This window comes from Prunus avium, chromosome 3 (genome assembly GCF_965620075.1).
Source record: "Prunus avium chromosome 3, drPruAviu1.hap1.1, whole genome shotgun sequence".
In the NCBI taxonomy this organism is placed as follows: Eukaryota; Viridiplantae; Streptophyta; class Magnoliopsida; order Rosales; family Rosaceae; genus Prunus; species Prunus avium.
The window spans coordinates 38,571,078-38,708,875 of NC_142286.1; the positions used below are offsets into that span (position 1 = coordinate 38,571,078).

General features: G+C 38.5%; 16 protein-coding genes and 11 pseudogenes across 22 annotated transcripts in view; 10 read left to right on the top strand and 17 right to left on the bottom strand.

Moving 5' to 3' along the window:
* The window catches only part of LOC110765081 (ABC transporter B family member 15-like), a 5,117-nt gene extending 3,855 nt beyond the window's left edge, over window positions 1–1,262 (top strand). The window contains exon 7 of the mRNA XM_088251197.1: window positions 1–1,262. This exon is cut by the window's left edge and continues 373 nt beyond it. Within this exon, the coding sequence (XP_088107323.1) occupies window positions 1–1,001 (1,001 nt within the window). The 3' untranslated portion in view covers window positions 1,002–1,262.
* Window positions 1,263–1,324: 62 nt separating this feature from the next.
* LOC110758017 (uncharacterized) lies at window positions 1,325–2,596 on the bottom strand. The gene has a single exon (XM_021959832.2). It carries the CDS (start codon window positions 2,594–2,596, stop codon window positions 1,325–1,327), a length of 1,272 nt encoding a protein of 423 aa, XP_021815524.1.
* Window positions 2,597–11,922: 9,326 nt separating this feature from the next.
* Window positions 11,923–17,247, top strand: LOC110763805 (ABC transporter B family member 15-like). Its single transcript, XM_021966715.2, has 7 exons — window positions 11,923–12,313; window positions 12,428–12,482; window positions 12,574–12,752; window positions 12,845–13,302; window positions 13,417–13,957; window positions 14,547–15,449; window positions 15,525–17,247. Exons 1-7 carry the CDS (start codon window positions 12,077–12,079, stop codon window positions 16,905–16,907), a joined length of 3,756 nt encoding a protein of 1,251 aa, XP_021822407.1. The 5' UTR covers window positions 11,923–12,076; the 3' UTR covers window positions 16,908–17,247.
* A 6,730-nt stretch (window positions 17,248–23,977) lies between these two features.
* On the top strand, window positions 23,978–33,142 carry SNL2 (SIN3-like 2). 2 transcript variants are annotated; one of them, XM_088250251.1, is made up of 24 exons: window positions 23,978–24,402; window positions 24,505–24,578; window positions 25,184–25,393; window positions 25,489–25,669; window positions 25,753–25,851; window positions 25,970–26,143; window positions 26,233–26,530; window positions 27,119–27,255; window positions 27,463–27,538; window positions 27,626–27,655; window positions 27,844–28,037; window positions 28,116–28,270; window positions 28,556–28,683; window positions 28,805–29,059; window positions 29,163–29,828; window positions 29,968–30,059; window positions 30,158–30,775; window positions 30,867–30,967; window positions 31,076–31,214; window positions 31,308–31,460; window positions 31,546–31,709; window positions 32,156–32,267; window positions 32,603–32,778; window positions 32,886–33,142. In XM_088250251.1, the coding sequence occupies exons 2-23, from the start codon at window positions 24,505–24,507 to the stop codon at window positions 32,735–32,737; spliced, it is 4,191 nt and encodes a 1,396-aa protein (XP_088106377.1). In that variant the 5' UTR covers window positions 23,978–24,402; the 3' UTR covers window positions 32,738–32,778; window positions 32,886–33,142. The 2 variants fall into 2 exon arrangements, with proteins under 2 accessions (XP_088106377.1, XP_088106378.1); XM_088250252.1 differs by having other exon boundaries at window positions 25,190–25,393.
* Window positions 33,143–34,311: 1,169 nt separating this feature from the next.
* LOC110766420 (uncharacterized) lies at window positions 34,312–36,759 on the top strand. The gene is made up of 3 exons (XM_021969784.2): window positions 34,312–34,638; window positions 34,862–34,928; window positions 35,634–36,759. The coding sequence occupies exons 1-3, from the start codon at window positions 34,576–34,578 to the stop codon at window positions 36,452–36,454; spliced, it is 951 nt and encodes a 316-aa protein (XP_021825476.2). The 5' UTR covers window positions 34,312–34,575; the 3' UTR covers window positions 36,455–36,759.
* Window positions 36,760–38,936: 2,177 nt separating this feature from the next.
* On the top strand, window positions 38,937–40,293 carry LOC110753661 (putative galacturonosyltransferase-like 10). The gene has a single exon (XM_021954634.2). The coding sequence runs from the start codon at window positions 39,003–39,005 to the stop codon at window positions 40,128–40,130; it is 1,128 nt and encodes a 375-aa protein (XP_021810326.2). The 5' UTR covers window positions 38,937–39,002; the 3' UTR covers window positions 40,131–40,293.
* A 513-nt stretch (window positions 40,294–40,806) lies between these two features.
* Window positions 40,807–42,952, bottom strand: LOC110763469 (seed maturation-like protein). Its single transcript, XM_021966295.2, has 5 exons — window positions 42,381–42,952; window positions 42,021–42,282; window positions 41,545–41,643; window positions 41,223–41,437; window positions 40,807–41,037 (listed from the first exon to the last, which is right to left on the bottom strand). Exons 1-5 carry the CDS (start codon window positions 42,824–42,826, stop codon window positions 40,962–40,964), a joined length of 1,098 nt encoding a protein of 365 aa, XP_021821987.1. The 5' UTR covers window positions 42,827–42,952; the 3' UTR covers window positions 40,807–40,961.
* Window positions 42,953–43,916: 964 nt separating this feature from the next.
* Window positions 43,917–45,812, bottom strand: LOC110762752 (protein transport protein SEC13 homolog B). Its single transcript, XM_021965470.2, has 2 exons — window positions 45,652–45,812; window positions 43,917–45,116 (listed from the first exon to the last, which is right to left on the bottom strand). Exon 2 carries the CDS (start codon window positions 45,031–45,033, stop codon window positions 44,131–44,133), a length of 903 nt encoding a protein of 300 aa, XP_021821162.1. The 5' UTR covers window positions 45,034–45,116; window positions 45,652–45,812; the 3' UTR covers window positions 43,917–44,130.
* Window positions 45,813–48,852: 3,040 nt separating this feature from the next.
* Window positions 48,853–53,958, top strand: GMII (golgi alpha-mannosidase II). The gene is made up of 4 exons (XM_021958172.2): window positions 48,853–49,686; window positions 50,150–50,299; window positions 50,507–50,539; window positions 50,632–53,958. Exons 1-4 carry the CDS (start codon window positions 49,117–49,119, stop codon window positions 53,368–53,370), a joined length of 3,492 nt encoding a protein of 1,163 aa, XP_021813864.2. The 5' UTR covers window positions 48,853–49,116; the 3' UTR covers window positions 53,371–53,958.
* A 241-nt stretch (window positions 53,959–54,199) lies between these two features.
* LOC110765549 (uncharacterized) lies at window positions 54,200–57,820 on the bottom strand. Its single transcript, XM_021968724.2, has 14 exons — window positions 57,563–57,820; window positions 57,369–57,466; window positions 57,090–57,269; window positions 56,935–56,995; window positions 56,771–56,817; window positions 56,540–56,632; window positions 56,320–56,410; window positions 56,056–56,104; window positions 55,558–55,674; window positions 55,313–55,460; window positions 55,071–55,163; window positions 54,907–54,975; window positions 54,585–54,627; window positions 54,200–54,474 (listed from the first exon to the last, which is right to left on the bottom strand). The coding sequence occupies exons 1-14, from the start codon at window positions 57,609–57,611 to the stop codon at window positions 54,374–54,376; spliced, it is 1,239 nt and encodes a 412-aa protein (XP_021824416.1). The 5' UTR covers window positions 57,612–57,820; the 3' UTR covers window positions 54,200–54,373.
* A 441-nt stretch (window positions 57,821–58,261) lies between these two features.
* LOC110757256 (aminoaldehyde dehydrogenase ALDH10A8, chloroplastic-like) lies at window positions 58,262–61,821 on the bottom strand. Its single transcript, XM_021958861.2, has 16 exons — window positions 61,653–61,821; window positions 61,440–61,569; window positions 61,194–61,336; window positions 61,024–61,104; window positions 60,776–60,924; window positions 60,552–60,644; window positions 60,339–60,462; window positions 60,144–60,209; window positions 59,973–60,039; window positions 59,760–59,836; window positions 59,541–59,654; window positions 59,321–59,398; window positions 59,072–59,223; window positions 58,914–58,974; window positions 58,710–58,816; window positions 58,262–58,612 (listed from the first exon to the last, which is right to left on the bottom strand). Exons 2-16 carry the CDS (start codon window positions 61,546–61,548, stop codon window positions 58,522–58,524), a joined length of 1,512 nt encoding a protein of 503 aa, XP_021814553.1. The 5' UTR covers window positions 61,549–61,569; window positions 61,653–61,821; the 3' UTR covers window positions 58,262–58,521.
* Window positions 61,822–62,010: 189 nt separating this feature from the next.
* LOC110757105 (zinc transporter-like protein) lies at window positions 62,011–65,674 on the bottom strand. Of its 2 annotated transcripts, XM_021958758.2 has the most exons (2): window positions 62,492–65,674; window positions 62,011–62,395 (listed from the first exon to the last, which is right to left on the bottom strand). In XM_021958758.2, the coding sequence occupies exons 1-2, from the start codon at window positions 65,303–65,305 to the stop codon at window positions 62,390–62,392; spliced, it is 2,820 nt and encodes a 939-aa protein (XP_021814450.2). In that variant the 5' UTR covers window positions 65,306–65,674; the 3' UTR covers window positions 62,011–62,389. The 2 variants fall into 2 exon arrangements, with proteins under 2 accessions (XP_021814450.2, XP_021814379.2); XM_021958687.2 differs by having other exon boundaries at window positions 62,011–65,673.
* A 2,598-nt stretch (window positions 65,675–68,272) lies between these two features.
* On the top strand, window positions 68,273–70,961 carry LOC148296114 (uncharacterized; annotated as a pseudogene).
* Window positions 70,962–77,153: 6,192 nt separating this feature from the next.
* On the top strand, window positions 77,154–79,974 carry LOC110754909 (Major facilitator superfamily protein). 2 transcript variants are annotated; one of them, XM_021956068.2, is made up of 4 exons: window positions 77,154–77,589; window positions 77,888–78,105; window positions 78,430–78,941; window positions 79,039–79,974. In XM_021956068.2, the coding sequence occupies exons 1-4, from the start codon at window positions 77,538–77,540 to the stop codon at window positions 79,883–79,885; spliced, it is 1,629 nt and encodes a 542-aa protein (XP_021811760.1). In that variant the 5' UTR covers window positions 77,154–77,537; the 3' UTR covers window positions 79,886–79,974. The 2 variants fall into 2 exon arrangements, with proteins under 2 accessions (XP_021811760.1, XP_088106519.1); XM_088250393.1 differs by having other exon boundaries at window positions 77,570–77,708.
* A 65-nt stretch (window positions 79,975–80,039) lies between these two features.
* LOC110754444 (metalloendoproteinase 3-MMP pseudogene) lies at window positions 80,040–81,131 on the bottom strand (annotated as a pseudogene).
* A 1,838-nt stretch (window positions 81,132–82,969) lies between these two features.
* Window positions 82,970–83,894, bottom strand: LOC110755318 (metalloendoproteinase 2-MMP pseudogene; annotated as a pseudogene).
* A 1,674-nt stretch (window positions 83,895–85,568) lies between these two features.
* Window positions 85,569–86,733, bottom strand: LOC148296115 (metalloendoproteinase 2-MMP pseudogene; annotated as a pseudogene).
* A 3,300-nt stretch (window positions 86,734–90,033) lies between these two features.
* LOC110766552 (metalloendoproteinase 2-MMP pseudogene) lies at window positions 90,034–90,995 on the bottom strand (annotated as a pseudogene).
* Window positions 90,996–94,564: 3,569 nt separating this feature from the next.
* On the bottom strand, window positions 94,565–95,485 carry LOC110747149 (metalloendoproteinase 2-MMP pseudogene; annotated as a pseudogene).
* A 1,970-nt stretch (window positions 95,486–97,455) lies between these two features.
* On the bottom strand, window positions 97,456–98,300 carry LOC148296116 (metalloendoproteinase 3-MMP pseudogene; annotated as a pseudogene).
* A 457-nt stretch (window positions 98,301–98,757) lies between these two features.
* LOC148296117 (uncharacterized) lies at window positions 98,758–101,049 on the top strand. Of its 2 annotated transcripts, XM_088250395.1 has the most exons (4): window positions 98,767–99,220; window positions 99,613–100,079; window position 100,163; window positions 100,587–101,049. In XM_088250395.1, the coding sequence occupies exons 2-4, from the start codon at window positions 99,646–99,648 to the stop codon at window positions 100,743–100,745; spliced, it is 594 nt and encodes a 197-aa protein (XP_088106521.1). In that variant the 5' UTR covers window positions 98,767–99,220; window positions 99,613–99,645; the 3' UTR covers window positions 100,746–101,049. The 2 variants fall into 2 exon arrangements, with proteins under 2 accessions (XP_088106520.1, XP_088106521.1); XM_088250394.1 differs by lacking the exon at window positions 100,587–101,049 and having other exon boundaries at window positions 98,758–99,021; window positions 99,613–100,345.
* Window positions 101,050–101,404: 355 nt separating this feature from the next.
* LOC110746562 (glucuronokinase 1-like) lies at window positions 101,405–103,814 on the bottom strand (annotated as a pseudogene). The gene is made up of 6 exons (XR_015834504.1): window positions 103,335–103,814; window positions 103,116–103,244; window positions 102,842–103,032; window positions 102,650–102,779; window positions 102,408–102,573; window positions 101,405–101,796 (listed from the first exon to the last, which is right to left on the bottom strand). The product of XR_015834504.1 is annotated as a glucuronokinase 1-like (transcript).
* Window positions 103,815–103,939: 125 nt separating this feature from the next.
* LOC110746999 (golgin candidate 6-like) lies at window positions 103,940–114,272 on the bottom strand. 2 transcript variants are annotated; one of them, XM_088250388.1, is made up of 21 exons: window positions 113,612–114,272; window positions 111,554–111,672; window positions 111,344–111,446; window positions 110,482–110,542; window positions 110,335–110,390; window positions 110,095–110,229; window positions 109,935–109,987; window positions 109,481–109,627; window positions 109,275–109,348; window positions 109,113–109,182; window positions 108,836–108,889; window positions 108,463–108,558; window positions 107,962–108,012; window positions 107,777–107,863; window positions 107,554–107,667; window positions 107,403–107,471; window positions 106,573–106,676; window positions 106,329–106,377; window positions 106,181–106,246; window positions 105,170–105,931; window positions 103,940–104,739 (listed from the first exon to the last, which is right to left on the bottom strand). In XM_088250388.1, exons 3-21 carry the CDS (start codon window positions 111,420–111,422, stop codon window positions 104,188–104,190), a joined length of 2,679 nt encoding a protein of 892 aa, XP_088106514.1. In that variant the 5' UTR covers window positions 111,423–111,446; window positions 111,554–111,672; window positions 113,612–114,272; the 3' UTR covers window positions 103,940–104,187. The 2 variants fall into 2 exon arrangements, with proteins under 2 accessions (XP_088106514.1, XP_088106513.1); XM_088250387.1 differs by having other exon boundaries at window positions 107,403–107,474.
* Window positions 114,273–122,929: 8,657 nt separating this feature from the next.
* Window positions 122,930–126,584, bottom strand: LOC148296118 (8-amino-7-oxononanoate synthase-like; annotated as a pseudogene).
* Window positions 126,585–128,864: 2,280 nt separating this feature from the next.
* LOC148296119 (uncharacterized) lies at window positions 128,865–133,336 on the bottom strand. The gene is made up of 3 exons (XM_088250707.1): window positions 133,331–133,336; window positions 131,325–132,163; window positions 128,865–129,342 (listed from the first exon to the last, which is right to left on the bottom strand). The coding sequence occupies exons 1-3, from the start codon at window positions 133,334–133,336 to the stop codon at window positions 128,865–128,867; spliced, it is 1,323 nt and encodes a 440-aa protein (XP_088106833.1).
* Window positions 133,337–133,821: 485 nt separating this feature from the next.
* On the top strand, window positions 133,822–135,393 carry LOC148296120 (uncharacterized; annotated as a pseudogene).
* A 98-nt stretch (window positions 135,394–135,491) lies between these two features.
* The window catches only part of LOC148296121 (glucuronokinase 1-like), a 2,595-nt pseudogene continuing 288 nt past the window's right edge, over window positions 135,492–137,798 (bottom strand).

Consider the following 137,798-nt stretch of genomic DNA (forward strand, 5'->3'; position numbering starts at 1 on the left):
CAATTCTCAATTGGGGTGTCAGCTTTTTGTGGGGAGGCATGCTTGTGAACAAGGGCCACGTCACAGCAAGAGCAGTCTATGAAACCATCATAATTTTGGTCACCACCGGCCGAACCATAGCCGGTGCTGGAAGTATGACATCAGACCTTGCCATGGGTTTGTATGCAATCGGGTCCATTTATGGTATCTTGGACCGGACCACAAAAATCGAGCCCCAAGTTCCTCAAGACAGGCAAGTAGAAAACATAACAGGTCGAATTCAATTTCGTGACGTGGATTTTGCATACCCAACTAGGCCCAATGCGATGATCTTCCAAGGCTTCTCGATTGAGATGGAAGCGGGAAAATCTACGGCGTTGGTGGGACAAAGTGGGTCAGGCAAATCGACCATCATCGGATTAATTGAGAGATTCTACGATCCAATCAAAGGCGTGGTGGAAATGGACGGCCGAGATTTAAAGACGTACAACCTTAGATCGTTGCGGAAACACATGGCGTTAGTCAGCCAAGAGCCAACGTTATTTGGTGGGACCATAAGAGAGAACATTGTATATGGAGCGTCCGATGAGACGGACGAGACGGAGATCGTGCAGGCCGCAAAGGCAGCCAACGCTCACGATTTTATCAGCGGATTAAAGGACGGATACGACACGTCGTGTGGGGATAAAGGGCTGCAGCTATCTGGAGGTCAAAAACAACGGATAGCAATAGCCAGGGCAATACTAAGAAACCCAGCGGTGTTGCTATTGGACGAGGCCACCAGCGCGCTCGATAGCCAATCGGAGAAGGTGATGCAAGAAGCGCTGGAGCGGTTGAGGTTGGGGAGGACTAGCGTGGTGGTTGCCCACAGGTTAAGTACCGTACATAACTGTGATCTTATTGTTGTGATTGAAAAAGGAAAGGTGGTAGAGAAAGGGACCCACTCTTCCCTGCTGGCTAAGGGGCCCGCAGGTGCTTATTACTCCTTGGTCAACCTTCCTGGTCCAAAGACACAGCCTTAGTTGACTAACAGAACTTGTGCTTATTGGGCTTTAAGGCAAAGAGAAGATGAAACTGTGAACAAGTGTCATCTCTATTAATTTTTTATTTTTTATAATAGAAGCGATAGTCTAAACGTGGGAAGGAGAGAGATTTCTCATACATACAACTATAATACCGTGGGAATTCAAACATGAGATCTCTAGTTTTCAAATCAAAACTCTTTTACATTGGACTAGAACCCGTTGGTTGTAATCTTTATTAATTAATAAAATGAATATATAAAGTCACAGTTTTTAACTATAAAAAAAATGAAAATAAGATGTGTTAGCATTCACTCTCAGTGTCAATCATAGTCGGAGCGGTTCATTTCTTTAGACAAACGGCGATGTTTGCTCATTAATTGTGTCTGTGCCTTCTTTAGAACAGAGTTTCTCCAAATCTTTTGTTTCTTTCGATCTTCCTTTGTTAATTTTTCAGGGTCTCTTTCTTCGGGTAAAAAGAAAGAGACACTGATTTTATCAGTGGTGGACACATACAATTCTCGACCTGAATTTATAATTCGATGTGGATTGAACTCGAACAGATTCTGTAGTTTTTCATTTTCCTTCACTTGTAGTTCGAACCCTTCAGCCAAAAAACCCTTCAAAAACTGTAACTGGATATTCTGATACCATGATGACAGCTTTAGATCATTTCCATTGACTGTTAATGATGTTCCCGGGCATTGAAAATTCTCAAAATATTTCACAACTTGGCGGACGTCGTTTGCAACCATACTATCCCTCAGTAATTGTTGCGTATGTGAATAGCTACGTTCCCTTCCTTCTCCCCAGAACTTTTCCAAACTACCGGTTTCGAAAATCAAAGCTAGTGCTTCACTAGCAGCCACACGGACTAATTTATCATCATGCTTTAACAACAGGGTTGAGAAGTAATCAACGGCTCCATTCCAGTTGTTGTGTCTGAGTCTCCACCCTTCCACGCTCGTAAGTAGAAACAACCAAGCATTTATTGCAGCAACTAGGACCGCCGCCGAATGCTTTTCTTCATTTGCATCAGATTGATCAGCATGAATGAACTTCCATATAATTTGCATTGCATTTTGAATATCCTCTGAGTTGGTTGCACCAAAAAAAGCCACAATGCCCAAACAATCTAATACCTTCACTGCCGTGGTTCCAGATTTCGGAGCTTTAGAAAGTACCGGAAGCAACTCCCTGTACACTTCAGACACTTTATCCTCATAGCCAATGATCATGGCAAGCAACCCTACGAGATGAAGTGATAGCTGCTTCTCCTTGGAGGAACCCTTTTTGAAGGAATTCAAGCCCCTGTATAGAAAACTTGCGAAATTCTTTTCTAGGAAGTCATGTTCTAATCTGCTATTTAACACCCCAATTATTGAAGCGAGTGCCTCCTCCCGGTCGGATCCTCTTCTCTCGTACAGCCCTTCTAAGTAACTGTAAATTGTCTTCGGTGCCGACGGCCGAGGCAGTTGTTCAGAGTTGTCGGCGTCACCAGCAACAACATGTCTTCTTCTACCAGCTCTTCTTTCGCTGCGCTTTCGGGAGCTAGAAGGCTGAGGAGGCGGAGGAGGTTTGTCTCTTCTCGTCATGTTGGAATGTTAATGTGGTGGGTTGTGAATGTTAATGTGGTGAAACATAAATAAGGTTTGCTTTGGGTTTCCTAGTCCGAGTGGGACTACTAACAACGCCCAATCTGAGTTTAACAAGTGAAGCCCGACAAAACTTAGGGCTAGTTTTGTGTAAAATAAAACTTATTGCATTAAAAGATCCGGCCCAACTTTAACTGGCGCTACCCATTACGCAGCATTAGCCCATCGGAAAATAATTATGAAAAAAGTTTTTTTTTTTTTTCCTTTTTTTGATTCAAGCATTGGGGAGGGAATAATCAAACATAGGACCTTTTCTCTCCAAAAAAAAAAAATTAACATAGGACCTTGAGTAAACAGGTAAATACTCTTAACCACTTGAGTTACAAGACCCTTACAGTATTTTTTTTTATTAATTATTTTTTGAAGTACGTTGGTTATATGATCTAAATAAACGATTATTCTTTGGAATGTTAGTTAGATAGTGTCATATTGATGTGTACGTTGTTTTCTCTTTTTGTCTAAAACTAGCCCCTCATGCGTGTGTCAATTGGTTTTTTTTTTTTTTTTTTTTTTATAGAATTAAGAAAATATAAAATAGGTAGTTAGTTATGTTCTATAAAAATAGGACTCATTGTCTGATTTTATTTTTTATTTTAATTTTTTTAATATAAAAAATATAAATTGACCATATTATTCTCATATAATTAATAATTTCAATTTTTAATGTTTGCATTAACCAAAGACATTTTCTGGCATTTTGAATGTTTTATCATTCTTTGTCTTTTGCTTTATATATATAGATGGTTTAACTCAAACCAGCCTAACTATTATATTATAAGACATCAATTCTTGTCGTAAGAGATTTTTTTTTATTTTAAAGAAATTATTTTCTAAGTAAAAACTAATGCGGATATATTTTTGACGAAAAGCTTCTTCCGATAAACCTGGTGGGATGGTAATTTTCTCTGCGGATAAGGGTCTTCGTGGGGATTCAACCCTAATGGGTCGGGTATAAAAAACAAAAAAGGGGTATGGGGAATTTTTTGGGTATGGTGTTCGGGGAGGGGCAGGGATGGTATTTTAATCCCCAACCCGAACCCTCCTTGTTTAGAGTATATATATATATATATATAATAGATTTTTGATGAGGTATATATATATATTATAGTATATATAAATATGCTATTAAAGTGATTGTATCAACTAAGTTTTATATTTTATATTATTATATTATATACTTATATAACTTATACAAATCTTAAGCTACACTACTTATTTATTTAGTTAACTTCCAATACATATATAAACATTCTTATATTGTCTTATAAGTATATATTATATATATTCATTATCTTGAATTAGTACCTTTTTTTTCAACAAAGTAGTTATATATTGGTTTTTTCTTTCATATTGGGACGGGTCGGGGAACCCATTCCCCAACGAAGGTGGGGATGAGGAATCCCTGATATGAATATTGCGGGTATGAAGACGGAAATGGGGGAAAAAAGCTTAACGGGGATGGGGATGGGAATGCCATACCCACCCCCGATTTGACCCATTCCCATCCCTCCTGGTTCTCCTGGTTGACGCTAGAATTACTTTTAATCTGAGGAATTCCAAGTCATTTAAGAAAACTCCTACAGTCCATTATCATTTGGAGGAACAAGCAGTGCAGTCTCTAGGGACAAAGGCTGGTGGTGCAGTGTGAGAGGCAAAGGTCTTCAATTATTTGATAAGCAAGGGACCATCATTCTTAGAATCTTAGTTCGGCGTGAATATTTGACTATAAGTAAGAGATAATTATTACCATTAGGGAAATGGCTTAAGTCACTTTGGACATCACCAGACACACCCTATGACATGTCCCCCCTGTAAACAATAAATAATAAACAATAAACATATGTGCGTGCTTCTGTTTTGATCCAAGTGAGATTAAAAAAAAAGATAATTGAACTTAGGATCTCGGATGCAGGAATAAAACTCCTTGCATGAGCGTTTTTCTTTAGATGTGCTTGCTTCGTTTGAAAACCAATTAATTTACCACTCTATCTATATCTATCCTATATGTGTGTGTCTATGTGACTAGACCACCACCTATATATGACTATATATGATTTGTAAATGAATCAAATTAAGCAATATGTCCAGTCCATGACAATTCAACAAGAAGACCTATTTCATGGTACTCTGTGTCTGTGGTGGGTAAGGTGGAGAGAAAAGTGGCAGCTTAATGTGCAATGTTGGTCGGTGGAGAAGAAAGGTGGTAAGATTGGGATTGATTGTGTGATAAGTTACAAAAAGCAGGAGAGGACGAGAATCAGAGATATTGTACCTGAAAGTAGCTGCATGATCATATTGGCAGATGGGCAGCAGTGACACACAACTATCAATATACTATTTTTATCCACACATTCACTTTTGATATGGCTTATGCTAACAGAAAGAAAGGCAGGAAGGGAATACTTTTTTAGTAAGCATATTAAGTAGAAAGGGATTATTGATAAGAGTACCAAATTAATAAGTTCATCAGCCTTAATGCATGGAACAAATAATATTTAGTCCCACTCAACTCACAACTAATTGGGTTATTAATTGGTACAGTTGAATGATCACAGAACATCCAGAACATCAACACACTATGATTATCAAATCTCTCTCTCTCTCTCTCTCACACACACACACACACACACAGCAGCAACAACAACAACAACAACAAAAAGAAACAAGAACAATTTGAGTGAGGCAATCATGGAAGTAGATCATGAGTGGTTTTCCTAGTTGTCAAAACTCAAATTAGTTGGTTATAGCAGGAACCCAATAGGCAAATAGGGATAATGCAACTCCAGCCATCAATATCAGTATTCAGGTTCCTTGGCAATCAATCTTCTAACAATAATTGGCAATTTGGCTTTGGTAAAGCAATGGATGGCAGTGGCACAATGCCACAATGCCACAAATTGCCACAAATTGCCACAATGCAAAGGTTAATATTTTTCACTCTCTGGAGTTTCCATGGCACTAATCATGACAAAGCCACTACTTGTTTTCTATTTCCTTTGTTTCCATACTTAGTACTTTTGCTTTTACCTCATTCTCTCAAGAATTAAACCTTTAGGAGATCTAAAGCAGATTCCATTCACTCCCAATGTACCCTTTTGTGGGCTCAAATAAATGAGAGTTTTGAAGAAATATATACAAGGCTATTTCAAATAAAAGAGCTCCCATATATATATATAGCTATATATAGCTATTTTGGCAAGTATGTATTGGTGATTGCTAGTGGTGGGGATGATAAAGAGATTGTTGGATGAGCAGTTCAGAAGCTTTTTCCTTAATTATTATGAGGAATAATAATGTGCTTGTTTCAACATCTGCTAAAAAGATATTCTGCAGATGGGATGGGATGATAAGAGAACTGTTCTTCCAAATTGGGGAGGTGAAAAAAAGCAATGGTGGAGCATTAGTTATGGCCTCTTTGGCCCTCTGATGCAATAATAGTATTTCCCCCTCCCCTGTACCACTTTAACTGAATCATATTCATTTTGAGGCCCCTCCTCCACTCTTCTCTATTGTTGAGCTTCGCTTGGGATGCTGAACAGGCCCACTAGCAACTAGTTTCTTCGTCCCTTCTTTTTTTTCTTTTTCTTTTGATACAAGCGATAATCTACTTTAAACTGATCTACACTATGAGTGCAGAGCGGGGAGCACATCTGCTCTGGCCAACTTAACTAAGCCCATGTCTCCTCTTCATCCCTTTTTTATTTCGGGTAATTAGTACTGCTAATTAGGAAGATTAACCATGTGCATGCAAAACCAATAGCTTCAAGCAAACTGATATTGATCATTAAAATACAATATCCAGCAGGGTGACGGGGATGGTGGAAATAAGTAGCATTGGAGTGTGTCCCCTGCTTTTATCGTGCAGCTGGTGCCATTGGTTAATAATAATATCGATGAGGAGGAGGAGGACCACGAAAACAAGAAGCATTTAGAACCAGGATAATTATAATTTATATGGTTCTTGTTATATATGTTATGGAGTGAAAAAAATGGCAACTTTGATGCGCACAATGCAACTGTAATAAAATCTACCTTGTTTTCTACATAGAATCTATGCTACTGCAGAAGTGCAGATACAGCTCAAGCACAAGCACAACTTAAGAAAATGGCACCAGTAAATTTCCAAAGCCATGAATATAAAACTCGTCAAAGCAACCAACCAACGATACTTTAAAGAAATTAGTAAAATTTTCATGTAATTAATCAAATATAGATACTCCCTGTAGAGATGGATGGTCGAGCTTGAAGACAGCTACGTACGTAGTTAGGAGGCTAGGAGCTAGCTATTATCATTGATGTGGTCATGAAATAAATAGAATTAAGATATATTTCAAGTGGGAGATCCATAAAGGGGTGGCTTAGATCATATTCTCTTCACATTTGTCTTTATATAAATGGGTGTCTTAGATCATATTCTCACTTTTTTTTACATGCAGATATGCTCGCCTCACCAGTGTGGCAGTATAACAAAACGTACAAAAAAGAATTGTTTCAAGATACATATTTTGGGTTAAATTAATCTATTGTACGCGAATAAGGACGGGCTTATTATCTTAATAGTTAATCAACTAACCTAACTCACTTCTAACTCACGGCTGCATTTACATTGGGTACTCAAAGTTATGAAATGAAAAGACATTACCACATCAATCACATACATTGATCCCACTAATTTTAAGATGCTGGAATTTATTGAAAAGCATAAAGCAAAAACCTTTCCGAGGAAGTACATCATCATGGACGCTCCTAAATTTCTTTTTAGGACTAGTGTTCAAAGTTGATAGAGATTGCCATGCCATGTGTTGGAGATGGAGACTTAAAGTGGGTTGTGCTGGGTTTATGGGGTAGCGGGTCGAATTGACAGGCCAAAAAAAAGCCCATATCAGAAATGGAGTTGAACCGAAAGATGTGACTAACATGATTAACTAAAGCCCTTCTGAAATGTAGCTAGCTAGTAGCTAGCAACTATCAAGCAAGCAAATCTGGGTTTGTGATGGAAGAATCTGTCCCTGCTTTTTACAAAATTTCAAACGTAATCATTAATAAGCTTGTTCAACTGTCTGCCATGGGCAGTTGGGAATGTGATTAGGATGCTACTTTGTTATCTTTTCAAGCATGCGTGTTATGCTATTTTTTGTCGTTTATAGATCGTCATATCATCACGTGATATTAATAATATTAGTATACGGTGAAAAAATTTGAGAAATTTATTATTATATCCAATATAGGAGCCTAAATTATTAAAAAAAACTATATATAAAATAGACTTTAGAAACATACCTAAAGTCTATTTACAACATAACAAAAAGACTTTTAACTTCATTTAAATTACAAAACTGTCATTGATTTTTTAAAATAAACTCAATCCCAAAATCTCATAAAAAAAAAGCTCAAAACACTCAATAGGGCATCAAAGTAATTTAATAATCAAAATTAAACTTAATAGGGGCATTTGTCATTTTTTGGGTTTGTTTATATAAATTAAATGGTGTGGAGTTTATTTATAGTTTTAGTATTAAGAATGAGTATATGACTAAATATCTCAAAAAAATTCTCTGTAAAACCTGTAAAAACCCTACATCAAAATAAGAAAGCAACTGCTACCTTTGATCCAAGACCATGTATGTCAACCAAGGTGGTTGATGTGAGTGGTTCGGCACTCTCATTCCTTAAGAGAGGTCAAGGGTTCGATCCCTGCTCTCGTACGGAGTCACCACTTTGGCCAACACTTTACCCCTTACGGGCTGACCCGGTGTGAGTGGGGATTAGTCTGGATTGTGGTTAAGGCTTAAATGTGCCACCCATAGTTGGGGCCCATCCAGGACCACCTCATGGTTTAGACCAAAAAAAAAAGAAAAAAAGACCATGTATGTCAGCAAATACAGAATGGTTGCGATCATTTTCAACATCTGCAATCGGTATCATCACAAAATACATTAAGATCAATTCTAGATTAAATATTTCCAATAATATATTATATAACCAATCTATCTGTTACTAAGCTGTTATTTAACAACAAATTCCAACTTAATTAGAGGAACCGGGCGCTTTGTTTATGATTTGTATAAATTGGTTTTTAATTCCACTTAGTTAATGGTCTAAGTCTAAGAGCAGAGCGCGGGCATATCACATCAGCTAGAACGTCATGAGGTGCGTTTATGAATTAACTTAAAATTAAAACAAGGAATTAATGGTAGTAGTTCAACCCCCTTCCTTTTTTTAGCTTAATCGTAGTTTTATGAGTCCTATTCTCCTGGGATGAATTTCGTGTCAAAGCTTTTGATCATATCTCGTTTATCTAAATATGAGTCTTAAGTTTGAATTCCTACAACGTCATAATTGTTTGTATGTATGAGAAATTCTCGTCTCATGTAATTTGGATTATTACTTATATTATAATATATATATGCAATTAATCTCTCAATACATTATTGCATATCCATTTACATTTTCTATTTTTTTTAAAGGATATATTTTGCCACACTCCTTCTTCTTCACTTAATTTCAATACAATATATAATTTTTTTAAAAAGAAGTCGTATGCAAATACGTCATCTCCTTTCCATGAAATAGTAGATCTCTACTTTTACCCTCCATATATGGTGAGGACAAAGAAAACCACCATAGAATTTGTATTCAATGCTTCCTCTTCTTGCAGCGAGAAGGCCAGTGCATGCCTTTTCCTTTTCCTTTTCCTACACAATTCTCCATGTGCATGCAGCATGCCATGAAATGATTATATCTATCATCTCCACTCCCCCATAAATCAACTACCATGATGAAATCTCATGTATTTGAGCCATCAGTTTTCACGTTTGTTTTAATACAGGAATGAACGATCTTTTTCTCAGCCTGCGGAATATTTATTACTCCATAATTTTACACCAACACGTGGAGAAGGTGGCCAAATTTGGTGGGATTAGCCATGCAGATGCACAATTTCCACAGCATTCTAGGGACTGTTTTCTAGTTAATGCAAGTCTTTTATAAATTCGTTAAAATTGGGATTTGTAGCTGGGAATATCTAAGAACCAGGTACAATAAAAGCCAAATTTAATGCAACTATTCATAAATACCATTTCAAACCAAACGAATTGACAGAACAAAACGGGAAGCAATTGCATGTCTAGGCTTATCACCCCAAATGTTCAAATATAAATATATATATTGGTAATCGTGCAAGCCTCGTGTTCACCTCCTTGCATGTTTTTCTCCCTTACCATTATTATACATGGTTTTGCTCCCTTTAGTTTTGGATTGATCTTCGACAAGATTTTTTTTATTTTAGAATAAGCGATAATTTTTATTAATAAATAAAATAAAAATATGCAATTACGTGCCGAATATGAGTAAATTTTTTCAAGCGATATTTTTATTTATTTTTTGGGTTGAGAGCGAAGTGTGTGGGATGTCTATAAACCCTTTGGATTGCGATAGCTAGGGCCAAATATTAAGGAATAAAGATTATTTATAAAGACAAGTGGTCACACGAGGTTACTATATTATTTATATTTATATTATATGATATGATATCTTTAGCTAGTTTGAGAGATAAGTCCCGTACGTACGTATTATATATGTTTTGAGAGGTTTTCTCAACTAACTGTTTTACTGTTTTGTTTATTAGTTATGTGTAACACAGTCCATTTTTTTAATTTCTTCAACTAGTCAGCAAGGATTGGAGACAATACGACACGTCGATGTGCAATGAAAGCATAAATGTGGTAAGAGTAGCATTATTCTATCAGAAATGAGGAATATTCTAGACAATTCCAACGTATTTATACGTAAAAAATTTGAATAAATAATCGTGGAAGAGAGGGATTGTAATTCTAATAGTTTATGCACCTGATGCACAAACCTCACGCATTAATTAACTTAAGAAATATATGGATCTTTGTTTGACCCTGAAATAAAAAATAAACATACGAATCTTTAGGATCAGACATGCAAATATGCTTATGATGGAAGGTTATGGTGGATTTGGAATTTCAGTGAATGTTTTACTACAGATTTATTGCTTGAATGAAAATATTCGTTAAATAATATTGTAAATATCTGTATATGTACCACCAAATGTAATAAGAGAAACATATTGATTCCGATATTTTTTTTTGTATAACCATGTAGCTGGAGTTGCGGTCATTTTATTGGAGGTGTCATGTCGTGCTCACATGAATGCGATGATTATATATTTGTGATGAGTTTGATATATAATTAATGGCGTAGGTATCAACATAATTAGAGGATATTGCAATTATTGATTGGAAGCGTAATTAGTACAAAAAATTGGACAATGTAGTCGGGGTGTAGGCAAGTTTCTCTACACATACAGGTTTGGACTTCAGACTAATTGAGTAGCCTTATCCGCTCAACTGCAAGTGGGAGCAGGAACTTAACCACTGATAGAGTACCCCATGTCCCCTAAGATCATACCCGTAATAAAAACTACTTGTTACAATCCTCAATTTTTCTTTTTCTTGATTGTGTTGTGTATCTCTTATAGATTGAGCATTTAATTATAATATAGAAAAAGAATGAGCTTCTATTTTGTTTTGTGAGAGTTATCTAATGCTTCTCTTAAAAGGAAATATCATTTTTTTGCCCTCCATTATTGTAACCCAAAAGAAGAGATTTTTCACTCTTTCGTTTCCTTTTGCAGAAGAGAAGGTGTTGGATTCTGTTTAAATGAAAATTTAGTGATTAAGATTTGACTTCAGATATGAAAAGATACAAAGAGGAAATGAGGAAGAGAGAAAAAGAGGAGGATAATAAAAGCTCCAAATCTGCATAAACCTCCACCAAATGGTATACATATTAATTTGTCGACAGGTAGATGATATATATAGTAAACTGGAACCTCCCAAACTTCCAAGCTGCGGAAAGTAACATGCCAACTCCAGCTTCCCAGATTAAGAAACTAATTAGCCAAAACCATAGAAGGTAATAATAAGTACACACCAGAGAGCGACCATTGTCCTGTACTGCAATCCGTTTTTTATTTCGTTAATTACGTGATTAAACAAACCCTGATTAAGTTATGCGGTGTAAATGGTCATAGATTGGGTCCACTGACCCACCGATCGTCATTAATGACGCTTTTTGCAGAGAGAGCATTAAAGTCAAACCTTGATCTTCTCCCATCAGCAGAGCCACATGTTCGTTTCATTAAGCCAAATTTATTTTAATACAATAGACCTGTCCATATGCAATCAACTCGCTGCCTCCCTCTCTGCCTTTGGCACACCTATATATACACAACATATCCATATGCGTTTGTTACTCAGCAGTTGAGGCCAAAGGCTTTGTTTTGGAAGCAACCAACTAAACAAGAGGGATAACCAAGCCAACCACGTAAGGACGTGGTCTGAGAATCTAAACGATTGTTTGGTTCCTTCCTCAGAAGAGGCCGAGAAAATTATGGGACAGAAAGGTCCTCCTAGTGGTCGGGACAGTGGGAAGAAAGTTGGGTCTATCCGGTCCATTTTCATGCATGCTGATGGTGTTGATAAATGCTTCATGATCTTAGGGCTCTTTGGATCCCTTGGTGATGGCTTCTCAACGCCCTTGGTGTTGTTGATCACTAGCCGCTTGATGAACAATATTGGAGGTTCATCAACTTCGGCTCAAGATGCTTTCTTGCATAACATCAATAAGGTAATCTCTCTCTCTCTCTCTCTCTCTCACTCTCTCACAGACATACACACACACACACACATAACGCAAGCAGAAATCAATCTAATTGGGGTTTGGTTTTTTTTCGGTTGACAGAATGCAGTGGCGCTGCTGTACTTGGCCTGTGGATCATTTGTTTGTTGTTTTCTAGGTGGGTTTTTACCAAAGATTGTTTCTTTTGTAAAAGAAAAAAGACAAATCATGAAATTTAGAAGACAAATCTTTTTGTGTAATTTTTGTAGAGGGTTATTGCTGGACAAGAACAGGTGAGAGACAAGCAGCTAGAATGAGAGTCAGATATTTGAAAGCAGTGCTAAGGCAAGATGTGGGCTACTTTGATTTGCATGTGACAAGCACCTCAGAGGTCATCACAAGTGTCTCTAATGATAGCCTCGTGATTCAAGATGTCCTCAGTGAAAAGGTTTGATTTTGAACAAGCTAGCCCACCATCTATTTGAATTTTCAGTTATCTATAAAATTAATTAACTTGCATATTTCCAACTCCCCCACCAGCTGCCAAACTTTTTGATGAATGCCTCAATGTTCTCTGGAAGCTATGTGGCGGCCTTTATAATGCTGTGGAAGCTAGCAATTGTGGGTTTTCCTTTTGTGGTGCTTTTGATAATTCCTGGTTTAATGTACGGAAGGACTTTGATGGGATTAGCTAGGCAGATTAGAGAAGAGTACAACAAGGCTGGATCAATAGCAGAGCAGGCAATATCTTCTATCCGAACGGTTTACGCCTTTGTCGGAGAAAACAAAACCATCTCAGAATTCTCTGCAGCTCTTGAAGGCTCTGTCAAGTTGGGGTTGAACCAGGGCTTGGCTAAAGGCCTGGCCATTGGAAGCAATGGCGTCGTCTTCGCCATTTGGTCTTTCATGTCATATTATGGTAGCAGAATGGTCATGTACCACGGTGCTCAGGGAGGCACTGTTTTTGCTGTTGGTGCTTCCATAGCCGTTGGTGGATTGTAAGAACACTAAAAAACCCAGTAAATTTAACAAAGAAAGTTTTAATCTTTCGCAGAAATTCGATTTTTTAATGCATGGTTTGATTAATTAATTCTCTTGTTCTTGATGAACAGAGCACTAGGTGCTGGTTTATCAAACCTGAAGTACTTCTCAGAAGCAAGCTCAGCAGCGGAGCGGATAATGGAAGTGATAAGAAGGGTACCCAAGATCGATTCAGACAACATGGAAGGTGAGATTTTGGAGCAAGTATCAGGAGAAGTTGAATTCAAGCACGTAGAATTCGCCTACCCGTCAAGACCCGAAAGCATTATCTTCAAAGACTTCAACTTGACAGTGCCAGCGGGAAAAACCGTGGCCTTGGTGGGCGGCAGTGGCTCGGGAAAGTCCACAGTGATATCACTGTTGCAGAGATTTTATGATCCACTTGGTGGAGAGATTCTTCTTGATGGGGTGGCCATAAATAAGCTCCAGCTAAAGTGGATGAGGTCACAGATGGGTTTGGTGAGCCAAGAGCCTGCTCTGTTTGCAACCAGCATCAAAGAAAACATACTTTTTGGCAAGGAAGATGCCGAAATTGAACAAGTCATTGACGCTGGAAAAGCCGCTAATGCCCATAATTTCATCTCTCAGCTGCCTCAGGGATACGATACACAGGTAAAAATATTACTTGTCTAATTATTATTATTGTGTCGTTTAATTAGCAAATGATACGTATCTTTTAACCAAATGACAAATTGTTGCTTTCCGTTTTAGTCTGCGTGTCGTCAAGGTTTTCTTAAGTGATCCAAAGTATGATAATTCTGTCCCCCACTTTGCTGTGAATGAAGGTCACTTTCTTTCCCTTCCAACCCTCCAAAGTAGCAACAGAACAAACCCAATATACTACTGCACTGCATGCGCATCACTATTTACAGTCGTCAAATACATCATCATCATCATCATTATTTTATTTTTTATGCTTAATGCTAATATTACTTTATTATCATCTTAACCAGTCTTTAACCACTTTACGTAATTGATTATCAGTAAACAACTAGTTTATTCCTTCTTCGACAACGAAGTCTGTGAATAGCAATCTGCAGTCAACTCCAATTTAATAAGATGCGTGTCAGCTGTCAATATGTCTTTTTTTTTTGTTGCTATTAATTATTAATTACTATGATTATCATCCTTAACACTACTTCATACAGTAATTTTTTTTAAATTACTGTACTAAAAAGAAATTAACATGTTAATTAAACAGGTTGGGGAGAGGGGTGTTCAAATGTCGGGAGGACAAAAACAGAGGATCGCCATTGCACGAGCCATCATCAAGAAACCTCGTATCCTCCTCCTAGACGAAGCCACAAGCGCATTGGATTCCGAATCCGAGCGAGTCGTCCAAGAAGCTCTAGACAAAGCCGCTGTCGGCCGGACGACAATCATCATCGCCCACCGCCTCTCCACCATCCGAAATGCCGACGTGATCGCCGTGGTTCAAAACGGACAGGTCATGGAGACCGGGTCGCACGACGAGCTGTCCCGGATCGAAGACGGGCACTACACGTTGTTAGTCCGTCTGCAACAAACAGAGAAACAAAAAGGACCAGAAGAGTTAGGCTCGTCGTCTATTTCAAACGACATTCACAACACAAGCAGTCGCAGGCTCTCCCTGGTGAGCCGTTCCAGCTCCGCTAATTCATTCGCGCAGGGACGAGCCTCGTCGCTTGCTGGGGATCAAGAGAATATGGAAGAGTTTGATCAGCAGAAGCTGCCCGTGCCGTCGTTTCGGAGACTGTTGGCTCTGAACCTGCCGGAGTGGAAGCAGGCGATTTTGGGGTGTTTGAGCGCGACTCTGTTTGGTGCGGTCCAGCCGGCGTATGCATTTGCAATGGGGTCCATGGTTTCTGTGTATTTCTTGACGGACCATGATGAGATCAAGGCCAAGACGAGGACTTATGCGCTGTGCTTTCTTGGGTTGGCAATCTTCTCGTTGCTGGTCAATGTGTGCCAGCACTATAACTTTGCCTACATGGGAGAGTGCTTGACCAAGAGAGTTAGAGAGAGGATGCTCTCAAAGATTTTGACATTTGAAGTGGGTTGGTTTGATGAGGATGAGAATTCCAGTGGCGCCATTTGCTCTAGGCTCGCAAAAGATGCCAATGTGGTACGTATTAACAGTCTGATATGTTACCTTGTCAAAGTTTTTTTATTGACATTTTTGGTTGATTATTGTTTGTAGGTGAGATCTTTGGTGGGTGATCGGATGGCTCTGGTTGTGCAAACCATCTCAGCCGTGGTTGTGGCCTGCACAATGGGTTTGGTGATTGCATGGAGGCTGGCCTTGGTTATGATAGCCGTGCAGCCACTCATCATTGTGTGCTTCTACACTAGGCGCGTCCTGCTCAAAAGCATGTCCAGGAAGGCCATAAAATCCCAAGAAGAAAGCAGCAAGCTCGCAGCCGAAGCAGTGTCTAATCTCAGAACCATCACCGCCTTTTCCTCCCAAGACCGCCTATTGAAAATGCTAGAAAAGGCGCAAGAAGGCCCACGCAGAGAGAGCATCCGGCAGTCATGGTTTGCGGGTATCGGGCTTGCTTGCTCTCAAAGCCTCACGACTGTCACTTGGGCCTTCGACTTTTGGTACGGTGGCAAGCTTGTCGCCAAGGGCTATGTCCATGCAAAACAGCTCTTTGAGACCTTCATGGTCTTGGTAAGCACGGGCCGGGTAATCGCGGATGCTGGTAGCATGACCACGGACCTCGCCAAAGGCTCGGATGCTGTGGGGTCCGTATTCGCCGTATTAGACCGATACACGAAGATCGAACCCGAAGATCCGGAAGGTCTCGAGCCCAAAAGAATAGTGGGTGACATTGTGCTCCGAGACGTGCATTTTGCGTACCCGGCTAGGCCCGATGTGATGATCTTCAAAGGCTTCTCGATCAAAATCGAATCGGGGAAATCAACGGCGTTGGTGGGACAAAGTGGGTCAGGCAAATCAACCATTATTGGATTAATCGAGAGATTCTATGATCCAATTAAAGGGGTAGTCAAAATCGACGGTCGAGATGTGAAGTCTTACCACCTGAGATCACTGAGAAAGCACATAGCTTTGGTCAGCCAAGAGCCAACGCTATTTGCTGGGACTATTAGAGAGAACATTGTATACGGTGTGTCGGATAAAGTTGACGAATTGGAGATAGTGGAAGCTGCGAGGGCAGCCAACGCTCACGATTTCATAGCCGGGCTTAAAGACGGATACGACACGTGGTGCGGAGACAGAGGTGTGCAGTTGTCCGGGGGTCAAAAGCAACGCGTTGCCATAGCCAGAGCGATATTGCGAAACCCTGTCGTTTTGCTGTTAGACGAGGCAACCAGCGCGCTTGATAGTCAGTCAGAGAAGGTGGTGCAAGATGCTCTAGAGAGAGTGATGGTGGGGAGGACGAGCGTGGTGGTGGCCCACAGGTTAAGTACCATACAAAACTGTGATCTTATCACTGTGCTTGATAAAGGGAAGGTTGTGGAGAAAGGGACCCACTCGTCGCTTTTGAGTAAGGGGCCCACCGGTGCATATTACTCACTGGTCAGCCTCCAGAGAACCGGGCCCACTCAAAGCGTTCACTAAATTGTTAAGTAATGAACCCCCGCCTTAAAAAAATAATTTCCTTTTGTTCTTTTTGTTCCTTCCCCCATGGAAATGCTTGGTCCATGCAGATGAGGAGTGAGGATGGCATGGCATTTGATGTTGCAAAAGCGCTTCGATTAAATGTCTATGTAATAATGGTATTTTATGTGTTAGTACGTACGAGTGTACTAGAAAACTAGAAAGCATGATGAAGGCAATATTGTATAATTATTTTCCCAGTGTTTGTGTTTTTATTTTTCAGAAACTGATGCATCGTATACCTTTCCAGTTGACACTGTATACTACTACTACTGCTAACACAAGCATTTTCAAAAGAAAATACATCAGTTGCGTACTTGCCTTGCCTGGGTGCCGGGTTTGAAGCGGTTGTGCTTTTTACGGGTCGACGACTCGGTCGCTTAGGACAGTGTTAAGGACAAACAAATTATTCTTTAACTTATAGAGAATGCACGACTTAAACTTCAAATATCTTATAACATTAATGGTTTGTTTATTAATCAGGACTTGAATTCCAGCTGTGGAGGATTCCTGCATTTACATCATATCAAAGAATTGAAAAGTAATCAGGAATTGAATTCATGATGTTGGAGGAATCCAATTATTGGGTGGGAGGTGGTATTCTAATTCCCGGAGAACTAACCCATTAGGAATTCTTTTTTTTTTTTACCCATTATATCCTCACACAATTTTAAAAATTCCAAATTTGTTATCTACTTTAACCTAACAATGAAGACATTTTAGTAATTAGCACAACTCCTACCCAAATTCCATATGATTTAGTAAACAACTTCAATAGGAATCCGAAATATAATTCTCCTAAATCCAACTCATCCTCAATTCAATTCCTCATAATCCAATTACGAATTAGTAAACATGACATAAGAAGAGAAGTATCGTTAGACTAAGGGAAAGGGAAAAAAAACTGTTGAAAAGGCAAGAACAAAAAAGAAAGAAAGACATATAGCTACAATTGGGCCGAATTTAGGTGGCCAATTTGACCAAATTTTAGGTGGGCCTTGACTTGAGTCCGCGATTATTTACTAAAATGATGTAGCATCAGCCCAACTCACATGCTCTAATGCATAAATTATTAAACTCAAAGTTTCATATTGGCTTATAAAAGCTACACAAAACCCTAAAACACGAGTCAGTTCCCTTGTCAGCGATCAAACCCTAACGAGTTCCCATTCTTCCCTGGACATCAGCTCACTAATTTCAAAGGCCAATCCCAAACACCAGGAGGCGGAGGAGGAGCAGCTGGTGCTTCGCAGAGATTGATGTCGATCAATGATGCTCGGTCGTTTATCAAGCAACTCAAGGACATGGGTGGTGACCAAAGAGAAGAATATTACATGTTTATTGAAATCATGAAAGATTTTAAGGCTCAAACGTATATCAACGTACCTATTATTATTATTATTATTATTTTTTCCCTGGTGAATGTGATTGATGGCTTGTTTGTTTATATATTTCTTGGTTCCTTTCAGGATCGACACAAAAGGTGTTTGTGCGAGAGTAAAGGCATTATTCAAAGGGCGTGACCACTTAATTTTGGGATTTAATCAGTTCCTGCCACAGGGTTATGAGATAATCCCTGAGGAAGAAGATGCGACTCCGCCGCTGCAAAAACAGACAGTTGATATGAAGCTGCTATCGCGTTTGTAAACAATAAAGGGGTGAGTATATATTTTATATTTTATATTTTATTGTTTTCTGGATTTATTTTTGAGGTGTTGATTTGAATTGAAACCAAACACAATCTTCTGTCTTAGTTTTAGTTTTTGTTATAACCTTGTGATACAAATTCACAGTCTAATAACATAAGTCTTTGCAAAAAATGTTATCTATATATATAAAGCAAAAGGCAGAGAATGGTGAAACATTCAAAAACCCCAAATATGCCCTTAGTTAATGCAAACATTAAGAATTCAATTTATTAATTAAATGAGGATAATATGGTAAATTCACACTTTTTCATATTTAAATAAAATTAAAATTAAAAGAAAAATCAGATAATGGATCCTATTTTTATGAAACACAACTACCCATTATCTTTTTTAATTCTAAAATAAATTTTTAAATTTTTAAAAAATGCCTCTCGCAAGCGCGGAAGCGCGTGCGAAGAGGCTAGTAACAACTATATAAACAAATATACCCATCAAATGTTTATCAAAAAAATAAAAATATACCCATCAAATGAGCAAAAGTAGAGAAACCCATCTCAAAATGAAATAAATAATAAAAACGAAAGTTATCTCCACAATATGAAAGTAGGAGAATTTTTGTTATCATGAAATATTATTTATTTCCATGTGTTTCAATAAGCATAAAGCTTTTGTTATTTATTTTTTTGTAGTAGGAGGACAACGAGGAGGGCTGCATTATCTGCTTGAGGATATTGGGCTTGAGAGGGATTGAGTTTCTTAGACAACTATTCATGTATTGTTGGACTCAAATTATTTTTTCCTTCAACCATAGAGATTTAAACTTGGACTTGCATATTTATTAAAGAGTTAAAGAATGGTTTAACTCTTTTTTTTTTTGTTAATTTTTGTTCATTACTCCGTGATTTAATTTTTTTTGAATTTTCACATAAATGGATGGATATTATTGATAATATCGTGATATGTTGCCCAGATAATGCATGAACGTGTAGGGAATTATCGATATATTGATGATAATTAAATGAATATATGCTAAAATATCTCCCACTCAAAAAAATGAATCGTCAATAATATCGATATTTAATACTATGAGTAGGAGTAGGAGTTTAGAGAACATTGCATAGTGCTTTACTGGCAACCTTGTGCTTATAAATCTTAGTTTTTTGGTTACCCAATTGTATAATTTTCTTTTGGTTGAACAAAATAATATAAGAGACGGAGAAAATGAGAAGGGGAGGAGGGTTACTTTTGGGCCGAATTTACCTTGCCAATATTTGCCAACATGAGAAATCATCTAATCCCTGCCCATTGATGGGTCCAAAATGAAACCCCCGAACACAAGTCGCCGTTGTGGGTTAGTTCCTCTGTTCCTTCCACGTACCTAAGTTCCCTCTCTTGCCAAGTAACGCAGGACAAAGTTTTTATGGTTTGGTTTTTCTTTCTACTATAATATTTAAAAGGGTTATTTACTAACCAATGTGGTTGGTGTGAGTGGTTCGGCACTCTCATTCCTAAAGAGAGGTCAGGGGTTCGATCCCTGCTCTCGTACGGAGTCACCACTTTGGCCAACACTTTACCCCTTACGGGCCGACCCGGTGTGAGTGGGGATTAGTCTGGGTTGTGGTTAAGGCTTAAAGGTGTCACCCATAGTTGGGGCCCATCCAGGACCACCTCATGATTCAGACCAAAAAAGTGTTATTTACTCAAATGATCCTCAAAATGCAAAATGCAATTCGGGTATAAATTTGAGGACCATTTGAACAAATAACTCATTTTTAAAATTATATATATAAGTGAAGACAACTACCATTGGATGAAAAACTAGTTGGTAACCTTATAGCCTATTAAATAGAACAAAAATAAAGACTACTATTATTCTTGGGAATTTTCCTTTTCTTTTATGGCGTGGTTAGTGATCGGTGCATATTTACATAACATTTTGTACCCTTCTAGCTTATGATTTGGTTATGTTTTTGAGTTAAACTTGTGCTTTTAATCCTTTTTGTGTTTATCTTTCAGTTCATTGAGCTTTAGGTAATAATGAGGGCTTTGGATAGTAAATGATGCAATCCATGCATGTTAGGGCCTAATTTGGATGAATGGATGAAGAGCTTAAAGACAAACTCAATTTTGGCTACAGTCCCCTGCCAGCTCAGTTTCGTAGGTCATATTGCAAGCTTTGTTTCAGCAACCTACATAGCTCGGATGAGGCCACATTCTTCATGAAAGTTGTTCCAATGGGTGTGTAATATAACATATCCAAAATTCAGCCCCATTGGATAAATATGGAGTCTGTTACCTAGCAAACACAGAGCCATGCTCAGGATGGATTTTATCAACGCGCAAAATGAGTTAGCAATTTGTTTTGGCCTTAACTTCCTCCTCCGACCTTGGATTGGCCCAAATGATATATGGCTGGAAAGAAGACATTCTGAACTTCAAGTTTGAGTGCTTAAAGTCTTAATTTGCTTAAGGGAAGCCCAATTCGTAAGCCCTTGAAGTTGCTGGTCATGCTGACCTCAGGATGAGCTATTATTTCTGGTTGGAAGCTTGGTCATGGTGACATGAAGATGAGCTAGGGCTGCTGGTGGGATTTATTAGTGAAGTGCATCAACCATTTCAGATTTTATAAAACAAGTGTTGTATGCATTAGCCATACTTAATTCAGATTTTCAGCTTCCTTAGGCCTATATATAGTGAGGTTTCCCAAGCTTGTAAACACACCCCAAGGGGGGGGAGCTCTCAAACACTTCTCTAGAGCTCCCTTCCCTTCTCTCCCTCAAATTCTCTTAGTTTTGCTTTCTAGTTCTCAATTCTAGCTTTCTTTAATGTTTTCTTAGTTGTAATTTGTTTTTCTTGTAATGTACATTCTTTCTTAAGTATTCAAGTTTAATTAGTTTCCAAGTTTCAATTCTGGTTTTTGTTCTTATTCATTATGCTTATAAGTTAATATGCTAGTTTGAATGATTGATCACCATTTAGGCTTGCATGTTAGCTATCTTGGTTTGAATTAAGAGTATACACCATGCTTTAATTCGAATTGAACTATGAATAGGAAGAGTATGTATGGACATTCGACAACAGGGATTAGATACATGCTTGGTTGTTTAAATTGTTCTTCTATGCTTAATGGGTTCCTAATGCTTAATTTTAGGTTAGACAACAAATGATCAAATTAGGGAATTAGGAACACAAGGTTATGACCACACACCATGGCTTAATCATACTTTAGCTAGAATCAATCCATTAATCTAAATTGAACTTGGGAACTTATTTGCTTGAGTTACTTATTTCTTATTTTCTTCCTTCTTTCATGTTCTTTGTTTTTGTTTCTGTTTTGTGTAGGAAAACTGAATTGGATCATTCAATCACCAATCCTCGTGGGATCGACCTCGCACTTACATACGCTATACTACCGAACGGCTCGTGCACTTGCGAGTATCACAAGTTGAGGATGCAAATGAATCCATTTTGGTGCAGCTGTATCTACACAACAGTTAGTTGCTTGGAATGGTAATGAAATGTTGAGAAATCATGTATCAAAATAATTATAATACTCATTTCAAGTAAGTATATAAGAATTAATTTATTTTCCTTATAGTAGCAACTGAATTTAAAATCGACTTATTCACTTCATTTTTGTTTTTGTTTTATGATAACAACTTTAGTGTACCAAATTTGAGTTCCAAATGATGTGGCACATACCATATCATAAATATTTAAATAATCAATTCCAACTTATATTATAATTTAATTAATTTACTTTAAAAAGAAAATTAAAAGAATCAAAACTTAATTAATCAAAATCCTTGCAATCTAAACAATTAAAACTTAATTAATTAAAATCACTACAACTCTAAACAATTAGCTTGTCATTGTATTATTGTTGGCTCTGATTATCATCATCATCTTGGAAACAATTATATGAATTTGAGACTTTTAAAACGGAAATCTGGTTCGGTTGTTACTCCATGAATTTGCCGGCCGTCATATCCGTCCCACTATGTTGCTGCTCTTTCTTCTCTTTCCCTCATGTTTTTCTCTATATATATATATATATTTTTATAGAAAGTAGCATAATCATAGAAAACCCAGAAGAAAACCTTAAATGAAGAAAAAATTATAAATAAAAAAAACACGAGGGGAGAAGAAGGAGAAGAAAGAGCAGTAAACATGGTGTGGAAGGATATGACGACAGATTGAGTATAGAAACAAAAATGGTATGACATAATAATCCAAGTAAATAAAAATAATAATAATCCAAGTTGGAATTTATTTATTAAATATGTATGACATGGCACATGCCATATCATTTGGGACTCAAATTTGGTGCACAAAATTAGTGTATTTAGCATTATTATTATTTTAATTGCTTTCTTCTTAATTATTCCTCCGATGACTATAACATCGTAAATATATTAAGATTTATGAACTTTGTAGTTAATTAATTTTATATTTATATACAAACGAAATTGGAGAGAGAGGCACCAAACACAAAATTTTGATTACTAAGTAAGTAACCACTCAAATATATATATCCCTCGCGCTTTCTATATCTTTTATCATTGTGGGGGTTATTCTTTTCTTCTTTTGTCCTTTTTTTTTTTCCTTTTTATCTAGGCTTGCTTTTTGCATTTTTTTTTACAGTACTTTGCAATTTACTTTTATACCTCAGAGTTGACTGGACTACCACTTCCAGACGGAAGGCACCAGTTGCGTCACCTACGTACTTGCGTGGCTGGCGGGTCTGTCTGAATCTGAAAGCAAAGCTAGACTCACAACTTCAAAACTTGGGCCTTTTCTGCCGAGGACTCTCCACACAAGACGAATATTTATTTTATTTTATTTTATTTTATTTGTTTGAAATACAAAGACTCGCGACTGATGTTACAACCATACAAATCAAATTTAACAAATTATTTAGTGTCAGAAATACATGGATGAGAATGATTGTGGTTCTCTGTAAAATATGTCGAAGTTGTATACGATCAAACTGTTCAAATAAATTCCAAATATCTTGAATGGATCAAAGAACCGAAATCTTCTTATGTGATGATTTGAATTAAGACTTCAAAATCACCTTCAATTTCCATGACAAAATTATTATAAAAAAAATTAAAAAATTACAGGCCCTCATCAACCCTAGGGTTTTGGAGCATCATCAACCCTACCCGTATTTATTATCCAAGAAATTTCATTGTTCTTGTGATCCTTTATTTATTTGAAGTGATGTAGGTAGTAGGTTGCTAGGGCACATTACGTATTTATGAGACGGAAAAATAATGGGCTTTCCAAACCCGGCCCAGGGGTCGGTCCAAAACGAACGAAATAGGAAATATAGTTGCACAAAACATTTTTAATTTTAATTTTAATTTTGTAAAGTTTTGCTAAGTGGAAGCGGAGGAGGGTGTGATGAGAGAGGAGAAGCTATGCAATACAAAACCCCAAAACACAAGCCATTCTCTTCACCATTTCGAATTCTCGGATTAGTTCCGCAGTTCCACGTACCAAAGTTTCCTCCTCCTTCTGTTTTCTAAATAAGACGATAAATTTCGTCTCTCTCTCCTCTTCTCTCTTGCAAAATTCACTTCCTAACGTAAGAGAAGAAGAAGAAGAAGAAGAAGAAGAAGATATCACAACCATTGTTCCTCTTCTTCCACTCTCTCTCTCTTCTCTTCTCTTTTCTTTTCTTTCTTCTTTTTTATTTTTCAATTTTTAATTTCTATCTCTTTTCCTCTGCGCGCGATCAAACCCTTGTACTAGTTTCCCTCTCTTCCCCGGAGATCTGCTCACTAATCTCCTGCAGAAAAGTAACTCTTCAACAATTTCTTTTTTTGCAAATGGCTGTTGGCTGTTGTTTTCTTCCTTCTCTCTTTAACAATTTGCTGATTTGTGATTCTTGTTTGGCACAGATGAAGAGAGTGAGAGATGATTTTGTCGTTGGCTCTGCAATTAAACGACCCTCTGGTTCTTCTCGCGGGGACTCGTAAGTCTCTTAATTTCACTCTTCAATTGCATGATTGCTTCAGTTTTGTTTGGTTTGTTGCAATTTGTTCTCATGCCAGTGTTAGATTCGACCCTGTTCCTTTGTTTATGAATACAGTGTACTTGATCATTATGTCATCGTATTGTGTACTTCTTTTACCTACAGTGGATTTGATTGGTCATGCTTGATCCTGGAATTTCTTCAATTTGTTTGGGGTTTGTTATTATTAGACTTGAACTGAGTAATAACTCCCTTTTCAAAGGTAAATTGAAGAGCTTTCTAAGATTTTGTTAGGTATTTTGTTTCAACCAGATATGCTTTTAGGAAATTGAAATCATATGCTGAATAGTTGTACAATTTACTTCTAGGGCTACGATAAATTTGGTGGACAGAATTTTGGGGAAAATAGTACAAGAGAATGATAACCGTTTTCATTTTGGAAATATGTTATCCTTTTGTTATTGTACCTCACTACATTTTGCAAATATTTATCAAGAGCTTATGGGTATAGGAAGGAATTGTATGTATTGTGTAATTGTGTTATGGTTTACAGTTTTTATTTTATAATTATATATTGAGTTTATAATCATTTGTTGGATATGGAGCAATAGGCAATCCCAAGTACCGGGGGGAGGAGGTGGTGGAGGAGGCGTTGTAGTAGGTGGAGGAGGGGCCATGGGAGGAGGAGGTGCTTCACAGAAGTTGACAACCAATGACGCTCTAACGTATCTCAAAGAAGTAAAGGAAATGTTTCAAGACCAAAGAGAAAAATATGATATGTTTCTTGAGGTCATGAAGGATTTCAAGGCTCAAAGGTATCTCAATGTACCCATTATTATTCTTTTTTCCTCTTGTAATAAATGGCTAAATGATTTTGCTGCTGACAGATTCCGGTCTTTGTCTATTTCAGAACTGACACAGCAGGTGTCATTGCAAGAGTAAAGGAGTTATTTAAAGGGCATAACAACTTAATTTTGGGCTTTAATACCTTCTTGCCAAAGGGTTATGAGATAACCCTCGATGAAGATGAGACTCCACCAAAAAAGACAGTTGAGTTTGAAGAAGCTATCAGTTTTGTAAACAAGATAAAGGTGAATATCTTTGTTTTTTATGTTAATAACAAGTATGACTGTTTGTTAGTTGCCCTTTTGATTAATTGATTTCTGTCCTACAGAAACGTTTCCAAAACGATGATCATGTTTATAAGTCATTCCTAGATATACTTAACATGTATCGAAAGGAGCACAAGGACATAAATGAGGTTTACAGTGAGGTAAATATGTGTAATTTTCACATGTGGCGTTTGATGATATAATGGATCTCTTGTTACGCTCTTTTTCTCTGAAAGAGTATTCCACCCTGTGTTCTTAGTAGGTTATATCAATTTTCAGGTTGCCGCTCTATTTGACGAGCATCCAGATTTGCTTGATGAGTTCACCAGATTTTTACCCGATGCATCAGCAGCAGCTTCTGCACATCAGGCTCAATATGGCCGCAATTCATTTCCGCGTTTCAATGAGCGCAGCTCTGCTACACCCTCATTTCGGCCAATGCATATGGACAAGGTTTGCATTATTTTGTTTTTCTATGTTTAAACTTTTATGTGTCTGTATTAGTTAGTGATATGTAATGGGGGCCTGGCATTTTTCTACAGCAACGTAGGAGGGATAGGATCATTCCTTCCCATGCTGATCGTGATCTCAGTGTTGATCGTCCTGAGCTTGATGATGACAAAGGAATGGTGAAAGTGCAGAAGGAGCACAGAAAACGTTGTGAAAAGGAGAACAGGGATAGGAGAAATCGGGACGATGATGATAGAGAATTAGAAAATGATAACAATAGGGACTACAAATTGCAGCGTTTTCCTGAGAAAAGAAAGTCCTCCAGGAAGGTTGAAGGTTTTGGGGTGACTGCTAACTTTGCTCCTTATGATGACAAAGACTCCTTAAAGAGTGAGTTCTGATGGAATGCTTTCAATTTTATACATTCGTGTAGGTAGTATTGTTTCATTCTCTGGTTGTTTAGATGGAAAAACAGTTATAATTTGTTTTGAGATTGCAATATGTGTTTCTCATGGTAATGGCCATTTTTTCGTTAGTCTTGTTGCCAAATAATTAGGAAATACAATGTTTCTTTTTCAACATTGATGGATTTTAGGTGATGAAACCATCTGAAATAAAACTAGCATTATTCACATTTTTTGATTATTTTTCGTGTAAGGGTAAAATCCTGTTGGGAGAAAGAGACGCGTTATGTGAAACTGGTACTTGGTCTAATAGTCGGTCATTAGGCATGTCTTGATTGAATATTGTTTAATCCACAATGGGCCTTGTAATCTTTTCCCGTTGAGTGTTGTGAAAACCTGAACTTGTTCTATCATAATATCTGATTTTCAAACCTTGGGGAAAAGGATGGACCTTGCTTTGCTTACTTCCGTTAACCTTTGGCAGATAATTGCATGGTGGTGTTTCAAAGCTTTTAAAAATTCAGTAATGATGTTTTTAAGTGAGTGTTGCTTATGGTCTCTCATTTTTTGCCAGGCATGTACAGCCAGGGATTCATTTTCTGTGAGAAAGTGAAGGAGAGGTTGTGCAGTCAAGAAGACTACCAAGCATTTTTGAAATGCCTTCACATTTATAGCAATGGAATAATTAAAAGGAATGATCTACAGAATTTGGTACGTCTTACACCATTTTCAGCAGTTAACTGACACTTCTAAAGTCAAGCTTTTTGTCTGCTTACTCTTTGAGCTAGGGGATACTGGACAAAGGACACTTTATGATGACCATGCTTTATATCTTTAAAAATGTAATGAGATAAAATATTGACTACTTGATGCTCTTGCCTCTAGTTTGACATTTTTTGGAAACTCTGCCTGTCTCAGGTGACTGATTTATTGGGAAAGTATCCAGATCTTATGGAAGAGTTTAATGATTTTTTGGAGCGCTGTGAGAATATAGGTAAATGTCAAATTTGCTATCACTTTAAGTTGCTTTCTTGTGGTATTTTATCCTTTAGATTGTATCTGATTGAATTTATTCTTGCAGATGGTTTCCTTGCTGGTGTTATGAGTAGAAGTATGTGTTGGTTCTTCCTTTGTCTCTTTCTCATTGGATAATTTGAGTTTTCAGCTCCTCTACTATCTGCATTTGGAAGAATAATTTATATTTCAAATGGCATAATTTGAGCTGCCATGTGATTTCTCAGGAATTTTTTTCTTGCATCTGTAATTTGAAAATTCTGATGGGTAGCCTGTTGATTGCAGAATCTCTGAATAGTGATGGTCAATTATCCAGATCGGTGAAGGTAGAGGAGAAAGATAAAGAGCAAAAGCGTGAAATGGAGGGAGCTAAAGAAAAGGAAAGATACAGGGAGAAGTATTGGGCAAAATCTATTCAAGAGCTAGATCTCTCGAACTGTGAACGTTGTACTCCAAGCTATCGGCTTCTGCCTGAGGATGTATGTCATAGGTTTTGTGTTTCAAATACCATATAGCTTAGTCTGATGCTTAACTCATTGCTGCTTGTCACTTTGCAGTATCCAATACCTTCAGCAAGCCAGAGATCAGAACTTGGTGCCCAGGTTTTGAATGACCACTGGGTGTCCGTGACTTCAGGAAGTGAAGACTACTCTTTTAAACATATGCGCAGAAATCAGTATGAAGAAAGTCTGTTCAGATGTGAAGATGATAGGTAATATTTGGTATAAATCTCATTTGGTTTTTCGTGTTAGATTACAAACGAACATGGAATTTTGTCAGAACTATACATTTTGGTATTCAAGTGTGCTTGCATGATCATTTTGATGGATACATGTTCTACTAACTAGGATCTTATGTAGATCTCTTTTGATCTTGTAATCACATTTCCTTCATGGTGCATTTTAAGTTGTTTTTCATTTTTCTTTGGGCTGGAGGGAGCTGGATGTGTTAATTCTGTGTTGGAAACTAATGTTGGTTTTGATATTGGCAAGTTTAGGTTTGAGCTGGATATGTTGTTAGAGTCGGTGAGCTCAACCGCTAAGCGAGCAGAGGAACTTCTGAACAGCATTAATGAAAATAAGATCAGTATGGAAAGTCCAATCCATATCGAAGACCACTTCACTGGTTTGTATCTAAAAGTTGATTAAGAAGCAATTAAACGTCAAGTATTTATTCTGGAATTTGAGCTTTATCCATTTTTGTTTTAACTGCATTGGCCTTTTTCGTTTGATTCTTTTTATTGCAGCTTTAAACTTAAGGTGCATTGAACGATTATATGGTGACCATGGTCTTGATGTGATGGATATACTGCGGAAAAATCCAACTCTGGCTTTGCCTGTCGTATTAACTCGCCTAAAGCAGAAACAAGAGGAATGGACAAGGTGTAGATCAGATTTTAACAAGGTTTGGGCTGATATATATGCAAAAAACCATTACAAATCACTTGATCATCGGAGCTTCTATTTCAAGCAACAAGATTCAAAGAACTTGAGTAGCAAATGTAAGTAATTTACTATTGAAGATTGGTTTTCTTGAGCATATATGTTTCTATGGGTTTTCAATTATTGTTTCTCTGTTCTAATTCTACTCCTATTGAGGAACAGCTTTGGTGGCTGAGATCAAGGAATTGAAAGAGAAAAAGCAGATAGAGGATGATATCCTTCTGGCTGTTGCTGCTGGAAACAGGCAATCTGTAGTTCCACATGTGGAGTATGAATACGTTGATATCAGCATACATGAAGACTTGTATAAACTTGTCCAATATTCTTGCGAGGAGGTTTTCTCAACGAAAGAACAGCTAAATAAGGCCATGAGACTTTATACTACGATTTTGGAGCCAATGCTGGGTGTTCCTTCTCGACCTCATGGTTCAGAGGATGATGAAGATGCTGATAAAACTAGGAATCGTGCTATGAATTATACTGCATCAAGCATAGGAGAAAGTGATGGAAGTCCTGGTGGGGATATGATGAATCTTAAACAGCCTCAATCTGTGTGTACTGAAGAAGAAAATACTTTAGCAGAAGTGGAAAGTTTGGCTAATGGGGATACCTTAGCTAAAGAAGATGGCAGTTGCGATGCTGAGCGTGTCCGTAAGAACGATTCCATATGTGATAATATTCAACCAGAGAAAGACCAGAAGAATATGGATGTCTCTGATAAAAGGTATCTGGTTACCAACATGGATAACGGACGGCTACCCAGTCAACCATCATATCGAATTGGAGCAGAAAATAAGCATGGCAGAACCAGCTTGGAAGTGACATCAGGTATGCCTTTTCTGAATTTAATTCTTCTTTTTTCCTATTAGTTTTGGCATCTGATTGTTTTGAGTTAGTTATATTAAGATTTACTTTACTTTGTGGAGTTATCATAATGCTGCAATACTGAGATTGTTTTGAATTTAAGGGTGTGTTGCAACCACGTCAAGACCTGGTGGCTCCATTAGTGACAATGACCATTTACAGAAAGCAAACGCTGATGTCGTTCCTTCACCAGAGGTACGAGTCTGGAATTTTGGCATCTGTTAGGGCTTTCCGGGGTTTGATATTACCGTTTGGTTTTGCATTACATACTCACATTCTGTTTGGTTCTTCAGGGCGTTGATATTGCAAAACCCGCTTCATTTGCTAATGGAGTGGTTCCAGAAAGCACTAAAGTTAACAGTCGTCATGAAGTGTCCGTTGGGCCCTCCAAAATTGAAAAAGAAGAAGGGGAGTTATCACCGGTTGGTGACTTTGGGGAGGATAACTTTGTTGTCTCTGGAGATGCTGGGGTGCAAGCTATGCCTAAGACCAACCATAATGTAGAAAGTAGACAATATCAATCTGGGAATGGGGAAGACACTTGTCAGGATGCTGGAGAAAATGATGCAGATGCTGACGATGAGAACAGTGAAAATGTTTCTGAGGCTGGGGAAGATGCCTCTGGCAGTGAGACAGCTGGTGATGAATGTTCTCGGGAAGAGCAAGGTGAGGAGGAAGATGCTGAGCATGATGATGTTGATGGTAAGGCTGAGAGTGAAGGTGAGGCTGAAGGGGTGGCTGATGGGCACCTTGTTGGAGGAGATGGAATGTCCTTGCAATTGTCAGAACGTTTTCTTTTGTCTGTGAAGCCTGTTGCAAAGCATGTGCCAGCTGCTTTACTTGAAGAAAGGAAAGACTCTCGTGTTTTCTACGGGAATGATAATTTCTATGTGCTTTATAGGCTTCATCAAGTAAAGAGCCACCTTTTCTTTTATTGTTTGCAGTTAGTTTATTTATTTATTTACTACTACATACAAAGCTTGACTTATTTGGTTTTGCCAGATTCTATATGAAAGGATTTTATCTGCAAAAACAAGTTCAACAGGTGCAGAAATGAAGTGGAGAAGTTCAAAGGACAGCAGTTCTCCGGATCTGTATGCCAGGTATTTTGCGGAGCCTCTTATCTTTTAAAAAGATAATAGTTAGAAACTGCACAACTGCGGAAAGCATTTTTAGTTCGGTTGCGTTATATTTGTTCCTCTATTCTGCAGATTTATGAGTGCTCTATACAGTTTGCTTGATGGATCTGCTGATAATGCAAAATTTGAGGATGAATGCCGAGCAATTATTGGAAACCAGTCATATATATTATTCACATTGGACAAATTAATATATAAATTTGTCAAACAGGTTTGCTCACTTGAAATTCTGTGTTTTGACTTAATTTTTTTTTTGTCTATTTGCTTTTGCTGCCAAGGTTCTGATTTGTGGTTCTTTATGCAGCTTCAAGCCGTTGCAGCTGATGAGATGGACAATAAGCTTCTTCAATTATATGAATATGAAAAATCCCGCAAAACTGAGAAGTTGATAGATTCTGTTTATTATGAAAATGCACGTGTCCTCCTTCATGAGGAGAACATTTACAGATTGGAATTTGTAAGTTCTTGGACACTTCCAATTTATTTGACTGTAAATTGAACTTTTTGAAAAGTCTCTGATTTTGTGTTTTACTTTCCTTTAGTTTTCAGCCCCCTCCCGGCTGTCCATCCAGCTGATGGACAGTGTGAGTGAAAAGCCCGAGGTGTTTGCCGTTTCTATGGAACCTAATTTTGCATCTTATCTGCACAATGATTTTCTGCCAGTTTTTCCTGGAAAAAAGGAGCCGCATGGCATTACTCTTCAGAGGTGATAATGTACTCTTCAGATATTACATTGCATTAGAGGGTCACAGTAGGAGTCTAGGCTATTCTCTCTGTAAGTCAGCACTTGCATCTTGCATAGTTTAGGATGCATTTCTTTGCCTAAAGTTTTCTTGATCCATGCTTTTTAACCATTTAACTTGTTTGTTCGTTCGTTTTACCGTTATCTGTCTCTTGCACCTAAATAAAAGCTAAACTAATGTTAAAAGCTTTGACATATGCTAGAATTATTACACTTCTTGAAGAAATGTGGCACTCTGAAATATAGGGACCGCCCAGTGGATTTAGTTTCGGTCTGTGTTTTTTGGGCAAGAAAAGTTTTATGTAAATTCTCTCGCAGTTTCAATTGCCTTGTGGTATAAAATGTGCTAAATGTTTCTGAAACTTCTTTGTTAGTTAATTCCTAACTTGCTGATCAATCTATTTGTGCAGAAACAAGCGCAAATATGCAGGGCAGGATGAATCCTCTGCCTTCTGCAGGGCCATGGAGGATGTTCAATTGGTCAATGGTTTAGAGTGCAAGATAGCGTGCAACTCATCCAAGGTATCTCGGCTCAGTTGTACTATATTTTTCGTGGTGTTTGCCTTTAATCTGTGCACTTCCTATTTTTGAGTTTGATCCGAAGTACCTTCTTTCTCGATAACAAAACAAAACTTTGGATGATAACCATTCAGTGATGTGGCTAGAGAGATTATGATGAAGAAATGAAATCAAAACCATGAAACTGTTATTTTTTACTCTCTTTTGTGGGTTTTTAGTGGTTGGGAAGAGGGTGGGGGTCAAAGTCAATGCAAGCACTAGTCACCGTATATGCATATATTTACATGCATGTTTTTTTTTTCCCATGAAGTTCTATTCATGAAAGTATCATGTGGCAGATCTCTTATGTTCTGGACACAGAAGATTACTTCTTCCGTATGAGAAGGAAAAGGAGAAATCCATCTGGGGCCAGATCACCATACTGTGATCAGTCGAGAGTACAGCGGTTCCACAAATTCTTATCAGTCTCATAATAGCTTTAGAAGGAAATTACTTTGCGATTGGGAAGTTAAAGGTAGACATGAGATAAACGCTTTTGAAACTCTTGAAAAGATGCCTTTTCTTATCTGCCACTGGTATACAAGTTTTGAGAGTGAGATTAACCCTTGCCTTTTGCAACAGGTGTCATCGACTTGATTTCTGAGAGACTGGAGAAGGTAGACAGTGGGGCGGGACATGTTACGTGTTCAGTTCTGAAGATTGGCCTAGGAGCCATTGTTGTGTATATAAGGTTGGTGTATGATAATTTCGTAGAAAGGTATTTTAATTAATGTTCTTGATCTTGTCATAGATAGGATCTTTTTCTTCCCCCACCTTCATAAACACACTATAAGTGTAACAAATTGGTCAAATAGCAGAAAAGCACGAGCTTTAACAAATCCTAAGATCTTCAAGTCCATCTTGCAGTTTCATACCAGCATTTTGCAGGCATTACTGCATCATTATTCTTTTGCACCCGAATATTAATTTTTTGTAGAACAGGTTCTATGATTTTTCAATGTAACATAGTGTGATAAATATTTTACAAGTAATAGCTTACAAGTGTAGTCATTCTTCATCAAGAATTTTGTTCTGCTCTGGAAAACGGATCTGGCACATGGTATTTCGATGTATATTTTCTTATTATATAAATGTTATACATGGATGCAGTAAACATTACGTTTATATTATTGGACTAGGCTACTTATATCATAGAGAGAGAGAGAGAGAGAGAGAGAGAGAGAGAGAGAGAGATTCAAATATTTTCAGAGGTGGTGGTGTTCGAAAAAAATAGCAAAGCTAAATCTGGCTCACACAGCAACAGGGGGATAGCGTGACTGGAAAGATGGGCCGAAGCCTGATTGAACCCAGCAAACAGAGATATCGGGCCTTTTTTCACGTGGTTCCTCGTATGTGCAAACGTAACGGACCCCTCGATTAGGGATTAGCTTTCTGCACGCTTGCTTTCTCATACCACTCGTGGCTTCAGCTGCGCCAGCAGATTACTAGAAGTCGTGACCATTCTTACAAAAATGCCATTCGCTCGTTCAAATATTTACAATCAACTTTTTCTCTAATCAAAATCCCTTTACAAACACAAAAGGAAAAATGTATTCTGAATCTGAAGAAGGAAACTCAAAATGGATTGAAAAAAATAAGGTCTTAGTTCAAGATATCGTTTTTTTATTTCCAACTCTAAAAACAGGAGAAAAACAGTAGAAATGAAAACAACTCAGAAGACGAACGAAAGTTTTATAACAAAATAGTGATTTAAAATTGATGTGGGTTAGGCAAGTTAACAAAGTTTTATAACAAAATGGTGATTTGAAATAGGCAAGGGTGAACTCGCCGTTCACCGTCCTTCACCAAAGATCGAGTTTCCCTCTCCATAAATTAGATTAATTTAAAATACTTTATACTATGACTTGTATTTATTTATAAAAAAAGTGATTTGAATTGTTTTATAATTTGAAAACTTAAAACATACACAGGTGAATAAGGTTGATCTTGAGGGCATTATGGGAATTTAGGCGAGAAATAAAAACAGCAAGCAGAAGTGTTGGGCCGTGGGCGTAGAAATCTGTTAATAAAAGAAAGAAAGAGAGGGAGAGAGAGGAGAGGAAGGAACGCAAAGCCAGGGGAATTCGTAATATCCACTCCCTCCCTATCCACCTATATTACTCTCACAATCCCAATTTCTATTTTGCAATCCATTTTTCTCTCTTCATTTTCCCAATAAAAAATCCTCTATCTCTTCTCTCTCTCCATAACTATCTATCTCTCTGGGTTTTCCCAAGTTAGGGTTTTACGAATCAAATTGATTTCCTTCTCAATGAGTTCCGGCTCCGTCTCCTGCCCTCCTGCTGTTCCCAAAGACTTGGCCAAGAAGAAGAGGGTAAGGCCCTTCCCAATCTCCGCTTTCTCTTATCTCCTTCTGCATGTCTGCATGTGTGCTTGCTCGGAAATGGAGGGAAATTCAAATATCAAGTTTGAATTTTAACGAAGAATTGGTCCATTCGTGAAATTCACTTGAGTGTTCTCTTAGACAAAATTGTGTTGGCGTTGAATTTTAATTTTTAATATTGCGAGCTCGCTCTTACTTCCATCTTTTTTTTCAGACAAACCGGTTGGCCAAATTGAAGCAGAGTAAGCTCGATGTTCGCCGTGAACAATGGCTTTCACATGGTATTTCTTCTATCTCTCTCTAAATTTTCTTTTAGAGAATAAACAACATTCAAGTCTTCTGTTTTTGGTCGAAAACGAGTTTAAGTTTTGATTTTTCACTAGGATTGTCTCTACTATTATAGTTTTTCTTCATAAAAAAAAGTGGCACTCGTTTTCTTGATGCATAAATTTCTCAAGACAGTTTGTATTGGGATGCAGAAATTAGCATCTGTGAAATGCATCGAATTGAATATGAGGAGGTTAAAAACATTTACACACATTTTTTAATGAAAAAGGAAATAAAATTTTCTTATTTAAAGTTTAACATAATTGTTCTTACGTAGAATGTTGAAGTTAAGCTTGTCTCTGTGGCAATACTAAATGTGTTGTTGGTCGTCAATGTACATAGGTAATGCTAAAAACCAGACCAAGATGCCAAGCTTTTTTATTTATTTCCTGACTTGATTATTCAAATTCGCCCCTTTCATGAATCACAACCAATTTATGAAGTGGCACCTGACACTTTATCTTCTTTTATTGGTCACGTAACCAAATACTGGATTTGAAATCAACATAAATTTGATGATCTGATTTCTTCTCCCCACCCTCTCAAAGGGACAAAAAACGTTCACACTCACTTTTTATAGAATAGTTTAGAAGTTTTTGAAAGTTTATCACATTTTTCTTATGTAATTTTGATGCTGATAAATTTTGTCTGTAATGCAGTCAAGAATAAAGGGCAGAAGGTGAACTTGGATGGAAGGGGCGGGTCACCTACACCCTCTAGGCAAATAGATAATGTGCAAAATGGATCATTGGACAATTTGGAAACGAGTTCAACAGGAGGAGAGAATGATAATACGAGCATCCATGACAGCGATTTGGAGTCTCTGATGAACAGCCCGAGTGGAAGCAGTTTGGATTGTAATGATTCAATGAAGAATCTTAGTGAGAGCTGCAGCAGTGGTTGCTCTGGAAATGACAGCAAGGAGGATGCTGATGATGGGTGTCTAGATGACTGGGAGGCTGTGGCAGATGCTTTAAATGCAGATGACAATAAGCATAACCCTATTATTGATTTTCCTGCCAAAGCTGAAATCAGAGTTGAACCAACAAGTCCCAAACTATCTAGGGAGAATCCTGGAGATGAATCATCAAAACCAGAGAACAGAAACATGGTTCCTGGGTCACGTACGACGTGTTGTGCTTGGAGACCTGATGATGCTTCTCGTCCTCAGAGCTTGCCCAATGTGCCGAAGCAGGATAGTTTCCTGGTGCAATCAGACTGGCATTGCGGGCATGGAGCCATTGCATGGGCATGGCAAAGCATTGTGCCCCAGCCTTCTTCATGTCCTATATGCTATGAGGATTTAGATGTCACAGACTCGAGCTTTCTTCCGTGTTCATGTGGTTTTCGGCTTTGCCTCTTTTGCCACAAGAGGATTCTAGAGGCAGATGGGCGATGTCCAGGCTGCAGGAAGCAGTATGATCGTGTAAATGGGGTTATAGGCTTTAATGGAGGAGCTACAACTTTTAGAGTAGCTTGATCTTGCAGTGTGAGTACCAGATCCTAGAAAGAGAGTTTGTATTTCTTGAAGTTTATGTATATCGGCTTTCTCTAGTTTTCGTGTTGGTCATGTCTGTTGCACTTTTATCATAGTTAACAAAAATGCGAGTATAGTTATAGAGGCGGGAAGCAGCCTGGTGGTAACTGAGCTTGGAACATGGGTGAGTCCAATTCCTGTATGATGTTTAGCGTATGTTGGTGTAGGAAACTGATGCGGTTATGTGAATACATGGGATGCTACAAACTTTCAGAATAAGAAATTCAAGTGTATCTGCTTTCTTCTTACGTGTGTTACATTTTCTTGAATCAAACGGCTTTTGTGCAATTTTACCATTTTTGTTATGGTTGTGCCATACTTTCTCCTCTTTTTCAAAATATTTCTTCTGGATCATCTTATGAAGTCAAAAGATTGTGCTTCTGTTGTCATTTGGCTCTTCTGTGAAAGTGAATATGAGAACCCATGTCTGTCTGTTGCTGATGAACATTTTGTGGGCATGAATTTTGATGCCTTATGGCCAGTCCTTGCCAAGTGGACTAGCAAGCATATTTCAAGTTCTGGGTGGAACAGATATTTCTGCCTGTCTTGATTCGTTTGAATTCTTCCCATCTACTGTGGACCTGCCAGATGGGATGTGGAGCCAATTCTTTCTGGTGGCCGAGGTGGTTGCCGCGTTCACCTGCCATGTACATCTGTCCATGTGACCTGTTAAAATCTGAATCCATGTTGGTTATTCTTATTTTCTTTTTCCCCTTTTCTTTTCTGGGTTTCGTTTACTAATAATAATATACACTATTAGTCATTTTTTCTACTCTAATCTTTTGAGGTCAGTAAAAATAGGTTATTATATAGCATTAGTTTTGTGTGAGAAGTCTCCGGTTCAAAACTCTCTCATTTCCATTCGTCAAGTATCTATTAATCCTATACATGGTCAACTCTACTTTCCGAAAACAACTTATCTGCTTGAGATGCATATACCGTGTTACATGTAAATTCATCTCATAAACCAGTAAAGTTATAGGTGGCTAGTACAATCCAAATTAAACGGATATACACACCGAATTACATGTAAGTTTCTCTCATAGTTTCCTACAAAAAAAACCAACAAAGCTAGGTGGCTAGTACAGCCGAGATGGCCTAAGATTGTGAAAACCTCGGACCTAGATCCAAGATGTGTGGCAAGGCAAATAACCACCAAGTCACAACTTTTTGCGGGTGATGTTAGATACTTACCTTACCAGAGTGTATAAATGTCTCTAACTCTACGTATGTATGATGAGTACGCAAGTATGTCGTGTCCCATTTGAATGTAGAAAATCCCGACTCCGATTCACACACGCACACAAACGTAGACCAAAATCCGAGACTCTTTTAAAAGGAGACCACCATATTCGAGACTTCAGAGAAGTAAAAGCAGTAAAATAATAATTGTCTTTGTCTTCTCTTTTGGTCCAAAATAAATGCTTTTTTCTATTTTGTACCACAAGTAAAATAAATATTCTTTTGCTTAAAAATTAAAATGAGTTAACGTTCATAGCATGTGGTCACATGTCAATAACTAATAAGGAGGCCTAATAATGATAATGCAAGCTGTTCAAAGCACGTGGTCACATGCCTTCATACAGAGGACGAACCTCCTCGAAGCCTTCCCCCAAATGAGAAAAGTAAATAGAAAAATGATTTTTTTTCTTCTTATATAAATGGTCCATGAATTTGTTAAAAGTCTTCATTCAGCTCCTCAAACTCACAAATTAATCAATGTGATCTTTTATCTTTTGATCTACATATTAATTTGACCTATGTTATCGCGTTTTGATAAAATTTGCGTCAAATTTGATCATGTATCATCATACGACGAATTTTGAAAGTTCTTTATGTAAAAATAGTGCTCATCTTTGTCATTAAACTCACGTTTTTGCTTAATAAAGTTATCATTCCTTCCATTTAGGGTATTATATTTTGATTCAATCAAAGAGAACAAATAACCTTGTTAAGCAAAATACGTGAGGATTACTTTTTATCAGCACTAAATAGGTTGTATTTTGATGAAAATATTGTTTTAAAGTTCGTCACGTGCCATCATGTGACCAATTTTAACGAGTATTTTGAAATTTTCACGTAATGCAACGAGATGGACCAAACTTTTGTGTGAACGAGAACAATAAAGACTATATTGATTGATTTGAAAATTTGAGGACTCCAATGAAAACCTCTGAAAAGTTAAAACCCGTTAGTGATAACAACCGAATAAAAAAAGAAGTTTCTAAAAGACCGAAAGCGAGAAGAAAATTCCTCGACAGCAATATTCATTCAATTTCAAACCAAACCGGCAAAGCATCGAAATTTACAGACGCGTTTTCTGTTACGCATAAGAAATAATAATAAAAGACGTGTTGCGTTTTCATTTTCCCATAATCTTCTTTCCACGCTTTCTCTTTGACCATTTCACTACAAATATACATATTTCTCTCTTCTTTCCTTCCATTTCCGTTTCACGCTCTCAAACAGCTTGCTCTGAAACCTCACAGCGATGCTTTTCTTCAGACCCATTTCTGTGCTTCTCTTCCTCGTCTTCATTCCCTTTCCCACAAATGCAATCCGATCGTTTCCCGACGCACACGTGCAAATGGGTCTGCGATTCTCAGAGGCGCCTGAATACACAAACGGATTGAGCTGCCCTGTTTTGGGTCTGAATTTGAAGAGCTTGGCATTGGCTTGCAATCCCTCGCTTGTTCACGTCGCGATGACCATTGATTCAGAGTACTTGAGAGGCACCATGGCGGCAGTTCACTCTGTTCTCAAGCACGCTTCTTGCCCAGAGAACACCTTCTTCCACTTCATCGCCTCAGATTCAAGTTTGGTCAATTTACAGGACCTCACTCGCATTGTCCAATCCACCTTCCCTTCCCTGAGTTTCCGAGTTTATGTGTTCAGGGAAAGCCGCGTCAGCAATCTGATTTCGTCTTCGATTCGACAAGCTCTCGACAACCCATTGAACTACGCGAGAAACTACTTAGCTGACTTGCTCGACCCCTGTGTGGAGAGAGTGATTTATCTCGACTCTGATGTCATAGTTGTGGATGATGTGCAGAAGCTATGGAAGATTTCTTTATCTGGGTCGAGAGTGATTGGTGCTCCAGAGTATTGCCATGCAAATTTCACCAAGTATTTTTCTGATGGGTTTTGGAAAGACTCTGAGCTCTCTAAAGTTTTTGAAGGGAAAAAGCCTTGTTATTTCAATACAGGTGTTATGGTGATGGATTTGGTGAGGTGGAGAGAGGGTGAGTATACGAAAAAGATTGAGAATTGGATGGAGATTCAGAAGGAGAGGAGGATTTATGAGCTGGGTTCTCTTCCACCATTTTTACTGGTTTTTGGTGGAGATGTTGAGGCCATCCACCATAGATGGAACCAGCATGGGCTTGGGGGTGACAATTTGGTGAACAGTTGCAGGTCTTTGCATCCAGGTCCTGTTAGCTTGTTGCATTGGAGTGGTAGAGGGAAGCCATGGTCGAGGCTGGATTTGGGAATGCCTTGTCCAGTTGATCTTCTGTGGGCGCCTTATGATCTCTACAAACACCATCACCATCATCTTCACGATCAGCATCATCTTCAACATCACCACCACCTACAAACACAACAATTTTCAATTTTGTAGCACAGGATTATTTTTTTGATTATTTATTTTTTGTTTGATTTCCTTCGATTCTTTGGTACATAGGAGATCATAAATTTTACCGTATGTATATACAGACAGAGATGTAAACAGAGTGAAAACTGCGGGACACATTGTTCCAATTCAAGTTCGACATTTTTCTCAAGTTGGTCTCAGATTTTTGACCATTTGCTATTTTGCCATTGCTTTTCATCCCATCCAGGCTGGGCAGAAATATAAAACTCAGAACTGCGGTCATTCTCACAACCACTTCCACAATAATTTTAAGTGACAGAACTTTCTTTGATACTTCTTCCAATCAATATATTAACAGATGTTTTTATATAGGCAGTGCAGATATAAGGACCTTCAAAACAAGGACTTATAATATACATTTGGACTTGCGGAGACTTGAGAACGATTTCCATATTTTGAAACTTTAATTCAACCCAAATACATACATAACCGCAAAAGCTGCAAGCAAAGATTTAAAATTCATAGGCTGAAAAGAATACGATATCCTGCAAGTAATACTGACTAGAAGAAGACTTTGGAGAGCAGTTTCAATTATTCCGAAAGTTGTGTTGGTTGCTATGTATTTCAGCTATACACCCTGGCAGAGGCAAATGGAATTTAGATGTACATTATAGGTTAATTTAAAAAACGATGGATGAGGTCGGAACATGAAGCGAGAACTAATTTGGTATTCCATAAAAAGCTTTCATTTGAATGAAGAATAATTATACAGATGAACATAAAAAACCAAAAAAGTTGATATAGAAAGGTTGACATAGATGAACATGAAGAATGTACACGCCTCCCACTTTACTCTCTTCACAATAATCCAACAACACAACTCAAATGTAATCTGTTCTCCAAGCCTCTTAAATGATGTCCTAATAACATGCACCTGCCAGCAGAAAACGAAACCTTTAGAATGCAATCTCTAATGGAAATTGGATCGATTGGCAAGATAGTAAGATATACATATCACCCATGTGAAGATTGACAGTTCCCAGAAGTGAGTTATTGCAATGAAAATTTGGACAAGCAAGAAAACAAGCCATTTAACAAGGACAACGACAGAAGTCTAACCAGAAAAGCAGCTTCGCTAGGTAATCTCGTGAAGTTCCTACGGTATCACATAGTTCGCCATCAGCATCTAGGTCATTCTCTATATTCGCTGGGACAGAATCTTCCACAAATTCTGAGGAAGTCCCATCTTTAAAGAATCTCTGCAATATATTTTGGACAAGCTGGTGTATAATTTCCTCTACCTCTAATGATGATGGCCGAGATAGTTCAGTCACCTGTTAAAACAAATCATCATAGCATTATAATAAGGCTCCACTCTATACAAATTTTAACTCCGTAGCAGAGCAACAAAATAGTTAACAGGCAGATTTGAGATTATCACCATATTTGAATCTAAGGACCGTAGATAATCCAACAAATCATTCCTATGTCCTCTGTCATATTCTAATTGCACATTTTCCTGCTTTCGAGCTCTCAGTTCCTGAGACAGAGCAACAAAGCATTAACACATTCTGCTTTAAAATATTGTACAATGCTTTAATCATTCTGAAGAAAGCTCAAAAAACCAAATACCAGATAGTTCAATGAATTAAGCTCCATAATATTTAACTCAAAAGAAACAAAATTGTGCATCTTATATAGGACCAACAAAAAAGAAAAAAGAAGAAGCGCAAAAACCAAACTTCCGAAGCTCATAGACCAAGGAAAATGAAGCTTGCTTTCAAAACTAAAAATTGCCAACAAACAAGTTGTCCCAACTAGAATTCAAAATTTTCACTATGATAGTCACAATTGGAAGAAATGCACTAGAAACTGTGGATGTGAAAAAAGTGGGAAACTTAGAGAGCAAATGCTCACCTCCTTCACATTGGTCAACTCCGATTGCAACCTCTGGATATAATTCAAAGCCTCCGGAGACAAATCCCCAAAAACTTGAGGAGCTGTTGAATCCAAGAGTTCGCTACTCATCCCAACGCCATTTATACTATGGATTTCCACACTCTCTGCCATCTCCGATGCCCCACCAATCTTCGACCGATCCGACGGCATAGAATTTTCCGAAGAAATGTCGAAATTTCTCATCAACGATATCCGATACTCGGCGTTCCACAGCGTGTACCTAATTGATAATTCCAACCCGCGTTTAATTAATACAATTATGCGCCGAATTCATTGAAATTTGAAGGAAAAGAAAGATAGCATAGAAATGTGAATTACCCGGTGATTATGGAAGAGGCGAGGAGGCGATCGAGAGGGGCTTTGCAAACCCTAACAGTGACGGAGAACTGATCGGACGGGAGTAACCCCAGCATAGTAGAAATCGTCTGCTTCATGGAGTCCTTGGCGGAATCCGAAACGCCCTTGGAGATAACGGAGGTGTCGAGAGGCTCAATCCGCTTCAGCATGTTGGCGATGACGGAGAAGCCGCGGTCGAACCCGGACTTCCGAGTCGAAACGAACTCGTCCGAGACGCCGCCGCCGTCTACGCCCGATATGAGGCATCTGACGGCGGGAGAAGAGCTGGTGGCTAAACGACGCCGTCGGAAGGAGGGGAGCAGAGGGCGGACGAGAAGGTGGCGGGAAATCGGGGGCGGTGGTTGGCAAGGCTTGAGAGAGAGGTCGGTGAGGCGAGATAGAATGAAGGCTCGGGCTGTGGCCGCCATGAATTGCAAGAAATTACGGAGAGTAAGCTTTTTATTTTTATTACAAGCTCTCCGCCTCTCTGTGTATCTTACAGAGTGAGATGATTCTGCCTTTGTGGCTTGTGCCTACTGGAATCTTTATCTTGCCCTTTCATTTTTGTTTGCTTTCGTAAGTTGCGCGTTGGTTAGTGAGATTCCCCTGGTTTTTCAACCGAATTACGGATTCACCACTGGTAGACCAGACGCTTTGGGTACACCATTACACCGTGGAAGCGAGTACAATTTTGTTGTGAGATTTGCGAATCAAATTTTCATGTGGATGTGGATTAGTCGGCTCCCAATTCCAAATAGTAATTAGTCACTAATGACTATCTGGAATGGAACGTGATTCATATCGGGCAGGAATTTAAGAAATTGGAATTAATATAATCAAGTGCGTCCATTGAGTGTCAACTTGCGATTGGACCAAGTATGAAATAAGGTTGAAGAATGTGGTCACTGCTTACGAGTAATGGTGGTTTGCATAGACAGCCCTCGTCATTTTAATTTACAGCGGATGAAGTCATTTTGGTTTAGCCATCTAATGAAAGCGAAAGCAAATATTGATAAGATCAGTTGGTTTTGATCGATAGTGTATTCACCCTCTTACACCCGACCTTAAACCCACTTCTTGTACATTAGAGTAGTTTAGAATTTCGTTGGTCCTACTGGTCTACTGTGCGCTAAGCGCTATTGTGTAATGTGTATGGCTCAGATCCCACCTCACCGCACCTTTGAGACCACAAATGGAGTGATTTGACCCCAGCAAACGGGCCGTTTTATATACCTTCTTTATGCATCTTTTTTTTCCCTTGGATTCGTCATCCACAACTGAGGTCTCTCCTTGACAACCATTTCAGTGCGCAGCTGCTTATAGATGTTTGATGACCAATTATATCCTTAATGGGAGAGAAAACTGTGATTTTGAATTCTCAGATTAACAAAAATCTTGCTGTGCAGTTAGGCATAACTTTGAGTAATCCACCGAAGTGAAACCAAGGAGCAGAACTCAAAGATTATTACCCTTTCACCAGACAACAATGGTAAAATCAGATACAAATACACAATGAGGGAATGGAAAACACAAAGGATTGATAAACTCCAACTGATTACAACATGAAACCTGAACCATTTCATCTCACATTAAGTAAAACAATTCAATAAAACACTAACAAATACAAGCAAAGTATTGAAAATAAAACCAAAAGACATCTTCTGTTCTAAGATACTAAGCACTCTAGTTTGACAAACCAAAACACATTTGATCGAAGTAGGAAAGACAAAATCTATGGGTCGACTGTGCTTACTTGTTGCCACTCTCCATCGACAGATTCTTTCCACAATGTTACATTGTTATTTCCATCAGCAATAGCAAGTAAGTTTCCGGTTAGTGACCATGACACCCTCCAAACCGGGGTATTAAAATCCTTCAAAACTTTGCCCTCCCACTGCTCACCTTCCTTGGCCACACTCCAAATAACTACTGTTCCATCCTGTGAAGCACTTGCAATTGTGGATTTGGGAAGTCCCAAGTTGGGTGCCCAAGCTACATCTCTCACCCAATCACGGTGCATCTGAAGGGCAGGGAAGCAATCCATCTTCCACATCCCATTGTACAGCTTCCACACCTTCACAGTATTATCACACCCGCCAGAAGCCAGCTTATGAACAGGATCAAGCAGACCGGATCCAACTAGAGCACCGGGAGCCATGGATGGGGCCCATGAAACAGATGTTACTCCAACGGGGTGAGCTTGGTCTATCCTAGTGGTGTCCCAACCACCATCCGTCCTGGCAGTGAAAACCGAGATATTCCCATCAGAAGAACCACAAGCTAAGCTGAGGCCAAGTTCATGAGGTGCCCAAGCAATGGAATTTACGGATGACTTGTGATCATTAAACACATGAGCCTGTTGCCACTCATTTGGATTACCCTCCTTCCAAATTATCACCTGGCCATCATAAGAACAGGAAGCAAGGAGTGACCCAAACTTGGGATGCGCCCAAGCTACCTCCCAGACGGGGCCTCTATGAGCTGACAATGTAGCTAGATGCTGTGAACCACTGCCGACACCAATTATCTTAATGGTGGCATCAGACGAAGCTGTCGCTAGACGCTTTCCATAGTAATCCATGGCTACATCGTGGACAATGTCCTGGTGACCCGTTTCAATCTTCTGCGCAGGCATCGTGACTGATTTCTTCTCTTGTGATAAAAGTCCTCAAATCCCCTTTCCTTCAATTTCTTGGCTGTGTCTCCTTTACGCTTCCTCTGGATTCCAATGGTTCGAATATCAAAATTGATGGGAATAATCCTCTAACTAATTTCTCACATAATTGCATTACAGATAATACCTATCGGTAATAATTCTACAAACAGCAGTAACTCACAAAATTAAATAAAAACGCAGCAAAACTATTAATTTCAGAGAAAATTGACTCATAGCACGTTGAAGATCTAACAGTTCGGAGAAACAAAAATTGTGCAGTATAAAACCCACATTTGATTTTCATATCTTATGACCCCAAATCTATAAGAACAAGAACAAGAACACGGAGAATATGCATCCAAATAACTATATAACGTCATAATTGAACTGGAAACTATTTATTTGAGGTTAATTACCACGAAAAAAGAAAACCTAATAAAAATTATTCAAGCAATTGTAATTTTCGAAGGTCCACAATGAAAGATCTATAAACGAAGAGTGGTAGATCTGAAAATTTTGTGCCACAAACTCTCTCACAGATTTCAAATGCGAGGGAAACGAAATAGAAATAAGAACCGTAACGGATGAAAGACATACCTCTGAGAGGAAGATAGAGGACACGTCGTCGTATCTGATCGGAGGTCCTGTTCAGAGAAACGCTTATCGCTCGCTTGTAACTTGTAACTTGGAAGACGAGAGAGTCCCAAAAATTTCAGGCTTCAGCTCAGCGCGTGTTTCTTAAGGACGTGTTTGGGCACGGGATCTTTGATATATGATGACAAAGCCAATCCAGACGTAGGATAAGCCCACTCTTCTAATTGGCCCAAGTAGATATGGGCCTTGCAGCTCGTTTAGCCCAATTGGCCCCAATTTTTCCTTTTTAACTTTTTTTATACTTTTCTAATACTTTCTCCGATGAAATATATAGCAAAAGAGATATCAAAGTCAATAGTGTGGGAACATCCCATAATCCAACCATCCTATGTGTTGCAGTACCAGGTATTGTTGCATAATTGGTTATAATATAAGGGATGTATACATATTGCTCATCAACGAGAACTGCTAGTAGCATGACTCGAATACTAATTAATAGAGTTATACACAATGCAGATACCTTATCAATTGAACTAATCCTTATTGGCACTCTGTACCTTTAGGCCCTGTTTGGTGGGCCGGATTGGACAAGACTGGATTGGGCTTGGAGTGTTGGACTGGGCTGGTTAGGACTGGACCAGACTTTGAGTCTATTGTTTGGTGCTTTACTTAACTTTGGACTGGACTGGACTTAAGTCCAGTGCACTGTTTGGTACAAGACAAGACTGGAATGGACTGGACCTCCAACAAAAATTAATTTTTTTAGTGCATATTAAATTATCTAATATAAAAAAATTAATTTCGTCCAAAAAAAAAATATTTTAAAAAATGTACATAATTAAAATTTAGAAAGCCCCATCACATGCTAATTCTAAAATAGCTAAAAACATATCCAAATTTAACAAAGAAATTAAAATACCTATTTGGCTTTTGCCCATCAAAATACAAAAAGTTCAAAATATAACAAAGTAAAAACTCAAAACTACATTTCAACAACGAGATCTATAATCTCTAAGAAGTGTCGTCACATACTCGTACCTATCATCACCCTCATCTAATGTCTTGAACACACGCACTTTTGCCGAATCAGTAAATAAAGTCAGCAAAGAGATTATATCTGAAATAGAAAATTCCATCTTTTTTAACTCATCTCCAACAAATTTAAGATCATCATCTGCATTCTGCTCCTTTAAGCTCTCAACCAACCTTTGCACTTTGGCATCAGAGTTCTCCATCATACTCTCAAATGCATTGGCAATTCTTCCCAAACCATCAACCATTTTATTTCCTTGTCTTACCCTTTTGTTTCTTGATGATGATGATTTGGATTGAGCTTGAGTTTGATCAGTATGATGGCTCCCATCCAACTGTACATCAGGAATGTTACTCTCAGATGCTTCATCATCATCATCTAGAACCATCTCAGCTGGAGCTAAAGCAGAATTTCCGGTTGCACGGTCCTTGCCAAATACTTTTCGAAGCCTATCAAACTTTGCAAAAGATTTATCTCTCCACCCAACAGCATCATTATGGTGCTGCAATAAAATAAAACTAAGATTTGTTAATCCAACCAAAACATGAACTAAATTAGAAAAAACAAAAAAATAGAATGATGAATTACCAACCTCTGCATAAGCATTCCACACCTCATCGCTATCAACCTCTACACATTTCTTCTCATTATTCCAAGCAAAACCACTTTGGTTTAACATGTCAACAACAATACTATAATCTTTCTTCAATCTCTTCAATTTAGAATCCAAATGGGGTTTAACTCTAATAGGTGTATGTGGGATCAATAATCTAAGTTTAGTTTCTACCAATTTCATCGTTCCCGCTTTGAATGTGCCGGCATCACAACGTTGACCACTCGCAACTAATTCATCAAGGATATTTAACAATGCTTCCTCTTCATTGGCTTGCCATACATATCTAATAGCCTTACCCTTAGACATCTACATAAAGTAACAACCATGCATGTTAACAATATTGGCAATAGCAATAACAAAATCATAATATGTCACTTTCTTTTTTTATACTCAAACATAAACTAACAGACTCAAAAATAAACGTTGTTTCTCTAATTCTAACAGATGCAATTCTAATAGTGCTCAACACCCTGCAATTCAACCACCAGATTTGAACCATTCATCATCTGCAAAAAGGCAGTAATCATCTATTTCCACCTCTCCCAGGTGACCAATAACAGATAAGAAGAACCCATTTACTTTACTACTCTATCTAATGAAACCAAATATATTACTGTGTTTCCAATCCTTCAAAATTCAGCAGTTGGTTATCTCAATAATTTACCAAACAAAATGAAAGGTGGGTTTTCGATTTCTGAAAGGCAAATAAAAAGTGATATTCAATGGATTCAATTTGATTCTCATTTCCACTTGTTTCTTCAGCAACCAAACAGATATGAGACTATCTGAACAAACCCAAATCAAAGACCCTAGAAAGCCCCAAATCAATGACCCTAGAAAATCCCAAATCAAAACCTAAAAAGATAATGCAGAATATTAGCATAATGAACAAAAAAATACTCACTTGGGTTTGAATTTTGAAGGCGAAACTTCTGCACAATCTCGGTTTTCTGAAGATTGAATGACAAAAACTCGTTTTTGTCAGCCACCAACCATCAGACGAATAGAACAGATGCAAAGAAGAATGACGTAGAGAGATGAAATCACTAGGAGGAGGCGGAGGTGACGAAGAGAAACGACGTATAGAGAGACGAAGAGATGAGACGTGAAGAGGAGGCAGAGGCGACGAAGAGCAAAGACGCAGAGCAAAGGCGATGAGATGTGAAGGAGGAGGCGGAGGCTTCGAAACCCATGGTTAAGCTTGGGTTTACAAAACCCTCATACGATGGATTCTTATCCGGAGCAAAAAAATAAGTCACAACCAGTCCAATGTGCTATTTAGATTCACCAAACAACGGTTAGGACTATAATCCATTTTAATTGGAAAAATCCAGTCCAGTCCAGCCCACCAAACAGGGCCATAGTTTTTCACTATACCATGTACTCATATTATAACACATAAACCGATTATGTCACCCGATAATCCACCTACCAGACTCCAATACCACACGATAATTTGTTCAATTCGTGATTAGTGTTTAGAGTGGCAAAAATCTAGAGTTAATTGGCGGGACTAACTAGAACAACTAGAAAGAAGACTCTTCTTGGCGGGCCCCACCCACCACAACCACCAACAAGAGTAAAGTCGGTCGTCTCTTCATTTTCTTCTCCCTTCATCCTCTCCGCTTCTTGAGCTTCAGAATTGAATTTGAGATCCCATTCCATCTCCTCGCACCTCCACCAAACACGGACACATAATCTCATCACTTTACAAAACAAAAGCCATCTATTTTTTTTCTTTTCAAAAAACTAAAATAAAATATCAGACACAGAAAAGACAGTTAACCTAAGCCCAAAAACAACAGCAGCAGCAACGACAATGGCTTTCTCGTCGTACATTGGCAGCACCCGCCGGGGAGGGTGGGCCAACTCCCTCCTCCCCTCCTCTTCCAACCCCAAATCCAAGCACACCAGAAAGCCCCGCAGGCGATTGCCCCTCCGAGACTTCATCTTCGCCAACTTCTTCACCATCGGCCTCTCGATCTCCATCTTCTTCTTCCTCGTCGTCATCCTCCGTTACGGCGTTCCCAGTCCCCTCTCCTCCCACTTCAAATCCAAATCCTCTACCCGTTTCCCCAAGCCCCGAAAGTCCGCTTCCCGCAAACCCGTTTCGGCCGGCGATTCGGGCAGCGACGCCGCAGTGGGCGCCACCGTCGACATCACGACCAAGGAGCTGTACGACAAGATTGAGTTCTCGGATGTGGACGGTGGGCCCTGGAAGCAGGGGTGGAGGGTGAGTTACAAAGGGGACGAGTGGGACTCTGAGAAATTGAAAGTGATTGTGGTGCCCCATTCGCATAACGATCCTGGCTGGAAGCTCACTGTCGAAGAGTACTATGAGAGGCAGTCCAGGCATATACTGGACACCATTGTCGACACGCTTTCGAAGGTGAACAGCTCTGGTTTGTCTTAATTTCTGATTTTCAATGGATTTGCTGAGCTTAAATTTTGCTTCTTTTGGTTAGTTTTATCATGGCTTTTTTTTTTTTGGTTTTAAATGATTAATGCACTCTGTTCCTGTCCTATTTTACGAGGCCTTTTATTGTGCAAACGAGTTTCCGTTTGCAGTTCAAGTTTCTGATAAACTCTCTGTTTTAATTTGATGTCTTATCTTAAATGCTTTTTGCTTGGATGGATTGTTCAACTTATTAGTATTAAAAAGAGCCTTATAGAAATGAAGGGAACCCAAGTTACAAGACGTTTTTTGGTTATTATTAAACAACTTCCTTTTTATGTTTTAGCAGTTATTGAAGCTCTTGTTTTTGCATTTCTGTTGAGTTTTTCGTTTTTATTTTTAAAAATTTTATGAGTTTGTGTGAGATTCAGTAGAGTGGACTTACTTGGATGTGTAGGATACCCGGCGCAAGTTTATATGGGAAGAGATGTCTTATCTGGAAAGATGGTGGAGGGACTCCTCTGACCTCAGAAGGGAATCATTCACCAATTTGGTGAAGAATGGTCAGCTGGAAATTGTTGGAGGTGGCTGGGTAATGAACGATGAGGTAATAAATATTCATATTCATAGGGTTTCATACATGATTATTTAATTTCAAAACTTAAACCACATGCTTCCCCATTTGGGTATAAGTCTTTTCTTCCATTGACAGAGTTTACCATATGATTAGACTACTCCTAGTACATGAAGTGATTGTGTAACCAGTGCATTCATACTTTTGAAGCGTAATAGATTGGTTCTCTTCTTCATGCAGGCTAATTCACATTATTATGCCATCATTGAGCAGGTACGTTAAAAGTTTTTATTTTTAATAACAGTTGTTACAATTTTATGTATCTCTTATGGCACTGATTGTTGCTTTTATCTTTGATGTATCAGATGACAGAAGGAAATATGTGGTTGAATGACACCGTAGGGGTTATTCCTAAAAATGCTTGGGCGATTGATCCATTTGGTTACTCACCTACCATGGCATATCTTCTCCGCCGTATGGGTTTTGAAAATATGCTTATTCAGAGGACTCATTATGAGCTGAAGAAGGAACTTGCACTGCATAAAAATTTGGAGTATGTATGGCGGCAGAGCTGGGATGTGGATGAAACTACTGATATTTTTGTCCACATGATGCCCTTTTATTCTTATGATATTCCACATACTTGTGGGCCAGAGCCTGCTATCTGTTGTCAGTTCGACTTTGCTCGAATGCGTGGCTTCATGTATGAACTCTGTCCGTGGGGAGAGCATCCAGTAGAGACAAACCAGGAAAATGTTCAGGAGCGGGCACTAATACTACTAGATCAATATAGAAAGAAATCAACACTATACAGGACAAATACACTTCTTATTCCTCTTGGAGATGATTTTCGCTACATAAGCATTGATGAAGCTGAAGCTCAGTTTAGGAATTATCAGATGTTGTTTGATTATATAAATTCTAATCCCAGTTTAAATACAGAGGCCAAGTTTGGAACTCTAGAAGATTACTTCCGGACCCTTCGTGAGGAGGCTGAAAGAATAAATCACTCATTACCTGGTGAGATTGGTTCCGGTCAGGTTGGGGGTTTTCCTTCTTTGTCAGGTGACTTCTTTACTTATGCTGATAGGCAACAGGACTACTGGAGTGGCTATTATGTTTCGAGGCCTTTTTTCAAGGCTGTTGATCGAATACTAGAGCAAACACTTCGTACCACGGATATGATGATGGCTTTCCTGCTTGGGTACTGTCAGAGAGCACAATGTGAAAAATTGCCCATGGGGTTCTCCTACAAGTTGGCTGCTGCTAGGAGGAACTTAGCTCTTTTTCAGCATCATGATGGTGTAACTGGTACTGCTAAAGATCATGTGGTCCTGGACTATGGGACTCGGATGCACACTTCTTTGCAGGACTTGCAGATTTTCATGTCTAAAGCTATTGAAGTACTGCTTGGAATGCGCCATGAGAAAAATGACAATAACCCTTCTCAGTTTGAGCCAGAACAGGTGAGATCTAAATACGATGTTCAGCCAGTTCATAGAGCAATCATGACTCGTGAGGGAACTAAACAGTCAGTGGTGTTTTTTAATCCTCTGGGGCAGACAAGAGAAGAGGTTGTGATGCTTATTGTTAACCGTCCAGATGTAACTGTTCTTGACTCAAACTGGACATGTGTTCAAAGCCAAATATCCCCTGAATTGCAGCATGATAAAAGCAAAATTTTCACTGGAAGGCATCGTGTGTACTGGAAGGCTTCTGTTCCTGCTCTGGGCTTGCAAACATATTACATTGCAAATGGGTTTGTTGGATGTGAAAAGGCCAAACCAGCAAAACTAAGATTCTTCTCAAAGTCTATGTCTTTATCTTGCCCCACTCCATATGCTTGCTCAAAAGCAGAAGTTGATGTGGCTGAAATCCAGAACAGGCATCAAATACTCACCTTCAATGTCAATCATGGTTTATTGCAGAAAATAAGCTATAAAAATGGTTCCCAAAATGTTGTGGGTGAAGAAATAGCTATGTACTCTAGCTGGGGAAGTGGAGCCTACTTATTTAAACCCAATGGTGATGCCCAGCCTATCATTGAAGCAGGTGGGCAGATGGTGATCTCTGAGGGTCCTTTGGTGCAAGAAGTATATTCTTATCCAAAGACAGCATGGGAGAAGAGCCCCATTTCTCATAGCACCCGTATCTACAATGGAGAGAATACCGTACAGGAGTTTCTCATTGAGAAGGAGTATCATGTTGAGCTTCTCACCCAGGACTTCAATGACAAGGAGTTGATAGTTAGATACAAAACAGATATTGATAACAAAAGAATATTTTTTTCTGATTTAAATGGCTTTCAGATGAGCCGGAGAGAAACCTATGATAAAATCCCAACTCAGGGCAATTATTACCCTATGCCCTCTCTTGCGTTCATGCAAGGATCCAATGGTCAGAGGTTTTCAGTTCATTCTAGGCAGTCATTGGGTGTGGCCAGCCTTAAAAATGGATGGTTGGAGATTATGCTGGACCGTCGTTTGGTAAAAGATGATGGACGAGGTCTTGGACAAGGAGTGATGGATAACCGTGCAATGAATGTAGTCTTCCACATTGTTGTGGAGTCTAACATTTCAGCCACATCAAACCCAGTTTCCAACCCATTGCCCTTAAGCCCCTCTCTTCTTTCTCATCGTGTCAATGCTCACCTGAACTATCCATTACATGCATTCATTGCCAAGAAGCCAGAGGAGTTATCAGTGCAGCCACCCCCAAGATTTTTCTCCCCTTTAGCTGCTCCCTTACCTTGTGATCTGCATATTGTAAGTTTTAAGGTTCCCCAACCTTTAAAATACTCGCAGCAGCCTCTCGAAGATTCTAGGTTTGTCCTAATTTTACAGAGACAGAATTGGGACTCTTCATATTGTCGGAGGGGAAGATCAGGGTGCACTAGATTTGCTGATGAGACGGTGAATCTGTTTTACATGTTCAAGGAGCTTTCAGTATTGAATGCAAGAGCCACTTCCTTAAATCTTTTGCACGAAGACACAGATATGCTTGGGTATACTGAGCAGTTTGGAGATGTTGCTCAAGATGGACGCGTTCTTATCTCTCCAATGGAAGTACAGGCTTACAAGTTAGAATTGCGGCCTCACAAATGAATGTACTAGCAACTGATTTCGTTTCTGTTGCTGCTTCAATGGTGTTCATAGCTAAGAGAAACGGTGTGTCCTCATCTCTCCCATGGAAATACAGGCGTACAAGTTAGAATTACGGCCACACCAGTGGATGTACATTTCATCACCGTATTCTCATGGATGCTGCAGCGATGGGTTTTAGTAGCAAATAATTGAGTATTTTTCATATCCCGCTATCAGCATGATCAACCTGGGAGCACATATTTGCTACTATTTCAATACATCTTGCTGAGTCAGGGCAAAGACAAGTTAATCGAGTAGTGATGCAGTCAGAGCAACCATCCATGGTTGCCCTTGTGAGCAAGTCAACTGCAAGACATGCCCCCGGGATTCTTTTTGTTGTAAAACTGCTGCTAACAATTATGTGAGATAATTTTGATATTTGGGTTGGGATTACTTGTATGAGATGAGGGACTAGCATTTGTGTTTACCTCTTCAAAAAGGGTAGCGAGGGACTAGCATTTGGCTTTTGTTTCATATATGACTTTGTCTGAGGTTCTAGAGTCGTGCTTTATTAATGAAGTCTGAAGATTGACAGTTGAAAATTGGTCATATCCTACTGCGTGATTTTTCACAACACACTTCTTACTGAAGCTTTTTGTTTTTTTATCTAGTTTTAACAGCAAGATGGGAAGTATGCAACTAAAATTTTGTTTTCTAATGCTTGCCTTGAAATAGATATTATTAATGTTTATCACTGAATTCGAATACAAATTGCAAGAAAATATTCAGAAACATTTCCTTCGACAAAATATTAACTTTTAGCTATCTGATACAAATGCATGTGCACACGGAACCAGAACAAAAAATTTCTTTTCTGTTGCTGTCTGAATAAAAATGTTGCCTAGCTGTTCTTGTAGCTCAATCATACAATATGGTTAACCAAAATAATTTAGGCAAAAAGCTCTGGCATGCACACGAGCAGCAAAACAAAACCAGGAAGCTTTTGCAATCTATCTCTTCAGTATTACAAAATGATTTCCTCCTGTACGCTAACATTAAGAGTCTTATTTGGGAGAACAATGCTGTTAATCACCACAACTTCGTCTTCGACAGTCACCTCTTCTCCTGCCAAAAGAATAACAGAGAGCTCAAATTGGTCAATTGCTTTAAAATTTCTTTGCACATTGACAGTGTCAAATCATAGAAGAAAGACATGAGAAACCAAGCATGCATACCAAGGATTGTGATTCCAAGTTTTGCATTGTAGTCTCCGTCAGCCTAAACCAATCAAATAAATTTTAGTTAGCCACAAGTCCAGAGAAACTTTTGAATCAGTCTTCAGATCATGTCGGAAATAAAACTATATTTCCAGGTCAAGAATGGAGTTCTGTTTACTGACATTTCTCTTTGACTTTTAATTATTTTTAATCTTTCACTTCAAAATAGTTTTTGTATTTCGAGAATTTTCCTTATCCCTAGCTGAGATTGATCTCTCTCAAATTGAGGTGATCTAACAGACTTTATTATGACATGATGCAACTACATCGTTAGACATGCCTGGACACGCGACCATTTGCCAATAGATGACTTCCATCCAACAATAGCATGTATGACAACTGCATTTTCCTGTCATGAAAAAGAACATTTAAGTTTGGATAAATTCAAAAAACAGTCCCATGACATTGTAGTTCTAGTTTATCCATGGATACCAACTTCAATACCTTGATTTCCACATCATCCAAGACAATGCAACTTATAAGCCTTACCCCTGCACCTACGCGAACATTTGCTGAAAGAGAGACGTTGGGACCAATCTGTGCACAAAAGTAACTCACACTTTAGAAGGGATTATGCTGCATCCACTATATTCACCGTCCTACTTCAATATTCATCTACAATATATACATGCAACCGCAAAAAAGGACAGAACAAATGGTAATAGATGATATGGAAGTGGAACTACCTTAGCAGTTGGATGCACTTTTGCTGAAGGATGAACATAAACATCACCAACAACTGTGGCATTCTTTGTACCATCTCCAGTAGCTAAAAGATGTGCAGAGTTAATTCGGAATTGAGAAAGATACAAACCCGAACACTTCAAAGACATTCTGTAATGTTACACAAGGATTAGTATAAGGCAAATGATAGTACGAGAGGTTAAGGAAAACGAAAATTAAATGACGCTATTAGGAAAAATTACTCTACCCTGGAGTCTTTATCTGTTCCCAGAAATCCTTGGTCTCATATGTATAGAGTTGCTTCTTTCCAGCAAGAGGTGACAAAATATCTTGATCCAATCTGACAAAATCTGTAGGAAGAGTCCTGTTGAAAAGAGTGTCTATCAACATGAAAACTGACACCAACAGAGGCTTAAAATGATGTAATAATACAGTGAATTTTGAGCAATAACAACTCTATTTCTAAACACACGTAATATTGCCTTCATGCCCCAATAGATGAAATTCCAGGGGATTACAAACAAAAATTCCTTCTTCTAGTATTAACACAAAAAATATCATAACTTATAAACAGGTAATCACAACAGAAACGATCTGGAAAGCATGTTGCAATTTATATGCACCGAAAAACATGTTGCAACTTCTGACACAATTAGCAATCATTTTTTGTGCAAAATGGAAATTTAAAGGAGAAATAGCTATCAGTTCATTATTCAAAATACGCAACCAGGAGAAAGAGGCCAACCTTGTTGCAGACTGGAGGGCTTCAAAGCTGGAGATGCGACGTAAATTAGCTGCAATTAAAAAAATACAAGTCACACTCCCAGAAATTGGAGAAATTTTCTGGCATATTGAAGAATGAATTAAACAATCAGATATGGAGGAAAGTCAATCAACGCGGCATGCACCATTTCCAATTCATTAGATAATGTGGATATTACATATCATGCAGATGATCCAAGGTGCAAATGAACATACAACGAATAATTCCATAAAGAAAAAGAGCAACCTCTGCCCTCTCGGTGAGTGGAGACATCTTGAATGGCAGTAAAAATGTCTGGAGTAAATACATAAACACCACAGTTTATCAAATCACTCACCTGCATTTTGGAAAACAGATAACCTTTACAAAATGTGGCTCGGAACAAGAAAATATAAATGAACAATTGGGGTCACCAACCACCGATTATATGAGCAATATCTGGAAATTAACTACAGCATGTACGTACAAAAGTCTCTGGTTTCTCGGTGTAATGCAAAAGTTCTTTGGTCGTTGGATCAGCAACCAACTCCCCAAACTGGTTGGCAGATTCAGCAGAAACCTAGAGATAAACCCAAAAAAAGGAAAATGAAAAAAAACAACAATGGATAATGAAAAACGAAGAGGAAAGAGCTTCAGAAATATGGACCAGAGTTGCAACATTTATTCAACCATTCAAGCAGTTTGTCAACACACAAACCTTGATTACTAACATTGTACCCATCCCACCATATCCTTTATGAGCCTCTGCAAGAATAAACAAAAACAGAAAGCAATAGAAGCAATTACATTTCGCAAGTCTTATCCATAAATTAAACCAATAAAATCCTAGTTAACATACAGAATAAGGAATACAAAGCTCACCAAGCATGTCTGGTAGTGGAAAACTGCAGCAAACATCACAATTCAGCAAAAAGATATACGACTGCCCAAAAAATACAAACACAACATTATATTAAGTAAAATCTTATTAATACATAAAAGTGGAAACGAAGAAGAGTTGAGCAGAGAATTCGAACCGGGCTGTCTTCCATGATAATATCTCTGTAGTAATAAAGGCCACCGGCAGAGCCATGTGGCTTGTCCTCTCTCAAGTACCTCACTGGTACTTTGAGCTCATTGGAGATGGAAGACACATACAGTGCGAATTCCCGCTCTTCATAGAATCCAACTAAAAAGATTTGAGCCAAATTGGGAATCTGTAAAATAACAGTAAGCATTCAGAATTTTCTGTTAAATTTGAAATCCATAATCTTGGACGGGATTTTGGTTGAAGATTAAGAAAGCCATAAGCCAACCCGTTTACAAGCTGAAATGGGATGGTGCACCATAGCTTGCCCAGCCAATGGGAACAGCGGTTTCGGAGTGTTGAATGAAAGAGGCCGAAATCTAGTGCCTGCCCAGATGAACAAACAGAACAAAAACCAGCAAAATTGAAGACTTTATTTATTTCATAAAAAATAAAAAATAGAATGAATTACATGAACAATACCTTTGGTTGGCCCGCCCACCATGATTACAGCGACTACCTTCTCCTCCATGGCGGAAACAGAAACGGAAACCCTAGATCTTGAGCTGGCGAGGAGATCTCAGCTGCTCAAAGCGTTCATAGGCTAAACTGATGTCCAGAGAAGTTGAAAGCTTGAAGCTTTGAAGGAAGAGTTCGTTACTGACTCACTGTCCAAACTCGTACGTTTTAAAAGCACTTCGCGACTTTTTGCTTCTGTGGTGCGACTTGCAAACTAATCAATAATTTTACCGAAGCGGATCCCAATGGAGAATATTATTTGTAAGTTGTAACCGAACTCCTACACGACGTCGTCAGGCGCAAGGTACGTTTATAAGCACGTGCCGTGAGGCATTTAAGAGTTTAGCTTTTTATACATATGTTCATTATAACATGACATTTTATATAATAAAAAATTTAAAGAGTCTAATTTTGAGAGAAAAATTCATAATTAGTCCCTTGTCATTTTTTAATTGGTTCTTAGTGTATTATAATTTCTTAAGAATCATTTAAAAAATGACAAGGGGTTAGTTGAGGGTTTTTCTCTCCAATAAGTATTTGTATAAAATGTTATGTTAAAATGTGCCAATTTGTGTAAAGCCCTTGAGAGTTTGATTTAGAAATGAGAGGCCCATTTTATAGTGTAAAAAATTTCTCCTTAAAACACATAAAAATTAGAGTTCATTCACTTCAAGTTTTTGTTTTCAATTTATACAAGCGATATTGAGAGATGAGAGAATTGAACCTAAAACCTCGGATGCAGAATAAATGCTTATCATCACTTGAGCTGCAATCCATTTACCACTTCAAGTTTACAACATCAAGTGCATCCAACATAATAGTTGTAATAAACATTTTGTTTTCTTACATTTATTACATTTATATTCTATTTTCCATTCTTCACTACGTTGGTGTTTTTTCTTCTTCTTCTAATTTTCCCTTCTTCACTGCTTTCGGGGAGCAGAATACCACCCCAATGGCTTTTCAGAAGTGTAGTGGGTGACCTGCTTTATGCTCAAGTAGTTTTCCAGTCCCCTGCAAGTGCAGCATACAATCAATTATTACACAAGAAGTTATATACAACCATCCAAGTAAGGGAAGCCCTTGCTTGGAAACTTTGAATGTGCCTTACCATTCTCCAAGTTCACGCCCAATTCCGCTGCGCTTGTTGCCTCCCCAGGGGGCTTCATTGAAGCAGGGCTGTGAGCAGTTTATCCACACAATCCCTGACTGCACAGCCTGCAAAACATAAACCAAAAACAAATGTTTCTCTGGAAACATGCAAGATATATGTAAGTAAACCTCAGCTTGAGATTGCTACGTATGATCGTCTTACCTTGGTGATGCGTTCACACCTTTCCAAATCCTTTGAAATCACAGCAGCCCCCAAGCCATAGCTACGAGGCAGAGGCAGAGGCATCAAATATTGGTTGCTTGTCAAATAGGGAAAAACAAGTTTGCAGACAAGTGCTGGGGCAAAAACATTTTACTCACTCAGTGTCGTTTGCTAGTTCGATGGCTTCATTCTCCGTAGTGAATGTTTTGACACATAAAACCGGTCCGAAAATCTCCTCCCTCCAAATTGACATTGAGGTGCTAACATCTGTTATGATTGTTGGTTCAATGAAAAACCCTTTCTTAAGATGCTGCCATTCATCCATACAATGTGGTTTAGAAGACTACAAGAGAAGATGCTGGCATGATATTTATATTTGAGAAAGTGAGAATCAGACAGGTTCTTACTTGAGGACGGGCACCTCCATATAGAATGGTTGCACCTTCGCTCTTGGCTGTTGAAATGAAACTCATGATTTTCTCATACTAAAGAAAACAGAACAATTGTTATTCAGTAGGGCTCAAATTTGACATCTCTGCTAAAATAAAACGTCGTCCTTCACTACACTCTTTGTTGCATGCAAAGGAAAAATGGAGTGACAGAGCTAAAATCAGCCAACATTAGTACCTGTCCTTCACTTATAATGGCACCAAGCCTGCAACCTTCTTCCATGGGATCAGAGATTTTGATGCTCTTACTCCAGTCAACAAGTTTTTCCAAGAATTCAGCTGCAATGCTTTCCTGACATAATTGGGGGGTGTTATGAGAATTGTTGATACTTAACTAGAAAGAATATGGGGTTTAGGGTTTAGGGAGACAACAAAATGGTCTGCTTCTCATGCTTACAAGAACAAGAAGACGAGATGTTGCACTACAGATTTGACCATTTGTAAAAAAGCAGCCAAAGATAGTCCATTCTGCAGCTGTTCCATTATTCAGTTATATCACGCTTAGGCTCTCAAAGATGATAAACGTTCTACCAGTAACCAAAATATAATGTGATGAAGCTTCCAGCATCTTATGAGAAAGTAAATTTTTTTCCCTCCCCTAAACACTTACCAGTATCAAGGTCTGCATCCTCAAACACAAGAATTGGACTCTTTCCACCAAGTTCCAATGATACAGGCTGCAAGCAGCTATATACTAGATCAGAAGACGAGGGAAAGAGAATTGATGTTTGTGATTTTGGAGATTGCAATACTTGCATATTCAAAAAGTGTAAGACAAGACCTTGATCAATTGAGCTGCAGCTGTCATGACCTTAATTCCTGTTGCTGTGCTTCCAGTAAATGCTATCTGATTAATACTAAAAGTTACTTAATTTCACCAGATCAAGATACAATTGGAAAGAAACTGCATGAGTTACTTATGCAGGGTTTTTTTTCAAAGTTTTGAACAATTTGAAACGGAAATTAAAAGCCAGACCTTGTCAACATGAGGATGAGATGACATAGGGGCACCAGCTACTGAGCCTAACCCAGTCACAACATTAAGGACCCCAGAAGGAAGAGCCACCTGTCTGCAAATCTCTGCCAACTCCAAACAAGTCCTGCAAATAATATTAGGATGACAAACCCAGAATCTAGTTAAGGAAACATAATGAGAAGAACAATCGAAAAATAGGTGTGAAACTCTCACACAGATGCCAATTCGGATGGCTTGAGTATAGCAGTACATCCGGCAGCCAGAGCAGGAGCGACCTTCCAGGTAGCCATCAAAAGAGGGTAGTTCCTTCAGCACACAGATGAAATTAATTGACTATATTTTTTCCATTTATAAAAAAACACAATTTTCAGAATAAAAGGTAAAACAATGAGGAAAGCAAATAAATGAGCAAAGGAAATGGAATAAGTAAAAGATACCAAGGAGTAATAAGGGCAACAACTCCAATGGGTTCCTTAAGGACATGGGTCTTGAATGACTGTTGTTGTATAGACACAGTAATTTTTTGCTTCAAATCCAATGCTTCTGCAAGCTCTGCATAATACTTGAAGCAAGAAGCACAACTTTCCTGAATTGGACATAATTAAGCCCACTTAATAACTTTGAAAAAATTTGATAAATTAACCATACTCTAATATACAACAACAGACTGTACTAGTGTATATACCATATCAGATATTGCTTCATCTAGTGGCTTGCCGGTGTCGATTGTTTCAAGTTTGGCCAGTAGAGACTTTCTCTCCAAAATCTGCATGGAAATAGCAAGAAGGTCAAGAAAAAAAAATTTGCGGAGCTGTTCTGTATATCAACAATTATGATCATGAGATTAATATATACCATGTCAGAAATGGCACGAAGAAACTTCGCACGATAAGCACCAGAAGCAGAGGACCAATCCTTCCCTTCATTACTGAAGAACGCCGTGCGAGCAGCATCCACTGCCATATCCACATCTTCAGCAGTAGCAGCTGCTATGTCCCCTGAAAAAAAGAAAAGAAAAGAGCAAATAGCTGCTGAAATTAAACTTGGTCCATGATTTCTGTACACGTATATAATTCGAAGTTGAAATGAAAGACTACATACCTACAATCTCTTCAGTGGCGGGGTTGATGATTGGGATCCGTTTCTCCAGAAGTGGTTCTCTCCATTCGCCGGCGATGAAGAGCTGACGAGAAGGAACAGGGACGGCCATGATCAGCAATGTTTAAGTCAACTGTCACACAGACACTCACTGAGTCGACACAGAAGTGTTAAGTATGGACTTATGCATGCATTGTTTTTTCGATGGACTTTAACCTTTTCTCTAGCGTCCTCTCCTGCGGGTCTTTGTCATAATTTTTATACTTTCATTTCTTTTCTTAGTTGTTATCGTTTTCCTCGTTTTTGGTTGCGCCTTGCCATCCCTACATTAAACGATTATTTGCTTCTCTGTCCTTTTCGCTAAGAAGACGACTGCTTGCAGATTTAATAATGGTCTTTGTGGAATTGAGTGCCCACGAGGTGCACGAAACCAAGTAAATTTACTGGTTTTGTATGGAAAAATTACAGACATGACTGATCGAAATTACATCCATTCTGTGAATTTCCACGTCCCGGTAGATTATTATGCCAGCAGGTGATGCATCTTTAAATCGTGCTTTTAACCAAAGAAAAAGAAACTCCAAATGATTCATGGATATGAACCACAAACTACATTATATTGCCTGCCAAAAAAAGTTACACATCCAATCTCTTTGCATGTTTCTTTACATGCCCACACAAACACAATTACACGAACCACAAACACGAGCTATCAATGCAATGCATGCTGATCTCCAAGCAGAGAAGATTGGAATCATAATCCTGTTAACCTTTGGTAACATCTATCTCACGTTTTTCTGAGCTTCAAGATGTACATGAAGAGTTCCAGAACGATGACAAAAGAAGCGCTGCAGGACCCATTTGTAATCCCCAACAGGCTCACTGAAGGAGTTTATCAGGCAATATTCAGAAAATCACTTCGAGTCCACAACAAATGGCCTACTCTCTCACAGTTAGTTCTGTCAAGGAGAAGAAAATCGTCAAAAGTTATAAAGCTATTGTTCAACACATTCCAACTGCAATGTTAAATCCTTGATTCCAGCTTCGTACAGTACATGTGACACCTGTGCCTTTGTAGAAGCCTTGTCAATGTCTGTTGAAACATGAAGATGGAGAGTCCCCACTACTTCTGAGTTGGTGAAGCTCCATATATGCAAGTTTTGAATGCCAGAAATCCCCCGTATCTTCCTAACATCAATAAGAGCTTTTCTCAAATCCTGCTCATGTGCTCTGGGAACTCTTTGGAGCAAGATTTCTGCTGAGTTTCTCAGCAATGGGATAACTGAAGATATAATCAAGACAGAAATAAATATCGAGCAGGCAGGATCAGCAACAAGCCATCCCTTGTACTTAATCAAGAGAGTTGATATAACAACTCCGACACTTCCCAAGGTGTCAGCCAAAACATGCAAAAATATTCCTTCCATGTTGTGGTCAATGTGGTGGTGCTGATGCTTAGCTGTTTTTTCTCCATCAGTTGGCAGTTTTTTCAGCTGAAAACCTGCCCCTTGAATGTGAGATTCTGCCGCTTTATTGCCTTCAGAAGAATGAGTATGCTGGTGGGCATGGTCATGGTGTTTGTGCTGGCAGGCGTGGTCATGGTGTTCGTGCTGGCAGTCGTGATCATGTTGATCGTGCTGGTGGGCGTGATCATGTTGATCGTGCTGATGGGCGTGATCATGTTGATCGTGCTGATGGGCGTGATCATGCTGGTGGGCGTGATCATGTTGATCGTGCTGGTGGGCGTGATCATGTTGATCGTGCTGGTGACTGTGGCGATGGTGGTCGTGCTGGTGACTGTGGCCATGGTGGTCGTGCTGGTGACTCTGGCCATGGTGGTCGTGCTGGTGACTGTGTCCATGGTGGTCGTGCTGGTGACTGTGTCCACAGTGGTCGTGCTGGTGACTGTGGCCATCGTGATCATGGCACTCATTGCTCCCGAAATTGTGGTCTTTAGCACCGATATAACTGCCATGTTGGTGATCATGATGGTCATCATGGCCGGAACATGAATTTTCATGGCATTCAATGGAAATAGGTATAGACTCCTCATGCTTCCCATGACCTCCATGATCATGTCCAACAGAATCATGCGAATGCTGGTGATGGTGGGAGTGGGAGCATGATCCAGATCCACCATGAGCATGATGATGCTCCTCATGAAAGAAGACTAAGCCAACCACATTGACAAGAAGCCCTCCAATTGAAACAACTAATAAACTGCTAGTTGATATCTCCTGAGGGTCCAAAATCCTCTCAAACGACTCCAACACTATTAATGCTCCAACCAACACCAGGAAAACAGCATTAGTATATCCTGAAAGAACCTCAAATCTCCCACGACCATAATTAAACTGATGATTCGCAGGCAAACGTGAAATATACGAAGCATATAGCCCAATTGCCAGGGCAGCACAATCAAACAACATGTGACAGGCATCTGATATCAGCCCTAGACTATTACTCATGAACCCAGCAGCAAATTCCACAAACATGTATGCAGTATTGATCAGAAGGAAAAGTGCAATCTTGCGAGACTTCCTCTCACTCAAAATGTGTCTAATAGGCTTCATAATGGCAGTAGTAAATGATTCAGAAGACACCATCCCCAGTTCAAGATAATTTGAGTAATAAGGATCCAATTCCCTAACAGCAACATATAGTAACAAACCACAGAGCAATAGTCCCCAAAGTGATAGTTCAGGAAAATAAAACAACTCCAAAACAAGAGTGCATAAAAATGTAACCAAATACTCTTTCCGGAAATCTTTAGAACTCACTGACTTGTCATCACCATAACTTTCACTCAGAAGCACCCCAAAAACAACAGTGTTTGCCAGAGGCCAAGCCAAATTTCCAATGGAAACTACATCTCCCTCAGCTTCAAACATGAAAACACTAACAACAGCAGGAACGAAAAGCACTACAGTTGTAAAGAACAACGAAATTAAACGAACCCGCTTCCGACCTAATTGCCTAATTGTCCCCCAATTCATCGAAACACGCTCGTAACACCCCAAAAACCCAGATAGAAATGGAAGCAACATTGGCCAAATTCTAACACAATCCACTCTTGGAAACACCGAAAGTCCCAAACTTTCAACCGACTTAGCAGAAAATGGGAAGCATTCAATCCGATCCCAACTCAAAGATAACAAAAGCAACCCAGAAAACAGAGCGAGGAACCCACGAACCTTGGAGGACCGATTCCGATCGCCACCGAGATTCGAGTCCCGGCCCTCGGCCAGGAACCGTGCGGCAACGTTTCCGGACAATTCAGCGAGGATCAAGGCGGCGGTGCCGCAATATCGAAGCGCCTGAAAACGAAGCAGGAAGACGACGGCGAGAAGAATCGATTTGGCGACCAAGAGTCTGTGCTGGGATTGCGTGATCAGGGTGAAAGAGAAGATGGGTTGGTTTTGCTTTTGGTGAAAAGGGTCTTTGGAAGAAGAGGAGGAGGAGGAGGTGAAGAGGGAGCAAGAGAGGGTTAGCAGGAAAGAGAGGAGAGAGACAAGGAAAGAGAAGGGGAAGAGAGAGAAAGAAGGGGAGGAGCGAAGAAACGGAAGGAGGGAATAGAGGGAGCGAAGAGAGAGAAGGAGGAAGAAGAGAAATGAAAGAGAGGACTTGCTGTTGTTGTTGGGGTTGAATGGTTTGGGGTTGAGAGAAGAGAGGCGATGTTTGGACGGAGTTGCGATTGGGGTTGAAGACGATGAGAAAGGGTAAACAGGGTATTGTCTAGACGTGGTGGGTGTGGTGGGGAAAGCGGTGGGTGTAGCGGCGAAGGTGGTGGGTGTGGTGGGGCGTTGAGGGAGTGAGAGGCGGTGAGGCCTGTGCTGGTGGTGGTGGTGGTTGTGGTCGTGATCGGCCATGTTTGCTGGTTGCTGGTTGCTGGTTGGAGATGGTTTGGTTGGGGCCTCTGGAGGTTTGAGTTTAAGGACGTTGAGACTTTTCCAAAGGTCAGTGACGGTCGGATGGATCCGAATGGAGTCTCTCAGACCCAGCAAAGGGTCCGGGGAAGGAGAGACTTTTCTCAGCGGGGTCTATGGAGTGACGAGTCCGTTGAACCCAACTTGCATTTCATCTATGGGGATTGATGCTGATGACCGGTGGATTGAATGTTTTTCACTAATTTCCCATTTGATGGTCCATTGCTTCTGGAGAGTCTATATACTACAGTTTGCCTTCTGGTTGAGGCATTTTGACGGCTCGTTTGGGATTGTCTCTAGGAATCAAATTTGTTCATAAGCGTTTTTAGCAAAAACATTTTATTATAGAGATGTTAGAAATTTTCATAGAAATCTAAGTGCACTGCTTTTCCAAAAGCGCTTTTATGACTCAAAAACATTTCTAAACTTTATCAAACGTTGTCAAAAGTGCTTTTGATTGTTATAAAACACTTTTAGCTCTTTCAGAAACATTCTCATACCCTAAGTGAAAAAATGGCATTGACTTGCATATCAGTTATCTCAAGTTCGAATTCCCATGACATCTTGGTCATGTGTGTGAGAAAAACCTCATACCAAGCCTCTGCATTTAAAGACGGTGCATTTACTCACATTTCATAAAATCTAGATCATTCAACTAATCCAATGCTTATGAGAATGCCACATCACTTACAATAAGTTTATTTCCTTTTTATATAAAACTGACGCCGTTACTGATATCTTCCTCCTCCCTCTCAACTTGTGCACTCATCTTCTTTCTCATGTCGTCCTCACTCCTTTTTTGGGTTAGTAATCCTGTTTTCCTTCCATCAGTATTAATTATGATTTGTTAAAAAGCCTAAAATAGCTAGAATACATCCATTTCTTTTTAAAAAAAAAATAAAAATAAAAATAAACCTTAATCTGAGAAATTAAAAAATCTTCCAATCTGCAAGTTGTTGTAGTCATCGAGAAAAGCCCAAAGTTATTGCAAGTTGCTAATCTGAAAGTTGTAGTCTAGTCATCGAGAAAAGCCCAAATTGATCAGGAAAATACCCAATTGATTTCGGTTTAATTTTCTTCAATGCTGGGGTCACAATACCCATCTTCAATTGATACACATTAAAGTAGAAGAAGAAGCCAAAAGAAAAAAAGAAGAAAGAAAGACCAGAATACAAAGACAAAGAGGAAGAACTGAAAGAGACATGGGTAGGCGAGGATGGAGATGGATGCACTGTCGCATTGAAAGAGAATTATAAATATATCAAATGGATGATGTGCATACTCTCAAGCACTGGATCATTTGGATGGTCTAGATTTTATGAAATGATGGTAAATGCACAATCTATAAATGCAGAGACTTAAGATCCCCTCTAAAAAATAATAAGTAACTAGCTAATGGCTTCTCTCTTCAATTAGGGGCTCTAATTCTATTTGGTCTCGTTTTGTTCATGGGAAAGCAAGCTTGGAGATGGAAAATCAAGTACTTTCTCATGTTTGATAAGTCCAAGCATGAGAAATGGTTGTCTTAGAGCACTTCCACCTATTTGTCATGACAAAGGGCAAAGGGAAGCAATGGCTGTTACTATTCACATAATTAGTGTCAGCCCTTGCAAAAGGCTTATTGTGTTTTCACCCGTTGCCATGACAAAAGGCAAATTCTATTCACTTTATTAATTTATTTTTTTACTTAAACAATTAATTTGGATAAGATTTTCAGTTGCCACATATCAATATTTATTATAAAAATTCACATCTCATATTTTGGATAAGATTTTTGATTGTCACATGTCCATATTTATTATAAAATTCACATCTCAAATTTCAGATAAGATTTTCGAATGAGATTCTCGGTTGCCAGGTGTCGATATTTATTATAAAATACAAATCTTAGAAAGGCCTGTGCGCAGCAGCAAGAGTTGCACATCTTTTCTTCTTTTTTTTAAACGCCTGGCCAAAACAACGTCGTTTTGGTCCATGCGCATTCAATTTTTTTTTAAATGACATGTCATCAAAACGACGTCGTTTTGAGCCAGATTCTAGAAAAAAAAAAAAAAGGAAAACAGAAACCCTCCTCCCTCTATAACCGACTCCACCCAAAACTCTTCCCAAATTAGTATAAGCAGAGAAAGATTCATAAATACATTATAAAATAGATTATTCTACTTTTAAAAGAAGGGATTTTTGTAGAAATGTCACCTGAACTTATACATTAGTTTCAATTTGTCACTTTAAAAAAAAATTTAGGCAAAATGTCACCTAAAGTTTTCATAATCCATGATTTGTCACCTAACTTTAACATCATCCAATTTTCCATCAATTTTAAAGGGTATTTTAGTCTTTCCAATATATAAACCTCTGTGAAGCTCTATTTCCCTTTTTTTTTAAAAAAAAAAAACAGAAGACAAAAGCTCTTTTACGCCTAAACAATAGTAAGACTTTAGGGTTTCAAATTTTTTTTAAGGCATATTTGCGAGTTGTCAGCGATGTTGGGATTGATGGCGACTATACACTACAGAGTCACTGGGAACCCTCCAAACTACGGTAAAGCTTTGCTTTCTACTTGGGAATCTCTGAAGTTTTTGCTTTTTATATGACAATGGGAGATTTGATTCATGGGATCCTTTTTTCTTTCTTTATGTTCTTTGGCTTTATTTATATGCTATTGCTTTGTTTTTGTGCTTTGGGTTAACGTGTATTGTCCTTTTGCAAGTCAATTACTTTGTTGTGTGGGAATGTGTCGGCTGCAACAATTATATTTTATATAAATGTTAATTTGAGTGTTTGTGTAGGTGATTGTGATTTATTTACCATGGAAATTCACCATGGGGTCACTTTATAGAGCAATGTGATGGGAACTTGAAGTACGTTGATGGGCATGTGGCTTGGTATGATAATTTAAATCAAGATTTGATGTCAAAATGGGATCTTGAGGATTGTGCTGAGAGTTTAGGGTACAACAAGAAGACGTCAACATATTATTATAGATTGCCAAATGAAGGGGAATATAGGAATTTGAAGAATGACTCTGATTTTTGGTCTTTAGTTACTATATTGCCCCTAAATAGAGTGGCAATTGTGTACATAGTTGATAACAACTTTGTCCCAAATATTGAGAGTCAAGTTGCAATCAATAATTGTGTGGAATCAAGCCTCAGTCAAGAAGAACCAAAAGTTGGTGAAGGTGTGGATGTTGAGAACCTAGTTGATGTAGGTGTAGAAGATGAGGATTCTGAATATGAAGATTCTGACTATGAGCAAAGTGATGCTGAGGATGATAATCTTTTTGATGACATTGTAGAGAAATGTGCCAATGAAGGAGACAATGTCAATGTCTCAGGTAGCACTGCAGCCTTCCCAAATTTGGAGTTTGGGGATGTTGAAACAGAGTCTGAAAATTCAGATGAATTTAAGAGTGGTGGTGAAGAAGATTTTGAGGGTGAAGAAAATGGTGGTACACGAAAGAGGAAGTTGCCTAACTTCACTCATTTTAGGAGTGATATGGATATGAAGAATCCACAATTTAGGTTAGGCATGATGTTTGCTAATAGGAATGAGTTTAAACAGGCAGTAAGATATTATGCTTGTGTTAATAGAAAAGATATTAGATTCACACTAAGAGAGAGTTTCAAAGTTCAAGCGAAGTGCAAGAAGCCATGTCCTTGGGTCATTTATGCATCTAAGGTGGATGAGAGTTCTACTCTTATGGTAAAGACACTTACTGATTTGCACACATGCGCGAGGGCAAAAAAAATAAAACTATGCACATCTACTTGGCTGTCACATAGGTACACTGAAGAGTTGATTGATAATCCTAAATGGGAAGTGCCAAAATTCCAAGAAGTTGTGTGTAAACAATACAATCTAAATATCACAAAGAACCAAATATATAGAGCAAAAGGTTTGGTGGCTGCTAAGACTGATGGGACTTATGAGGAGCAATATAGAAGGTTATGGGATTATTGTGAGGAGTTAAAGAGAACAAACCCTAATAGTACAGTTGTTGTCAAGACAGAGATGGAAGGTGGAAAACCTATTTTTCACAGAATGTATGTGTGTTTTGCAGCTCTTAAGAAGGGCTTCATACAGGGTTGTAGGCCAGTTGTGGGGTTGGATGGATGCCACATTAAAGGTCCACATCCTGGGCAATTACTTTGTGCAATTGGGATAGATGCCAATAATGGCATGTATCCAATAGCATATGCCATTGTTGAAATAGAAAATAGGTGCCCGTGGACTTGGTTCCTAGAGATACTCATCAATGATTTGAGGATTGATAATGGGCTTTCTTGGGTCTTTATGTCAGACAAGCAGAAAGGTCTATTGAGAGCTGTTGAAGACCTTGTTCCTAGTGTTGAACACAGACATTGTGTTCGACACTTGTATAATAATTTCAAGAAAGGTCACAATGGAATGGCACTTAAGCAAATACTTTGGGAAGCAGCAAGGGCAACCACCATTCCTGGTTTTAAAGCACATATGACTAGGATGGAAATTGAAGATGGAAGTGCAGTAGGATGGTTTGATGACAAGCTTGCAAAGCATTGGAGTAGATCCCATTTTAGGACTACATCAAAATGTGATATCTTGTTGAATAATCTATTTGAGTCTTTTAACAGTGTAATATTAAGTGCAAGAGATAAACCAATATTGACTATGATGAAGAGGATTAGGACATATATGATGGTGAGAATGGCAAGAATGAGAGAGACTGCAGATAAGTGGACTTCTGATGTTGGCCCTAGAGTGTTTAAAATTGTTGAGAAAAACAAATTAGAAAGTGGTTCTTGCATTCCTTGTCTTGCTGGTGACAAGAAGTATCAAGTGAGGCATATTAGTGGGGCACAGTTTGTGGTGGATTTGACAGCCCACACTTGTTCATGTAGAAGGTGGGATCTCACTGGAATTCCTTGTTCTCATGGCATTTCTGCAATATACAGAAGAGAGGAGGATCCATACAACTATGTTCACTCTTGTTACAAGAAACCAGCATTCTTAAGAGCCTACAGGCCTTATATCAACCCAATGGCTGGTGAAGAATATTGGCCAGTGACAAACCATCAGCCTATTAGACCCCCCAAATATCACAAGCAAGCTGGGAGACCAAGGATGCTCAGATGTAGGGAGCCAGATGAGGTTTGACCTCCTTCAAATCCAAACAAACTTCGAAGATGCTTAATCAAGATCAACTGCAGCAAGTGTGGCCAAGAAGGCCTTAATGCTACTACTTGTGAAAGGAGGAAGCAAGCAAAAAGAGCTCAAGTATAAAGATAATGAGATTTTATGTTTTATTTTTATTTCATTAAATATTGAGAAGTTGGCAATGAAATTTGATTTGGTACAGGTGAAAGGAGAAGGAGATCCAAGAGGGCAAACTTCAGTAAATCCAAGCCAACAACAGTCACAGACAAATGGAGGAAATAGGACAAGTGAAACCTCAGCAAATCAAGCACACTCTGTACCAAGAGGAATACAATCTGCCAAAAATATGTCTGAATCCAATGCACAAGTCTCAAACCCAAGTTCTTCTTCTACAAGAGCAAGCACAATGAAAACCAACACCAAGTCTTATGCCAAGAAGAATAACGTATGGAAACCATAAAGCACTTAGGTTTAATTGGTCTTGGTACCATGCAAAGTTTATTTTACAAACAGATAAAAATTGGGATTATGTTTTGAAGTGCTGTAGCTTTGTGGCCTCGGTACAAGTTGTAGACTTGGTCACGTTTTGAACCTATTTTGTGAACTCATTTTGGCTACTTTTGTTTTGTGTATCAATTTCCAAATAATATCTTTTGTCAGTTTTTCTCAAATTTGAATTAGTACCTATGATTATTTCCCTAAAAAAATTGAAACCATAAAGTTTGAGTGTTGTTCAGGAGTAAAAGTATGCTTTTGGGGTTTTAACTCCTTTTTCTTTACCAAAAATTGAGCTTCAAAAGGGCTTTATATTTAAATTATAAAAAAGAAAAAAAAGAAAAAGAAAAAAAAAGGGTTTACATATTGGAAAGACTAAAATACCCTTTTAAAATGGATGGAAAATTGGATGACGTTAAAGTTAGGTGACAAATCATGGATTATGAAAACTTTAGGTGACATTTCGCCTAATTTTTTTTTTAAGGTGACAAATTGAAACTGATGTGTAAGTTCAGGTGACATTTCTACAAAAATCCCCAGAAAAACAACAAAAGGGATTGAGAAAACTCCATGAAACCACAACCAAGACTCAGAAATGACAAAGAAGCACTGAACAACAAGAAGTAAGAGGTTAAGAGGTGATTATTGAAAAATGAAGAAAAGAAGAAAGAAACAAAGAAGAAGAAGAAGATGAAGCAACGGTGGGAAAGATTGTTCATTGTGGGAGCAAATGCGGAAGGTTTTTCGCCATGGAAAGTCATTACACATACGATAGCAGAGAAAGATTTAGATATACTATAGCCATTGATAGCCATTACATTTACTGTTTACAATAGCAAACAAAGATTCTGAAATACTATTTATGAAAAAATATATGATAATTTGGATAAAAATTATTAATTGATTGAATTAATTGATGTGTAGAAATATGGAACAATATTATAAGCGAAAATTGTTGACGACTTGCTTGTCTTGTTAGTTTTGCAATAAATTATTAATGAAAGTAAATTTTTCTGTTTTTTAGTGTTTTTTTTTTTAAAAAAAAATTTCAAGACTTTACTCAGTGAGTTCACAATCATGCGTCCGCCATTGCCAGCACCAGCCTCACCACTATGACGAAGGACTCACAGTTTCTCAATATTCTTACTTCCCATGAAACCCAAAATGGCCAGCGTCTCGCCTCACCTATGCTTTTCTTCATGGCTACCCAGTTGAGGCCAAGGAGCCAGTTGCATTTAAAACATGGGCCAACAGCACAATGTTCAGGTTCACTCTGGTAAAAAACTATCAGAGGATAGATCTGACGATCAGTTAGGCGTAATCATGGAGATGGCTATCCGTTTGATGGCCCAGGCGGGACCCTAGCCCATGCATTTGTGCCAAGAGATGTGTCATTCTCTGGTCTCATCTTTCTCTCTTCACAATAACTCTCCTACTCATCATCCTCCTTTCTCTCCTCTCTCCCATCCCATGCAACGTCGTCACAAATTAACCCACAAAAAAAAAAAACCATCATCACCCACCATTCTTTCAATGATGATGCTTTTGACAACGTCTTAGAGTTAGAGTCAGCCATCAAAACCTACCAGCTTAATTACCAGCCAGTACTGGAACGTTAGATGCCAAAACCGTATAAAAAATTATGCTCATGAGGTGTGGGCTTTGCATGAAATTCGACACTTGCGCATATAGATATAGCTCTGTTGAAGGAGCTGTCATGTTCCCTTCTTCCGTTCCATCCGCACTGGATATGCCGGGAATTTGCATGCGGATAACTTGTTGCAACACTTGTCTTGATGATCGTGAAGATTGCTCAAATATGGGCCTTCTCTAGATACTTTTGGTTGTGGGTTGAAGAAGAAAACCTGGCATTGCCTAAAACTAATGTGGACATAAAGCGCAACATTTCTTTTATGCGACCTCTTCTATATATATACTATATAATAATAATAACAAAAACTAGTTGGTAAAAGAAATATATATCTAAGTTTTTGTTTTAATTTTTATTTTTTTAGGACCTTACATGGATGCTAGGACTTGGACTCAGGGCCTTTTCTGGGAGGAGCATTTACTCCAAACTACTACACTAGTGGGTTCTTTCAGGAACGGACCCACAGTGGGGTCAATGGGGTCAAACGACCCTATGGACTCCATGAAAGTAAGGTAGAAGGTCCCCTTTAATGGTTGTGTGACCCCATGAATGGATGAAGAAGGAGAAGGTTGTTGGTCTGAGGAAGAAGAAGACGCCCATCACTTCTGTTTTTTTTTTTAAAGACCTGGCCAAAACGACATCGTTTCCCTCCCGACTTCAGCCTCTCCAAAACACCCATTCCTAAACCCTCAAACCTAAATCCCCAATATCCAACCCCCAACCCCCCCCCCCCCCCCCCCCCCCCGCCAAACCTTTAAGCCCCAATCCTTTTACTTGCCTAATTTGTGTTTTTTAGTTTAATATGGAAAAGGTAAATTTTATTATCAAATAGCATCATAAAGTTTTTTTTTTTTTAGTTTTATAAAAAGCATTCCTCTAGCTAGCTAGCTAGCTTAAATGTGATAGTAATTAGAGCAGGAAAGAGATAGCATGTTAAAAAAGGTAATTAAAAAAGAAAACCTTTGGGAGCTTGTAGAGCAAGTTAAGATAGGGTCAAAAGATGGCTAGAATTTTTGGTTCCATATTAATGGGTTAATTATTGCTTGGGGTCTCAAAGTGGGCAGGGTCAAATAAAACAAATGTTGCAGCCACCACATGATAACACTCTCAAAATAAATGTGGATGGTGCTTGGAAGCCAGGGACCACGGAGGGTGGCGTCGGTGTGGTTGTGAGAGACTCTACAGGCAAATTTGTGGGGGGTTGTGCAACTAAATTGACTAATATGTTTTCTTTGCGTCACAAGTGGAGGCTTTGGCTGCAAGAACAGGTATAGTATTGGCGATGGAAAGGGGTTTTCAAAATGTTGTCTTTGAAAGTGATGCTCTCCAGATCGTTACAACACTTTGAAGTCGCTCCATAGATAGGTCCGTCATAAGACCAGTGGTGAAGGATACCAAGAGCTTGCTGAAACAGGTCACTGGGGAAGGTTTTACCCATATTCGTCGTACTGCCAATAGTGTGGCTCATCGTTTAGCGTATTTTGCCTTGCATATCGGGGGTTCTTTATACTGGTTCAAGGAACCTCCTGATTTTATTTCTAATGTACTGTACGAGGATTGTAACTCGTGACCAAGGAATTTCCTTTGCCCTTGATACGAGTTCAAACTTCTTGTATTAGCTTTTTCACATCAATAATATTCTATCGCTTGTCATAAAAAATTAAAAAAAATGGCAAGAACTGCAACTCTTGTGTGAGGCGAATGGAGATGTTAAAAAACGAAAAAAATATATATAATTCCAACAAGCTTCGATTCGAGTCACCCTAAAGCCTCCACTTTCTCTTTTTTTTTTTGGCACCACTATCATCTCTGCATTAATCTTGACATCTATTCCATTTCGTGATTCAACAAACAATTTTATTTTGGTGCCGTCAATGAAGGAGTTTGCAGGCTATTGAAGGAACGTGCAATTGTATTTGATAATTCATAGAGATCAGAATTTCTTGTGCAAAGCTTCATGCTAGCGTATCAACCGGTATGTACTTACATTTTTTCAAATACGTATATATGTGTGTGTGTGATCTTCAAGTTCTTGTTTTTGTTTTTGTTACGCGATATATTTTTCAAAATCAATATGCTCATAAGCACTTAATTTTATGGTCATAAGCACTTAATTTGTTAATTAATTATGGTCATATAAGCAATTCTTTCCTGTAATTATTACATAAATTACAGTTACCTGATTTAAGGCTTAAGGGGCAATATTGGAACAAAAGATGATTTTTAAAAATAAAAATAAAAAGATTACATCAGAAAATATTTAAAAAAGAATGTAATCCTATATGGCACAAAAATCAAAGGACTTGTATCAAAGTCGCCAAATCCGAGGATCAAACCCAACTTCTTAATGAAAATTTGGATCTATATATCAACTTTTCTATTAATTGATTGATAATTCCTTGTTTGTTTTTTTTGTCAAAAGTATTTTTAAGTACTCATATGATACATCAAATTAGGTTTTAAAGAAAGAAAACATAAAAAGTGATGTTTTGATGATTAGAGGAGTTGAACTGCATTTTGACCTCTTTTTGTACACACAGTATATGTATCAATTCAGTAAAAAAGTAGGCCATTTGGTTGACGTAAAGTCGCAAAGAAAACACAATAATCGAAATGAAGAAGCTTTGATTGGATTAACGAAAAGAACAACATAAGAACCATATATATACTAATAATATGACGATATCGATGAGGTGATCTGAAAGAGAAAGGCACTAATTCTATTATTAACTTCAGCACTTCATCACGTAACTCATATCTTAGGCATAAGCTTCCATTCAAGATAAGAAATAATTAGCATTTCCAAAAAAAGAAAACCAAAGTTGGGTTAAATATGGACTAGGTTAGTTGGTGAAGGTAGTGTGTCCATTCTTTTACGCCCAAGTTCGATTTCCCACCCTGTATATCAGAGTATAATTTAGAATATCACTTCGGGAAGAAAAACCGATCACACTTCACCTAACTAATAAAAATGTATGAAAGTCATTCAAAATATCAAACAGATTCGTACAAAATACATGCATGTCCTACTACTTTGATGGATGGATAAGTATCATAATAAGATGGAATATATATAAGATTGTGTTGTGAATCGGAGGAATATCCAAGCAAGTGTGCGCACTCATGTCCCGATGTTGCTTTGCATACGTGTGTCAACTCAACTACACCGTCCCCTCTTGGAATCACATATATTATGTAATTAAAGCACACGTGTTATAAAGACGTAAACGTGAACGACATCTGACCATGGCACACACAACAATTTCTTGCTCGCTAGGTCCTGGTGGTGTGGAGGTTTGTTTAAATTGTCTTAAAATGTCTTTCACAATACAAATCACTAGCTAGTGGCGGAATCCATAAAGATGTTAAGTGGTATCCATCGTAGCAAGCCACCCAAATGAAAAGCTATAAACAACTCCTCCAGCACCGACGAAGCTCCGTATACTCACTGCCAATGATGGCCATCTGTCCATTCCGAGACCATTTATTCATCAGCTCGGCTTATCTAATTTTGATTCTTTTTCTTTTTCTTTGTTTCTTCATGCGTAGCAGCCATCCTCGTCAGCTAGCACTGGAAAAACTCTGGTTCTCTCTATCTGTAATTTTATAAGAACATGAACATGTGTGTCTGTGTGTGAACTGTGTGTCTGCGTATGTCGGTTGTGTGTCCATGTGTGTCATATGCATGCTTTTCCCTTCAACCGTAACGCATGCTCATCAATCTGTCTCTTTGTACAAGTATCCCCTAAACGTAACGCATACAAACCGCACCTCATACTTTTTCTTTGCTTTTTCTTGCATTACTTGCGGATTTGGACAGAAAAAAGATACCAAACAACACGTAACAGACTAATCAGAGAACCTACTGGTTTGCCAAAAGAAATGAAATGACAATGAAAACCATACATTAAAAATGGCAAAAGTTGCATGATCATTAATGGAATGGCCCGGTCAAAAGTGGTGGTTTGGTGCGTAGGATAAAGATGCTGCTTTCTTATCATCATGGGGTCTTCTTATCTTGTGGGATGGTGTTTATCAATATCTTTGATTGAATCTGAATTACATGGAAATAATTATGTTCGCACACGCGTCTAAGTCTAAATCGTCGATAATTCAAATTCACAGTCTAACAACATAACCAAGCATCGATAATTCAAATTCACAGTCTAACAACATAACCAAGCATTTCATATTTGATTAACTTCCGAAATCTAGATTTAGTTCATTTTTCATTCCTATACTCACAACAAGTACTTGTTTTGCAATTGCATGAGAAAGTCTATTTATTCCTTTTGATAATTGACCTAGCTAGGGAATCTTTGTTGTCACAGTTGGGAACAAGCAGGGCCATCCTACGTGTCAAAGGCTAGCTCCACGTGTACCATTAAGTGGCTACATACATCCAAATGATATATTGATCAAACCGTGAATAAATTCAGAGTGACGCATGGGGTTTAATTTGTTTCATCAGACATTATTTTCTCGGTCACGTCGCCAAGATGACACCATGCCAAAACTGAAAAAATAAGTAAAGTGGTGTTTAGCCTTTTCTCATCCTTATAAATAGTGCAAGCATTAATATTGCTGGGAGAGAGAGCTTAGTGATTTGCCGAGTGTACCATTATTAATACAAAGCCTTTTGATGTTGTGTTTGTAAAAAGGAACGAAACAGAGAACCAATAATGAAGAAGTTGGCACGATTGTTTGTTGTAAAGCAGATGAAAACAACAGTTTAGTCTCTCTCTCTCTCTCTCTCTCTCTCTCTCTCTCTCTCTCTCTCTCTCTGTGTGCACCTGATGACAGATTTATAGGAGAGTTTTTTGTGGCGTTCACGTTTCCTTCTTTGGTTCCTCATTAACCCCAAAGCCAAAACCTCCATAATTACCTCTCATGGCTGGGTCAGGAGGCAAAACAATTGGCAACTCATGCATTCTCCTCATAGGTAATTATTTATGGGGTTCTCATCATATTATTATGATATTATGATATGCTGCAACTACTTATTTTAATAGCTTTGATATGATAATTGAGGGGCCCCATGATGATCATCAGTTTTACCAGGTAGATAGGTTAATTTCTCCTGTAATTTAATGGTCCTCCATTGACCAGAATTTAATTGTCCTCCATTGACCAGGGAGCTCTGTTTCTACTTCTTTAGCTTTCAATGATGAAGTTAGAAGAACTTAATGTCTTTGCCACATTTAATCTAGTACTTTTTTCTGTCTGCTTCTTCATAATAGTGATTGCTGGTATGGAGAGATTTGCATACAAGGGAGTGGCATCCAATCTAGTAACTTATCTAACTGATGTTATGAAAATGAGCAACTCTGCGGCGGCCAAGACGGTTAACAGTTGGTGTGGCTTCACGTCCATGCTGCCTCTCTTAGTTGCACCTTTTGTTGACTCATATTGGGATCGATATCCCACCATTTTGGCCTCTTCTTTCCTCTATGTTGCAGTAAGTCTATATATCTACTCACTTTTCTTCTTTCTTTCTTACTAGTTTTGGTTCTTCCTCTTGTCTCTTCTTTTGGTAAAGAATTTAAAACTTACGATAAATTATTATGGTTAATTTGTAATTTTCTGGAATTTGTCTGTTCAAGATGCTTCGGATGATGAACTAAGATGGATGGAGCCTGAGTCATCGTCACCAAATCTTATTTTCATTATAATATTTGGGCTGTCTTATTAAGATAATTGAGGATAGTTTGATTTTAGTGTGTGCTTGCTTCGTCATGTCACACTTTTATAAATTATGAGTTTGTATGGCTTTGTTTTTTAGGGGCTTGTGGCCTTGACATCAACAGCATTGACCAGGGCATCTTATGCTGCAAACAAAACAAGTTCTAATTCCTCATTTCTGTTTTGGTCTCTGTATTTAATTTCTCTTGGTCAAGGTGGATATAACCCGTCTCTGCAAGCATTTGGAGCAGATCAACTGGACAGCGAAGAGGAACTGCCTAGCAGCAAAGATGAGCAAAAGTCCAACAAAAAGAGCGTGTTCTTTCAATGGTGGTATTTTGGTGTTTGCAGTGGCAGCCTCCTGGGTATCACTCTCATGTCCTACATTCAAGACACTTTTGGTTGGATTCTGGGTTTTGCAATCCCCATGATATCGATGGTTACGTCGGTCGTGGTGTTCTCTTGTGGAAGCCGAATCTATACTTACAGAGAGAGCGAGGCCATGGACTATAAGCCTATTGTCAACATAGTTCAAAGCATCAAGGCAACTGCATTAAAACTAATGCATTGCAGAATCACATTACCAAATAAAAGTGATGTTACTGAGCTAGAGTAAGTCTAGTTTCTAACTCTTGAACTCTGTTTTACAAAAAATGTGAATGAATTCTGATGCTATATGTATCTGTTTTTGCTGGTTAATTATATACAGGCTTCAAGAGCAACCGCTTTGTCATCAAAATTCCAGCACCAATGAGGGGTTGGTTGAGAATCCCAAAAGCGGCTTCTATGTGCTTGAAAATGCTAAAGTGCTGCTGAGGCTTCTGCCCATCTGGATAATGCTTTTGATGTTTGCAGTGATTTTCCAACAACCTCCCACATTCTTTACCAAACAAGGCATGACCATGAAGAGAAACATTGGAAGCAAATTCAAGATCCCACCAGCAACTCTACAGAGTGCCATCACTCTTTCCATAATCCTCTTGATGCCTCTCTACGACAAAATTATGATCCCGATTACTCGACTGGTTACTTGTCATGAAAAGGGTATCACCGTGATGCAGAGGATGGGGATTGGGATGTTCATTTCAGTCATAGCAATGGCCAGTGCAGCAGTTGTGGAAACAAGAAGGCTCCACATCAGCAGAGAAATGGAAGCTCTGGGAGCTCATTCTGAGACGGTCCCGTTTAGCATCTTTTGGCTGCTGCCTCAGTACATTCTTTTGGGAATTTCAGACATTTTCACTGTTGTTGGAATGCAAGAGTTTTTTTACTCTGAAGTTCCCGTAAGAATGAGAACCATGGCCTTTGCGCTGTACACTAGTGTTTTCGGGGTGGGAAGCTACTTGAGCAGCCTTTTGATTGCGACCGTTGAGGCGGTTACAAGTTCGAACGGAAGGCAGAGCTGGTTCTCTGATGACATGAGTGAAGCTCGGCTGGACAAATACTACTGGTTTTTGGCCTCATTGAGTGCTTTGAGTTTTCTCTTTTATGTACTTTTGTCTGCGTGTTACAGAAGCAGGAGGGATTTGGATTTGGACAATGAAAACTGTAAATAAGCTCTTTGTTTCGAGCTTGATCCAGCTCAGAAGAAAAACTCTGGTTAATTGGTTCAGTTTATGTGTGAATGATATGTGTTTTTCAATGATTCTTACTCTAATCTGAATGCAGTCGAGGCATAACTAATCAAATTTTTATTTCAATGAAATTTCAGACAACAAATGACTTAAAAACTTCAAAATATGAGCTTCAAACATACAGCTCTTGAAAATACTCTTAGGTTAGGTATCTTTATTTGATCAAAATAAAAAGGGAAAAATGAGAAGTTCATGACTTTTAAGATTCTTGATGATCAAGAAGAGATGATCATCAAGTGTTGTATAAAGCTTTAATTCCTTGAATATCATCCCCATGCAAGCTCTGCTGGGTCACTCCAGAGCCGATAGAGGGGAACATAATAGCTCCTTGAACAGAGCTATGCCCCAGCCCAAGAAGGTGCCCTATTTCATGCAAAGCCAGAGTCTCCAAGTCATAAGCACCACTCACGGCGCCCACGGAAAACCGCTCATCAGCGTCGTAGTGAAATCTCCCATTTGTGGGAGCAAATGCATGGGCTATGGTCCCACCTGGCCCATCAAATGGGGCCCCATCTCCATGATTGCCCCTGTGAAAACTGACCGTTAGATCTGGGTTCTGATTGCTCTGGACCTCACTGAAGGTGAAGTGTGTATTGGCGGCCCATGTTTGAAAAGCATTGGAAACTGGGCCCGTGGCCTCAGCTGGGGTGCCTTGAAAAAAAGCATAGGTGAGGTGATACTTAGAGGCCGGCCATTTTGGGTTTCCTTGGAAGAAAGAATAATGAGCAACTGTGTGTCCTCCGTGGTGATGGTGAGGGTGCCTTTTTTGGCCTGATCGCATGGAGGAGGTACCATTGATGATATCTGCAACACCACAGCGTGGCATCATCATGTTGGATACGGTTTTGGCATCCAATGTTCCGGTGGCTTTGAGGTGGTAATTGATTTGGTAAATTTTGATGGCAGACTCCAATTGGTCATCAAAATCATCATCATTGAGGTGACCATAGTTGCTGCTCTAGTAACCAAATTTTTCAAGGTATTTTTTGAGGTCTTGGATGCCTTGGACCTTGTCACCCTTGTGGCACCCCTTAAGATGCTCAAGGAACTCGAATGGAGACGAGGTAATTTTGTTGTTGTGGGTTTCTGATGAAGTTGCATGGGAGAGGAGAGTAAGGAGGACGAAGAGAAGAGTGCTTGTGAAGTCATTGATGATGCTGCAATAGCTAGGAAGGAAGAAAGTATATTAATTGGATATGTTGCAATGAAATTTGAAAAGCTTCATATTTGGAGGGATATTTATAGGTGTATAATGAGCATATATAGATTAACGGTGGGGATACGTCGATATATAATAATTTCCAAATTATTGGTTTTGAGCCGGCATGGTAATATCATGACTTTGACCATAGCTAAGCTAAGTCTTGAGGTTGGAGACTAATTATTTCTTGGCTCGGACTATTCGCTAAGTATTAAACTATAGTAATTCAAACGAAGACCGTATAACGAGTCTTGCACTTCACAGACTTGAAGAAAATCATCATGAAGCGATGTGGGAGTTTCTCCGATAGATTTACTGCTGAGTTAGGATCCAATTGGAGAACTTGTTTCGGAAACTATCGAACCCTTTTTGTTTATAGTCTTCCAGAGCAAACATGAATTTTCATAAATATAAATAAAAAATATATCGTCTTCCCTGCCTAGCACAACTATTCGCTCTATTATTCCTTCTCTGCTCTTTGGGACAAAGGAAGAAGCAAATTATTAGTCCTAAATTATTGACATGTTCACTTATTTGGATTATTTTCAAAATTATGAATCGGGGAAGTGAGTAACATACATATATAGGAGCGAACGAATGGCTATGAGATCAACCACTTTATTATTGTAGTTTTTCATCAACTATTGAATTACGGATTGTAATGTGAAACCTACTTATTTTTTGATTTTGTAGATCTTAATAAACATAGGATAGTCAGAAATAATCAAAATAATTTTAATACCCATTTGTTGGTTTGTTGTATTATAAGTCTATATTGGCCGACAATACTTCAAAGAAATTGACTTTGAGTTTGATGCTCACATTCTAACATTGTATCATAGCCATGTTATCCACGGATCAAATTTGATGCTCAAAAGATGCCATATATGAGGGGGCGTGTTGAGAGTATCTCACATTAGATAATGAAAGCTTTTCATTAGTGCTTAAAAGATACTGAACTCCACCTAATACCAAATTTTTTTGATTTGGATGCTTAAATTATAACAACTAAGATTAGTTTTTTTTTTTTTCTTAAAACTTTGATAATGCAATATAACTAAAACAGTACAAACTCAAATAATTTGGGCACACTGGGTAAAGATTACCAAAGTGGAAATCAAAGATGATTCGAGGACTCTTATACAAATTATTATGAGAAGAGCACAACTTCCTTGGAGATTAACATTTGTTGTAAATGATATTCGGGAGTTACTGGAAAAATTTTCCAATGTCAACACTATTCCTCATATATACCGGGGATCTAGAGTGCAGTTTGATTTGTATGGTTTTAAGGTTCTAGGGGATCTAACTTTTAATATATTTCTGTTTTCAACAAAAATAGAAAAAGAAAAGGGAAACTCAAATCCTTATTATAAATGATACCATCCAAATGTACCACTGAAAAATGAAATGAGATTGATCTGAATATCGAGTTGACCCCTAGAGCTAGAGAGATGTGGGCATATGGTTTATAAGCCTATCGCCACTGGATTAAACTTAATGCTATGTTGTGTGCTTAGTGATTGGAATCGAGACATAGCTAGCATAATTAAATTTGTATTCCAAAGAAAATTCAAAGAAGAAACAATTCGGAAATCCATTATTACAAAATGTTCAAACAATTAATTTCCAGCATATATATTTATATATATACCGGTACAACTTTGAGTTGTGTTTATTGTTTTCAATATCTGACTACACTCAAGGTGAGGTACTTTATTCGATTAAAAAAGAAAAAAGAAAAAAGAAAAGTTGATGACTTTGGATGAACATAGTAATTAATTAAGAGAGACAACAGATAATTATCAAGTGTGGTATAATGCTTTAATTCCTTGAATATCATCCCTGTTCAAGCCTTTGGTTTCTCCAGAGCTTATAGTCGGGTACATAATAGCTCTCCGAACAGAGCTATGGCCAAGCCCTAGATGGTGCCCAATTTCATGCAAAGCCACAGTCTCCAAGTGAAAAGCACCCCTCACAACGCCCACAGACCACTTCTCATCAGCGTCGTAGTGAAATCTCCCATCTTTCGGCGCGAAAGAATGCGCTAGGATCCCTCCTGGGCCATCAAATGGATGCCCATCTCCATGGCTACGCCAGTGAAAACTCACCGTCAGATCCGGCTTCTGATTCGCACGAGCCTGGCTGAACTTGAACTGTGTGTGGGCAGCCCACGTATTAAAAGCACGTGCAACTGGGCCCTTGGCCGCCGTCGGGGTGCCCCGAAGAAAAGCGTAGGTGAGGTGGTACTTAGAGGCTGGCCATTTTGGCTTTCCAGGGAAGAAAGTATAATGAGCCACTGTGATGGTGGTGAGGAGGGTGACTTTACTTGCCTGATCGCATAGAGGAGGTACCATTGATGATATCTGGGACGCCGCAACGTGGCATCATCATATTGGATACTGTTTGAGTGTCTAATATTCCAGTGGTTTTGAGGTTGTAATTGAGTTGGTAGGTTTTGATGGCCGACGCCAATTGATCGTCAAAATCATCAGTGGTTTGGTTATTGTTGCTGCTTAAGTAACCAAACCTTCCGAGGTATTTTTTGAGGTCTTGGATTCCTGGGACCTTGTCACCCTTTTGGAACCCCTTAAGATGGTCAAGGAACTCAAATGGTGATGATGTTTTTTTGTTGAGGGTTTCGGATGAAGTTGCATGGGAGGGGAGAGAAAGGAGGATGAAGAGGAGAGTGCATGCCAAGAGACAAAGATGAGACTTTGATGCCATTGATGAAGCCTAGGATTGGATATGTTCCAACAGCATCGTATTTGGAGGGATATTTATAGGGAGTTAATTACGCAAAACTCCCCCGAGTTTTTTTTTAATGTTTTTTCAAAATAACTCCTGCACTTTTGGAAACCTTTCACTATGTTTCTGTCAGTTAATTGATGATGCCACACTAAAGACCTTCTCTAAATACCCAGATTACCCTCAATTAGCACTCTTATCTCATATTAGAAACGTCGTGGATATCACTAACAGTCCAACAACAACAACAAAAACTCCCAAATCAAATACAACAAAACCTTCATCCTCTGCCATCACTCACGCCCACTCTGAACAGAAAAAGAAAGATAAAAATATCAGCCCTCCCATTTAACATAAGAAACCCTTCTCTTCTCCCCCTTCTCCCTTACTCGGGCGGATTATTAATTGATATCAACTATTAAATAAATAAATAAAAGTCTGAACCTTTTTTATTCGAACCTAAGAAATTATGGCCAACAAAGTCTAATAATATATATATTTTTTAATGCTTCCAAAAGGAGACTAAGATGGATCTTGAGTCTTTACATTTAGAGTTTACGCATTTATTGGTATTTTGCAAAATCTTTACCATCTTAATATAATCTAACCGTTTAAAACAAGACACATAATCAAACCTTAAAAAATTACTAAAAAATCTAATAACTTCAAATATTTAAAAATAGTCGAAAGCATCCACTAGCTTACGCTCTGACCCGAGTAGCATGGGACACGTGGAATCTCGTGTGAATCAGCAAGGAACACCTTACAAGGCTGAATAGAGGAACTCCTGAACATAGGGATGTTTTTGTCTTTTTTAATGATTTCCATTAAGTTAGTCAGTCAAACTCAAATGTTAGTTAAAGGACAAGATTTATTTGGTAATTGAGCCAAACTTTAGGAGGATAGATAGATTAACGGTGAGGATGTGTTAACATAATTTCCAAATTATTGATTTTGAGCCGGCAGAATATATCATGACTTTGACTATAACTATAATTTTCATAATGATTTCCAAACTCTTGAGAAGAACAGAATTAATCAGAGAGTGATTATTTATTAGCTCGAACTATCGCTAAAGTATAAAACTATATGGTCATTCAAACAGGGATCCGTATAACGTGTTTAGCATTAGCAGTTTTGTCTTCCTCCTTGAATTATACTACATACTGATTGATGGGTCAACTAGCCTCAAGGGTCCACCCTAATTAATCATCCATCACTTAAATTAAACTACTCTAGTTTTTAATTTAAAATCACAGAATGAAGAACCATAAAATCTGTTCATATGTTTGAAAACATAATTTTGAGTCAAATTATCCATGTGTCATGTCCGACAGTCACACGTTAGAGAATAAAAGTTTTGCATTATTGTTTACTTATAATACCTTGGCTGCACCGTAGTGCCAATTAAGTTTGATTTGGATTCTCACATTATAACAAGTAAACGAATTGCTAAAACGGTAAATCCAAAGAGATTACTTAATTAATCGAGATTGAGTTGACCCTACAAGAGAGTGAGGGCATGGTTTATAAGACAATCACCACTGCGTTAAAAGTAATTATATGTTCTATGATTGTTATCGAGACATAACGTAATCAAACTTGTAGTCCAAGAAATTTCAGAGAAGAAATCATTCAAACATTTAATTGATACAACTTTTAGTTGTTTATTGTCTTTGAAAATCTCAGTACACTTGTAAGTGTGAGGTACTTTATTTGAAAACAAAAAAAACAAAAGGGAAAAATGAAAGGTTCCTCCTGATCCTGACTTTGGGTGAACATAAAAATTAAGTGAGGTTTAAGACAAAAGATGATTAACCGATGATCAAGCGTTGTATAAAGCTTTAATTCCTTGAATATCATCCCCATGCAAACCTTTGGTCACTCCAGGGCTTATAGTCGGGTACATAATAGCTCCCTGAACAGAGCTGTGCCCAAGCCCAAGAAGGTGCCCTATTTCATGCAAAGCCACAGTCTCCAAGTCATAAGCACCACTCACGGCGCCCACAGAAAACCGCTCATCAGCGTCGTAGTGAAATCTCCCGTTTGTTGGCGCAAATGCATGGGCTATGGTCCCTCCTGGCCCGTCAAACGGAGCTCCGTCTCCATGATTACCCCTGTGAAAACTCACCGTCAGATCGGGGTTCTGATTGCTCTGGCTGAAGGTGAAGTGTGTGTTGGCAGCCCATGTTTGAAAAGCACGTGCAACTGGTCCCGTGGCCTCAGCTGGGGTGCCTTGAAGAAAAGCATAGGTGAGGTGATACTTGGAGGCCGGCCATTTTGGGTTTCCTCGGAAGAAAGTATAATGAGCAACTGTGTGTCCTCCGTGGTGATGGTGGTGAGGGTGCCTTTGTTTGCCTGATCGCATGGAGGAGGTACCATTGATGATATCTGCGACACCGCAACGTGGCATCATCATATTGGATACAGTTTCAGCATCCAATGTTCCAGTGGCTTTGAGGTGGTAATTGAGTTGGTATGTTTTGACGGCTGACTCCAATTGGTCGTCAAAATCATCATCATTGAAGTGGCCATTATTGTTGCTGCTTAAGTAACCAAACTTTTCGAGGTATTTTTTGAGGTCTTGGATGCCTTGAACTTTGTCACCCTTGTGACACCCCTTGAGATGGTCAAGGAACTCAAATGGTGATGATGTTTTTTTGTGGTGGGTTTCTGAGGCTTTTGCGTAGGAGAGAAGAGAAAGGAGGATGAAGAGAAAGGTAGTGATTGCGAAGAGAGAAAGAGTCGAAGTTTTTGATGATGCCATTGTATATTTGGGAAATAAATAATTTTGGTTTTGGATATGCTGTGCAAAACCCTCATACTTGGAAGGCTACATATAGGTGTATAATGAGCAGACTTACATCAACGGTCGTGAGACGGTGCAACTCTAATTTTCTCCTTCAGATTGAAAGCTGGGCCTTCCTTAGTAAATGTATTCTAAGTCTTGCGGTTGGAGACATGACAATCGCCGGGTGGAAGAAGAAAAAAGAGAAGACAATTATGATGAGACTTGTTCTTAGTTCGGATTCATGGGCGTGACTAGCGCGCCAGAGATGTCGAAGCTATACATATTGATCCACTGACCTCAACGCTGGAGATAATTTTAATGTTCTGGTCAAAGTTAGTGTTCATAGTAGAGAAATAATTTTATTAAATCAATTGAAAAAATACATAGAGAGAGCCATCTCGCCTGTTGGGTTGCCAAAATATACAAGAAATATATTGTTAGCATTTTTTTATATAAAAAAAAATGGTATTTATTTGGATATCTTTTCTATTTATTTTTTGCCTAATAGAGGCATTAATTCATGCTACTGGGGAACGACTTCAATTTGGCTTCTTTTTTTTTTTTTGTGCTTTTTTTTTTGGGAAATATTTGCAGTTTTGGTAGAAGTAATGCTACTGACTATTCTTAGCTCGGAAAGATCTACGCTATGAGGAGTCGTTTTGAGTCTTAAACAGTAGTCATTCTAAGGGAGACCCCTATGAAGTCTTTTTGGCCAAGTCCTTCCTTCCAGTGGCGGACGCAGGATTACGTCGCCATGGGGTCATAGTGTTAAGTTTCGGCGGCTTGTAGTGGTTGGTGGTGGCGGTTGGGGGGATTAGTTAGGTTTTTAGAGGAGAGGGAATTTTGAAAAAAAAAATTAGGTTTTGGGATGAACTGAAATGCTGCTGCTGGGAATTAGAATCGGGTAGATAGGGGGCTGCTGATGGGTTTTTTTTTTTTAAAAAAAAACCTGGCTTCAAAACGACGTCGTTTTGAGCCAGGTTTTAAAAAAAAAATTTAACACGCCTGGACCAAAACGGCGTCGTTTTGGCCAGGTGGTTTAAAAAAAAAAGAAGAACTCGCGCGCGCGCAAGGCAGGCGCTGCCTGCGCCAGCTTCTTCTTCTTCCTCTGCTGGGTATTTCGTCGAGCACTTGGTGTGTGCCATGGGGTCGCACACCAGCCAGCCATGGGGTCGCACCAGTCCTTCTCCACTACGTTTCCAAGCTTCCATGGGGTCGCCTGACCCCATTTGTCCCTCTGTGCGTCCGCCACTGCTTCCTTCGGTCAAGCATAATATATGGGTCCATGCATGAAACAAGATTTAAATATATTGACTACGTAACTCTTAGTACGGTAGGACATGTTATTTTTCCAATGTTTGAACAAAATTCCGAAATTCGAATAATTCATTTTTCTCCAATGAGTAGTAAATTAAACTCTTCAAATTGGAGTTTGTTGACCTATGTGGCAAGTTAGTTGAAAAAAAAAGGGATTATTTGCTACTTTAATAATTTGTGCATCACCATACTCTTCAATTCAATTAATATAATGTTTGTTTTTTAGCACTTTCAATAATGTGGGTTTCTTCAAAAACATATGAAAAAAATGTCTATGTATTTATTATATGAAAAGAAAAAGTGCAAGTTTTTAGTATTTTCAATGTAGATTTTGTACTTCCAAGGTAAAATAGATATTTTGAAGAGCCAATGTCAACTTGTCAGTTCTAAAGAGAGAGAAAGAGGTTGCAGAGAATTTTGTTAATATAGCTCACCTATTTTAGCATTCTCAAACTGTTGAAGAGGTCTTCGACCGAAAAAAATAAAATTGTTGAAGAGGTTAAGTATATGATGTCTCTGTTTGGATTCTTAAAGGCCACTCTTGGTATTAAAATGAAAGATTGAAGAACCATTCCACATGTGTCAATATTTGTCTGTTTTGTTAGTTTGTGGAAAACGATATATACTTGCATTAGTTAAGCCAATTTGCTTATAACTGAAGTTTAAGAATGGCACATAATAAACTTCATCAATTAAACGATTTAAACTAATTCATGGAAAATTCTACAGTCGTATGGTGTATGGATACACCAAAGGATATAGACCATTGAATTAAGAAAGAGAGAGAGAGAGAGAGAGAGAGATCTTCCTTTTTCAATTTGAGGTAACCTCAAAATTTGTTATTGTAGGTTAAAATTAAAATACATTTGGTAAATAAATAAAAACCACGCTAAAATCAGAAAACATATAAATCATAATGTGAATACGCTCTTTGCAGTTATTCTTCTCCATTAAAACTCTATCTTGACTCCTCTTCAGGCCCGGCCCTGAGCCAGGGCAGGAAGTGCAACCGCATTGAGCCAGGGCCCAAAATTATTTTTTTTTGGTCTTTGTCAGGTCATATTTAACGGTTATATAAATCAAATAAAAGATATATTGACATAAAGTAACGCCAGCGGTGTTGGTTAGGCCTGGTTTTTAATTCAAGTCCTTCTCGAGTTTGAATCCCAGCATTGTGTTTCCTTCCTTAAGCTTTTTTTTTGTCTTCAAGTATGCAAGTTATTTTTAGTAGTTCAATGCTCTTTTTTTTTGAGATTTTTTATTTAAACCTCGCACTCCTCTTTGTTCACCCCAATACTTAAATCATTAAGCTGTAAGTTTTATTATTGTGTAAAAAGACAAAAAAAGTCATCCAACTTAATAATTAACCCCAGTACATCTATACACACACCCCACACCCCACACATCCCACCACTCTTCATATCAAGTTTTAGAAAAATACAAACTCCTCTACATCCTATTGTCAGATTACTCTTCTCTTTTAAATACATAAAAAATTGACGAGCCTACCTCTTTAAATATGTGTGGGAGTTGATGGAAATGCTTATTGATTATCAACTCAACAATACCCAAGTGTTGGAATTCCAGTTACAGTTCTTGGAGAGAGGTAAGGTTATTCTCTTTCTCTAGAAATTATTAAATTTCGGGTTTAGGGTTCTATTTATTTGTGTTTTTTTGCTGGAAACAAAGAAAATTGTGGGGTTTAAATAGAAAATCTCTTTTATTTCTTATTTTTTCAGTTTGGGGTGTATTTAAGAGTAGTTTGGGAAGATAGTGGGGCTTTCTTAGAAATTGTGAAAATTTAAATTAAAAGATTAGGTGAACTTAAAACATGGGGTGAACTAAGAGAAGTGTGGGGTTTAAATAGAAAATCTTTTTTTTTTTGGGATCTTCTATCGTTTCTTATAGAGAGATGTACATGCAGGTTCTTTTTAGTACTCCAATGCTTTTATATAAATCTCTCATTTTATAATATTATGTAGAGATATATATAAAAAACCACATAGATACATCTCATTTTATAATATGTAGAGATACTTGTTTGCTTTTTTGTCTTCGATCCTTTCTTATAATGATGTATAAATTTTTAATTCCTTGAATATCGTCAGGCTTCAAATTCCGCTTGACCGTTGCAGTATTGAGATAGGGGTACATAACAGCTTCTTCAACAAAGCTATGATTAAGCCCAAGAAGGTGCTCTATTTCATGCACAGCAATACTCTGCAAGTCCGTGCCACCTTTCACAGAACCCACAACCCACATCTCATCAGCGTCGTAGTGAAATCTCCCATTCCTTGGCGCAAAAGCATGGGCGGGTTCCCCACCTCGGCCATCAAACGGATACCCATCTCCATGATCGCGCCTCTCAAAACTGATCGTCAGATCTAGCGTCTCATATTCTTCGACCTGACTGAACGTAAACTGTGTGTTATTGGCCCATGTTTGAAAAGCACGTTTAACTGGATCTTTGGCCTGATTTGGGGTGCCCGGAAGAAAAGCATAAAAGCATAGGTGAGGTGATAATTAGACGAAGGCCATTTTGGGTTTCCTGGGAAGAAAGCATATTGAGAAACTGTGAGCCCCTATTGGTGCGGTATCTTTCTTGATATCATGGAGGTGGTACCATTGATCATATCTGGCACACCACAACGTGGTATCATCATGTTTGACACAGTTTTGGCATCCAACCTTCCGGTGGCCTCGAGGTTGTAATTGATTTGGTAAGTTTTGATGGCCGACTCCAATTGGTCGTCAAAATCATCATTCTGGGAATGGCCATTCAAGAAACCAAATTTTTCAAAGTATTTTTTGACGTCTACGATGCCTTGGACATTGTCACCCTTGCGACACCCCTTAACCTGCTTAAGATACTCAAATGATGACGCTGCATGGGAGAGGAGAGGGAGGAGAAGAAGGAGGAGCAGGGTAGTGATTGTGAACAGAGAAAGAGTGGAAGCTTTTGATGATGCCATTGATGCTAGCTAAGCTAGTAGTAAGAAATACTTTTGGTTTCGAATATGTTGTGGAAAAGCCTCATACTTTGGAGGGCTATTTATAGCTCTCTAATGAGAAGACTTACAACTCTACTTCCACATTGAGATTGAGAGTTGGGCCTTCCATAGTAAATGCAGATGCATTACTTTGAGTCTAAACAACTACCCTCTATTAGTGAAGTGCTACGCACTCTCCCCTCTCTCCCAAAAAACCCTCCTAGAGCCGTTTTCATTTTGAGGGGGAGGAAGCCATTGTTCTTCCTCCCCTCTCCCCTCTTCTCTTCCTCCATCTCTTCTCTCCTCATTTTCAAAGACAAACAGTTATCCCTATTTATCTTCGTTTTGTTATGATTTTCCTCCTAGCATTGCGTTTCAGCGTCGAATCTCCACCTGCGTTTCAATGGAGGATCTCCACCACCATCCTTTTTGCAATTTCTTTATGTTCAGAATAAGTCATATAGGGACTCTTTGGGTTCTCTATGTAGTTTTCAGCTCTCATTTTATGAGAGCTTTTCACCTCTCATTTGTGAGAGTTTTATTTGTATTGTTATGACTTTATTTTTTTAAGCTTTATCTCTTTTTGATTATTTTGAGTTTGCAATCTTAGCTGGGATGCATATGCAAGAGTTTCTTCGATCCCGCTTGATCGTTATTGGAGGCGCATCAAATTGTCTTAATTTTGATTTTAGACCGCTCCGTTATTGTAATGGCCCTTTGTGGCTAGTTTGTATTAGCTCTTTGTGACTAATGGCTTTTTTGGCTGAATTATGAATGCAATTCAAGAATTTCTCAACAAAAAAGAAAAAAGAAAAAATGGTACACAATGTGGTATATAAATGTGGAATGCTTGTGTTTATTATCCTATATAGAATGCTTGTGGTTATTATCTTTTATGATTTATGCTAACATTTATTTTATCAATTTATATTTATACTTTTTTTAGGCAAATTTGCATAAACAGCACTTGAACTTTTAGGCATGCATGTGCGCTATTACCACATGAACTTTTAATTTTTACTTTTAACCATTTAAATTATGTAAAGTGTTGTAATCCACCACCTATACATCTAACTCCGTTAAAATTTCTGTAAAATGTAAAGGTATTTCCGTCAATTCACTATAGAGAATAATCATCTTTCTTGGAATCGAACCCGAATGCATCAAAAGAGCATATCTACGAGCAATTTCAAATAATACTGCAGTTCGACTATTGGGATCAACAACCCCATATGTCCATGCATCTCTGTGGTTGCCAAGCATGAGAAATTAATAAAATATATACTGCCCAAAAACGTTACAACCGTTAGGCTATATTCTGATCTACACACTAAAAAAATGCAGGCAAGAGTCAAGCAATTCTCGTGTTGCCAAAACCGAGAGAATGATATTCTCACAACTAGTATAAGTCATGATTGTAAAGGTTTTTTACTGCAATTCACAAGGACCAAAACATAAATACAAGATCACACATTCTATTCAAGGCTCTCTCTCTCCCCTCCATCCAGCAATGTGGAATGCTTAGTGTGGATGACAATTGGCGTTGGTAAGGGGTAGGGGAAGTCTGATATAAAGGTTAACTTTTTTTTAATAATTATTTTTAGTTATAATTAATTGATGAAAATTCCCTTAAATTTAACGGAGTTAGACATAGTTGGTATATTGCAACACTTTACAAAGTTCAGATGATTAAAAATAAAAATTAATATTGATGCACATGCCTAAAAGTTTAGGTGGCATTTATGCAAATTTTCCCTTCTTAAATATATATATATATATATATATATATATATATATATATATATATATATATAAGCAATAGTCTAAACTACAAGGGGAAATGATTTATCACACACACACACACACACTACCAAGGTGTCATGGGGTTTTAAACCTGAGACAATTGGTCTGCAAGTCAAGGTCCCTTCTGATTGGACTAGACCCTATTAGCTATATTTATACTTTTTAATGGTAAAAGTTTTGCTTATAGACAAATAAATAAATTATTAACTAAAAATAATTTTTGGTTTAAGTGAAAAACTTGTGGTCCTTGCCAATGCACAAAGTGAAGAACATGGTCCATTTTGTTAGATACAAGCCTTACGTTATCATTTTTGGTGTAAGTTTATCACAAAATGGTCATACCCAGTTTCATTTCGTTGTAACTCTTAAACATTGCGTAGTAAAGTTTGTCTTATCATCCAATGGATTTCAATGGTCCATCTCCTTGTAAACCCCTCTCTATTTCGGAAAAAAATGGACCAATTTAGTGGAAATGTACTAGTAAATGGACCATGTTTACAACTCTATATATAATCTCTTAGAGGGTCTTCAATTAAAATTTTCGTAACATCAAAATTAATATTCATAAATTGAGAATGGGGATATATAATGTTTTTTTTTTTATGACGTTGCATGGGAGAGGAGAGTGATTGTGAAGGGAGAAAGAATAGATTTTGATGCGATTATGCTATACTATATCTAGCAAGTAATAACCAGGTTTTGGATATGTTGCAAAAGCATCATATTTTCAGTGGTTTTTTTTTTTATAGGTTTGTAATGTAATAATATATATATACTGTTTTGCATATCACATGGAATTGTTTTGCTGTCCCCATACAATCATGTTCTGCAATGTGAAAAAGTTGTCAAGCGTGATGGAACATGATTAATTGGAATAGCAAAATAGTGTAATATAAATATATAAATTTTTCTCCGACGGTGGGGATACAATGACATAAACATCCCAATTTCCATTTCCATATTGGTTTTGAGCCGGTTCTTCTTAGTGTAATATCATGACTTTGACTATTGCTAGGTCTGGAGGTTTGAAGCGATGGCAAGAAAGAAGGACAAACAAAATTTTCAAGAGTGATTCTCTCCAAATCGTTTCAGCCTTTCCGCTGGTTTATATCATTGGGCCATGTTGCTATCTAGATGGCTCCCTTTATAGTCTGTGTCCTTTGTACTTTTTTTCTATTGATATAATAAAATTATATTGTCTTTTGATCAAAAATATTTTATAAACTAACGACAGAGAGAGAGGACATGGTTCAAAAATATAATTTTATAAAATATTTTATATTAGGTTCAATTATATTTTCTCTTTCAATTTACTTTGGCGATATTATAGTGATGTCTCAATTTAGATGGTTTATAAGACATCACTGGTGGAATTGAACCTCAAATTTTGAGTTCGGATTCCTTATAGAACCCTAAAAGAGAAAAGTTTCATATTAATTACTTTTCCAGATTGAGTTGACCCCTAGAGAGAGAGGACATGGTTTATAAGACAATCGCCACTGCTATAAAAGTAATGATATGTTCTATGATTGCAATGGAGACAAACTTGTATTCCAAAGAAATTTCAGAGAATAATAAATCATTCAAATTTGTATTTAAGAAATTTCAGATACAACTTTTAGTACGCTTGTAAGTGAGGTACTTTATTTGGAAAAAAAAACAAAAAACAAAAAGGAATAATGAAAGGTTCATGACTTTGGGTGAACTTAAAAATGAAGTGAGCTTTAAGACAAGAGATGATCAACCGATGATCAAGCGTTGTATAAAGCTTTAATTCCTTGAATATCATCCCCATGCAAACCTTTGGTCACACCAGGGGTTATAGTCGGGTACATAATAGCTCCCTGAACAGAGCTATGCCCAAGCCCAAGAAGGTGTCCTATTTCATGCAAAGCCACAGTCTCCAAGTCATAAGCACCACTCACGGCGCCCACAGAAAACCGCTCACTCGCGTCGTAGTGAAATCTCCCGTTTGTTGGCGCAAATGCATGGGCTATGGTCCCTCCTGGCCCATCAAACGGAGCTCCGTCTCCATGATTACCCCTGTGAAAACTCACCGTAAGATCGGGGTTCTGATTGCTCTGGCTGAAAGTGAAGTGTGTGTTGGCGGCCCATGTCTGAAAAGCACGTGCAACTGGTCCCGTGGCCTCAGCTGGGGTGCCTTGAAGAAAAGCATAGGTGAGGTGATACTTGGAGGTCGGCCATTTTGGGTTTCCTTGGAAGAAAGTATAATGAGCAACTGTGTGTCCTCCGTGGTGATGGTGGTGAGGGTGCCTTTGTTTGCCTGATCGCATGGAGGAGGTACCATTGATGATATCTGCGACACCGCAACGTGGCATCATCATATTGGATACAGTTTCAGCATCCAAAGTTCCAGTGGCTTTGAGGTGGTAATTGAGTTGGTATGTTTTGATGGCTGACTCCAATTGGTCGTCAAAATCATCGTCATTGAAGTGGCCATTATTGTTGCTGCTTAAGTAACCAAATTTTCCGAGGTATTTTTTGAGGTCTTGGATGCCTTGAACCTTGTCACCCTTGTGGCATCCCTTGAGATGCTCAAGGAACTCGAATGGTGATGTTGTTTTTTGGTTGTGGGTTTCTGATGAGGTTGCATGGGATGAGAGGAGAGAAAGGAGGATGAGGAGGAGAGAAAGATAGGATTTTGATGCCATTGATTGATGCTAGTGGTATAGCTAGAAAGGAAGTAGATTTTGAATCTGTGTTGCAATTCAAGCTTCACATTTGGAGTGTTATTTATAGGTGTGTATATATAGATTAGCGTTGGCGTTACGTTGATATAATAACACTCAAATTTTCGTATTGGTTTTGAACCGGCCGGGTCTTCTTCTATGTATGGTACGCCATGACTTTGACTGTAGCTAGCTTGGTCTTGAGGTTCCAGACGATGGCCGGGAAGGGGAAGAAAAAATAAAAAAAGAGTGAGAAGAATAATGGCAAGAACACAAAAATAAAGAGACTAATTATTTTTTCACCCAAAACACAAAAACAGAAGAGAATATAATTATTTATTGATCGACTACCTGATCAACACATGAAACACGTCCTAATTTAATCTAAGCATATTCCAAGTCAAAGTCAAAGTAAACTAAAGTAACTATGTACAAGTGCAAACACACATCAAATAACATGCTTCTCTGTAATCACTGGCAGACCCAGGAATTTAATTATCAACGAATGTGCAATTTTTAAAGGTACAAGACTTGATCAATGACTAATTTTTTATAAAGACTTGAAATCCTGCTCAACAACAACAAAAATAAAAGACTGGTAGGGACGTAAAAAAGAGATATGAATATAATGTTTTATAGATAATTTACTTATTTATTTAACTAAGATGTTTTGTAAAGAGTTGGATGGATTCTCTCTTAAAAAAACAGAAAAAGACTTGGTGTGGTGGGGACCGAAAAGATCTCTCAAAAGATCATATTTTTTTTTAGATATTTATAAAAATACCCAATCCTAGACATGTATTTATAAAAATACCCAAGCACTATTTAAACATAGAAACATACCCAAAATGGGTTTTGGGTATGTGTGTAATGATGGGTTTTGGGTATGTTTATAAATGGGTTTTGAGTGTGTGTAATGATGAGTTTTGGGTATGTTTATAAAGTGTTTTGGGTGTTGGGTATTTTTATAATTTCAGCCCCCATTTTGGGTATTTTAGTGAAACTCCCTATTTTTTTAGGGTAATGCTAGGCATATCACATTTTTATACCACATTATGTATCACCTCTCTAATAGAGGTGGAGCCCACCAATACAATAGGATCCACCTCTATTAAAGAGGTGATACACAGTGTGGTATAAAAATGTGGCATGCCTAGTATTTTCCATTTTTTTATAGTAGGAAGAGAGTCTTAGTTTCCTAACTTTCCTCTCTTCAGTGTACAATAAGGACATCAACTTCATCTTCTCCAGTGGACCTGTCATTCTTCTGTGTTTCTTTCTTGGTTGGAACTTTCTCTGCCCCATTTTTCCTGAAAAATAAGAAAAAATGCAAAGCAAAACCCTCTCCTCCAAAACCCCACTCACACTTATCTTTCTCACCCTTCACTCTTCTTCACCAATCCACTATCTTTCTCTTTGGCACCACGCCAGTTTTTTTTTTGGTCTGTAAGTACTATAACCAGGTTTTGGATAAAAATCTCACTTTTTGTGTTTTTAAAAATGGGCCTACTAAACGGGTTTTTGGGGCTTTGGATTTCAAATCTGTTTTTGAGTTTATAAAATTGGATCCAAGTAGGATACCAAACGAGCCCTTAATTACCTATCATTTTGTTACTTTGTTGTGCTAAGTGTTTCTTGGTAGACCATACTTGCACTGCTTAACTGAAGTTTAAACTTGTTGAGTTTTTTTGGTTCAAACAATGGATGACTATTGATTCATCTAAATCGAATTGACCCCTGTTTCACTTTAATTTCTTTTTTTTCTTTTTTTTAATAATTACTAATCGTTTATGACTTGAAAGTACAACCTATGAAGGTTCTCTAATTAAGATTTATACGCGAGAGAATCAAATTTTCTACGTCCCAAAGAAATTTCTAACAAGAAAATGAAATTTTAATTATACTATAAATAACTGCTGAAATTAATATTAAAAATTCCAAATGGGGTGAATATCACAATTTACGAGCTTCAAACAATTGAATATCCAGCATAAATATGCCGCAACTTTAATGCAATATATTGTGTCGCACACTCACTCCAGGTGAGGTACCTTACATGACAAACATAAAAACATAAAAACATTTTGATGACCTGATCATCATCAAGATCAAGTGTTGTATAAAGCTCTAATTCCTTGAACATCATCCGCATGCAAACTTTGGGTATATCCAGGAGGAATTGCAGATTGCATGACAGCCCCTGGAACATCGCTATGGTGAAGTCCAAGAAGGTGTCCAATTTCATGCAAAGCCACAGTCTCCAAGTCGAAACCACCCGGTACAGCGCCCACCACCCACGTCTCAGCAGCATCGTAGTGAAATCTCCCATCAGACGGCGGAAAAGCATGGGCTATGGTCTTACCTGGGCCATCAAATGCATTATTAGCCCCATCTCCATGATCACCCCTCCCAAAACCAATCTTTAGATCAGCGCTCTCAACGCTTTGGGCTTGGCTGAACGTGAAGTGTGTGTTGCCCTGCCATGTTACAAAAGCACGCGCAACTGCACTCATGGCGTTAGCTGGGGTTCCTTGAAGAAAACCATAGGTGAGGTGATACTTATTGGCAGGCCATTTTAGGTTTCCTTCGAAGAAAGCGTAATGACCAACTGTGTGAGTTGAACCATGTCCTCCCCTTTTCTTGGGGGTCGTTTGTCATATTAACCGAGAAAAAGAAAACGGAATGTCGTTTTCCTTAAGAAAGTGAAAACGACGCCGTTCTCTCGGCATGTGGCATGTCATAACACATCATCATACTGAAGTGTCCACCTGAAGGCAACTGGAGCGAATTTTGTCATTTTAAAATTTGGGTTTACTAGTGAATATGAGGGTAAAATAGTCATTTTGTACGTTAAAAATAAATAAAAATGGAAAAATAAAATAAGAAAATGGAAAATTGAAATAATAGTATTAAAATAAAAACTGAAAACTCTCTCCCTCTCTCTCTCTCTCTCTCTCTCTCTCTCGTCCTTCTTCCTCTTCTTCTTCTTCTTTTCTCTTCCCTCTGTCTCCGTCCTCTCTTTCATTTTCTTTTTCCTTCTTCTATTTGCCTTTATCTCTCCCTTGCTTCTTCTCCTTTGGCTAAACCCAAAACCGTGGGACTTGGGGGCAAGGGTTAGGGATGGGTTTAGGCTAGGGCTTGGAATAGATCTCGAGTGGGGATGGATTTCGGCTCAGGTTAAGGTTTAGGGTTGCTGAAGGAGATATATATAGATGGGGGAGGGGAGTGGCGACAGGTTTGGTTCTTTCTTTTTTTCTTTTTTTTTTCTTGTTGTTGTTGTTGTTGTCAATTTTCCTATGGGGTTTGTGGGGGAGGGGTGAAAAATCAGATATGGGTTTATGGGTTTGTGGTTGCTGGCTGGAGTTTTTGGGTTTGTGGGGGAGGGGTGAAAAACCAGATTTGGATTTCTGGCTAGAGTTTCTGGGTTTGTGGGGGAGGAGTGAAAAACCAGATCTGGGTTTCTGGGTTTCTAGGATTGTTACAAACAGCTAAATGGCACCACGAACGAAGGTTGAGAGGTAAGGCTGTGAGTCTGTGACTCGTACTAACAGGTAGAAAAATTGATTTGGTTTATACGGATTGCAATTTGAGGAAAATGTATGGCAAGTCTGCCTCAAATTTTCCACCAAATGCCAAATCTCAACCATCAAAAAACCCACATGGTCCCCTCGTTGTGTTGATCAACCCAACATTTATCTCCTCAGTCTTCTCTTCAAGGTGAGAGAACATAAAGCTAACAATCAAAAGAACAAGAAAAATGCTGAAATAAACACAACCCAACAACTAGAAAAAAAAAAAAACTCTCTCTCAAGGAATCAGAAACCAAGTTAAGGTGGGGGTTCTCAGGATCTTTTTTCTTTAGTATCTTTTTCTTCTTTGTTTTTTTGGGTTAATTTTCCTATTTTTCTTCAAAATTTTTCCAAAAAAATAATTTTAAAAATAATTTAACTGAAAATTGGATGAAATGTTGATGATTTAGACGGCAGGGGTAAATTGACGAAAAAAAAAAATTCATATCCTTAATTTTCTAAAAAAAAAGAATAGGGGGCTAATTGAAAATTATGTACAATTTCAAGGGGTATTTCACTAGTTCAGTCTCAAATTTTCAGTTTTTCCCGCTCGTGGCTGCGTTGTGAGCAATAATGGTGGAGTCAACAGCTTCAGGAGCAGCAGCTTGGGAAGACGACGAAGACTGGGAGCTCGTGAATGAAGACGGCTTCGTTTTCAAACGCAGGAAGAAGCGCCGGGTCGACCAATCTGCTGACTCGTCGCTCCGGGCTCCACCGTCTGCGTCTGCCGCGGATCTACAGGAGGATGCCGAGAAACTCCGGAGAGAGCCGAAGAAGAAGTCGCTTTTGAAGCTCAAAACTCAGTACCAGGCGGAGATGGACCAGTGGGAACTTTTGTCGAGCACATTGCGCGCAGTTGAAGAGAGGACATGCCATCTTCAAGAACAACAACAGCAACATCGATTGACAGAGAAAGACCGAGAGAAAACGGCGTCGTTGGCTGGTCCGGGTCCTTCTGAGCTTCAAGGGTCCGTTTGTGGGTCAGTGGTGGATGAGCTTCTCTTGCAGTTAAAAGGGCATTTCTTTCCTTTGGTTTTACAATTGTTTAGCTGGTGAGGAATTATGAAAATTGAAAGATTTTGGGTCTTAGGGTTTTGCAAGGCCAGAAATTTATGCTCCACGACACCAATTCGGGGCTCAGTTGAGCTGATTTTGGCATTATTACACTTACTCTGTGGAAAATTGAGAACAAAGATTTCTGTGATTTCCCAATAATCAAACATCATTTTAGCGTTCCGCTATTATTTTCTTTGAATTCCTTGATTTCGCTCTGGAATATTTTGCTTCCGCTGAATATAAAATTACAGTGATGCTTGCTTTTAGTATCATCGGTGCTTGTCTTACGAACGTTGCCTCGATCCTTATTGACCTTAAAATTGAGTTACCAATGGAGAGTGAGGCGGAGAAGAAAGCTTTTTATTTTTTGGGTTACGGTTGTATGGTATGGCGAAATCCTTCCACGGTTCCACTGGCACAATATAATTGCAATCCTTAATCCTTCTTCCTCCATGCAGGCAGAAGCCCAGGAAGCTATCATTGGTGATGTTTCGAATCTGTGTGACATAGCGGAAGCAATGTGTAGTGAACAAGAGGAACAGATTACTCAATCTCTACTCGATCTTCCAATCTGGGGTTCACCACGGGAGCTCATGAATTCGCTATGTGAACCGTGAATGAATTGGTTCTAAGTAGCTTGTTGGTGGCTGTGGTTGTTTACTAAGATCTTGAAAGAAAAATTTGAAGCATGTTGCTCTTCCACTGGCAGTTGCAGCTGTAGCCTGTATTCATAAAATGCTCAGGAGGTAGGGAGTAGGAGATATTTTCTCATCACGTAACCTCAGCTCAGCACAGAAAAAGAGAGAGAGAGAGAGTGCACTGTTTCTTGGTTCTGATCGAGCTTAGCTTTTTGCTGATTGCTGTGTGTATTATTCTTAGGTTTTTTTTGTTTTTTTGGTTGGGGTCTCAAGATCTCTATAGCTCTTGCTCTAGTGGTGGTATGTTGTATATGTTGTATTGATCATAAATTGTATTCTAATTCATGCCTTCTTATAGAGATTACTTTGAGTTTTAGTTTGGGCCAATGTACTTTTGATTGAAACGTTGCCGTCAATAGAAATACAGAGACATTGAGTGTTGAAGGTCGTCTTTTCATTCAGTAGTGCTCTGATCTCAACATTCTCTACACATGGAAATAAAATTGATCTTCAACTCCTCTTGGTCTCTGTTAAGGCTGGCATAACTTCGTTCCCTTATAATAATAAATGGAGCATCTATCAAAATTGACAGTTGTACCTTTGAAATTTGGAAGTATAGGCATTCAAGCTGACAGCAATTGAATCAAATTAAAGTCGTTCCCTTTTATTAATGGAGCATCTACCAAAAATTGACAGTTCTACTTTACCAATATAAAGCAATGAGAGACGGGGAGAGAAGGGCGGGAGGGTGTCAAGAACAAAAGTGAAAAGACCCCAAGTACTCGCCTATTTTGTGAGAGTCTGAAGATCAACCTCATTTAGAAGAGAGGGAACGACTTGTCTCGGTTCAAGTTTAAAACCAGCCTTTTGGCAAGCATCCTCTAAGAGCTTCGCTTGTGAAGGACCATCTGGGCAAAATACGACTACAGCCCCACCGCTACCTGTGAATTTGGATGCTGCACCCACCCTTCGGGCCACCTCCACCATTTCTATTTTTAAAGCGCCAAGAGCATCATCTCCAAACATGCTTCTGCACAACATCCATGTACCGGTACTGAGCAGCCATAAGATACATAAAATGCTAGCAAATATGAAGATGGTTCAAAACATAAGGTCTGACTCCAGCCCAGCTGAGTGTCATGTAGGCTGAGAAGTGGTGAGGGTAGTAGCTGGGTAAAAGTCTTATTTGCCCATCAAAAAAATATAACGTGCATCACATGTGATCAATTTTGACGGAGAAACTAACAGAATTGACGGAAAGGACAAGTGGTGCAACACGATATCTAATTGAAGGGCGACCATAACAATTTTTGGGGTTGAGGGATGAAAAATAAAGTGGGGTCTTATTTGGGGGACCATGGCTACAATTTTGCTATCATTTTTTGTTTTTATTTATCCAGCTTTCTGGTCTGTCAAGGGGATTAGAAAGTGAATAAGATGTGGCATACAAATGTACAGTTTGTGCAATCAACCTTGTGTGGCAACAGTCTGAACAACATCATGTTGTGCAATCACCTTCCTTTTCAAATTAATTTTTTATTTACTCTAATTCAGTCCAAATAAACAGATATGAGAGCTTCTGGGATCAGAGTCGGGCAATCACATAATCAAATTATGAGTCAAAATGTAGATATCTCAAACCTTCTAAAGTCAAAATTACGGTTCATGAGCGCTGCTAGTTTAGTGTAGTCCTTTTCAAGTAATGCCGTCCTTCCTTCTAGTGCAATATTTGCAACTTCCGTCATGGATGATGTTATAAACTCGTCGCCATTGAGCCACCTTTGAAGAACCGTACTATGTACCCGCCCTTACAAATAAATAAATGTGTTAATTGTTGTACAAATTGCACAGCAGGTGGGAAACAATGAGAGAGCACTAACAACGTGGAAGGCTAACCTTCCCGGAATCACTTGGATTCTCGGCATAGACAAGGTGAAGAGGTGGGAGGAGACTAACATCCATGGGTGTGTAAATGCCATGCCCCAAAGTATCCATGTGCTCCTTGTCAAATTCCTAGGAAGTTAAAAAGTTACTACAAGTAGAAGCAATGTAGGGTCTGGTTGAAATTTGAGTACCATGTAAACAAGGCTACCATACACCTGGGCAACACGATCTTGAAGACCGGCAACAATTCCAAGTTGCTTCTCGGCACTAAGGACGAGGCCGGGGCGGACCTCGACTTTGATCAAATGCCTAACCTTGTAAAAATCAAGGAGGCAGCTCAGGGCTGCACACACACAATAGCACTAGACCCTGAAAGTCCTGTCTGAAAGTGAAAGAGAAACATCATTACTTGCTACTTTACTGAATCACTAAAATTAAGTGTAATGGAAAATTAACTCATAATACCTGGCGAGGGATATTAGTATCATATGAGAGAGTGAAATTTCGAGGCTCTAACTGAATCTCGTTTTCTTTGCAAATTGCCATCAGCAATCGGACGCCTCCATAATAACCCTCACTATCTAATCGATTCACCTGTTGATTTTCATTTTTATAATTCAATTCATTCGCAGAAACTGAAGATTTCGATTTTTGTGTAATTGCAATTCAAGTGTAGGGAGGTACCAGGTGGTCTAGGGATTTGAAAACGACGAGGTCGTGGGTGGGGTGGGGTGGGGTTGGATGACGAGATCATCGGACGGCTGCAAACACACGGTCGCCCAGAAGTTGCCAAGGCTGAAGGAGATCGTCCGGCCGAAATAAACGTCACTCGGGTTCCCAAGCAGGCCCACCCTGGCGTAGGCCCTGTGCTCGATCAACGACGCAGTTTCGCTCTTGGCCTGGTGGTCACCCATTTTCGATTTGAAAGTTCAGCTGACAACCACTGGATCTTCGAACTCAAACTCCTGCGTTTTCGGGTGAGCTGTGAGCACTTGTTATATTGCTGGCTGTCAATGTGCAGTCGTTTGTCTGACGTTGTGAATCAGGGGAGACTTCCTTTGCCGAAGGGGTTCAAGTTCCCAATCTTCCGTATTGTCACTATGAATATATATATATATATTTTTAAGGAAAAGAAATATGAACCCCTGCATGGGACTTGTAACCCAAGTGAAAAAAGAAATATGAACTTTTGCAAGGGCCTTGTAGCCTAGTGTTAAGAGCATTTACCATCCGTTCAAGCTCCTAAATTCGAATCTCTCTTACAGACCTGAAGGATACTGGAAAGGGAATAAATTGAAACTTTGAACAATTACCAATAAAACGAGTATAAATTAAATTTGAGGAAGAAAAAAACAGTTTGATCCAGAATCTTCGCGTATTAATTATAATAAATATCAACTGTACAAATTCCACCAGAAATGTACAAAGGCACAGCCAAGCATAAACCCCGTCCACCACCATCCATTCCATACCAGGAGGATGAATGATGAGATCACGCCATGAAATAAAAATAAAAAGTAAGACGTCAGCATCATCATCAGTCTTCCTCCTCTTCACCATCAGCAGGCAGCCCCATATCATCTCCAATATCTTCAAGCAGCTTGTCCACGTCCTCCCCTAACTCCAACAACCTTGCACTCAGTTTTCCCACCTTGGTCTGTTCTTGTCCAAGGCACACAAGAAGATCATTCAGCTCTGCCTCACTCTCCTTCTGAGCTTCTTCCCTTGCCTCTGCTCTAATTCCCTCTACATCTGGAATGGACGAAGACCCTCCTACGCCCTGCTGGCCTCTCACCTCCTTCTCCAGATGAAAATTCGCCTGTTCAAGACTGTTGTAAGCATCCGACAGGCTCTTCAGATCAGATTCCATCTTACCAGCTAAGCTTCTATACATAGATGCCTCCGATTCAATCTTGGCTTTCTCTGCCTTGAGCAACTCCAACCGCTTAGATGCTTCTTGAAGATCTCGTCTCAATGTCTCTACCTGGACTCTGTCTGATCCCGCACCCTGCTCAGGCCGGGCATAACTGCTGCCCCCACCAGTCGATGCCACGTCCTCAGCCAAAGTTGCATTGCGACCAAGGAGGTCCTGAAAGACAAGAAAGAATATCAAACCAACCATATTTTTTAATACAATATATATTAAAGCATTCATACCACGGCATGCTTATTCCAGAGACAACTAGGGTACTCTTTTACATCACAAAGGGCACTTCTATCAAACTCAGGATTGAATGGTGTTGCATACGTGGTTGAAAATTGCATTTCTGGAAAATAGATGGAGGCCAACCCACACCATTAAACACCCATGGAGGCTCCAATCCACATCTTTGCAGAGATCTGCCCATAAGTAGCCCTAGCCCACATATGGCCGGATCCAAACACTTCTCTACTGATTGCCTCTTAAGTCCTAACTATTGTTGTAAGTTGTGACATACTCTTCAGAAAAGAGATTTCATAGTGCAAAAAATGACACAGAAAAAACGAGAAACCAAGAGCTTGTGTACACGAAACAATACCTGTATCTCAGAGCATTGCTTCTCCACAAATGCTTTCAGCCGCTTTATATACTCCCTATCACTTTCCTCACTCTTCTTTTCCAATTCTGCTGGCACCACTGCCACCTTGCTCTTTGGGTGACTGTAAACCTCAACGATTTTCTCTCTGATGTTCACCTCCAAGCTCCTAACAAGGTTTACAAATGGAGCATCAAAGATTGAGGAGAGAACTGGATGATCCTCATTTTTCTGATCCAATAAATTGTTCTCATCAACATCTTCAATCTCTACCATACTAGCAGAAGCAGATCTGGTTAATTGTTTACGGGGCTGAGTAGACCTCGCAGAGGTGAAAAGGAAGCTTTTCTGCATCTCATCAAACTTCAGAAAGTATGTCGTGAGCCCAACCTTCTGGCTTATAGAATCAACTATAGTTAAAGCATCCTTCCCACTTTCAACTGATTTGTTGTAGATTACACACTCCCCCAGAAGAACAGCTGCCAATCCCTTTATGTACACTGTAGTAGAGGAATTGGAGACCAACTCAAGAAGATATGTGATGTGGGGACGTGAATCTAGGAAGCAATTCACAGCACTAGGGAAATCAGATAGCCCAGTGACCAGCAATTTCAAGATAATTGGTTCAACATATGAGTTTCCACTTGATTTTCCATCTTTGTTTTTCATGGAAGAGGCAAGGGCTAAGTATTTTACCACACGGTGCATTAGAGGCTCAGGAGCACCTAAAGATGGTGTAGGTGCCTCGAGTTCAATACGCAAAACCTGCAAATTGTTTCATAAGATTAGAACATTGTAAGAGTGATCTAGTAATTGCCCATACCATTCCAAAAGCAAGAAATCCCAATAAAATTTTTAACTTGATGACGATTTTACTTCTTTTTCTTTTTGACGAGTGATAATACAATAAAGTGAGCATCAAAGGTAATGCAAGTACATGGTTGGCATAAAATCGGTAAATCAAATAATTACTACATCAGAAGACAGATCTCAGAAGACGATATAACTGCATACCCTTTCCTTGCACTGGATATTGTCCTTCATTACATGAGAAAGAACACTAGCAGCTCGGCAGCATGTCTGCACCTCAATATATTAGCTAATGGAACAGATATATTCTAGTCTTTTCCAAAACTCAGATACTACTGAAGTATTACATTACCTCAAGATCACCATCATTCTCACTCAAGGTAAGACCTTGTAATAGCATGCTGCAAGAGAATCAAATTATTGTAAAATTAATTAGCACAAGTAGCTTTTCCAACAAAGAAAGATGAAAAGAATAAGATGATCAAGCTTTAGCTGATGCAACAAAGGTTTGATAATTCAATCAAGCCTGAAATAATAAATAATAAACAGAGAATTTAGAAGCATGCAGTGAAAAAAGGCACATACAATACACAAACCTTCCAAAGGACATGTGCACATCTTCCTCAACAGGAGCATGTGCCATGGAATGAGGTTGAGGAATCAAAGTTGACGCTAACATAGTTTGGCCATCAGCATTTTTCTGATAAAAACCAGGTGGCAGAAAATTTATAACATAAAATTAGAAGTAAAAAGTACACGATCATGAAGCTGTAATTTTTGTATGCCAGTAATAAATTAAGTATGCCCACGAAGCACAGCAAAGTAATCAATGGTATAAGGAGCATATACACATTATCAACCTCACAAAAGCTCTTAAAAACATAATCTGCAGCAACAAATTCTTGCATACTGGATGTCCGCAAGATGATTCAAAGAATTGAGTTCAAAGCAGGTTCCTACGGCCCCTCTCCAAGCAATTTGCTTGAAAGGGCATCAAGATTCTTGGGATGTCCGGCAATCAGATTACCAATACATCGTAGTGCCTGACAAAGTGAACAAACCCTAACAATTACATCAATCTCTACAAGGAACTATATAAACATCATTACCAAAAAGTTCCTAAACCAAATATGTGTCGTCCTTTTGAAAATCAGTATTAATTTTATCACCTAGCATGCCACATAAGTTTCAGGGAAACAGATACGGAGAGTTCACGTAATTAGTCCATAATGACAGGCTCAAAGGTATAGCAATAAAAAGGTAAAGTACTTTTATGTCCAGCTGACATTGATTGGTCGTATATAATATAGTGACATACTATCAAAAGATGTGTTCGTTGGGTGGGGCTGTGTGTGTGTGTGTGTGTGTGTGTGCGGGTGTGAGAGAGAGAGAGAGAGAGGATGAAGAAGGTGAAGAACTATCTTACTGCACAACGGACAGCAACAGGTGCCCACTGGCTTTCCGCACCCAGCATTAGAAGATGGTCCAAGACTTTCTTCTACATCCAGAAAATTAAAAAATCAGAAAGACTACATATCACAGAATTTTTAATTTAGTGAGAGAGTATTATAGACTACCTGAACGAGGGTTGTCCTATTTGTCAGCATATTTGCATCTTTTCCATGATCAGCCTCCGAACCTCCCATTATTAGCAAATTAAGAGTTTCCAACGCACTGAGTAGATTAATTGTCTACTGGCATGGAGTTTAATTCAATGTCAACAACAAATTACCAGTAAGAGTTGTGCCATAATAAATAAAACAGTCTGCAATACAAAGTTATGAAAATCGAGTATCTAACCTTTTGTTGAGTGAAGCTGTAAGTACTCCCTCGTAGCTTCAAAATTGACATGAAGGGGTCAAATCCTATCGTCTCCCTCAGTAGTACCTGAATGACACATGCTTTTAATTAGAAGCAAAAAGAAACAAAATGCACAAATGACAACAATGATTACAAGAATAAGAGCAACAGAAAAAACTAAAAACCTGATTAGATGCATTCTTCCGAATAAGATTGTTCAGCAATTCAATACAGTCCTGCAGAAGTGTATTACATTAGAACCATTTCCAAAATCAATTGATTTCTCAATTTCTTTTAGAGATGAGCACGTATGAGAAATGGGAACTTGATTTATGAACTACACACACATTTTATTTTGTAACACAGTGTGCCAACAGCCATCCCTCTATAATCAAGGCATTAGAACATGACAAGTAAGTGTTTTACAAGTTTAGTATATAACAAACAAACGTTTGCATCCCTTGCAGTGAAATAATGGAAAATTTTTATTTTACCTATAAAATTTGGTGAAAATATCAGTATAGTTATAAAGTCTAAACCCACCAAAGAAACGAAGGCTTTTGATTCATGTCAATTTTACAAAATTAATCCGTAGAAGGAAGCTTGACAAGTGGTTTATCAGCAATGACACTTAAACAAGTCACACAGCGAATTAAATATGAAAAGAATAAGTCAAAGAGAATTACCTGCACAACAACACCACCATCGGAACCACCTTCTTCTTTGATGATGCTGAAAATCTTCTCAAAAGCACCTTCGAAGACCACAATTTTTTGAATTTCCTGATATCATAACAATCTATCAGTTAATAAAAATGTAAAAACACACTTTTCAGTTCTGATGGTTTAGCAATTGATAGCTTTTATGTATTAGTGTTCTGTTGTACTTTTGGAATGGACGTCTTGCCCACTAGATTGTAATTTTATTGTTTACACCAACAAAATATTGAGTCTCTTTTCAAAAAAAAAAAGGAAAGAAACGCACTTTTCAGTCACAGGTTCAACAAATATAACTAAATAAAAAGAAGTGACTAAGGATCATGTGGGAGAAAAATCTCACCTCAGCTTCATGGGTCAAGTAAGTAAGAAGTAATAAGGCCTCATTTCGTATAACCTAGAAGGAAAACACAATAGTTCAGTATGACTGAACAACAGGAAAAGATTGATACCACAATCATATTTCAATAATTCATAGGTTCCAAAAGATTTCAAAAAAAATCCTCAAATAGAGAGATGACCAATAAACATGAATTTTAGCTTAAAAGTTAAATTGTAGCGAAACATGTTGATAATAGAGTTAAATGCAAAATGATAAATTATCATTCAGTGAATTGTACCTCATGATCCATAAGCATATCCATTAAGCGAGTTATACCACGAGGTATGGTCAGAATGGCTTCCTGTAACCTGAAGAGGAACTCAGAAAAAATTCTTTCTAAAACCACTAAAAGAATTCAAAAAAATTAGACTAAAGGGAAATAGTAGTTCTAAACTGATACCTATTTGGAGAATTTGTGAGAAGAGCTGTCAAAAGTTGAAGAGTGTAATATCGTACATAGAAATCCTCCTCTGACTGCAAAAACAACCAAAATAAATATAAACATTGTCAAACTATGTGCATGAACCAAAAAAATATAGCAAAAATCAAGCAAATTTAAATAGAATGATGAAAAGGATTTTGCAAATATAATTAGAGAACTCTAACCAACAAACTCAGAAGAAGTGAAATGTTGTCTGCTTCTCTGGAGAGCAGATCAGCGTTCATTAGAGCTGGTTGAATTTCATTCTTTGGGCCTTTTGCATGGTCAATAGGAGTCAAGGCACTTACAAGAGTTTCTAGGGCACCTCGAACCTGCATATGCAGAAAACATAAATGAGACTTTATGTATGAATATAAATTGACATTAAGAACTACGTTTGGAGGAAAATTCATAAGAATCACTGGGACAGGTGAAAAGGACATAACAATCACATTCGCATTCCAGAAACCTAAAAAGATGCAGTAAAAGTGAAATATCTCTATCAGAAAATAAAAACAGCTTCATCAGTGGCACCCAAACAGTTTCAATAAAACACCAGAATGGATTCTACAACATGATAACTCGGGAAAAACAATGAGATTAAGGGGAAATATGAAAAGAAGAAGAAAATTTAGCAACCATTTCAACATCATCGCGTTCTTCCTTTAATATGCCCATCATAACAGGAAAGCCTGCAAAAAAGAAAAAAATAAATGAATGAAAAATGTCATAGATGACAAACATAAAATGAAAAACTAAACCACCGTTGCAATTTGCAAACAAGAAGAGGAGCAATCACCCATTGCTCCAAATGCTAGCTGTGCATTAGAGCTTTCTGCCACAACAGATTGAAGCTCGAGCATAGCAGTCCTCCTGTCCTCTGACAGTTTACCATTGCTAATACAATCGAGCAAGCATTCAACATAGCTACATACTGAAACAATGACAGAGTACATTGGTCACATACCATTCAACAATTATAACTAAGCAACAGCGGGAGTAATGTGTATGGAATTTGGTGACAGAAGGAGGGAAGTACCTATCTTCATTTGAAGAACCAGATTTCTCGTTGCCAAAAACGAGCCCCACAACCCCCTGCACACGAAGCCATAAGAGACCAAACGAGTTTGTAAGGACAAAAGAAAGACAGAGAGAGAGAGAGAGAGAGAGGGAGAAGTTAGATCACCTTGTAACCAGAGACCAAATCCATTGCTGATTTCTCAGGGCACACTGAGACTCGAGAAATCCTGCAACCAAACACCAAGAAAATTCAGCCAATTTTAGCGCGAATTAATCAGAGAAGCCCTAAATTGGAAGCGAAAATTGTTGAAACACAAACTGACTTGCTTGCTTGAGAAACTGAGACCGGGAAGATAATCAATTAAGCTGACGAATCGATGAGAGGGATATGAAGTGATCGATCTAATCTAAGAGATTCACTTTTGCTTTCGCGGATTTTTTTTGTTTTTTTTTGTTTTTTTGTTTGTGGTTGTAAATTCTAAGTCCTGACCAAAACGCAGAACATGGCACAGCTAAGTTAACACTCTTCCCTTCTCGCTGAGCCTATGGTTAATTATTAAGTTGGATGACATTTTTTGTCTTTTTACACAATAATAAAATTTACAGCTTAATTATTTAAGTATTGGGGTAAACAAAGAGAAGTGCGGACATCAAGTAAACTTGACCAAGTCTGCACTAATAGACTCTTCTCGCCAATGCAACGTACAGAACTTTAAAAGATTCCACAAAGCAAAGAGTAAGAAGGTCAGTGGACACTTGTTGCTATGAGGACGCAAAAGAACATATACAGTACCCTGCACCTCATCATAATTGAATGAATAAAATATGGAGAGCACTTTGATAGTAGCTTTACCAGGCTACTTGGCCTGGACAAACCCAGAAGCAGACACAGACACAGACACAATACCCATGTCTGAAGAGAACCATTTCTAGTCACTGGATGCCTTAGCACAACCTGTATAATTTGATAGTGTTCAGATCCCCAAAGCAACATTAGAGTTGAAGTTAAAGAACTTGAGTATACCAACCTCCTGATAAATAGCAGGGGAAAATGGTTGGAGACGCATCACTTTTATCCAAACTAAACTTGACTTGGTCACAAACCATGACTCCTTGTGCAACCTTGAGAATCTACAAGCAGAGACGAACCAACTTAAGCAAAATAAGAACAAAATTTAAAATAGAATCATAAAAAACAAATCAGGAACTAGGAAAAAAGTTAAAGATCACATCATTACCTCCTTCGTCTCATTTAGCGCACTAAAGTAAGTCAAAGAAGCTGTCAATTTATCCCGTCCCTGTGAAGTTGCCTTTAGAATTATAGAATTCTGTCAGCCATGTTTGATTGCAACATCATCTGATACAGGAAAAATTCTCCAGTAATCAGACTGGTTATTGGACAACTTTATGTCATCACTCTGCAATTCACATAAGAAACGAAAATAGCCAAAAACATAACAAGCTGCTATATAAAGCAAAACAGAAATTTCTATAGTATAATGCAAGACAGACATTAGCATCGGATGAGAACAAAGGACATTTGCAGAAATTCGGGCCAAAAGGAAGCAAATACGTAGAGAAAAACAGAGAATGCAAGAACATTATTCGACAAGAGAAGCAATTAATAGGACATACAATAACATCTTTCATAAGACGATCATAATTCACATTGTGGAAAGGAAAATGAAAAGAAGAAAGAACCCTACTAGTAAAAAATGCAAAGTAACTGGATATATCATTGTTTGAACAATGATACTGGAAGAATGCATGCTTTACCTCTGTAATGTAGATTTCTTCAGATGATCTTTTGACATGAAACTGAGGGATGCATGCGAGATTAGATTCAGGAATGGAATTGGTAAATTCAAAAAAGTCGCCATTGGGTTGGTATGGTAACTTTAATAGGCAAAAAAGCCTAGTCAGTTGTGCAAATTGATGCATGATGCATTCCCCTCTCGTGCAAATTGCAAATTGCAAATGATGAGATTATGTGCCTTTTCTTAATATAGTACAAGGTCTAAGTAATAAAACAGAAATAACCGACAACGTCAATAACCACTTCCACTATTAAGTATTAATTAAGTAGCATACACAACAGAACAGACACAATGCAAAGCCTTGCAAAGCCTTGAATACAGCACAGCCATGACAAGCTTTGTTCTCATTCCCAAAATCCTGTCATTTCTCCACCTCCAGATATGATCCACAATCCCAGCCAGCCAGGCAAAGCTTTTTTACTACATAACATAATGCACTTGTTTACCTTTCCATTGAGCAGCACAGCAGCCCAATTAACAAAGATGAGACCAGGAGTGATCCCATATTCACCGTGCACTCTAGAGTACTATGTATCATCATCATCATAAAAGGAGCAATCAAAGAATTAGTGCTTATGCGATTCCAGCAAAACCTGACACAAAACCCAAAATCTAATAGCCTATGGAGTCTATACAAGTGCTCGTAAGTACTAGACAAGGATTCTGTCAAGAGTTGCCTGCTTACCTTTGTTAGCTAACCAAAGGATGGAAAGCTCCTCCCTCAACATTATTGTTGCTAATTCGCATCAAACAGATCAGCCCAAGCTGTCATAGGCCTAGAATTTCTGAGTTTCTCCCAAGCACAAGCAGTACTATAGAGTATAGAAATACATTAAGCAATTCTCCTAGAAATACATTGCAACTGTAAACAGCTTGGCTAAGATTTAGTGTTCATATGAGTTCTCCAATACTTACTGCTGTCATTTCATTATCCTATTTAGGTACTGGCAGTGAGTAACCTTGAAACTATGGCTAGCTTTGTCATGATCCTAGACAAGCCCAGCTGAAAAGTATAAAACCCTTAACAAGTGTCAATCTTGTATATTTTTGCACACTTGTTCTAATCCATATTTTTAATATTTTCAGAAAAGATTGAAACTTGGGATTTCAGAAAAGATGTCATTTTCAATTGAAACCAGTTAACAGAAGGTGGTAACTGGTAAATTTGAAAAACAAAAATCCCAAGTTGAGAAAACAAGAAACTCCAAGAACATGATCGCATTCAGTTATAATACCCGCGATGAGCTAAAGGCGCAAAATCTAAAAAGCCAACTGACTACGATATTATAGCATGACCCAAATCACAAAACAACACAGAAGAATCAAGAACACTGTCTTGACTCTGAAGTTTAATGACAGGAAACAAACTGATAGCATTCTCAAACTGGTGTTCCAATGGATAATAAAGAAAGAGAAAAGAAAGAAAAACCAAGAAGAAAAGAGAGAGAGAGAGAATCGTATCGTATCGTATCAACTGACCAGAAGACAATTGAGCCACATTCTCCTCAGGCTTGCGCATTGAGTTGCGAAGAATGGATCCAATGATTGCTGTGTAAAATTATAGGTTCCCATAACAGCACTGCTTCTGGGGCATTCTAATAAACATTCAAGGTAAGCTCTATATAACGTTTTATTTATTTATGAGAAACAAGCAATATACCTACAGACACCCGTCTCCTTCTTCAAACACCACACCTCATCTTTTTCCTTTCCTTTTCTGTGTGGCTAATGGATCTGAAGCCACAGATCGCCTGCCGACTACCTCTGCCTCTCAAGAAGCTCAGTTACTGAAACACACACAGAGAGTGGCGACTACCTCTGACTCTCAAATAAAAAGAAAAGAAAAAAGAGCATCAACAATGAGTGCACTACCAAGAAATGAAATTGAGAATTCAATGGCCCCAAACATCTCGTGATAATTAGCATTTCAAAAAGTACATTCACCACTATCAAAGGCACGGACTCGAAGCGCGGCAAGCCCATCTAAGTCAAGCTTAATGGAATTATGAAATATCTGAATTCTGGAAAGTTTGTCAATAAAAACTTTGCAGCGAATCACAGCTCCAGTATTTACATCAGTAGCGTAAACAATGAATATAATAGGAAAAGAAGTATATTCAGCCGATTAAAATATCAAACAAACAAAGCAAGTAGAATTAAGCATTCGACAGATAGATGAATGAAAAACTTACGCTATTGGCTTGCTTTTCTTCGTGATAATGCGGAGAGAGAGAGAGAGAGAGAGAGAGAGAGAGAGAGAGATAAATGGGTACGGAGAGAGGTTAATTTAGGGTTTGTTATGTAAGATTTATATTTGTTGCATACTGCATGTGCATGTCATGGTTCAATCTTAATTTGATTTGGTTTTGGTGAGGCAGAGGAGAGAGGTGAAGGGATGTCCGTGAGAGGGAGGGAGGGAGGAAGATGAGGGAGGAGGGAAGGGAGTTGTTGACTGTAACAGTGCAAGGAGTTTAAAGAAGTTAAAAAATTCGTTAAATGACGTGGCACATTCCTTATCGCTAGATAAATTTGGACGGTCAAGATGATAACAAATGCATAGGAAAAACGAGTTGGAGTCGCGTGTTGACGAACCGGAATTTAAGTAAGAATAGTAAATGACAAAGGGTAGTTTCGTAACTCTGGCAAACCCTAATTGATACTATATAAGCACACATCTATCTGACTCCGAACATCACGTTCTCTCTCTTTAGTTCATGTTCGTTTTCTTGTTCTCTCTTTGGTTCATGTTCGTTTTCTTGTTCTCTCTTTAGTTCATGTTCATTATCTTTCCCGATGATTCATGTTCTTTGAGATCTATCTTTCCCGATGATTTACTTTGAGGGAAAGATCTGTTCTCCGATTTGAATTTATGTTTTCATATAGAGATAATTTTTTCCGGTTAAAGATTTCATCTTTTTATGAATTAGAGATCTGTTCTCAGATAATTTTCTCTGAACATCACATTCTCTCTCTTTAGTTCATGTTCATTTTCTTATTCTTTCTTTAGTTCATGTTCATTTTCTTATTCTTTCTTTAGTTCATGTTCGTTATCTTTTGAATAATCGGATGTATAGAGTTTATGAGAGAAATATGAAGTCTTTGAGTATCTTTCCCGACGATTCATGTTCTTTGAGATCTATCTTTCCCAATGATTTACTTTGAGGGAAAGATCTGTTCTCCGATTTGATTTTATGTTTTCATATAGAGATAATTTTTTCCGGTTAAAGAATTCATCTTTTTATGAATTAGAGATCTGTTTTCCGATTCATATTTATGTTTTCATGTAGAGCTATTTTTTAGGGTTAAAGATTTCATCTTTTTCATAATCTAACAGATCTCATGTTTCGGTGGGCCCAAAGTTGGGCCCATAACACGAAAAATATTTGGCCGACTTAGGGTTTAGGTGTTGGCCTATGACATGAAAAATACTGGGTCGACTTGGCCCAATACGGGCCAACAAGGGTTTACAGTCTCAGGTGTGGGCCTACTACAAGAAAAATATTGGGCCAACTTTTCTAAACGGGCCAACAAGTTTAGGGCCAACAATTTTGATTGCATTCAAAGTAAACTACCTTAAAAAAGGTTGTGAATTTTTAAGAAGGAAAATCATATCCAATCTCAAAGCAATGGATCTTTTGAAGTTTACTTTGAATGCAATCAAAAAGCAGCATTCACGAGAACTAAATTGTAGCCAATTACAGCATTACATAATAGACAAGAAAGATATTTAAAAACAGAATAGTTTTGCAGACACTGCTCCAATCAAAATAGTCAACTTGCAAAGACGAAACAAAAACAAACATTACGTTGTGGAAAACAAACTGTAAAATCCCACCACCAAAAAATTGTAAAATTACTACATGTATATGGTATAGCACCAATCTGATCAACAGACAGATCGATGAAATCAGCAGCAATTATTGTGGTGTGCGCAAACACACCCACGCAGGCGTTCAAATATTTCACAAACTCAAAGAGTCCGGGGAACGGGTGTGGATTAATGAAAAACAAGAGTGCAACGCTCTCAATCGTCAAATGGGGGAGACACATGGCTTGCAATTTCACTTTAAGTGCACTGAAGTGATCATCATCGAGCACTCTGCCCCTGGCTGAGGCAGAGTACTGCTCGAGAAGATCCACAAGCGATGCAACCCTACACAAATCAGAGGTAGTGGTTTAGTTGTTTTCTGAATTTTCCTTTTCTCTGTTTGTTGCATGTTTTCTTTTCAGATTTGTGTTTAGGCAGTGGAGAAGCCTTAATATTTGATTTGTGTGTAGGGTTGCATCGCTTGTGGATCTTCTCGAGCAGTACTCTGCCTCAGCCAGGGGCAGAGTGCTCGATGATGATCACTTCAGTGCACTTAAAGTAAAATTGCAAGCCATGTGTCTCTCCCATTTGACGATTGGGAGCGCTGCACTCTTGTTTTTCATTAATCCACGCCCGTTCCCCGGACTCTTTGAGTTCGTGGAATATTTGGACGCCTGCGTGTGTGCGTTTGCGCACACCACAATGGTTGCTGTTGATTTCGTCGATCTGTTTGTTGATCAGATTGGTGCTATTCCATATACAGGTATTAATTTTACAGTTTTTTGGTGGTGGGATTTTACAGTTTGTTTTTCACAGCGTAATGTTTGTTTTTGTTTCGTCTTTGCAGGTTGACTATTTTGATTGGAGCAGTGTCTTTACTAAAGTCTGCGTGCACATTACAATTGGTGTGGTATCAAACTCATGACAATGAATTGGCTGCAAACTCTTCTGTTTTTAAATATCTTTCTTTTCTATTATGTAATTGGCTACAATTTAGTTCTCGTGGATGCTGCTTTTTGATTGCATTCAAAGTAAACTTCAAAAGATCCATTGCTTTGAGATTGGATATGATTTTCCTTCTTAAAAATTCACAACTTTTTTAAGGTAGTTTATAATAAGAATGAAGTACCTTAATATTTGGGAGGCGTAAGACTACTAACCTTGAGTCTCAACTCCAACCTCCACTCTTCTTTCATCTAAAGGCTTGATGATATGAGTATATATGATGCACCCAGCTTGCCAAGCCTCTAGAAGAGGAAAATAAGGTACAATGATCCCACATGCAGCATGTTAATTTTATGATCCCGTAGAGGACATAATAATCAACCCAGCTTCTGCCTAAGGAAAACCAAGGCACTTATATCATTCTGATCTATCCCCGCAAAATTTGGGGTCTATAGCTTTGTTATCTCTCCCTGCAAAGAGCCCAATTAGTTAAGTCTCTGTACTAGGAGGTATTCTTTTGATCTTGTGTTGATTAGGGTCTGAAAAATGTTTTTGCGAACCACAATTAAAAAAAATATGGATTGTAATATAAAAAAATTAATTATAAAGGGTTTAAAAAAAATGTTTTTGCGAACAACAATAATTATCCTCACAATGATTGTCACTGATTAACTTGAAAAAGTATATATTAAAATATATTGAAAGTCAAATTTAACTCCTTGCATTTTTGAAGAATGGAAATCATTTATACCATGTTCATCCACTATCAAAAACAACACTGGAATTTCTGCTACTGCAGGCAGAGGATGGCCATCTCCAACGATAAGATTGGAAGACTCAAAGACCAGCACGTGCAAGAGCTTCAGTCACCTACAAAGATTGCAGTTGAGTCAACATAATTGACCATGGTAGATAGGTAAGAAACTTGAACCAGAAAAAGGAAAGCTTGCAGAAGATACAGCGTAGTAATCTTACCTCCTCTAGGGATTTGTAACTACAAAAAATTATTGAATATTTCCTCTCCAAGGTAGGACGAGTTGCCCGAGCACCACCACCATAATCCTGCGATGAGGGATAGTAAGGCTGTGATGGTGCTGGATAGGCTTGCTGGGGTGGTGGATAGCTTTGACTTTCTTGAGCATATGGTGATTGAACATATGGCGATGGAACTTGAGGATAGCTCCACGATGAAGAAGTAGAACGAGAAGATGAATTCTGCCTAAAACTCCCCTCCTTTGAACTTCTCCCACCCATTAACTCAACTCTATTAACCACAAAATCGAAAAAGACAGAAACAAAAAACCTCAACTTTAATCCAAGCAAACCCTCTTTCCCTTCCTTCACAACAATGCAGGCCACAAAATCAACCAAACCAGTCTAAATCCGCACCTACAAGGCAGTCACAATAGAACCCAGAAAACGAAAAGTTGGAATTCAATTCTGGTAGTCGTTTAGGGTTTTAGGAGTTAAAATATATTAAAAAGAAATACAGATAGGAAAGGCTGCGGATATGGAAGGGTCCAAGAAAGTTCGTAATTGGCTTGCAAAACAAATAAAAGACCAAAGAAACGGAGTTGGACACGACTCATTCATCACCGACTTAAAGTTGCCTACTCTGTTAAGTTTCCTACTTTGGCAGATAAAATAGGAGCCAAGTGGCTTCTACACGGATCCATCCACAAAAGGCAACCATCTAAAATTACACAGACGACCAACCAAGCCGACCAAAATACCAAAACAAAACCTATCCAATCAAGGGGTTTCAATTCAATTACTTGCTCGTTAAGAGCAGAAATTGAAATTGAAATCGTCATAATAAAAATAAATTCAGGAACAAGAACAAGAAAACTACTACACAAATTCATATAATACCCTGAACCAAATCAGAGCGACATTGTCGAAGATCTAATCTGGTAAAAATCCGGTACCGATCAAAGAAAAAGCCTAATTTTCGAAACTTGCAAAGTAACAGCTACAAATTTGAAAGAGATATTAAGGCCCTGTTTGGGATTGCTTTTTTTGGCCAAAAACCTGCTTCACTTTAAAGTTAAGCAGTTTTAGGTGTTTGGTAAAAAGAAAATATCCCGATTATTTTAAAAGCAATGGCCTTTTGACAGCAGCTTTTAAAAGCAGGCTTTATATTGCTTTTCAAAGCTGCTTTCAAAAGAAGCAGTTATGAACATTTAATGAATTTTTTTAATTCCCAAAATACCATCATTCATTTTAAAAAATGACACCACCTCCACTTTCACATCCAACTCCACCACTTGCACCACCACATTCACTACCTCCACAACCACCGCCACCAAATCCTCTTCCTCCTCATCCTCCAACACCACCACCACCACAACCACCACCTCCTCTACCACCTCCACCACCACCACCTCCTTCTTCACCTCCACCACCACCTCCACCTCCACAACGACCGCCACCACCACCACCACCACAACAACCACAACCTCCTCCAAAACCACCAAATCCACCACCACCTCCACAACCAACATCACCACCACCACCACATCCTCTTCCTCATCCTCCGCCACCACCACCTCATCCACCACCACCACCTCCACAACCAACATCACCACCACCACATCCTCTTCCTCATCCTCCGCCACCACCACCTCATCCACCACCTCCACCACCACCTCCTCCTCCACCACCACCACTACCACCACCACCACTACCACCACCACCACCACCACCACTACCACCTCCTCCAAATCCACCACCACCTCCACAACCAACACCACCACCATGTTGCCACTGCCACCACCACCACCACCTCCACAACCATCATCCCCACCACCACCAACTCCACCTTCATCACCACCACCACCTCCACTCCATCACTACAACTACCACCATGCTGCCACTGCCACCACCACCACCACCTCTACAACTGCCATCCCCACCACCACCAACTCCACCTTCATCACCACCACCACCTCCACTCCATCACTACAACTACCACCACATGATTAGTATATAACACTTTTAACATCATGTCTATTTTAGTCATTATTCACAGTTACAACAATTTTATATTAAAATTTACCAAACGCTTTTACACTGTTTTTTGTACTAACAGCACTTTAAAAATATTGTTTACCAAACATGGAGCTGCTTTACTTTACAGCTAATTATTTTCAAAGCACAGCAGAAGCAACTTTTTTTAAAAGTGACAGCAATCCCAAACTAGGCAAGGGTGCAGCAATTGAAGCAACAAGAAGTTGAGAGATGTCGATCGTACGTACCTGTGTTCAAAGAAGAAGGTGTCAGAAGCATGGTGAAGAAGAGCGGCCCCAAGTCTTGCAGTGGCGACAGGAGTTGCTTTAAATAAACTGAACTGAACCAGGTGGATCTAATTCAAATTATTGATAGGCATTAAAATAATATTGGTTAAGAAAGTGGGCAACCTTTATGTCTACTTTTTCTGGGTTTTTCTTTTGATTTTAAAAAGGAATATTTACTTTCTTCTGATGAGACTGAGAGATCAGAAAGAATCATAGAGAAATCGGGGTCTCAGCACATGGAAGTTTCGGGGAAATTGAGCAACGCAATAATAGCTGTTGCTGTTTATAAAAAAATAAAAAAACAATTATGTTTTCTGCAATTTGAATTTCAAGTTGAGTAATGTAAAATGGATGATGATGAGGATGAAGAAAAAGATTTTGCTTGTTGGCGCTTGTTTGGCTGCGCTTCGACTGTGACCTCACATCCTCCTAACTTCCTAACCTCATCTGTTACATGTGTTATCCCTCGGTCAACGACTCCAGATGTATATCTTCCCTTCATATTTTGGGGTCAAATGATCAAATCCTCCATCAGAATTTTGTAACGGCAAAATGAGAAAAACTTTACTATTTGTTTTTTAATAAGAGAGTTGTCGTGCTAAGTTTCGATCATCATGATTGGTTAAATTATCAAATCATCCAAAATTGCCCTCGTTTGAGAAGAAATTTGACTTATAGATACGCAAATTAATCACGACATGACTTTTCTGAGAGTGAGGGTTCGTTTGGGAGTGTTTCTTTCCAAAGTGCTTATGTCAGTAACGCTTCTACAAAGAAGCAGTGTGTCGTTTCAATGTCACATTTAAAAGTGCTTTTACACTACATAAAAGCGCTTTTGATGTTTTGTTGAGTATTTGGATGACACAGTAAAAGCGCTTTTAAAAGTACTTTTAAAAAAATTTAAAGAATCCCAAAATATTATAATAAACATAGAAAATAAAAATTCACAGGATCCCAAACTCCGGTCCACGCTTAGGCCAAACAAGGCTTCTCAGTCAAAGAAGACGAAGCAGCCACTAGTAAGCCAAACTCCAATAATTGCTACCAAAAATATTAATAAGAAGAAGGAAAAGCTTGTTCTTATGTGTTTGGTTCGTTCCTATTTGATTTTGTGATGGATTGAATGTAGCTGCTGATGTTGAATTTGAGATGCCTATGAAAATCATGGAATATCCAGACCCTATACTGGGAGCGAAGAACAAGAGAATCATTCATCTTGGCATTTTAATAGGAGAGAGAAAGAGAGAGAAGAGTATTTTGGCATTTTACAAATTTAAATATGGATATTTTTGGTATTTTAAAAGTTTCATTAAAGGGAGCCAAGTGCTTCTCTTGTTTTTCTCTTGCAACGCTTTTAAGAAGAAGCACCTCTCAAGTGCTTCTTCCAAAACCACTCCAAGTGCTTTTGGATCTCACCCAAAACGCTTTTGCAATTTTTGCCAAACACCATTTTTAAAAGACAGAAGTGCTTTCACCCATTTAGAAGCGCTTTTTGCTGTTCCAAAAGCACTCCCAAACGAGCCCTCAGGCCAAGAATCACTTCTTCATATATTCACTTAAGTGGTTTTTATAGAGAAGCACATGATGAGATTCTTCCCATAAAATTGCTTATTGATTTTAAAGTGATTATAAGCTCGTTTTGGAATGATTTTGGGAGGGCCAGAATCGCTTATGTGTTTCTCCGTATAATCACTTTAAGTGATTTTAAAGTGATTCTATGAAGAAGTGCTACTCCATAGAAGTGATTATTGTTATATCCAGAATCACTCCGAAACGAGCCCAAAACGAGAGATGTTTTTCCCCATAAGTGATTTTGGGGAGAATATACACTTAACAAAACACAACAGTTTGAGTATAAAGGCTTTTCCTCTCCAACTTTATATGTGCTACTGAAAAAATAAAATTCAAAATTATCATACTCATATTAAATATTCAAAATAGATTCAAAGCGTCTATGCTACTTTAAATTTAACTGAGAGAGATGAGAATGGAATAGACAAGCACGTTTGTATTCTAATCCTGATATCCCCTCCATATCAAAATAAAGAGTGTCTGTAACTGTTTTTAATTTTATAGAAATGTGAGAGTAATGAAGATTTATTTGATATGAATATGATATTTTACAGTAATTCATTTGTGGTTATTATTCGAAAAGTTACCTTTATTTTACTTATTTAATTAATTGAATTACAAAAGTGTTATACAACTTTATCCAATATAAAATAGGACGGTATCTCTTTTTGACAGCATAGTCACTGTCTAACCTAAGGTTTTATTAGCTATGAAAAATAGCGCAACTCTTACCGTCTAGTTACTAGCTATGAAAAATTCTTGACAATGCTTGATGCAAGTTTGGACATGGCAGACTTGAATAGATTTGCACCGAGCAAGGAGATCAAGTATGACAAGTTTCGGCATCATGCAGGCGATCAAGTATGACAAGTTTCGGCATCATGCAGGCGGTGTTTTGATGAGAACTTATATAGGAAGCTTGATAGCGCTAGAGTTTTTACAGACATTACTGGTGTGTTTACTAATCATGAATTGAAATTCTCATCAGGAATTGAATTCCGCATTTACTTCAGATCAAGGAATTGAAAAGTAAGTGGGGCCCATACAAAATTAGAAATTGAATTCTTGATTTTGGAGGAATTTAATTTCTGGGTGGGAGGTGGTATTTAATTCCTGGAGAATGAACCCATTAGTATTCAAAATTTTATTTTATTTTATAAAATTACTGTTATGTTTACAAATTCTTGTTTTTGTTGTGAATATAGTGGGAAATCTGATTCCATTGTCACAAGTACGAGAAGGTCTAAATGAAGTGATGTTTAATTCTTATTACACTATATGTGTTTTCTCAGTACGCTTATGAACTATTGGGATCTAAAACAAATCAAATCCTAAAGCCCTGCATATCCACCATTTCAGCCGTGGATGCCAATTTCTTGGAAATTGACACAAAGGGAGAGTGCGGCTGTGAACCTCTCAATATCGTTTCTTGTGTGCGTTGCGCTCAATGTCACGCGTAGCCTGTTGAAAAAGTACAAATAAAAATATGTAAAGTACACAAAGAAACAACATTAATTTCAACCCATCCACTGTGGAGGAGGAACTAAACTATAGACCCACATTTTTCCCAAGTGCAACGAGTTAGATTTCAATTTCCAAACTTTGTTACATGCATTTTGGACTTATTTTCACTATGACCAATCATTTTTTATATAATAGGGTTGTGTCAATTAATCTTTCGACCTCATGAATACAAGCTAAATGGTAGATTTAACTCAACAGGACTAAATCAGGTCAAATAGCAAAGCATCATAATACAAAATGAACAAGATGAGCACAACCCAAACTTGTAAATATACTGTAGCAGAAACGAAGACTTGTCACAGACCTGCATGAGTTGGGTGGCACTGTTGATTGCAGTCACATGGAAACCAGATTTCAACAAACTCCTGTTCATTGATGATAAACAAAGTTAGATACAGTTGTAGAATGATCTCCAAATCACACAAACAGATAGAGAGGGAAACAAAACTGGCTTGCTTGCAGAGCCTTCTCTTCCCTCCCTACCATAAGAGATATTATGGGACTATTTACGGGGATTCCAGTGAGAGCACGAAGGTCCTGCACCCAATTCCAAATTTCCCTTCTACGCCATGTTTCCTTTCCTGCCACAATAAGAGCAGCTGCATAGTTATATTTGTATTGTTAACAAAGGGAAAAACTTCAATAAAGATAAGAAAATAAATGCTATAATCATGGCATGTGAATAATGCATGATAAATTACAGCCACAGTAATGTAGAAGACTGCTCAATATTATGATATTGTTCCATTCCGTTTTGTGAACAATCATACATGGGGCTTACAATCCAAGCTCGAGCCGGCTCCTGAACTTGGCTCATTCGAGTGATTATTACATATGTTGGCTCTAAAAACCCATAATTTGACATAACATTCAGAACTAGCTTCTCTGATTATATTCAACTAAAGCACCTGTAACAAACAAAATTATATATTACCACGGGCAGCAGCAGAAATTGGTATTGGCGTAGCAGTTGAAAATATAAAAGACCGACCCCTTGATTGTATGAGTTGCTTCCACCTTTTGCTGTTTATATGGCAAGAACCCATTACAAAGAAAGAAATGGAACACACAAGAACCCATTATTTCAACACCTGAAGTATTAAGTTTTAAAACCAACTGCCACAGTTTTCCCTCCTTATTTTAGCATATTTCAGAGAAATTCAGGAATAGTGCACAGCATTTTCATTTCATATTTGCTAGTTACTATAAACCTAACATTTACAAATTACAAAATCTGTTATTGTTACTAAGAAAAAAGATAGCATGAACACTTGCCTGCATGCTATGAATCCGCCATGGCAACCTGCAGCCTTACTCAAAGTCCCAACACATATGTCAACATCTCTTTCACAATTGTATTGCTCTGCCACTCCACCACCATTTTTACCACAAACAAATGTTCCATGAGCCTGAGTCAAAGAGAATACTTTCTTTTTATGACTAATACCTTATGCCTACATAAAAAGAAAACGAAAAAAATAGACCAACTTTTTCCTGTACTAAAGACATATTTATTCAATGAGGAGGACAAGTTGATTTTTGGGTGTAACTGGGGAATTCATTCAAAATATAATTAAGACAATCATTGATGTGTGTACAAGATTAACCTTAAAAAGGTTTCACAAGTTTTACTGTGGAATAACTCAAGAGGACTTACATCATCAATAACTAACAGAAAGCCATGCGCTTTGCGTAGCTTCACAAGCTCAATCATTGGTGCAAAGTCTCCGTCCATACTAAACAAGTTGTAGTGAAAGACAAAAACAATTCATAAGAAATATAACAAATAAAATCAATAGGAACACTTTATATGAATGTGTATATGATTCCAACTGAAATGATGGTACAGAAAGTAGCATTTAAAAATAGGAACACTTGCCTATCAGTCACGACGACTTTCTTCCTCATTGTGCAACTTGATCTGTCACAACACAAAATGCATTTCTAAGCTATGGACAGAAGGAAGTGCATATCCAATTAGAAGAGGGACACAAATTCAAAACAAAAAGTTTAAGACCTACAACAATGCATTAAGGTGAGTCATGTCGCAATGTCTATAGACGAATATCTCTACAGATTTTTGTCGTTCAGCAAGACGAATACCATCGATTATTGACGCATGGTTCAGTGCATCAGAAAAAAAGGGCAATTTTTTCATTAGTTAAAGGTGTTTTTCCAGCAGCCAAGAGAGAGCCAACATTTCCCATAGCTACCATCAACGCCATATTGGCTGCAAATCCTGTGGGACAAAGAAGGCAATCCTAGGGGATAAATTTGAAACAAGATTGCACCAGTTTTCAGGTTTGAGCTAAAAAACCTAAAAAAAGTATTTCAATAAACCAGACATAAAGTTCAAAACAACAGAATCAAAGGCTTTAGAGCTCTAAAAAAACCACACAATTAAACTTCGTCTAGAAATGAAAAAGGAAATGATGTTCATTGACTGGGAAAGCGTGTGAATATTTCTGACAGTTAAAGCTAGCATAGTCTAAATCCAAATTTCTACCAAATGACCCTTGACACCATGCATGGGCCATGGCCAATAAACAGGAAGAAGAGAATGAATGAAAAAGTTCACATAAAGAAGTTAAATCAGCAGAGTATAATGTATAAACAGAGCAGCTCATACCTCTTTCTTCTTTAAGTCTGCAATGCATGACTCGAGTCGCCTATGGTAATCGGTATATCCGCAGATTAAAGCAGAGCCCCTGTGGCCCATCCCATGTTCTAGGGCTGCCTGGTTGAATATAAATCCTTATTATTACATAGTAACTTAAAGATGCAGTCTTTACAAAAATTATGCAAAAAAGACAACCTTGGAAGCAGCTTTTCCAATGGTAGGATGTGAGCTCTAGCCCAAATAGTCATTCCCAGAGAATAGTAGAAGCTTTCTGAACTTATGGGTACCTTCCTCATCTCCTGTGAATTCCATAAACGTAATGTAAGTTCAAAACAGAGAAAATTCCACAAAAAGCAAATTGGAAAATAGTTGTTGAATTGAACCGTACCGGAATTGGGAATGTCGTGGAGCCATTTCTGGAACGTGGGTTCAGGAATGTGGACCTCCACAGAGGATCGGTCCCACGGCTGCATTTCATCGAACACATGGAATTCATCTTCGACGGGGTTTGGGCTTCATGGGTTGGTCCATTTTGGAGGTAAATGAGTCTGAGAGAACGGAGGAGTTGCAGGTGTTCAAGTTTCTGAAGAGCTTCTTCGACCCAATGATCCCACCACCTCAACATCTCAATGCAGCTCATTTCTGCAAAGAGAGAAGAAGCCGGCGGGCGTAGTTGGACTGTTGGAGCGTAACGCCTTGAGCAGAGTTAAAAACTCGGAAGAGGCACGGTTAACCACGTATGTCCTCAACTGCAAAAGGACCAATTGGCAATTTGGGAATAGTTTCGAATGAGAAAAGACAAGACACGTTGGGGTCAATTCGTGAATAAAGATAGATACGCAATGCCGTTTTTACCCTGCTAGATTACAATACCATTAAGGCCATTATTGATTTTTCATATCTCATTTGTGTTTTTTTTTTTTTTTCAAAACATTTATTTTAATTTTGGCTTAAATGTTCAAATGGTTCTTGTGTTTTATTTCATAGGGCAATTTAGTCCTTGTGTTATCAATTTGGCCAATTTGGTCATTGTGTTTGTATATGTTAGTCAATGTAGTCCATTCCCTTAAAGATATAAAATATTAAAAATTAATTTAAAATATTAGGGCCAGAATTGCCTTATATGTTATAGCAAAACGGTGAGTTGCACTTGTTTCATCGTTCTCTTTGAAATGAACTCAGGGTCCAAACGATAGGTCTCGCAATACTTTTTTGATAATATAATTGAGGTATTTCTTTATTGTTATTTTGTGTTACTGCTTGATTGTCAAATGGATTAAGTTTTAAAGCTGCAATGAAGCTAGCAATCTTGTTATTTGCAGTTTGTATCCATGATAAAACTATTTCATTTGTTTACAGAAAGACCTTGGTAGTCTTGAAGGGTGAGCTAATTAAGAAATGTTATGATCTTATAACACTTGATCATAGCAATTCTTCGATCTCAGTCCAGTTGGAAGCCTTATGTGTTTTTGATTGCTCATATGTGTGGTTGTAAAATCCTTTAATGTTATATGTTCAATGTGCTTCGACAGTTCTATATGAGTCTCTTGATTATGACATCGGCTTGATAAAGGAATAGAGAAGTGTTGATAGTTCTACATGGTCATTAAGTGATTAATTTTGAGTCTGAATAATTATTTGATTAAGTGGGAGAATGTAAGATTAATATCTTGTGTTAATCTCACGAAAGTGGTCTTCTAATCATTGTGGGATTGCCAAAGACTCATTGTTACTCAAGAACTCAAACTTATCTCATCCAGTGGCTTTTATATTAGTGTTTTAGATTAAATATGTAAAAGCTAAAAGGTTCCTAGTTCTATATAAGGATTGAGATTCATTGTTCTATTGCATTAAGGATCTTTCTTGGTGTTTCTTCATGGGCAAGACATCTTGGGAAATGTGTATAATAGAGGTCTCCCTCCTCAGTTTGTTTATAGCTTCTAAAGTTTACATGCATGGCTTCAATATCAACCTCGTACATGTGCAGATGTCCCTTTGGTGGATCCCATCCTAGTTCGTGCAAAGCCACTGATTCCAACTCAACTTGGTTTTAGCTCCCATCTGGAGGTGAGAGAGCTTGAGCCACAAAACTTCCCTTCCCATCACGAAGAAGACAACTAAGAGATAGTTGATTATTTTAGCTCGGAAATATCTACGCTAGCTATTAAACTAGCCTATCTAGAGAGAGGGGGGGGGGCGGCCTGGGCTCTTTAAAATTGACACATATAAGACTAGATCATCACTTTACTTTCATTGTCTCTTTGTTTGGAAAGACTCAAATTAGTATTAGAATCAAAGATCGAAGAACCATTCAGATGTATCTGCAAGAATGTGAAAGCGAAAATGTCTCACATTGAAAAACTAACAAACCTTAAAAGGGTTTATAGAGAGTTGGACTACTTATTCTCCCATTAACAATTGATTTTGAGACGGAACCTCAACTTAATTTTGTTGTGTTAAAGTATTTCTTTGATAGACTGTAGACTGTACTTGCATATGCTCAACATAAGTTTAATAATGATAATGTATTAGTTTAAACTTGTTGAGAGTGTCTTAATAGTATAAATCGTTTTGGGCCTCTCAATCTATTGACAACAATTGATTTTAGGTCACATTATCACTCATTAATTTTAGATGATGACTAGTAGTTTTTGATTTTTTTGTCAAACAATAATGTATCATGTTGATTCATCTAAATCCAATTGACCCTTGTTTAAATTTTTTTTTTAAATTACTAATCGTTTATGACTTGAAAGTAGAATATCTGAGGTTCTTTAATTAAAACAATTAAATATCCAGCGTCATGTATATATATATATGTATGCTGATACTTTAATCCAATATTGTACTATCGCACACTCTAACTCTAAGTACACTCCCCTCCAGGTGAGGTACCTTATTTGATAAACATAAAAATATAAGAAGTTGACTTTAACATTCTTGATGACCTGATCATCATCACCAAGATCAAGTGTTGTATAAAGCTTTAATTCCTTGAATATCATCCGCATTCAAGCCCTGAGTATATCCAGTTGGGATTTGAGGTTGCATGACAGCTCCTGGAACATAGCTATGCCCAAGTCCAAGAAAGTGTCCAATTTCATGCAAAGCCACAGTCTCCAAGTCCAAACCACCAGGCACAGCACCCACAACCCACGTCTCATCAGCATCATAGTGAAATCTCTCATCAGACGGCGGAAAAGCATGGGCTATGATCTTACCCGGCCCATCAAATGGTCTTCCATCTCCATGATCACCCCTAAAAAACCCCATCTTCAGATCCGCGGTCTCAACGCTTTGAGCCTGGCTGAACGACAAGTGTGTGTTGCCGGCCCACGTTGCAAAAGCACGTGCAACTGCACTCATGGTCTTAGCTGGGGTGCCTTGCAGAAGAAAACCATACTTAGAGGGAGGCCATTTTGGGATTCCTTGAGGTCTTGGATGCCTTCAACTTTGTCACCCTTGGGACACCCCTTTCTCAAATGAGTAAGGAAATAAATACTACTTTTGGTTTTTGATATGTTGTGCAAAAGCCTCATACTTGGAGGGCTATTTATAGGTCTAGAATGAGCAGACTTGCATCCAAGGTACATGGTGCAACTCCAATTTCCAGAATGAGATTGACAGCTAGGCTTTCCATAGTAAATACATGAGCATTATTACTTTAGAGTTTAACTATAGTTAAGTCTTGAGGTTGGAGACGTATGATTGAAGAGAAGAATAAGTGACTCTGTATACCTATCATCATCATGTTTACTTTTGTTTTACAACTAATATTTTTTTTTTACTTTACCATCATCATCATGCAAGTTTTCTTGTAATCATCGTTCTATAGTGGATTTGTGTTGGACTGAGGAGTCCCGTGGATTTTCCCCAGAGGTGGGGTTTTACCAAGTAAAATAATTCTCTCTGTGTTCTTTTATTTTATTTCCAGCACGTTTCAGGATTGATAAACCATATCAATCCTGCTATCAAAGTTTATTTTTATTTATTTGATTATAATATTAAATTGGCCTATTAACCCCCTCTAGGCATATATAGACATCCTACAGGTATTTTCACAACTAATATTTTTTTTTTACTTTACCATCATCATCATGCAAGTTTGCTGACGTTACATAGATGACGAAGCATATGCATGCCTTCAATAGCAACCGTGTGCAAATATCCCTTGGTGGTTTGGTTCTATTTCTTGCGCAGCCGCTGATCATTCCAACTCAACTTGATTTGAACTCCCATCTGGAGGTGATGAGAAATCGTGAGCCACAAAATTTCCCTTCCCATATCATGAAGAAGCCAACTAAGAGAGTCGACTGAGTATTATCTTTAGTTCGGAAAATATCTACGCTAGGTATATTTAACTAAACGAGTTTCATGTAGGCTTGTTTAACTAAAGGGGTTATGAAACAAGATACTACTATATCTATTCGTCCATAGTAGTACTTTTTTTTTCTCAATGTTGTTGAAAAAAGTCAAAAGTTTGAATCCCTTTCTTTCTCTAATGATTAAAAAGAGAAAATACGACTTAAATCCAAGCATATATGCGTTCTGATTGTACATGAATGCAAGATTCACGAATCAAAACACGAAAACTTGCAAATGAATCGAAACACAAAAAGTACTTTGTAAGACATTAACTCACACCTCTAACATCATCAAGGTTTCATGTTCTTTGATGCTTTAAATTGCAGTGTAGAATATCTAGTCCTCCCTAACCCTAATGACTCCTCACTTAAATTAATTGAAGAAGAATAAGCACACCGTATAGTTTCATCTAGGCTTGTTTAACTAAATGAAAGTTAAATATCAAACCTGCTGCTTGTCTATAATATCTTCCAGACCGAACATCAAAGACCTTAATAAAATTAATATCATCAATCTTCTTCCCTGCCTAGCGCAACTCTTCTTCTTCGATCCGTTTTTCCTTCTATTCTATGATATTTGGACAAGAAGGGAGAGACAGGACAAATTCCAGAGCTTAGGAAGAAAGCAAAACTAGTCGACCCCAATAAGTAACAGCCCTGACAATGACACATTGAATATAAGCGCAGACATCAATTTAATTGGACAGTTATGGGTGATGTCTTTGTTTTAGAAAGAATCTTAGTATAATTACTTGTCATTTTGTTAACCAAATTTTCTTAACAGAAAGAAACTTCAGACATGAAATGAACTTTATACTTTATTAAACTGAGGAAATTAATATTAAAAAACTACAAACAGGAGAACATCACGATTCAATACTAAATATCCAGCTTAAAATCTAAGTACGTACACCCAGGAGATGTACCTTTATTTGATACAGGGAAAAAAAAAAAACGAAAGCATGATGACTTTGGATGAACTACTAAACTTATAACTTATAATAATAACAACATTAATCAAGTGTTGTATAAAGCTTTAATTCCTTGAATATCATCCGCATGCAAGCTCTGGGTAAATCCAGTGCGGACTTCAGGAAGCATGACAGCTCCTGGAACAGAGCTATGGCCAAGCCCAAGAAGGTGCCCAATTTCATGCAAAGCCACAGTCTCCAAGTCCAAACCACCAGGCACAGCACCCACAACCCACGTCTCATCAGGATCGTAGTGAAATCTCCCATCAGACGGCGGAAATGCATGGGCAGCGGTCCCAAGCGGCCCATCAAACGGGTGTCCATCTCCATGATCACGCCTTCCAAAACCGATCTTCAGATCAGCGCTCTCAATGCTTTGGGCTTGGCTGAACATGAAGTGTGTGTTGGCCTGCCATGTTGCAAAAGCACGTGCAACTGCGCCCACAGCCTCAGATGGGGTGCCACCAGGAATTGCAGATTGCATGACAGCCCCTGGAACATCGCTATGGTGAAGTCCAAGAAGGTGTCCAATTTCATGCAAAGCCACAGTCTCCAAGTCGAAACCACCCGGTACAGCGCCCACCACCCACGTCTCATCAGCATCGTAGTGAAATCTCCCATCAGATAGCGGAAAAGCATGGGCTATGGTCTTACCTGGGCCATCAAATGCATTATTAGCCCCATCTCCATGATCACCCCTCCCAAAACCAATCTTCAGATCAGCGCTCTCAACGCTTTGGGCTTGGCTGAACGTGAAGTGTGTGTTGCCCTGCCATGTTACAAAAGCACGCGCAACTGCACTCATGGCGTTAGCTGGGGTTCCTTGAAGAAAACCATAGGTGAGGTGATACTTATTGGCAGGCCATTTTAGGTTTCCTTCGAAGAAAGCGTAATGACCAACTGTGTGAGTTGAACCATGTCCTCCCCTTTTCTTGGGGGTCGTTTGTCATATTAACCGAGAAAAAGAAAACGGAATGTCGTTTTCCTTGAGAAAGTGAAAACGACGCCGTTCTCTCGGCATGTGGCATGTCATAACACATCATCATACTGAAGTGTCCACCTGAAGGCAACTGGAGCGAATTTTGTCACTTTAAAATTTGGGTTTACTAGTGAAATACCCCTGAACTTGAACCTCGCTTTCAATTAACCCCCTATTCTTTTTTTTTAGAAAATTAAGGATATGAACTTTTTTTTTTCCCCAATTTCCCCATGCCGTCTAAATTTGCAACATTTCATCCAATTTGCCGTTAAATATGAGGGTAAAATAGTCATTTTGTACGTTAAAAATAAATAAAAATGGAAAAATAAAATTAAAAAATGGAAAATTGAAATAATAGTCTTAAAATAAAAACTGAAAACTCTCTCCCTCTCTCTCTCTCTCTCTCTCGTCCTTCTTCCTCTTCCTCTTCTTCTTCTTCTTTTCTCTTCCCTCTGTCTCCGTCCTCTCTTTCATTTTCTTTTTCCTTCTTCTCTTTGCCTTTATCTCTCCCTTGCTTCTTCTCCTTTGGCTAAACCCAAAACCGTGGGACTTGGGGGCAAGGGTTAGGGATGGGTTTAGGCTAGGGCTTGGAATAGATCTCGAGTGGGGATGGATTTCGGCTCAGGTTAAGGTTTAGGGTTGCTGAAGGAGATATATATATAGATGGGGGAGGGGAGTGGCGACAGGTTTGGTTCATTCTTTTTTTTTCTTTTTTTTTCTTGTTGTTGTTGTTGTCAATTTTCCTATGGGGTTTGTGGGTTTGTGGGGGAGGGGTGAAAAATCAGATATGGGTTTATGGGTTTGTGGTTGCTGGCTGGAGTTTCTGGGTTTGTGGGGGAGGGGTGAAAAACCAGATTTGGATTTCTGGGTTTGTGTTTTCTGGCTGGAGTTTTTGGGTTTGTGGGGGAGGAGTGAAAAACCAGATCTGGGTTTCTGGGATTGTTACAGTCAGCTAAATGGCACCACGAACGAAGGTTGAGAGGTAAGGCTGTGAGTCTGTGACTCGTACTAACAGGTAGAAAAATTGATTTGGTTTATACGGATTGCAATTTGAGGAAAATGTATGGCAAGTCTGCCTCAAATCTTCCACCAAATGCCAAATCTCAACCATCAAAAAACCCACATGGTCCCCTCGTTGTGTTGATCAACCCAACATTTATCTCCTCAGTCTTCTCTTCAAGGTGAGAGAACATAAAGCTAACAATCAAAAGAACAAGAAAAATGCTGAAATAAACACAACCCAACAACTAAAAAAAAAAAAAAAAAAACTCTCTCTCAAGGAATCAGAAACCAAGTTAAGGTGGGGGTTCTCAGGATCTTTTTTCTTTAGTATCTTTTTCTTCTTTGTTTTTTTGGGTTAATTTTCCTATTTTTCTTCAAAATTTTTCCAAAAAAATAATTTTAAAAATAATTTAACTGAAAATTGGATGAAATGTTGATGATTTAGACGGCAGGGGGTAAATTGACGAAAAAAAAAATTCATATCCTTAATTTTCTAAAAAAAAAGAATAGGGGTCTAATTGAAAATTATGTACAAGTTCAAGGGGTATTTCACTAATTCAGTCTCAAATTTTCAGTTTTTCCCGCTCGTGGCTGCGTTGTGAGCAATAATGGTGGAGTCAACAGCTTCAGGAGCAGCAGCTTGAGAAGACGACGAAGACTGGGAGCTCGTGAATGAAGACGGCTTCGTTTTCAAACGCAGGAAGAAGCGCCGGGTCGACCAATCTGCTGACTCGTCGCTCCGGGCTCCACCGTCTGCGTCTGCCGCGGATCTACAGGAGGATGCCGAGAAACTCCGGAGAGAGCGGAAGAAGAAGTCGCTTTTGAAGCTCAAAACTCAGTACCAGGCGGAGATCGACCAGTGGGAACTTTTGTCGAGCACATTGCGCGCAGTTGAAGAGAGGACATGCCATCTTCAAGAACAACAACAGCAACATCGATTGACAGAGAAAGACCGAGAGAAAACGGCGTCGTTGGCTGGTTCGGGTCCTTCTGAGCTTCAAGGGTCGGAGTCCGTTTGTGGGTCAGTGGGGGATGAGCTTCTCTTGCAGTTAAAAGGGCATTTCTTTCCTTTGGTTTTACAATTGTTTAGCTGGTGAGGAATTATGAAAATTGAAAGATTTTGGGTCTTAGGGTTTTGCAAGGCCAGAAATTTATGCTCCACGACACCAATTCGGGGCTGAGTTGAGCTGATTTTGGCATTATTACACTTACTCTGTGGAAAATTGAGAACAAAGATTTCTGTGATGCTTGCTTTTAGTATCATCGGTGCTTGTCTTATGAACGTTGCCTCGATCCTTATTGACCTTAAAATTGAGTTACCAATGGAGAGTGAGGCGGAGAAGAAAGCTTTTAATTTTTTGGGTTACGGTTGTATGGTATGGCGAAATCCTTCCACGGTTCCACTGGCACAATATAATTGCAATCCTTAATCCTTCTTCCTCCATGCAGGCAGAAGCCCAGGAAGCTATCATTGGTGATGTTTCGAATCTGTGTGACATAGCGGAAGCAATGTGTAGTGAACAAGAGGAACAGATTACTCAATCTCTACTCGATCTTCCAATCTGGGGTTCACCACGGGAGCTCATGAATTCGCTATGTGAACCGTGAATGAATTGGTTCTAAGTAGCTTGTTGGTGGCTGTGGTTGTTTACTAAGATCTTGAAAGAAAAATTTGAAGCATGTTGCTCTTCCACTGGCAGTTGCAGCTGTAGCCTGTATTCATAAAATGCTCAGGAGGTAGGGAGTAGGAGATATTTTCTCATCACGTAACCTCAGCTCAGCACAGAAAAAGAGAGAGAGAGAGAGAGAGAGTGCACTGTTTCTTGGTTCTGATCGAGCTTAGCTTTTTGCTGATTGCTGTGTGTATTATTCTTAGGTTTTTTTTTTTTTTTTGGTTGGGGTCTCAAGATCTCTATAGCTCTAGCTCTAGTGGTGGGATGTTGTATATGTTCTATTGATCATAAATTGTATTCTAATTCATGCCTTCTTATAGAGATTACTTTGAGTTTTAGTTTGGGCCAATGTACTTTTGATTGAAACGTTGCCGTCAATAGAAATACAGAGACATTGAGTGTTGAAGGTCGTCTTTTCATTCAGTAGTGCTCTGATCTCAACATTCTCTACACATGGAAATAAAATTGATATTCAACTCCTCTTGGTCTCTGTTAAGGCTGGCATAACATAACTTCGTTCCCTTATAATAATAAATGGAGCATCTATCAAAATTGACAGTTGTACCTTTGAAATTTGGAAGTATAGGCATTCAAGCTGACAGCAATTGATCAAATTAAAGTCGTTCCCTTTTTTTTGGTAATAGCAAGTGAGCAACCACTCCGAGTCGTAGACCTGAACGGATTTGACTCTCCCCAGGGGGTGTTTTTCACAAGGTGGGATTCGAACGCTGGACCTCACTGAGGCCAGCTAACATTCGCCCACTTGCAGGCCTAGCCAGGATATCCACTAGACCAAACCCCTTGGGTAAGTCGTTCCCTTTTATTAATGGAGCATCTACCAAAAATTGACAGTTCTACTTTACCAATATAAAGCAATGAGAGACGGGGAGAGAAGGGCGGGAGGGTGTCAAGAACAAAACTGAAAAGACCCCAAGTACTCGCCTATTTTGTGAGAGTCTGAAGATCAACCTCATTTAGAAGAGAGGGAACGACTTGTCTCGGTTCAAGTTTAAAACCAGCCTTTTGGCAAGCATCCTCTAAGAGCTTCACTTGTGAAGGACCATCTGGGCAAAATACGACTACAGCCCCACCGCTACCTGTGAATTTGGATGCTGCACCCACCCTTCGGGCCACCTCCACCATTTCTATGTTTAAAGCGCCAAGAGCATCATCTCCAAACATGCTTCTGCACAACATCCATGTACCGGTACTGAGCAGCCATAAGATACATAAAATGCTAGCAAATATGAAGATGGTTCAAAACATAAGGTCTGACTCCAGCCCAGCTGAGTGTCATGTAGGCTGAGAAGTGGTGAGGGTAGTAGCTGGGTAAAAGTCTTATTTGCCCATCAAAAAAATATCACGTGCATCACATGTGATCAATTTTGACGGAGAAACTAACAGAATTGACGGAAAGGACAAGTGGTGCAACACGATATCTAATTGAAGGGCGACCATAACAATTTTTGGGGTTGAGGGATGAAAAATAAAGTGGGGTCTTATTTGGGGACCATGGCTACAATTTTGCTATCATTTTTTGTTTTTATTTATCCAGCTTTCTGGTCTGTCAAGGGGATTAGAAAGTGAATAAGATGTGGCATACAAATGTACAGTTTGTGCAATCAACCTTGTGTGGCAACAGTCTGAACAACATCATGTTGTGCAATCACCTTCCTTTTCAAATTAATTTCTTATTTACTCTAATTCAGTCCAAATAAACAGATATGAGAGCTTCTGGGATCAGAGTCGGGCAATCACATAATCAAATTATGAGTCAAAATGTAGATATCTCAAACCTTCTAAAGTCAAAATTACGGTTCATGAGCGCTGCTAGTTTAGTGTAGTCCTTTTCAAGTAATGCCGTCCTTCCTTCTAGTGCAATATTTGCAACTTCCGTCATGGATGATGTTATAAACTCGTCGCCATTGAGCCACCTTTGAAGAACCGTACTATGTACCCGCCCTTACAAATAAATAAATGTGTTAATTGTTGTACAAATTGCACAGCAGGTGGGAAACAATGAGAGAGCACTAACAACGTGGAAGGCGAACCTTCCCGGAATCACTTGGATTCTCGGCATAGACAAGGTGAAGAGGTGGGAGGAGACTAACATCCATGGGTGTGTAAATGCCATGCCCCAAAGTATCCATGTGCTCCTTGTCAAATTCCTAGGAAGTTAAAAAGTTACTACAAGTAGAAGCAATGTAGGGTCTGGTTGAAATTTGAGTACCATGTAAACAAGGCTACCATACACCTGGGCAACACGATCTTGAAGACCGGCAACAATTCCAAGTTGCTTCTCGGCACTAAGGACGAGGCCGGGGCGGACCTCGACTTTGATCAAATGCCTAACCTTGTAAAAATCAAGGAGGCAGCTCAGGGCTGCACACACACAATAGCACTAGACCCTGAAAGTCCTGTCTGAAAGTGAAAGAGAAACATCATTACTTGCTACTTTACTGAATCACTAAAATTAAGTGTAATGGAAAATTAACTCATAATACCTGGCGAGGGATATTAGTATCATATGAGAGAGTGAAATTTCGAGGCTCTAACTGAATCTCGTTTTCTTTGCAAATTGCCATCAGCAATCGGACGCCTCCATAATAACCCTCACTATCTAATCGATTCACCTGTTGATTTTCATTTTTATAATTCAATTCATTCGCAGAAACTGAAGATTTCGATTTTTGTGTAATTGCAATTCAAGTGTAGGGAGGTACCAGGTGGTCTAGGGATTTGAAAACGACGAGGTCGTGGGTGGGGTGGGGTGGGGTTGGATGACGAGATCATCGGACGGCTGCAAACACACGGTCGCCCAGAAGTTGCCAAGGCTGAAGGAGATCGTCCGGCCGAAATAAACGTCACTCGGGTTCCCAAGCAGGCCCACCCTGGCGTAGGCCCTGTGCTCG

Excerpts from the sequence above, each read along its gene's own strand:
- LOC110758017 (XM_021959832.2), bottom strand. The coding sequence starts at position 2,596 with ATGACGAGAAGAGACAAACCTCCTCCGCCTCCTCAGCCTTCTAGCTCC.
- LOC110763805 (XM_021966715.2), top strand. The coding sequence starts at position 12,077 with ATGGGACAGAAAGGTCCTCCTAGTGGTCGGGACAGTGGGAAGAAAGTT. Across the intron at positions 13,958-14,546 it reads CTCAGGGATACGATACACAG|GTTGGGGAGAGGGGTGTTCA; the intron begins GTAAAAATATTA and ends TTAATTAAACAG. Across the intron at positions 15,450-15,524 it reads TCGCAAAAGATGCCAATGTG|GTGAGATCTTTGGTGGGTGA; the intron begins GTACGTATTAAC and ends TATTGTTTGTAG.
- SNL2 (XM_088250251.1), top strand. The coding sequence starts at position 24,505 with ATGAAGAGAGTGAGAGATGATTTTGTCGTTGGCTCTGCAATTAAACGA. Across the intron at positions 27,656-27,843 it reads TGCTGGTGTTATGAGTAGAA|AATCTCTGAATAGTGATGGT; the intron begins GTATGTGTTGGT and ends TGTTGATTGCAG. Across the intron at positions 31,215-31,307 it reads TATATAAATTTGTCAAACAG|CTTCAAGCCGTTGCAGCTGA; the intron begins GTTTGCTCACTT and ends TTCTTTATGCAG.
- LOC110766420 (XM_021969784.2), top strand. The coding sequence starts at position 34,576 with ATGAGTTCCGGCTCCGTCTCCTGCCCTCCTGCTGTTCCCAAAGACTTG. Across the intron at positions 34,639-34,861 it reads ACTTGGCCAAGAAGAAGAGG|ACAAACCGGTTGGCCAAATT; the intron begins GTAAGGCCCTTC and ends CTTTTTTTTCAG. Across the intron at positions 34,929-35,633 it reads TGAACAATGGCTTTCACATG|TCAAGAATAAAGGGCAGAAG; the intron begins GTATTTCTTCTA and ends TCTGTAATGCAG.
- LOC110753661 (XM_021954634.2), top strand. The coding sequence starts at position 39,003 with ATGCTTTTCTTCAGACCCATTTCTGTGCTTCTCTTCCTCGTCTTCATT.
- LOC110763469 (XM_021966295.2), bottom strand. The coding sequence starts at position 42,826 with ATGGCGGCCACAGCCCGAGCCTTCATTCTATCTCGCCTCACCGACCTC. Across the intron at positions 42,283-42,380 it reads GCCTCTTCCATAATCACCGG|GTACACGCTGTGGAACGCCG; the intron begins GTAATTCACATT and ends ATTATCAATTAG. Across the intron at positions 41,438-41,544 it reads GGTCCTTAGATTCAAATATG|GTGACTGAACTATCTCGGCC; the intron begins GTGATAATCTCA and ends TTGTTTTAACAG.
- LOC110762752 (XM_021965470.2), bottom strand. The coding sequence starts at position 45,033 with ATGCCTGCGCAGAAGATTGAAACGGGTCACCAGGACATTGTCCACGAT.
- GMII (XM_021958172.2), top strand. The coding sequence starts at position 49,117 with ATGGCTTTCTCGTCGTACATTGGCAGCACCCGCCGGGGAGGGTGGGCC. Across the intron at positions 50,300-50,506 it reads GCTGGGTAATGAACGATGAG|GCTAATTCACATTATTATGC; the intron begins GTAATAAATATT and ends TTCTTCATGCAG. Across the intron at positions 50,540-50,631 it reads ATTATGCCATCATTGAGCAG|ATGACAGAAGGAAATATGTG; the intron begins GTACGTTAAAAG and ends TTGATGTATCAG.
- LOC110765549 (XM_021968724.2), bottom strand. The coding sequence starts at position 57,611 with ATGGAGGAGAAGGTAGTCGCTGTAATCATGGTGGGCGGGCCAACCAAA. Across the intron at positions 55,461-55,557 it reads GAACAGATAAAGACTCCAGG|AATGTCTTTGAAGTGTTCGG; the intron begins GTAGAGTAATTT and ends GTAACATTACAG. Across the intron at positions 55,164-55,312 it reads AAGTGCATCCAACTGCTAAG|ATTGGTCCCAACGTCTCTCT; the intron begins GTAGTTCCACTT and ends TTTTGTGCACAG.
- LOC110757256 (XM_021958861.2), bottom strand. The coding sequence starts at position 61,548 with ATGGCCGTCCCTGTTCCTTCTCGTCAGCTCTTCATCGCCGGCGAATGG. Across the intron at positions 60,925-61,023 it reads ATGAAGCAATATCTGATATG|GAAAGTTGTGCTTCTTGCTT; the intron begins GTATATACACTA and ends TGTCCAATTCAG. Across the intron at positions 59,224-59,320 it reads ATGGAGGTGCCCGTCCTCAA|CATCTTAAGAAAGGGTTTTT; the intron begins GTAAGAACCTGT and ends GATGAATGGCAG.
- LOC110757105 (XM_021958687.2), bottom strand. The coding sequence starts at position 65,305 with ATGGCCGATCACGACCACAACCACCACCACCACCAGCACAGGCCTCAC.
- LOC110754909 (XM_021956068.2), top strand. The coding sequence starts at position 77,538 with ATGGCTGGGTCAGGAGGCAAAACAATTGGCAACTCATGCATTCTCCTC. Across the intron at positions 77,590-77,887 it reads CTCATGCATTCTCCTCATAG|TGATTGCTGGTATGGAGAGA; the intron begins GTAATTATTTAT and ends TCTTCATAATAG. Across the intron at positions 78,942-79,038 it reads AGTGATGTTACTGAGCTAGA|GCTTCAAGAGCAACCGCTTT; the intron begins GTAAGTCTAGTT and ends AATTATATACAG.
- LOC148296117 (XM_088250395.1), top strand. The coding sequence starts at position 99,646 with ATGGTGGAGTCAACAGCTTCAGGAGCAGCAGCTTGGGAAGACGACGAA.
- LOC110746999 (XM_088250387.1), bottom strand. The coding sequence starts at position 111,422 with ATGGTTTGTGACCAAGTCAAGTTTAGTTTGGATAAAAGTGATGCGTCT. Across the intron at positions 109,349-109,480 it reads CACTTCTTCTGAGTTTGTTG|TCAGAGGAGGATTTCTATGT; the intron begins GTTAGAGTTCTC and ends TTGTTTTTGCAG. Across the intron at positions 109,183-109,274 it reads CTCACAAATTCTCCAAATAG|GTTACAGGAAGCCATTCTGA; the intron begins GTATCAGTTTAG and ends GTTCCTCTTCAG.
- LOC148296119 (XM_088250707.1), bottom strand. Across the intron at positions 129,343-131,324 it reads ACTGGATTTACCCAGAGCTT|GCATCCAAGACCTCAAGGAA; the intron begins GCATGCGGATGA and ends ACAAAGTTGAAG.